Genomic DNA, 144179 nt, shown 5'->3' with positions numbered 1-144179 from the left:
TGAGGAGATTTCAGATAGAATAAGAATTGTTAGGGAGTTTAAAGAGCCCTATAAGCTTGACAATGTTGTTGGGACAGGACTGTCTCCATGTTGATTCTTTGAGTAAACAGTCTGTATCTCAGATTCAGAGGGAAAACTGGACAGCTGAATCGGCAGAGCTGGAAGACAGTTGTGCAGTCAGTCTCTCGAGAATACAGGGGATGGCAGGTAAACTCTCATCTCTAGACACTTTGGATATGTCTTGTAGTCTCTTAGTGGACTTAACGTTTGATTCCATGTGGAAGCAGAGGTTGGTAATCGAAGGACAGAAGAACCTTGAGTCTAACATGCTAGTGAAAATGAACAGTATCCCTTTAAGAGAGAGTCCAGCCTTGGAATTGGTAACAATTAATGATCTGAAAACTATAAACAAGCTAGTGTCTGTGTTGATGCAAATTACCTGACTGACTGGGGGGAGAAAGACTTGCCTGTAGCTGTTAGCAAAAAGGACACACCCAGCCAGACAATGGATTCTGTTACGCAAAAGAGCTCAGATTTTGACCCTCTGGAACAGGGAGAAAGGGAAAAGGTTTATCATACTAATGAAAGGCACCAGTTAACCCTAAAATTGTACACCTACAATGAATCTAATATTAATATTAATGCTCATGTTAACTCTTCTCAGTAATGTGTTGCTAACACCAAGAACTGTAAAAATGTACAATATGTCTAATCTTTTGGAAAAACCCTTGAATATCTTAAGAGTGATACAGAAAAGCACACTTTATGTTCAAAGACCTTGTGATACCAATATTTCACAGGTTTCAGAGTAGCAGCCGTGTTAGTCTGTATTCGCAAAACATACCACTCGATCCATTGTCTACAGCCAAGCGCTACGATATAACCCCATTTGCTCCAACCCCTCAGACAGAGACAAACACCTACAAGATCTCTATCATGCATTCCTACAACTACAATACCCACCTGCTGAAGTGAAGAAACAGATTGACAGAGCCAGAAGAGTACCCAGAAGTCACCTACTACAGGACAGGCCCAACAAAGAAAAGAACAGAACGCCACTAGCCATCTCCTTCAGCCCCCAACTAAAACCTCTCAAACGCATCATCAAGGATCTACAACCTATCCTGAAGGACGAGCCATCGCTCTCTCAGATCTTGGGAGACAGACCAGTCCTTGCTTACAGACAGCCCCCCAATCTGAAGCAAATACTCACCAGCAACCACACACCACACAACAGAACCACTAACCCAGGAACCTATCCTTGCAACAAAGCCCGTTGCCAACTCTGTCCACATATCTATTCAGGGGATACCATCATAGGGCCTAATCACATCAGCCACACTATCAGAGGCTCGTTCACCTGCGCATCTACCAATGTGATATATGCCATCATGTGCCAGCAATGCCCCTCTGCCATGTACATTGGCCAAACTGGACAGTCTCTACGTAAAAGAATGAATGGACACAAATCAGACGTCAAGAATTATAACATTCAAAAACCAGTTGGAGAACACTTCAATCTCTCTGGTCACTCGATCACAGACCTAAGAGTGGCTATCCTTCAACAAAAAAGCTTCAAAAACAGACTCCAACGAGAGACTGCTGAATTGGAATTAATTTGCAAACTGGATACAATTAACTTAGGCTTGAATAGAGACTGGGAATGGATGAGTCATTACACAAAGTAAAACTATTTCCCCATGGTATTTCTCCCCCCCACCCCACCCCCCACTGTTCCTCTGATATTCTTGTTAACTGCTGGAATTAGCCTACCTGCTTGTCACCATGAAAGGTTTTCCTCCTTCCCCCCCCTGCTGTTGGTGATGGCTTATCTTAAGTGATCACTCTCCTTACAGTGTGTATGATAAACCCATTGTTTCATGTTCTCTGTGTGTGTGTGTATATAAATCTCTCCTCTGTTTTTTCCACCAAATGCATCCGATGAAGTGAGCTGTAGCTCACGAAAGCTTATGCTCTAATACATTTGTTAGTCTCTAAGGTGCCACAAGTACTCCTTTTCTTTTTGCAATATTTCACAGTTATTGCCTGTAAGTTATTTTAAAATCATACACAGGAAAAAAGACATTACACACAATGTGCTGTATGGAAAAGGGAAACTGAGGCACACTACCATATTGCTTTCATGGCTAAATGCTAAGATTCCTACACTATGAAGAACATTAATATCTACATTGACTTGATGTTAATTGGGTTCCAAACATTTGCCAGAGTTTGTATGGATAAATTAGCTATTTTTGATAACTCTTGGCAAGATCATATAAAACATTCAGGAATTATGCTGCCAGAGCAGCTTCAATCCACTATTGGTCTAACCAAGGTTAACTTGGATTTGTAAAGGGATTCAACAATATTGTTAAACATGATTTTAATAAATCATTTTGGTTATATACTGATACTTCTAATATTAGGTTAGAAGCTGTAGTAATACAGAATCAAGAATGGGACATTCCTGTGATGCATTCAGTAATGTCTGGGACACCACTTCCTGCATCAATTTTGCGTTGGGGGTGTGATGTTATTTGATTACAATATGACCATATAGAGCATTGTTGCAACATATAACATTTGCAATAGCAAATGTCGTACAAAGGTTGTCGAGTGAGGTGTCTATGAAAAAGCTATGTTTTGCTGGTTATGATTATGCTATCTGTATGTATGTATCGTTTTTGTATGTGAAGTTATAAGTACTGGAATATCCACCAGCTTTATGGGGATTGTCTGCCCCATTCTTTGCAGTTCACCCTAATTGAGTGACCATAGCTATCCCGCACTGGGACACCAGTCACAGCCTGATATGTAAGATATCTGCAAAAATACAATAATTTGCCAGATATGATAATCTTGTTTAGATGTTTGTATCATTTTTGTATTATGACTTATGGATATGTATGTACGTCTGTATTCCAAACCTGTACTATGCTTCTGGGTGACATCTGCCTAGCCTGTTTGAGGGCCCATTAAGGACCATCAGCTGTACAACTGACCCACTGAGAGAAGGCAGATACACCTTATGACTCAACAAGGCATGCAGGGACATGCCCATGGACAGAACTCTAAGGGCTTGTGTCAAGGAGGGCCAAATCGCACCTGGAGCTGCAGCTAGCAAGAGATGTCAAGAGTAACAAGAAGGGTTTCTTCAGGTATGTTGGCAACAAGAAGAAAGCCAAGGAAAGTGTGGGCCCTTTACTGAATGAGGGAGGCAAGCTAGTGACAGAGGATGTGGAAAAAGCTAATGTACTCAATGCTTTTTTTGCCTCTGTTTTCACTAACAAGGTCAGCTCCCAGACTGCTGTGCTGGGCATCACAAAATGGGGAAGAGATGGCCAGCCCTCTGTAGAGATAGAGGTGGTTAGGGACTATTTAGAAAAGCTGGACGTGCACAAGTCCATGGGGCCGGACGAATTGCATCCGAGAGTGCTGAGGGAATTGGCGGCTGTGATTGCAGAGCCCTTGGCCATTATCTTTGAAAACTCGTGGCGAACGGGGGAAGTCCCGGATGACTGGAAAAAGGCTAATGTAGTGCCCATCTTTAAAAAAGGGAAGAAGGAGGATCCTGGGAACTACAGGCCGGTCAGCCTCACCTCAGTCCCTGGAAAAATCATGGAGCAGGTCCTCAAAGAATCAATCCTGAAGCACTTAGAGGAGAGGAAAGTGATCAGGAACAGTCAGCATGGATTCACCAAGGGAAGGTCATGCCTGACTAATCTAATCGCCTTTTATGATGAGATTACTGGTTCTGTGGATGAAGGGAAAGCAGTGGATGTATTGTTTCTTGACTTTAGCAAAGCTTTTGACACGGTCTCCCACAGCATTCTTGTCAGCAAGTTAAGGAAGTATGGGCTGGATGAATGCACTATAAGGTGGGTAGAAAGCTGGCTAGATTGTCGGGCTCAACGGGTAGTGATCAATGGCTCCATGTCTAGTTGGCAGCCGGTGTCAAGTGGAGTGCCCCAGGGGTCGGTCCTGGGGCCCGTTTTGTTCAATATCTTCATAAATGATCTGGAGGATGGTGTGGATTGCACTCTCAGCAAATTTGCGGATGATACTAAACTGGGAGGAGTGGTAGATACGCTGGAGGGGAGGGATAGGATACAGAAGGACCTAGACAAATTGGAAGATTGGGCCAAAAGAAATCTAATGAGGTTCAATAAGGATAAGTGCAGGGTCCTGCACTTAGGATGGAAGAATCCAATGCACCGCTACAGACTAGGGACCGAATGGCTCGGCAGCAGTTCTGCGGAAAAGGACCTAGGGGTGACAGTTGACGAGAAGCTGGATATGAGTCAGCAGTGTGCCCTTGTTGCCAAGAAGGCCAATGGCATTTTGGGATGTATAAGTAGGGGCATAGCGAGCAGATCGAGGGACGTGATCGTTCCCCTCTATTCGACACTGGTGAGGCCTCATCTGGAGTACTGTGTCCAGTTTTGGGCCCCACACTACAAGAAGGATGTGGATAAATTGGAAAGAGTACAGCGAAGGGCAACAAAAATGATTAGGGGTCTAGAGCACATGACTTACGAGGAGAGGCTGAGGGAGCTGGGATTGTTTAGTCTGCAGAAGAGAAGAATGAGGGGGGATTTGATAGCTGCTTTCAACTACCTGAAAGGGGGTTTCAAAGAGGATGGCTCTAGACTGTTCTCAATGGTAGCAGATGACAGAACGAGGAGTAATGGTCTCAAGTTGCAATGGGGGAGGTTTAGATTGGATATTAGGAAAAACTTTTTCACTAAGAGGGTGGTGAAACACTGGAATGCGTTACCTAGGGAGGTGGTAGAATCTCCTTCCTTAAAGGTTTTTAAGGTCAGGCTTGACAAAGCCCTGGCTAGGATGATTTAACTGGGACTTGGTCCTGCTTTGAGCAGGGGGTTGGACTAGATGACCTTCTGGGGTCCCTTCCAACCCTGATATTCTATGATTCTATGATTCTATGATTCTAAGGTTCCTTCCCCACTCTGAACGCTAGGGTACAGATGTGGGGACCTGCATGAAAACCTCCTAAGCTTACTTTTACCAGCTTAGGTTAAAATTTCCCCAAGGTACAAACTATTTTACCTTTTGCCTTTGGACTTTCGCTGCCACTACCAAACGTCTAACAGGGATATAATTTGGAAAGAGTCCATTTGGAAACGTCTTTCCCCCCAAAATCCTCCCAGACATTACACCTCCTTTCCTGGGGAAGGTTTGATAAAAATCCTCACCAATTTGCATAGATGACCATAGACCCAAACCCTTGGATCTTAAGAACAATGAAAAAGCATTCAGTTTCTTAAAAGAAGAATTTTAATAGCAGTAAAAGTAAAAAGAATCACCTCTGTAAAATCAGGATGGCAAATACCTTACAGGGTAATCAGATTCAAAACATAGAGAATCCCTCTAGGCAAAACCTTAAGTTACAAAAAGACACAAAAACAGGAATATCCATTCCATTCAGCACAGCTTATTTTCTCAACCATTTAAAGAAATCAGAATCTAATGCATATCTAGCTAGATTACTTACTAAGTTCTAAGACTCCATTCCTGTTCTGTCCCCAGCAAACGCATCACACAGACAGAGAGAGACTTTGTTTTTCCTGCCCCCCAGCTTTTGAAAGTATCTTGTCTCCTCATTGGTCATTGTGGTCAGATGCCAGCGAGGTTATCGTAGCTTCTTAACCCTTTACAGGTGAAAGGGTTTTTCCCCTGGCCAGGAGGGATTTTAAAGGTGTTTACCCTTCCCTTTATATTTATGACACGCCCCTAAATCACAGATAGGGTGAAACACTGGCTGGGATTTCTTCCTGGAGCTGTAGGAAAAAACAGAGTTAATAAGACACATGCACCTCTAAATATACTACCAAGTATATAAAGACTAACAATATTTTCCACATCTCAAGGATGATTTTAACCAGTTGATTCTGGGAAACTTTCACGGGAGAGTGCATCAGCCACTTTGTTAGAAGCTCCTGAGATGTGTTGGATGTTGAAATCAAAATCTTGGAGAGCTAAACTCCACCGAATAAGTTTTTTGTTATTTCTCATGGCGGCATGGAGCCACTGTAACGCAGCATGGTCAGCTTGCAGGTGGAAACGCTGTCCCCAAACATATGGGCTTAGCTTTTCCAGATCGTAGACAATGGCACAACATTCTTTTTCACTGACTGACCAGTTGCTTTCCCTCTCAGAGAGCTTCTTGCTGAGAAACGCTATAGGGTGGAATTCTTGATCCAGTCCTTCCTGCATTAAAACTGCTCCCACAACACGCTTGCATGTATCGGTGGTTACTAGGAATGGTTTGTCAAAGTCTGGGGCCCTTAGTACAGGGTCAGACATGAGTGTCGCTTTAAGCTGGCTAAAGGCCTTCTGACACTCTTCGGTCTACTGAACGGCATTTGGCTGTTTCTTTTTGGTTAGGTCTGTCAGTGGGGCGGCAATTTGGCTGTATTGCAGTACAAATCGGCTGTAATAACTGGCCAAGCCTAAGAAGGATTGAACCTGTTTCTTTGACCTTGGGACAGGCCACTTTTGGATAGCATCCACTTTGGCCTGTAGAGGGTTGATAGTTCCTTGACCCACCTGGTGTCCAAGGTAAGCGACTCTGTTTAGGCCTATTTGATACTTCTTAGCCTTAACAGTTAGTCCTGCCTCCCTTATGCGCTTGAAGACTTTTTGTAGATGTTCCAGGTGTTCTGCCCAGGAATCTGAAATATGGCCAAATCGTCAAGGTAGGCGACTGCATATTCTCCTAATCCCACTAGGAGACCATCTACAAGTCTTTGGAACGTGGCGGGTGCATTCCGTAACCCGAAAGGGAGCACATTAAATTCATACAGCCCAACACATGTGGTGAAGGCTGACCTTTCCTTGGCGGATTCATCTAGCGGTACCTGCCAGTACCCCTTGGTTAAGTCCAAAGTAGAGATGAACTGGGCCCTTCCCAGTTTCTCTAATAGTTCATCTGTGCATGGCATTGGATTGTTGTCGGGACGAGTTACAGCATTTAGCTTACAGTAGTCCACGCAAAAACATATCTCCCTATCTGGTTTGGGAACTAGAACCACTGGAGATACCCATGCACTGCCAGAGGGCAGATTACACCCATCTGTAACATATCCTGGATCTCCCGTTCTATAGCAGTTTTGGCTTGAGGAGACACCCGGTAAGGTTGCACTTTAATTTGGTGAGCATTACCTGTGTCAATGGAGTGGTATGCCCGTTCAGTCAGTCCTGGGGTGGCTGAGAATGTCTGCGTGTAGCTAGTGCACAGCTCCTGGATCTGTTGTTGCTGCATACGCCCAAGGGTCATGGAGAGGTTCACGTCTTCCATGCCACCAGCACTTTTCCCTTCATAGTAGACACCTTCAGGCCACTCAGCGTCATCTCCTCCCTGGGCTGTAAACTGACAAACCTTTAATTCTCTGAAATAAAAGGGCTTTAGAGAATTAATATGGTATACCTTAGGCTTTTGGTTGGCGGTGGGGAATGCTATGAGATAATTAACAGCTCCCAGGTGCTCCTGGACCGTGAATGGCCCTTCCCACGACGCTTCCATTTTATGGGCCTGGAGCACCTTTAAGACCATGACCTGGTCTCCTACTTTGAAGGAACGCTCTCTGGCATGTTTATCATACCAGACTTTTTGCTCTTTTTGAGCATCCTGTAGGTTTTCTTTAGCAGGGCTAGGGAGGTTCAGAGGGTGTTTTGTAGGTTGGTTACAAAGTCCAGAATGTTAGTTCCTAGAGAAGGTGTAAATCCCTCCCATTGCTGCTTCACCAACTGTAACCGCCCCTTAACCTTGCGGCCATATACAAGTTCAAATGGTGAAAGCCCTAAACTAGGATGTGGTACAGCTCTGTAGGCAAAGAGCAACTGCTGCAAAACTAGGTCCCAATCATTGGAGTGCTCATTTACGAATTTACATATCATGGCCTCCAAAGTTCCATTAAACTTCTCCACCATGCCATTTGTTTGATGGTGGTAAAAAGAGGCAACCAAGTGATTTACCCCATGAGCTTCCCAAAGGCTTTCCATAGTTCCTGCCAGGAAATTAGTTCTTGCATCTGTGAGGATGTCGGAGGGCCAACCTACCCTGGCAAAAATGTCTGCTAGTGCTTGGCACACACTTTTAGGTCTGGTGTTGCTTAGAGCTACTGCTTCCGGCCATTGGGTGGCAAAATCCATGAAAGTCAGTATGTACTGCTTTCCTCTGGGTGTCTTTTTCGGAAAAGGACCCAGAATATCCACAGCTATTCGCTGAAATGGAACTTCAATAATGGGGAGTGGCTGGAGATGGGCTTTGACCTGGTCTTGGGGTTTTCCCACTTTTTGGCATACCTCACAAGACTGGACATAGGTAGAAACATCCTTTCCCATTCCCTCCCAGTGGAATGACCTCCCCAACCAGTCTTTGGTCCTGTTCACCCCAGCATGGCCATTAGGATGATCATGGGCTAAGCTCAAGAGCTTGACCCGGTACTTAGTTGGAACTACCAACTGTCTCTGAGGTTGCCAGTCTTCCTGGTGTCCATCAGAAAGAGTTTCCTTGTATAAAAGTCCTCTTTATACAACAAATCTGGATTGATTAGAAGAGCTGAGAGGCAGTGGGTTGCTCCGTGCCACCGTCCAAGCTCTCTGGAGGCTTTCATCTACTTTCTGTTCGGTCTGGAACTGTTCCCTTGATGCTGGAGACATCAGTTCCTCACTGGATTGTGGACCTATGCTAGGTCCCTCTGGAAGCAATGTAGGGGATGGAGTTTTTTCCGTTGACTGTGAACTGCTCTCCACTGGTGCACTATGTTGGGGTTCAGGCTCCGGCTGAGCCTCTTCTGTAGGGTTAGCTGCTGCTGGTTCAGGTTCGGTGGGGCCCTCTGGTGTTGGGGTTGCAAGTACTGGATTCAGTGCTGGCAACGGGTCTGGTGCTAGTTGTTCCGCTGGTTCTGGCTCTGTCTCTGTCTGGGTCTCCGAGACTGGATCCACTACTGCTGTTGCAGACATTGGCCTGGTGTCCGGGTCCATCACCGCTGACTGGGTCCTGGTAGAAGTTTCTGGAACAGAGCTAGGTGTGATGGCTGGTTTAGCCTGGCTGTGGGTGACCATTCCCACCCTTTTGGCTCGCTTCACATGATTGGCCAAGTCTTCCCCCAACAGCATGGGGATGGGATAATCATCATAGACTGCAAAAGTCCATGTTCCTGACCAGCCCTTGTACTGGACAGACAACTTGGCTATAGGCAAATTGAAAGAGTTTGATTTGAAGGGTTGAATCATCACTTGGATCTCTGGGTTGATTAAATTGGGGTCCACTAAGGAAGCATGGATAGCTGACACTTGTGCTCCAGTGTCCCTCCATGCGGTGACCTTCTTCCCGCTCACACTCACACACACGCTCCAAAGGTATCTGGGAGGTATCTGGGCCTGAGGACCTCTGGTGTGATTCCAGTGCAATGAACTGTAATCTGTTGGGGTTCTTTGGGCAGTTGGCCTTTACATGCCCTGGCTCATTACATTTAAACATCGTCCAGCTGATGGGTCACTGGGGTGAGGTGGGTTGCTGGATATCGTCCTGCCACCCTGTTAAGGTGTCTGGAGGGTTCCTTGGGGGGTAGTTGGGGCCTTGGGCAGCCCCCAGTAGTAGGGGGTGGGCTGAGATTGTCCCTTCTGGTATCCGCTCCAACTGCGATCAGTTTTTTTTTCTTTTCTGCCACCTCCATCCATTTGGCTCCAATATCCCCCACCTTGATTACAGTTTTGGGCTTCCCATCTAGGATGTATCTTTCTATTTCCTCAGGAACACGCTAAGAACTGCTCCATTAGCATTAGGAAGGGCAAATCTTCTGGAGATTTAACACTTGCTCCTTATATCCAGGCATCCCAATGTTTCACAATGTGGTAGGCATGTCGGGTAAATGACATGTCTGGTTTCCACCAGAGGGCTCTGAATCACCGATGGGAATGCTCAGGTGTTAGTCCCATTCTGACTCTTGCCTTGGTTTTAAACAGTTCATACTGGTTCATGTGTTCCTTAGGCATTTCAGCTGCCACCTCAGCTAAGGGTCCACTGAGCTGCAGCCTCAGCTCTACCATGTATCGGTCTGTAGAGATGCTGTACCCAAGGCAGGCCCTTTCGAAGTTTTCTAAGAAGGCCTCGGTATCATTGCCTGTCTTGTAGGTGGGGAACTTTCTGGGATGGGAAGTGGTACCTGGAGGAGGATTGCTAGGGTTTGTTGGTATATTCTGCTGAGCCTTTGCCTTCTCCATCTCCAGTGTATGCTTCCTCTCTTTTTCCTTCTCCTCCTTCACATGCTTCCTCTCTTTTTCCTTCTCATCCAGTTCTTAGGCCCTTGCCTCCATTTCTTTTTCCTTTGCCTCCATAGCTCTCCTGTGAGCAGCCTCTTGGTGTTGTTCTGCCTCTTTCGCTGCCTCCATTTCTTTGTTCTTTTCCTCCATTTCTCTCCTGTGGGCAGCTTCTAGGGCTTTTTCTGCCTCTTTCACTGCCTCCAGTCTGGCTAACTCCAATTTGTGTTGTGTCTTGGTTTCTGTCATCTTTACTTCTCTGTTTTTAACTAACTTGACACCCGAGAGTTAGAAATAAAACAAACAAAAAAAAACTTGGCTTGTGAAATTTTGCTGTGCTGTAATACGATACCTATATTCTTTGATAGTGATTGTCAGCCTACAGAAAAATCTAAAAAAGAAAAAAAAAAACCACCCCAACAACAACAAACAAACAAAAAAAACCAAAAGAAAAAACTCTAACACCTTTGTCTCCAGGCAAATAGGCAGAAAACCCTCTAGTTGCTCTTAGGTAAAAAAAAAAAAATCTTCAGGTCTGTGAAGACTGGTGAATTTCCCTGCAGGAGGTTAACTACCCTGCCTTTAGGTAGAGAAAATTCCAGCTCACAAATGACAATTCCCTTTTGTTTCTGCTCTGGCCCCAAAGCACAGAAAAAGACTCTAACTGCTTTCAGTTGGAAACCTGCTTTCCAGCAACCCAAAGGAAAAAAAAAGTCCCTTTTAAAATCTGTGCTTCTGATTCAAAAAATCTCAAATTGATCTCAAAATGATTTCAAGTTAATCCCACCACTCTGCCACCATGTCAAGGTTCCTTCCCCACTCTGAACGCTAGGGTACAGATGTGGGGACCTGCATGAAAACCTCCTAAGCTTACTTTTACCAGCTTAGGTTAAAATTTCCCCAAGGTACAAACTATTTTACCTTTTGCCTTTGGACTTTCGCTGCCACTACCAAACGTCTAACAGGGATATAATTTGGAAAGAGTCCGTCTGGAAACGTCTTTCCCCCCAAAATCCTCCCAGACATTACACCTCCTTTCCTGGGGAAGGTTTGATAAAAATCCTCACCAATTTGCATAGGTGACCACAGACCTAAACCCTTGGATCTTAAGAACAATGAAAAAGCATTCAGTTTCTTAAAAGAAGAATTTTAATAGCAGTAAAAGTAAAAAGAATCACCTCTGTAAAATCAGGATGGCAAATACCTTACAGGGTAATCAGATTCAAAACATAGAGAATCCCTCTAGGCAAAAACCTTAAGTTACAAAAAGACACAAAAACAGGAATATCCATTCCATTCAGCACAGCTTATTTTCTCAACCATTTAAAGAAATCAGAATCTAATGCATATCTAGCTAGATTATTTACTAAGTTCTAAGACTCCATTCCTGTTCTGTCCCCAACAAACGCATCACACAGACAGAGAGAGACTTTGTTTTTCCTGCCCTCCAACTTTTGAAAGTGTCTTGTCTCCTCATTGGTCATTGTGATCAGGTGCCAGCGAGGTTATCCTAGCTTCTTAACCCTTTACAGGTGAAAGGGTTTTTCCTCTGGCCAGGAGGGACTTTAAAGGTGTTTACCCCTCCCTTTATATTTATGACAGCTTGTCTACACTGGCAATTTACAGCGCTGCAACTTTCGCACTCAGGGGTGTGAAAAAACACCCCTCTGAGTGCAGCGAGTTTCAACGCTGTAAAGTACTGTTGTAAACAGTGCATCAGCACTGGGAGCTGCGCCTCTCACGGAGGTGGGTTTTTTACTCTCCTAGCGCTATGCCGTGACTACACAAGCCACGTTAAAGCGCTGCCGTGGCAGCGCAGTTGTGGCAGCGCTGTAGCATTGCCAGTGTAGACTAGCCCTAAGGCTACCAAGCCATATGCTGGGCAGCTTGTGTTTGAAACAAAGGAAGCACAGGTTGCATGGCAAAAGACTATAAAAGGCAACTGCATCTTCTCCATTTTGTCTTTAATCCTACTTCTTACCTTGGGGGAACCTAGCTACAAACTGAAGCTTTGAACAATGAATGGAATGACCCATCCAAGCTCTGGATGTACTCCAGAGACTTGACTTAAGACAGCAGTTTATTCCATCACTGCTACAAGCTTGAACCAACAACTTTGCCATAATTGTATATAACTGATTCCTTTAACCAATTTTAACTTTCTTTCTTTCTTTCTTTCTTTCTTTCTTTCTTTCTTTCTTTCTTTCTTTCTTTCTTTCTTTCTTTCTTTCTTTCTTTCTTTCAATAAACCTTTAACTACTTCTTTACTAAAGAATTGGCATCAGCGTGATTTTTGGGTAAGATCTAAGTTATATATTGACCTGGGTGTGTGGCTGGTCCTTTAGTATCAGAAGAACCTATTATGTGATGAGACTGGCTGTAAAGAACCACTCCTCTCTGAATCCAGTGTTTTTGCTGGTAATATAAGAACTGAAATGCCTGAGGAAACTGCCTTTATGTTTTCTTGTTAGACAGTGTGGTGAAACAGGAGTTTACTTTTGTGGCTGGTTTGGTATAGCTTATAAAAGAATAACTATCAGTTTTGGGTTGTGTTTGCCCTATTTCTCAGCTGTTTGTCCTGAATTTGGCATTCTCAGTTGTGACCCACTAAGGCATAGCTACAGTTGGGCTCTTGTGTAATTCTTGTAGACCTAGTTCCACCTAGAGGTCTGTAAATCATGTCCTGATTTATAAAGGAGGTTCAGAAGGTTATAGAAAGTCAGGAATGGCCTCTTGCACAGAAAAATAAAAAGTTATATGGAGTTGATCAGATCCCAAATGCCCAAAAGAGCCAAGTCTTGAGAAAATGCTATAATTGCCTCCCCAGGTGGAGATCTAGAGATTGTAGTACACTAATTAACAGGCTCACAGTACAGTTGTAAAAAGAAAAGGAGTACTAGTGGCACCTTAGAGACTAACAAATTTATTTGAGCATAAGCTTTCGTGAGCTACAGCTCACTTCATCTTAAACTGTCAGTACAGTTGTAAAGTATCTTGCAAGGCCCCTTGAATTAGAAACCATCTTGAGAGCTATCAGCTCAAGGAAAAACTCCAGGGACTGCCAAATACAAAGTCTGTTTTCTCTTAAATACCCAGTTCATTAGCGTGCAACTTCTATTAACATTAATAAGGGGTAGCCCTTGTAAATCCCTCACATATCTCCTATCATCTTACAGCGGCTACTCTAGAGAGCTTACAGCTGCATTGGTGCTGTAAGTTCTCTAGTATAGCCATGCCCCTAGGTGTCAAAGTTCTGACAGATATCAGAGAACACCACAAGGGGTAGGACACCAAAAATTGTATTTGCTAGGAGCTACACCTGGGTCATGCATCATAAAATCAACTGATCAGCATTGCGGTGTTGGGTGTGTTAAGGACTGTTAGAATTGCAAGCTATCACTTTAAGAATGGGGAAGACTTCCTGGTCCTCCTTGCAAGCTAAGGGTCTCTGTAGCAAAGCATGCAACTAGCAGCGGTTAATTTGCAAAGTGACTTCTAAAGTAAGTTGGGGTGAGATGTGCCTTTCTATTTTAGGGAGCAGCCTGCTTTGTCTGTCTCTCTCTGTTTTGTGGTTCTTGTATGTTATCATTCTGAATTCTAAGAAATAAATTAGTGTAATCTTCCAGCAAGAGTATTTATGTTTTTAATCTCACTTCTCTGTTTGTATACCATGAAACATAAGTATTTTATAGGGGAGACCCTCAACAGTGGTGTTTGGCTGCAAAAACATTCACAAATATAGGACCAAATCCTCAGATGCTGTAAATCAGTAAGCTCCATGGACTTCAATTTACACCAGCCAATTGTCTGGTCACAAATATAATCTATAGCTACTAAAATATTGGAGAAAGAACAAACCATTCCTTGCCATCTCAGAAAGGAGGGCTGGTGATATAAATATATAGAACCTTGTTCAGACTGCAGTCCATTGAGTTCATGAAGCTCTGATGGGCCTAGCATCTAGCAAAATCACATGGGCATTGATATCAAACTATCATTTCTCTTATCACAATGGATAGAGAAAAGGATAATCTACAACAATAGGTTATAGATCGATATGTAGGATGATGTTCTACCAAGGGAAGCAGCATCTAGTTAAGGGATCTAATAAAGAGCTAGTTAAGACTGGAGCTGTTTATCTTGAAAAAGAGACTCAGAGGAGATAGGATAGATGTCTATTAAATCATGAATGGTGTGGAGAAAGTGAATCAGAAAGTGTTATTTACCCCTTCACAGAACACAAGAGGCAGGGGTCACCCAATTAAATTAATAGGCAGCAGGTTTAAAACACACATCGGGAGGCACTTCTTCACACAAATCACAGTCAACCTGTGGAACTCATTGCCAGGGGATGTTGTGAAGATCAGAAATAGAACTGGGTTCAAAAGAGAATTAGATAAGTTCATTGAGGATAGGTCTATCAATTGCTGTTAGCCAAGATGGTCAGGGATGCAACCCCCATGCTCTGGGTGTCCCTAAACTTCTGACTGCCAGAAGCTGGGACTGGATGAAAGGGGTAGATCACTTGATAAATTGCCCTGTTCTGTGCACTCCCTCTGAAGCATCTGGCACCGGTCACTGTCAGAAGACAGGGTACTGGACTAGATGGAGCATTGGTTTGTAGGGTGACCAGATGTCCTGATATTTGGGGCTTTTGCTTATATAGACACCTATTACCCTCCACCCTCTGTCCCGATTTGTCATACTTGGTATCCAATCATCCTATTGGTTTGATACAGTTTAGCCATTCTTATACGGTACTACTGGTAAATACTCTAATCTTTACCTCTAGAGATCTATGATACAAATAGAAATGAGTTGTCTGGTGTCTCTGCCCCATCCCTAGAAAATCACAGATCCTTATGAATTCCTCATAATGGTCAGCTTCTCCTAAGCAAAGGGAAAGCCCTGAAATAGCAGGGAGATTGTACAGTCTGTCCAAAATGAGGTGCACTGGCAAACACCTCTATGGGTATGCTTGTGGATTGGCTGCCTGAGCTATGACAGACTCTAACCAGCACAGACTGTCACGGTAAGTCACAAAGTGTGCTGCAACTTACATTAAATTCATACTAAATTTCACCATTTTTACTGTAGCCATTTTGATCAGTAAAAAAATATTTTTTTCCATTAGCCAAAATGGAAAGAAAGCAAAAAGACAGCGCCCAACTCCCACCACCACCAAAAAGACTGCTCTGAACACGTCAAAATCCTACATTTCAGGTGTGATCTCCAATACACGGTTGTATTTTATTGTCCAGTTATTCATAGTAACGGAACTGAGAGTCAACTCTGTTCTGGGAACCTTCCTCAGAGAGGTGCACCATGTTAATGACCGCATCATCTGCAGAGCTAAGTGTTTGAATAACATGGGGGTATGTTGATGACAAGAGAGAGTGCTTGGATACATCTTTTGTATCCTAGATCTTTCAGATGTCGTCTCCTTGCCACCCTAACACTTGCTACTGTCCAGTCTTTTCACAGACCTGCTAGGCGTTGTTTTTGGGCTAATTGCTTGTTAGAAATTCACAGCACTTCAGGTTGTTTCTCAGGATAAATAAAATACAGCTCAAAGAGCTAAGCAGATTCTGTTTTGAAACCATCTTCAGAATGCAAACTTTACAAAGCTCAGCTGCCACTTCACTTTGTTTTGTATTGTGGTTCAGGGATGTCCACAGGTGTTATGAGACCATCACAAACCTCACCACCATCTGCTCCAAGAGCAAGGGGCCCTTCTGTGACCTGCCTGTTCTAATATGATCACAGAGTGGTGTGTTACATTTAATAAAAAACACCCAAGCAACACAAAATATTTCACTGTACACACAATTTTCCTGTAGGGAGTGGGTGAGGGAGAGGAAGAGAGGGTGCTACATATGACAAACATTTACTTCACTAAATGCACTACTGGACGTTGCTCAGATACTACGACAATGAGAGTGGAATAAGAACCTATAGAGAATATAATACAATAGAATAGAATCAAATAGAATAGCCTTTACGAATAGTAGCTAGATTAGGGAGGGTTCTATTTTGCACCTTCCCTTGGAATTATTTTGTGTTGCATTCCTATCTCTGGCCTTCTCCACTCCTTTGGGCTCTTGTTCTCTGATCAGCCCAGCTGATCTCCTTTCAGTAACACTTTCCCCAGCATCTAGACTTTTCTGCCTTTAACATAATAGAGGCCGTTTCCCACATCTAAGGCTCTGGAAAAAATTGTATTTAAAAATATTTTAAATGAAAATATTAAATATCTCCTCAAAAAATTGTATTTAAAAATATTTTAAATAAAAATATTAAATATCTCCTCAAACTCAGACAACTAAACACAATCAAAGGGCAAGGTGATCTAACTAAAGAAAAGGGTGTGGGGAGAGAATCAGGGAGAGGAACAGATATGAAATACACAGCCCACAGTGATCAGACAGAAAGGCACCTTGGAAATGCAATCTTGATTGTTGAGTCTCAAAGTGCTGAACTATGAATAGTGACTGAGGCTATGCCACTTCCCCACCCCCTTTTCTAGAACAATAATTTTCTGAAAAATCAGATCTTGCCCAGATACAGAAAATATTCTTTTGCCTGCCTGAGTGTATGGAATAATCTTGCCCCTTATGTTCAGTATATAACAAAAAACACTCAAAATACAATGCCCCTCAAAATACACTCAGTGCAATTACTGTGTCATCTAATCCCTCCTTAATAGGGCCTATTCCTGCAAACACCCTTAACTCCCATTGACTTCACTGGGAGGCAGTGGGGGTTGAGGGGGACTCAGGACCCTCCATGAGACACTTAGCGTATCATAGGAGATTGGGTCCTAGGTTTGTACAGCTTCACAGCTCCCTCTGCAGCATCACTCCAGTTAAGTCATCTCTCTATATACACACGGTATCTATCCTGTGAGGAGAACCTACGTATTATGACTGCACACAGAGAAGGTCACAGAGCTGCTGGTATATTGCAACCACTAAACATAGCACAAGGCTTTCTTTCTCCCTCTGTTACAGAAGGGGAATGGTGGTGATATTTAGGTGTAGTAAAGCCAGGGAGCCACCAGGTAGCCACCATTCCCTGTTGGAGGTGTGGGAGTATCAATAGAAGAGTAAAGCTTATGCTCAAATAAATTTGTTAGTCTCTAAGGTGCCACAAGTCCTCCTTTTCTTTTTTGTCAATAGAAGAGTGTGATAGAACAAAGGAAGAGTTTGATAGGATAACAAGCCTGTTCTCTCAGCAGCCAATGTAACATTTTTAAATGGTCATGTAATAACGTTCCTTTTCTTTTATTACAGTTCAACTCACAAGGTTTGAGATCCCATATCCTGGCTTACACCAAAGAGATGGATCCTGTCCATACTGCATCTCATCCTTTGTTCTATTCTGATGTGATTAGAGCACAGGATCCAGGAATCTACCCGAGCATAGAGGAAGCTTGTGCAAATTAATTCAGGAACAGGATGCTTTGAGTCTGCCTCCCCAGCTCCTTGTTGCCAGCCAAAAACACTCCATCATAGGATTCACTTCACCTCCTCGTTCTTTTCTACAGTACTCTTCAGCACTGACACTAACCTCACACACAATATTGTTGTGGCAAATCCTTCTCTCAGGGGCCTGATTCAGCAGTGACGTCAATAGGAGTTTTGGCAGAGGAAGGCATTCAGGGTTGGACTGTTGTTGAATGATACGTTTAGTCAGGAATCAAAATTAACTTGCTGGGGACACAGAATTTGCCTTCGGCTGTTCAGCTTCTCTGAAATGCATCTGTACAGGAGTGAGTCTGCCTTTTGATATGCTGCCACAGCAGAGCTGCGGCCTTCTTCTCTGCTTCCCTGGCAGTTGATTTCATAGAGGGAGGGAGTTGCCTCAACATGCACATGTAGGGTGAAATCTTCTCCTTATTCATAGCAGCTACTCAGAGGGAGCAGAGGGTACTGCAACACACAGCAGGGTAGCTCCAGGTAGGCACAGGTATGGAGCTGGGCTCACTTTCACCCCCTAAAGGTGGAACATGTGCCCATTACTAGCCACAATATACGGTCAGGTGAAAGGGGACTGTGAGCCCTCACCACCCCTCCAAGCCAGCAGACTGATCCAGCTAGAGTTGTGGCACAACAGCAGGGTGTGCCCATCCCTTGGAAGAGTATACAAGAGGGCGCTAGAGCAGGATATTGCCCTGTTGCTGCATGGGAGCATTAGAAAGGTGGAAGTCCTTGTCTCCCATTCCCATCCCAGTGCACATGTGCCACAAGACAACACTTAGCCCTTAATTCCTGGTCAGAATTACCACGATACACCAGCCCAGCTGGACAAATGCTATGCGAAAGCTGAAAGAAATGGAGCAGGAAAAAATCCTACATTTGAATAATCAGTAAAGAAACAATATAAAATGGACATGGAAAAGAGAAGTAACTAGTCACTCCAGAACTGGGGAAATTGCTTGCGAAAAAGGAGGACTATAGAGAACCTACATTTGAGGCAGGTTTCAGAGTAGCAGCCGTGTTAGTCTTTATTCGCAAAAAGAAAAGGAGTACTTGTGGCACCTTAGAGACTAACAAATTTATTAGAGCATAAGCTTTCGTGAGCTACAGCTCACTTCATGTAAATGCATCCGATGAAGTGAGCTGTAGCTCACGAAAGCTTATGCTCTAATAAATTTGTTAGTCTCTAAGGTGCCACAAGTACTCCTTTTCTTTTTACATTTGAGGCAGTGAGACAAAGGAATCGTCATTTGCTCTCTTTGCCCATTAGATGTCACTCTTGGCTCAGTAGTTCTTCAGCTGAAGTCTCTCTCAAGAGGGAATTCATTTAACAGGGCTACTGAGTTAAGAGCGGAGGGAAATGGCTCAAAATCAAGCCAGAAGTGACACCTAAACATTCATTTCCAAAAGACACACAAGAGCTCAGCATGCACAAGTCCCATGCGTTGTTCTTGGGGCTGCATTCTGGTTATATGAAATACTCAAAGCTCAGACCCACTTAAACTGAGCCAGAGGTTTGATGCGTTCATGAACACCAGCTCCTGCTCCTGACAGCTGGAATGCAAATCAAGTTTGTTTAAACCGGTGGGGACTGGGGAACCAGTGATCCGCTCTCCCATCGGCTAGAGTGACTGCCGAGTTCCCACTGCAATGAGCTCCAGGAGGCCTCGTTTTACTGTCAGTGGCCAAGATTCACTATGGCCTTGTAAAGTTCTCATCCACTTTAAGGCAAGAAGGGCCCTGCCGATCAGTTCCTCCCACTTCCCCAGAGCATCCCGCCTGCTGGTGGGCCCCATCTCCAGCATCTCCCACCTGCCAGTGATCAGCTGTTCAGCAGCATGCAGGAGACGATGAGGTGAGGGGGAGTAGCAGGGAAAGGAAGAGGCAGAACAAGGGTGGGGCACACTTGGGGTAGGGGGTGCAGAAAGAGGTGGGGGCAGGAACTGGGGCAGAGCAGGAGTTGAGCACTCCTGAGAAAGCCAGAAAGTCAGCGCTTCTGCTCAGACAGCTCACTAATAGTCATATTTTCAGAAGTCTCCCTTAACTTGGGGTGCCTCACTGATTGGGTGGGGCAACTGAGACACCCACCCTTGTGGGCACCCACTGCTCCACTTAAGTGAGGGGGAGGGGATAGCTCAGTGGTTTGAGCATTGGCCTGCTAAACCCAGGGTTGAGAGCTCAATCCTTGAGGGGGCCATTTAGGGATCTGGGGCAAAAATTGCAGATTGGTCCTGCTTTGAGCAGGGGGTTGGACTAGATGACTTCCTGAGGTCCCTTCCAACCCTGATATTCTATGATTCTCTATGAAAGTGAGATAATGGGGACTTGTGGATGCTCAGCACTTCTGAAAATCAGGCCCCATGTGACTGAAGTTGGCATCCCATCACTGAGGCACCCAAAATGAGGAGGCACTCTGGGCTTGTAGGAGAGAGAAGAGACAGCCTCTCACTGGGTGATGCATGTGAGAGGAAGGGGTTCTCTATTTGCTCATCCTTGCTGTGCTGGAGTGAGCACTTAGCCATTGGAATTCCAGGGCTTTCACCTCATTCACTGCCCTGTAGTAGTATCTGGCCACTTATTTTTCAAAACATAGTTGAAGTTTGCTACTTAAGTGACTAACAAGTGCTCATTTCCATAGTAGCCTATCAGGCAGGGGACCTCACCTGAAATAGTTTTGTGAACAAAAATAAAGAGGCTGCAATTTGTGGGTTTGTGCCTTTCCTCCATCTTGCACTAAAAAGGATACATACTTTCCTGACCCTTCGATGTCAGCATGGAGTATGCTAACATTTTTATGGCTGACTTAGAACAACGCTTCCTCAGCTCTCGTCCCCTAATGCCCCTACTCTACTTGCACTACATTGATGACATCTTCATCATCTGGACCCGTGGAAAAGAAGCCCTTGAGGAATTCCACCATGATTTCAACAATTTCCATCCCACCATCAACCTCAGCCTAGACCAGTCCATACAAGAGATCCACTTCCTGGACACTACGGTGCTAATAAGTGATGGTCATAGAAACACCACCCTATACCAGAAACCTACTGACCGCTATACTTACCTACATGCCTCCAGCTTTCATCCAGACCACACCACACGATCCATTGTCTACAGGCAAGCTCTACGATACAACTGCATTTGCTCCAACCCCTAAGACAGAGACAAACACCTACCAGATCTCTATTAAGCATTCTTACAACTACAATATCCATGTGCTGAAGTAAAGAAACAGACTGACAGAGCCAGAAGAGTACACAGAAGTCACCTGGGTCAGGATAGGCCCAACAAAGAAAGTAACAGAACGCCACTAGCCGTCACCTTCAGCCCCCAACTAAAACCTCTCCAGCACATCATCAAGAATCTACAACCTATCCTGAAGGACGACCCATCACTCTCACAGATCTTGGGAGACAGGCCAGTCCTTGCTTACAGGCAGCCCTCCAACCTGAAGCAAATACTCACCAGCAACCACATACCACACAACAGAACCACTAACCCAGGAACCTATCTTTGCAAAAAAGCCCGTTGCCAACTGTGTCCACATATATATTCAGGAGACACCATCATAGGGCCTAATCACATCAGCCACAATATCAGAGGCTCATTCACCTGCACATCTACCAATGTGATATATGCCATCATGTGCCAGCAATGCCCCTCTGCCATATACATTGGCCAAACCAGACAGTCTCTACGTAAAAGAATAAATGGACACAAATCAGACGTCAAGAATGATAACATTCAAAAACCAGTCAGAGAACACTTCAATCTCTCTGGTCACTTGATTACAGACCTAAAAGTTGCAATTCTTCAACAATAAAACTTCAAAAACAGACTCCAATGAGAGACTGCTGAATTGAAATTAATTTGCAAACTGGACACTATTAAATTAGGCTTGAATAAAGACTGGGAGTGGATGTGTCATTACACAAAGTAAAACAATTTCCCCATGTTTATTTTTCCCTCCTACTGTTCCTCACATGTTCTTGTTAACTGCTGGAAATGGCCCATCTTGATTATCACTACAAAAGGTTTCCCCCCTCCCCCCCCCCGCTAGTAATAGCTCACCTTAACTGATAACTCTCGTTATAGTGTGCATGGTAACACCCATTGTTTCATGTTCTCTGTGTATATAAAATTGTCCTACTGTATTTTCCACTGCATGCATTCGATGAAGTGGGCTGTAGCTCACGAAAGCTTATGCTCAAATAAATTTGTTAGTCTCCACAAGGTGCCACAAGTACTCCTGTTCTTTTTGCAGATAGAGACTAACACGGCTGCTACTCTGAAGCATGGAGTTCAGAACTCAGTCACTAGCTGGCCATGGAGAGCAACTGCAGCTGCTTAAATCTGTGCTAGAGACATTTTTTAAAATAACTATTAGGAGAGAAGTTTCAGAGTATAGCTGTGTTAGCCTGTATCGGCAAAAAGAACGAGGAGTACTTGTGGCACCTTAGAGACTAACAATTTTATTTGGGCTATTAGGAGAGAAAGGAGGGGAAATGCCCCTGTAGACTTTGTTTCATCTGGGACAACATTCCTCCCACACTCTTCAGTTTGTCCTTCAATAAAAATCAGAACTAGCCTGATCTTATGATGATTATTTTGTATTGCAATAGTGCCACGGAACCCAAGTCATGGCCCAGAACTCCATTGTGCTAGGCATTGTACAAACATGTGAAAGAGAGTCCCTGCTACACAGAACTTTTGGCCTGACCTGAAAGGAATTTTATGAGGCTTAACAAAGTTTGGCCAATCATTTCTTAATACATAAATAAGAATCTGTACTTCTAGGTCCAAACTTCCAAACTCCAGAAGTTCAGATTAAACATGCAACTTGAACTAAATCCAGAACTAAGCACCAAATCTGAGGTCTTGAGTTTCTGCTTTCTAGTAAGATAAATGTCACGAACTGTGGTCTAGGCACTGCAACCTAGTGGTCAGAACAGGCAGCAGAACTAGCAGTCCAAGCAGAGCTGGAAGAAAAACTGGAGTCCTGGTCAGGGGACAAGACAGTGCTTGGAGCCAGAACAGATCTGGAGTTATGGTCAGGGGACAAGCCACTGGCTGGAGCCAGGTTCCAGAGGAAGGTAGAGACTGGGACAGGGGCAAGCAGAAGCAAGGACCAGTCCAGGAAGCAGCTCTGATGAAACTACATGCAAAAAATACATTGAATAGCCCCTGCACTGCTTCTGTGACAAAGCCTACATGACAATCTGCTGGCTCTTCTGTCCAATCAGAAACCACAGTCACTTAGTAAGAGCTCATTGGGTTACTAGGTGAATGCACCCAGAGCCTGCTGAGTTCCTGACACCAGGTCACTGAGGCTTCCCTGCTTGGAAGGAGCTTCAAACAAGACTAGCCTGAGTTTCGGGGCTACTAAGTTAGAATGCAATTGGCTCTGAATGTGATTGGCCCCCACAATTTTCCTAATGTTTGTTTGTCAACTCATGATGAGAGTTCAATGAACCTGCACTGATTTAAGTGAGTGGGGTGTGAATACACACGACCCAAAACACCACAAGGAGAGTCACACAAACCCTTTCAAATCAAGATCAACTGGCTTTACACAGCTGTTCAGGAGACAACTGGCCTCTGGTGCTTTAGCTGAACCCAATGTCTGCTCACTTAAAGCTCTGTTGCCTTGGGATGTGATAGCACAATGGGATTAGGAAGCAATTGGTCTTTATCTTGTTTTCACTTCAAGCTCACAACACAGGTCTTGGAATCAGGCTGTCCCTATTCAACGCAGACTTACTCAAACTTCCTCTAACATGTCTGTTAATATTGATTATAAATAACTGTGCCTTCCAGGCTTTGTGCAGGAGAATAACTGACAAGTCACATTTTAGAGGGAAATGGAGAGGTTGGGTTCTTTTTGTTTGGTGAGGTTTCCCTTCCCACCTCCCCCTTGCAAAGAAGAAAAATTGTTCCAGGAGCATGAAATTAACACTGAAATAAGCTTTGCAGTTAGGTTCCCACGGCTTGTGAAAATATGAAACCCCCTATGCCTGGGGCTTTCCATTCAAAGCAAATGTTTCTATGTGTGGAAGGAGGAGTTGCCATGATTAATTTAACTGAAAATTCTGAGTTTGCATCCATTCTTTGTTCCAGAATGTGTGTGTGTGTGAGAGGCCCAGAAGAAAAGAAAAAGGAGACTTGGCATTGCAAGGGCTTGTTTTATTTATTCTTTATTAGACCGGAGGTTACAAAATCAAAACCACTTTGTGAATCCAAATGGGACATGTCAGCACCATTTTCCAATCTTTCCCATAGAGATTAGCCCCATGGACTCTCAGGGGAAACGCTGCCTGCTTTTAGCCTTCAGCAGATCATTTTATGATGTAATGGGAACTGAACTGGGGGAGAGGGGGAATGAAACAGCAGAGGGTCTGACCACCAGCAGAGATCCAGTGCCTAGGTGAAAGGGGCTGGGTAGTCTTAGCTTAGTTCCCTGCCCATAGTTCCTAACCTACCAGGGGAGTGTTCCAGAGGTTGTATCCTGGTTGACAGTTTTCTCAGAGACACAAGGGTTAAATAACCCTCAAGGGGTGGTCCTGCAGGGCAGGAAAGGGTACAGTGGTGTTGGTCACGACCAGACTAGACAGGCTACAGCTCAGGGTGCTATGCTAAGGCACATGCCTCCCCCACAAGTGCAGACTGCTTTGATCTCTCCAGAGCCACAAGCACACTCCTCCACAGTCCAGACTCTTCTTCCTCTCACTTTCAACCACCCTCTTCCACAGGGTAGAGCACTGCCTATCTATCGTTGCAGGCACCTAGCCCCAGAGCTTACCTCTCTGCCACTGGTGGGATCCCAGCTGGGTCTGTATGAGGCTCCTCCCTTCCCATTGTCTCTGTTGTCAGCAAGTAGACACAGCCTTTTGGGCAGAAACAGGAGAGACCCTTTGTTAAATGGCTTGTATTTTTTTGCCTGGCTGGGCAAGGTACATCCTGTGCTATGGAAGGCTTGATGGTGGGGCAGTCTGGGTGAAACTTATATTGTCACCGTCCCTGCTGGATCTATTCCGAGGGTAAACCACATCCATGCCCCCCTTCATGCAGCTTGGCTGTTGATTAAGAGTCTGATTTTTCATTGGGAATCAAGAATAAAGTAATTGTGTAACTGTTACACAATGAAACTTCACTGTTGGTTTTTTGTTTTTTTTTTTAAAGCCAATTAGTTGCTAGGCTTGGAGTCTTCACTCAGACAGATAGTGTTTATACAACTCGCCTGCCACGTCAAGGAGCTGGCAGCAGAAACCAGCCCCGTGTAAAGCCCCTCCATCACCTGTCCCTGTTTGTTCTTTCATCCTGATGGAACCACCTTTGTGATATTGAAAGTAATAATAGGGAAGCTTGTCCATTGTTGGTTTTGTGGCACTGTAAAAATAATCTTATCGGTCAGCGCTCTCTTTGTTTTTCCCCCAAAGAAAAGAAATAACTTTGCAAGTAAGCTGCCCTTGCAATCTGGAGCTATTGTCTCATTTCTATTTTAGTCATGGTTACTCCTTTCTTTACAAAAATACTTACACTAAAAAACCCACCCACCCACAAAGAAAAAGAACAAAGGGAACTCCTCACTGTACTCTGGACTAGAGCCCCTCCCTCCGTTAACTTCCCTATTATCTGTTGATTCAGGATGGCACCAGCACTTTTATCTGGCTAGGAATGATACAGTCAAGATTTCTCTAAGGCCCCTAGGGCAGTCATCCAATAACTAGATAAACAATACTAAACAAAAGCAGCCTGGGAAAAAAAGGGGGGTGGGTGGAAGGAGGTAGGCGGGGTTGGAAATAATATTTAGTGCCTGCTAAGCAGGAAAATGTAATAATGATTCATGGAAAAGTTAAACAACTACACTCCAAATCAATTTGGCTCCAAGCCTCCCTTCTGTTTAATTAATAGAAAGCCTCCATATCATGTCTGAGCTTGAAAATGATATTTTCCCAAAATAATGACCGGCCCTGATGAGGTTCTACAGTACATGCTGTATATTGCAGGCTTCCAGAATGCTCCTGTTTAAGAACTTTTATTGCTCATATTCCAGGACTGGAGGGTGGGGGTGGATGCTTGTTGTAACTGTGTGCAAGGCACAGATTCTGCTGTTAGCTTCATGCAATAATTTAACAGTGAAAGTCCTTGCATGCTGTCCAGTCCATTATGTCATCTCAGTCTTAGAATCAAATCAGAAACATTTCACTCCTGGGGGGGAGGGGTTGGAGCAAGGCATTTGGTTTGTAGAGCTAAAGCTAGGAGAGCCCTCGCGAGAAACCCACCAGGTGAGCAGATAATTTGCTGGCTCACAAACTTGCAGCAGGGAAAGCTTGGTGTCAGGGAAATAACTGAAAAGTCAGAATTCCAGTGTAAGCTCGAAAGCATCTCTCTTTCACCAACAGAAGCTGGTCCAGTAAAAGATGTTACCTCTCACACACACACCCTTGCCTTTCTCTCTAGCTGCACATACATTATATATGAGAGAGCTAGCCCCTTGCAACCTGTTATATATATATAAAAGCTTTTAATCCTTTTTTATGAAAGAAAATTGGGAAATTAGATCTAGAATTTTGGATCAAACCCTTATTATGATGGAGTCCAGCTTCTCCAGGATTGGGGAGTTTTCACAGCTGGAGTTCTGGTTTGGGCCATGCTTTAATATGGAGGGATTCTATACATTGCTTACCACATTGACTACCCCCTCCCTTCCTGTAGGGCCCAGCCACTACTAATTTTCCCCTTTTGGTGTTATAGCAACAGATGATTGGTCTTGGGGGAGTTGGTCTTAGAGCTATTTTAAGCATGCAACTCACCTATAATCAAGACCAAAAAGCATAAGTGCAGAATATTTACACAAATGCATCTTGGGATAACTGCATCATAGATACACCCTTCCTTATGATATTTCCTGAAGATAGACTCTCTGGCCCACAAAGTGAGTTACAAGAGGCGTGGAGATTTTCAGCATGCAGTAGAATAAAAACCTGTAAAAGTTATGGGTTTATGAGCATCCTGAGGATATTTTGAAGAGGTCTGTTTTTAGAGTTCTGCTTTCTCAGTAAAGAAAGCTAAATCAGTAATTAAGTATCTACTTGGCACTCAGAGATGGGCAAAGATGAATAGTTATTGAGATAGTGTTTCATCTGTTCCAAGCCCTGTGTAACCTTAGCTAATCCTCACAACACCCATGTACTGTGTCATCCTCCCATTTTACAGATGGAGAGAGTGCGGGAAAGAAACAAAGTGACTTCGTCCAAAATCAAAGAGAGAGTCAGTAGCAGAGCCAGGACCAGAAACCAAGCCTTCCTAGCTTCCAGCACTGCATCCATTCCATCCATGTGCACATGTGGGGATTCATGCCCCCAACAACAAGGAGCACAGAAGAGCTCATAGGGAGGGCTAAGATGTACTCTCAGTGTTTGTTGACTACTAAAGTCCCCTTAGAAGCTGTAGCTGGTGTAAAATGCAGCAGCCCACTTGCTTGGCAGTATTAGCCAAGGAGAGTATTGCTCCACAAACAGAAGTGGTTCCCATATGCTCCTGATGTCAATTCAAGATATTCTCCTTCCTGAAAATAAGGTGTAAGTTTTTAACCATGGGAGCAATTAACCACTGGAACAATTTACCAAGTGTCATGGTGGATTATCCATCATTGACAATATTTAAATAATTTTTGGATGTTTTTCTAAAATATATGCTCTAGGAACTATTTTGGGAGAGGTTTTATGGTCCATGCTGTACAGGAGGTCAGACTAGACAATTACAATGGTAGCTTCTGGCCTTGGATTCTATGAATATATTGATCTACAAAGAGTAGCATGGGTCCCAGCTACCCAAGAGACTGCCTGCCTCATCGTGTTTCGGCAAGACAGCTGAGCTCCACCGTGGCACTCAAGAGAACAGACACGAGCTGGTGAATGGGCATTTTCAGCAGAACGTCCTCACCTCTTGCATTTTCTTCCCATCCTTGGTCTGGCACAGCCTGAGCTTGATCTTCAAGCTGTGGTACAAAGCTAATCTTTGTTACCTGAGTCCGACAAGCGGCTCCTGGTATCAGAATATTTTTGGCCAAATCCTCCATTGGTGTGAATTTACACCCACTGTAGATCTGCCCCTTATTGCTGTAGTTATAACATTTCATACACTTGCCCAGAAACACAGAAGGTGCATTCTTTTTATAAATCAGCATACATATATTAACTACTTCTACTGACGATTCCTAATGTGAAAATTCAGCCTTACGCTTAAAGTCCTCATGAAGCAGAGGAAAAGATGTTGCTGAGATTAAAGATTAGAACCTGATTTTCCTACATAGAATTTATGCGCATGAATGCTTGTAATGGCGAGTGCAAACTGCTAATTAGATATATTTGCACATGCATGTTCACAATTTCAATGCATGCACTAATTAGATATACAATTGCATGCCCAAACTGTATGAGAATCAAGGCTTGAATAGTTCATCTGATATTGCTCACAGTATATTTTTCTATAAAATTTTTTGTAAAATATTTGTATGCACATAGAATTATTAATTCTCCTGGACTAAAACTTGCCCAGTTGTTAAAAAAAAACCCTGGAATTTAAATTAGATGCTTCCAATGGGTATTTACTTTATATTTATTAAGTCTTCTAATTGAATACCAATCAATTATTAGGTTTCAGAGTAGCAGCTGTGTTAGTCTGTATTCGCAAAAAAAAAAGGAGTACTTGTGGCACCTTAGAGACTAACAAATTTATTTGAGCATAAGCTTTCGTGAGCTACAGCTCACTTCATCGGATGCATTTTCCACTGAAAATGGATTAAGTGAGTTGTAGCTCACGAAAGCTTATGCTCAAATAAATTTGTTAGTCTCTAAGGTGCCACAAGTACTCCTTTTCTTTTTAATCAAGTATTAAAAACAGACTACCAAGTTTTAACTACATAATCAGACATGTATTTATTACAGAATTGTTAAACCATGGTAAATGTGTTCTCAGTCTCTTGGTATTCATTTGAAAGGCTAAAAACCCTATTAAAGTCTTAGTTATGTGTGTATACAATAAGAGCTAAATGTACTTATGAGACAATTTAAAATAATTAGTAATTACTGTTCAGTTTCTTAGAAATTTAGCAAGAAATCCTATACAAATCTCTCAGACCTTTTGACAACAAGGTGTCTGGAAATGTTTTTTCCATTAATTAACTCTCTGTTGGTGGGGTAATTTTTAAATAAACTTAGCTTCAATGCTCTATACATTCCTCCAGTGGTAAATTAATGACACCTATTATCAGAAGCAGATTCTGAGTGAGATATAGTTATTGTTACAAGCTCAGTAGTTGCATTTATTTATTTTTGATTTTGCAAAAGAGCTCTGACTCAGTCTTACCAGGTCCTCTTTATCCTATCTACTCTATCTCCTTCCAGTCCAGATATGTTAACAAGTTTTGAAGAAAGACTCAGCAATTGGAGATGGAACAGGCTGGTAGCGTTTGTTTGAGTAAGCAGATGCTGACCATGTTGGGAAAGTGCTAATCAGCAGAACCGAGGCAGCTGACCTAAGAGTTACTCTGGGAACAGAGATCTAGGGTGTGGGCTGAGTAGTCCTGAAGGAGGATCTATAGGAGCAGCCAAGCTTCAGGAGAAGACTTGAGCTAACTTTTATGCTTTTTTGTTGTTTTCTCTCTAAATAAAGCCGAATCCTAGGAAAGGTAAGAGTTTGGATTTTACATAGACTATGTTTGTAGGGCAGATTGGAGGAAAGGTATCTGCCACAGGGTGATTTTGAAATTTGGACGGATGAGAGCATGGTGTTTTCCCTTTTAAGTTCAAACATTCTCCAACCTCAAAGGAAAAAGAAAGGGGGTAGGAGAAACAGTGAAGGAGAGAAGAAAGAGGCTTTATCAAAATAGCTCCTTTGTACTTAGATGTGAGCTTTTATTGGGAACTGAGAGTCCTACTGCCTTTACTAGTCCATTACAAGTGGATGTTTGAGAAGTAATAAGTCCTGTGGGCTCACCCCCACAGATTCTTAAAAGCAGTATTTCAGTTATTTCCACACTGACATTTACTTTTCAGTCAGCCCTCCTATGCTGTAACCTGGCCACAGCTTTTATTCCAGTAGCACAAGTGAAACACAATTTTCAAAGACAATCCTGAAGTAACCAGAATTGTAGTAATACGTCCCCGCTAAGGAGATATTCCAAGTCAGTTTGGAAGTGCTCAAAGTGTAAATCTGACCGATAGCCAAGGGAGCAAAGGAAAGAACTGCCATGGTTGTGGCTGTAATCAGTAGCTGGTTTAGCATTTACTGTGCACAGGCTCTTCTTTAGCCACTGTAAGCTTATGATAAAGTGTCACTAGCATGTGAGAAGGTGGGGCAGGGCAGGGGATGGGAGGTGGGAAGAGGGGAAGTCTCCTACTGCGTAATCCACTGAAGGAGTTTATTGAAAACAACTGAACTGTTGCTTCCTTTTATAAGGGTAAAATTCTGTATGGACAAAAAACTAGGAGAGTCAGGACTGACAGTGACAACTGCAGTCACATTTGAAAAGCAGATGTGGGACTGTGGGTTTTAAACATACACTCTCTCTCTTCCCCTTCCCACCGTCCCCTTCCTCATTGTCATCCTCTTAGCTTATGGGTTCCAGGAACGTGAATGACTCTTGTCAAGAATCACAGTGAGTTTAGTTTCTCACATAAAACACGCAGAGTAAACTGCCCGGACAAGAAACTGAAAAGATTTTTGACAAGGTACAGGCAAGTGTCCTTCCAGATACCACTCATGACAGAGTGATTCCTAAAGGACTGAAACATGTATTGCAGTCCATTTCCCTCATACAAGTAACAGCACCAAAAAGTCTGCCAGAGAATCACCTACATAATGCAAGAAAGTCACAATTGAGAGGAAATGATAATTGCAGGCTAATTGCTATAAAACAGTCCTATCCAGAAGGCGTACATATGTCCAGCAGTCTGCTTTCACTGCTCATGAAATGGCTTTCACAGCTCAGAAGAAGCAGTGATGGCCAGCTGATGAAATGGAATCTGACATCAATTAGAACTAGGTGACTGCAAAGGACAAATAGTACATGGGGAAATATGACTTTACAATTTAGTTCTCCTGACATCCCTTTGCATCAGCTCCCTGAATCCAAAACATACAGTTGCAAAGCTCTTAATTTTTCACATCTTGCTTCCAAGCAGATGTAACGCTTTGACAAGGGACTGGCTCCTGTTAAAAATCAGTGCAATAATTGCAAGCAGCCGTTTCCAGCCCTGGCAGAGTTGAACTCTGAAGCTCAAAGTAGTCTTCAAAGCATGAGCTAATGCAAAAATAATCAGCACTATAGAACATCATCAACACAAAATTCTCCTTCGTACAAGAACAGCATCTGCAAGCTTTCAAAGTGAGCCTTTTAAATTAGAATAGAAAGTCACAGAATGAAGGACCAGGGACAAGCAAAAGCTGTGGTGACTTCCCAATACCTGGGGCTTGCTGTCAGGGTGAGAGATGCCTCAAGCTTTTTAATCCTACTTGCAGACATCCCTCTTGTATTTTTATCATTGGAAAATTCAAGCAGGGTCATTTAAAGAGACAATTTATTAGTTATGGATAATTCTTCAGGAGGGAGGGATGCCCTTGTGATCACAGTACTGAACTGGGACTAAGCAGATCTGGACTCGATGCCTAGTGTTGACATACACAGCCTGGGAGACCTTCAGAATCTCTTTGGGCTTCAGAGCCTCATCTGTAAAATGGGTATAATAATAATAATGATGATAATAATAATAATAATCATCTCTCCTTTCTGCCAAGTTTTGTCTATTTAGATTGGAAGCTCTTTGGGACATGAACTCTCTGTTATGGGCACATACAGCACTAGCTAGGCTGGCACCTCTCGGTGCTGTTGAAATAGAAATAATCATTTATTAAGTGATAGTGGGAGCAATATACACTGTAAACATGACTAATAGCAGCAACAAATCGGCAAACAGGCAAAAGCTGAAAGGGATTTCCCCCAAACCTAGAGGGGTCAAACATTTCCTACTCCACTGCTACTTAAGGTATAAGATTCATAGTTAGCTTTAGCCAACGTAACAGGAATATCACATCCAAACCCCTTTACAATCTCAGCAGATTTGAATCATCAGGTCTGAATCCACTGCTACAGTTTTGGACCTGGGTAGGATTTAAACTGAAAGGGGAAAATACACTCAAAGCCCATGAGAACAGCTGGTTTTGTGACATTTCTGCCCTTAACACCTCATGAGATCTCAGCTTGATCACACCTCTAAGCCAAGTCTGGATCTGAACATTATATTATTAGCCCATGCCTAAGTGAAGTCTACTTCTAGCACTGCCCAGTGTATCTGGTATGGCCTTATAGAAGTGCCAATGTGCCAGTCGGGAGCCCTTGAAAGAATGTTCCACAGCCTTCTTTAATACTAAGGATTCAACTGAACCAGAAGCCAAAGGGTTAAATAATATCCCATAAAGAGCCCAGTTTATATCTGGGCTGAACCATCTGGAGTTTACCAGTCAGAGAAACCAGCCGGTAGCTTTTTACATGGGTTCCTTTTAAATGAACTCTTTTCTTCTACATGTGGCATACTGAGATGGAGCAGCCTCACCCGCATCAGAGCCAAAGGGTGCCAGACCCTCTGCTACTGGAAGTTTATGCTAAGGACCCAACCCTGAAGCACTGATGAAAGCAAAGGTGAGTGACTGAAGCTGGGGGAGGGAGGGGCTGTGTTTTGGAAAAGCTGATTTTCAAGTGTTGGCATGTAAGCAATTAGAAGGAGGCGTTGAAGTTTATCTTAAAAAGAAGTCTGCTAAAAGGGAGAGGCAGACATTTCTGTCACTCTTCATGCTATTGTTTCAGTCCAAGATAAGAAAATGGAGGGCGGGGAACAATTTCACCACACATGAAATGCAGCAAATGCCATTATCTATTGGGAGACAGCACATCTAGCTGCCTGAAGTCCGGGCTAGGAGTGGGCTTTCGAATAGCACCTGCTGTCTGTTGTCTTATCCTTAGACTGTAAGCAGTATGGAGCAGGGGCCGTCCTCTCGTTTGTATAACTGGTAGCACAATAGCACCTTAAAGCCTAACAGATTTATTTGAGCATAAGCTTTCATGGGTAAAAACCCCACTTCTTCAGATGCATGGAGTGAAAATTACAGATGCAGACATAAATATACTGACACATGAAGAGAAGAGAGTTACCTCACGAGTGGAGAACCAGCGCTGACAAGGCCAATTCAACACTGCTTCTCCACTCGTGGGGTAACTTCCTTCTCTTTATGTGTCAGTATATTTATGTCTGCATCTGTAATTTTCACTCCATGCATCTGAAGAAGTGGGGTTTTTACCCACGAAAGCTTATGCTCAAATAAATCTGTTACTCTTTAAGGTGCCACCAGACTCTTTGTTGTTTTTGTGGCTACAGACTAACAGGGCTTCTCCCTGATACTTGACACCTAGCACAATGGCACCCTGGTCCCAGGGGCTTTCACACTACAAATAATAAGGTGTCGAAGTCTCAGGGTCGGTTTCTCTGGTTAACCAAGGCACAGTAGAAAGCTGGTAGAGCATTTCCCCTGGGAGGGGAATTGGTCACTGGGACGGGGGAAGCTAGCAGAGGCAACACAGCCACCTTCTACACCAGCTGCTCACATCCCCCCCCCCATAAGGGAGTGGGTTAGGGATTCTGGGAGCAGATATGGTGAAGTGCGATCCCTGTATGCCTGATCCACTGCTGGCATACAGCCCTTCTGCCAGTGGCAGTTAGAACAGCAACCGCTTCCCTGAAGCATCATTGTGCTCAGGCTTAGTGGAGAATCAAGGCCTTAAAGTTCCCCCTCCTGGGTTTATGCAACCTGAGGCCATTCTTTCCTCTTTTCTGTGTGCTCTGGAGACCACCACTAGTCACCTTACATTGCAGAATGACCACCACATTCCTGAGCTCCAAGGGACAAATTGTGCTCTTTTATACCCCGGAAAAGCTATTGACTTTCCTCGGGCAGTATAGGCAGAACTGAGAATAGAATTTGCCCCTGCATGTTAGATGAGCACTAGCTGTATTTGAGAAAAGGGACAATTATTCCAAGCAATGATCTCATGGGAACAATCCGGCAAGTCTTTAAGTGGTAAGAACTTTCATTATTGGGTGTAATGCAGTCCACACAATAGGCAATTATTATACTTGTCAATGTCAGCCATAAGCCCATGCAACCCCTCCCACTGCACTAGAGAACTACTTGAAAGCAGGAACTGTTGTAGGGAAATATCTGTTGAAGTCCAGATTTTTCTTTTTCCTTCAGCAAAAGGCTTCAAGCAAAGCAAGCTGCAGACAGTCACAGGGGCAACCTAGAGCTTTGCTCAAGGCTTGTCTGCAATAAGATGTTTTGCAGCACTATAGCTGTACAGGGCTAGGTCAGCAGGGCTGTGGATGAAAGTCTCTGGGAACCAGGAAGTTCCAGTTAGAGGTTCTGGCCCTAAAATGGTAATGTGATGGGTAAAACAAAAAATAGCCTAGGTACATGAATTTCTTGGACAGTATCCACGGCTGGGTGTTGGTAAGTTACATATGCTTCATGGCCCAGTAATGGGAGTTGGACACAAGGTCAGGAGAACTGGGTTCTGTTCCTGCCTCTGCCTTGGTCTGTGGGCTAGTTACTGACACCAATCTTTTTAAGAGTACCCCTTCATTTTAGCTGCCTCAGTTGTGGTGGGCCCAGCCTGAGACACCCAGGCCCTGATTTTCACAGGTGCTGAGCAGCCGCCTCTCCCACTGATTTCAGTTGAAGATGTGGGTGCTCAGCACATCTGCAAAGCCAGGTGTCTCAAAGAGGGCACCTCACAATTGAGGCACATTTGACATTTTGCTTTAACTACTCTGTGCCTCAATCAGCCCATCTGTACAATTCTGAAACTCCAGGATCGGTGGTGAAAGTCTACAGCCCACATTACAAACCGGCGTGTCATCCCTTCTGGCCTTAAAAAACAAAACAACCCAATGGAAATGGGGACAGTGACCCTTCCCCACTTTTGTGCACAGGTGGAAGAGGCATAATCTCCAAAACCCCCAAAATATAAATTTTAAATACTCTACTTCCTGCAGTTCCTTTTTCAGCCCTGTGGTCTATTTCTATTATGGCTTCCAGAATGGAAGCTGGCATATTGGGAAGTAGTGAATAGAGTAGTACAATCCTCTTTGGTAGTGCTGGCGTTTCAGGTTTAAATTTAGAACATGTTATCATAGCAATTCAGTTTGGGATATATGATGTGCTCCAGTGACTGAAAAAAAAGAGTGACTTCATGCTTTATGAGAAGCATTTGTACAGATGTGGTTTAAGGAAAATATTCTCCAGGAAAGCCAGCAACATATGCGGATCGTATGCCGATTACATCACAGTAATGATAGCTTCTGTGTATTGTAACTCAACAGAGCAAACTAACCAATTCAGATGGACCATGCCATCCTCTTTCTGGGTAATGGAGTGAAACAGGTCACTGTAAAAGCTGTTCACTGGAAAAATCAATTCTCTGATTTTATTGGCATTCTCTGGAAATCAGGAACCTCGAGATTTAGTGTGTCCAGTATGCAGCTAAAGGAGCGGTTGAAATTTAGCAGCAGAGTCAACCTGGGATACCACAAAAAATATTCATGGCATAACAGGAAGAAGAAAAAAAGCAATAAAGGCTGAGATTTTCAACACGGTCTGGGTGATTTAGTGGCACAATTGTCAGCGGTGTATGTAAATCCTCTAGGCTGCCTTGAAAAATCTCAGCCTAAATGTAGGTCAAAGCAGCAGAATGCAAATAGAGGGACCTAAGCAAAATCACAGGAAATCAATGGGAGTTTTAACGTGAACTTCCCTGGGAACGGGATTGGATCCTGGCAGGGCTGTAGTGGCCCATCCTGTTTGGCATCAGAAGCCTGGGAAGGGACTCCTTCTGATGCACCGTAGCAGATATAACTCATCCATTGCCCCTGGACATAGAGAGATGGGCAGGGGGGAACAAAAGTATGAGTCTAAGAAGTCCCACAAGAGGAATCCTAATCATAGCCAAGACTGGAATTCATAGGGTTATTAGTCACCTTGTTAATAAATCCTGGCCCCGAGAAGGGAGTGAGTTTGCCCTTACACAATGTGCCTGAAGATTTTGATTGTTGCAAAGTGGAACCACCCCTCGTTGCAGGTCACGTCTGTGAACCAGCGGAATTGCAAAGTGATTCAAAAAAACCCAACTCCAACCCACACACTCAACAGGCCTACTCACATACACTGCATGCATCCGATGAAGTGAGCTGTAGCTCACGAAAGCTTATGCTCAAATAAATTTATTAGTCTCTAAGGTGCCACAAGTACTCCTTTTCTTTTCACATCTGTAATGTTGTTCAAGTGTCTGCAGGACTAGGGCCTAATAAATAAGGGCCCTCTGTGATATATTAAAAAAAGAACAGAAGGAGACAGGAAGAAGAGAGCAAACATGCCTCCGTGTGCAGCGACGGATGCTAGGTTAGTTCGCAGGCCACCCATCTTGTGTATATCTCCCCTGCATCAACAGTGCAGATTGTTTTTGTAGGTGCAGATGCTTGTTTTGCTCATGCGCTAGGACGAAGAACATTGAGATCAAACAGAAGCTAGTCAACAGTACTTGGCCTTTTCAAAAACATTGTTTGCTCTTTACTCACATGAAAAAGAAAAAGTAAATCTTTACTACCATGCGCAATTACCCAGTTTCTACTTCGGCCGAAGACCAGACATTAGATGTGGAATCCAACACGCCAGGCTTGATTCTCTACTTTCTTATGCTGCTGTATCTATGGAAGTCGATGGGACCTATTCGGTTCTGTGCCTCTCAGGAGACGAAGCAGAGGTGATATCCTGACGTAGGAGGGAAGTGCCTTCAGAATCTAGACTGCTTCAGGGGCCAGCATGAGCATCAGTGTAAATTAGAGCAGCCCAGGGGTTGCTCTGCAACCTAAAATTGCCAGGGCACAAAATGCTCCAGCCACTCCCCCTCCTTCTCCACGACTGTGTAGGGGTGCATAAAGAAACCATAGCAGGAACAGGAATCAGGCCCAAGAAGTTACACAGGAGAGGAGAATCAGTGGGGCCTGATTTTTCAGAAGTGCAGAGCACCAAGAGTTCTTATTACATTTGATTAGAGCAGCAGGTGCTCAACACTTCTGAAAATCAGGCTCTCACATCTGCTTGTACCCAGGATTTGTGACTCTAACAGGTCTGCGTCACCCAGGTGAGGGACTGAAGAATGATGCAAGGATCCTTAGCTTTTTAGTTTCCTGACTTTTGAGTGTAAGGATCTGCAAGGTAGACCCTGGAGCTGCTGTACCATACAGCAGGGGTGTTTTGCCCCCGAAACAATCCAGAGCCTGGATAGCATAAAGCTGTCTTTGTCCCCCATCTCCCTGTGCTGAGGGCTCTGTGTGGCATCTCTCTGAAAACACAGCACAGAATCTGGCCTTGAACATGTTGTTTCCCTTCAGTTTCCTTGCCCTGTCCTGCCTAGGAAATCAGCCCATTTCCCCCAGACAGAAATGATCACATACGTAAACAGCAAACAGGACTTGGCTGGGAGAGAAGCTGACACTGTACTAGGGTCAAGCTTAAAACAGTAAGGGATTTCTGAGAAAGTCAGTCCCTTTTATGACAGGCTCCTCCTATCAGGGATAAGCTGCTGCAATAATTTAATCTTGTATTAGGGTCTACCGGGGGGCAGGGGGTAGGAAAAGCAGCATTATGTAACTTACCTTGGCGTTCTGGGAAGACTAAAAAGGGTCTCACAGGCAAAGAAACTGCTGTGGAAGTTGCAGCAGTAGCACCAGTTTGCCAAGTGCATCTGATCCCCTTTAAAAGCACATTAGATGCACCAGTTTCTTTTTTAAAAGCATAACGAAGCAAAACAATAGCATGTCAGTTCCCAGTGTGCTAGTAAAAGGCTGGATCTCTCTGTAGTCTAAGATCTCCAGCTTGTAGCAGGCCTAGGCAATAAATTCTGGTGTGGTGAAAAGCAGCAACAGGCCAATCATACAGACTCAACTTTAATTGGAATGAGATGATAAAGTCCGGATAACCATTACCAGCTAGGATGGGGATGTGGACTCATTATTGTCAGGCAGCTCATTAGGTCCAAACAAGTTTAAAAATATTTAAAAGGTAACATTTGTTTGTTTTTCCCATCAGTGAATGAATTAGGAAAGGGTTCTGTTTCCGCACCCAAATTCTGCTGAGGGGGGAGGGAGGGCGGAAGCTGGCAAACCCACTTATGTTCTGCCATTTCGCATCTGGCTGCTTAGTAAGGTTTAATGGTCCGTGTGAGTTCTTGGTCCTAAGCTTTGGGAGAGCGAGTGGGTTTGTGTTTTCAAAATGTCCATCGAGCTTTTGAAACCAACTGATAAACCCAGTGCAAGTCACAGCCCAAACATGAACAAAAGCAACCTATAAGCTAGGAGCAGTTGACAGGCTTCATTTAAGTCACCGTTGGAAATGTTTGGAGGTTTCTTCCTAGTCCCTCTGCACTTATTTTGTGCCCGATGATTATTCAGTGGCAGATGTTTTTTCTGATGTAGAGTTTTTTGAAAACTAAAAGGGCTTCCTGTGAGTGTAGTGCTCCTCCAAGGCGTTAGTTTGATAGCCATGAAGACCAAACCCCACTATCCACAGGACAGATACAGGACAGGGGGAGCTGCTGGAGGTTCCCCCACATGGGCCTGTCAATGCACCTCACTATGGAACAGCAGGTACAACTTCCAACTACGAGAGTAGTTTCAACTATTTCAACCTACAGCCCATTCGGTCCTTAGGGTCTGCTGCTCAGGTTCCCCATTACAACCGATACTGTTAGTGGTAGTGGTTTTTGTGCTGAAGACGTGTCCGGCAGGAGCCGAACTGTGGCCAAATTCATTTCACATTTTAGCCACCCAAGTCAGCAACAGGTAACAACTTTCCGTAAACTAACAGTCTGGGTAGGATTGAAGCTGGTGAACTAGGAATGAAGAATAAAAGAAAAGGAGTACTTGTGGCACCTTAGAGACTAACAAATTTATTTGAGCATAAGCTTTCGTGAGCTACAGTTTATGCTCAAATAAATTTGTTAGTCTCTAAGGTGCCACAAGTACTCCTTTTGCGAATACAGACTAACACAGCTGCTACTCTGAAACCTGAATAAAAGAAAGGCATTTGTAAAATATTGCTGCACTTTTATATTGACTCGTAGTTTGGGTTTTTTTTCTTCCTTTGCCTTACACATACATTCAGAAATTCTTCCCAAGCAAGATTTTCCAGAAAATGTCCTTCACTATGTTAGCTAGCAAGCATGCCAAATCTTCCTTAATCTTATAATTTGCACTGTTTTAAGCAGGTGACAAAGTATCTGGATCTGTGCCCTTGTTAGTTAAGCCTGCTTGCCACTGGATTTGAACCCCAGGTTGAATGTGTGCCAATGCCAGGAGGTCCCTATATTTTCTGCTTGATGCTTTTCCTCTAGTCATCCTAATTATTTACTGTAAAATATAAAATGGAATCCAATGCTGTTTCATACACCAAGAATTCACTTTTCCTGATTGTTCATTTGATAGATATATGAAATACTGCCACCCACCCAGCCCTGCTCGTGTGCCTCAAATCTGCTCTGGAGCAAGTACAGTGCTGAGGACAGTTTGGTCTTTATGCCCATTCAGTTCTTTGCCTCCTTGCTAAGACTTACATGGTGCCAACTTTAGCAATGATTTTATGGGATGTGGACAGCTGTCCATTAGGATCTGGACTGAGACTACTAACACATTCTGTACAGGGCCCTGAACAGTTGTCAGATGATCACTTTGCTGGGCCTTAAAGCCAGCTTGTAGATTGAAAGGAGAAAACACATTTATGGTAGATAGCGGCAGCCAAAGTGGCCCTCTGTACTCAGCCTGTGAGGACCAGAAACATGTTCACATCTGTCCCTCAGCTTGGCTGCAGCTGTTGACTGCTTCCATTCGCTTTTTGTACTAGTTAATATGGGCAGAGGCAAGACATGAGCTCCGGCCAAAAGGAAAAAATTATAGTTTTGTACCAAAAAGCCCAGGGGCATTGAATCAAAATTGTAATGGCAGCTGGAGAAAAGGCGAAAGCAAAGAATCAACATATAGCTCCAATCAGCATGTGTCTGCATAAGAGAGGAGCCATCTTGGGACAGTCGCTGCTCAGTCTCAATCTGTAGTGATTTTGCAGGTTAGAGCAAAGTGGCCTTCATGCCAGATAATTCGGAGAAGGATTGTGGGTCCACAATGATACATGGTAGTTCTCACCTATTTCTTTGTCCACTTCTAGATTATCAGAGCTACTGAGAGACTCAGTATCTATTCCAGCACTGACTACAGCGATGGGCCTCATCCAGGCACTGAGAATGGTGGATCAGATGCTCCTTGCATTCGTTCTCTACGTGTATGTGTATATCCTACTGCACTTGACAGCCTGGGAAGGTGAATCTTGATACCAAGACTCTTGTGAGTGAACCTGGAATTAGGGCCAAAACCTTTTTGATTGATTTATCTTTACATGTAAACAGATTTGCCCTTTTCAAAGCCCAGTAGTAAAGATCAGAGAATGCTACGACCAGCCATAACCAGCATCTGCACATTTCTTACTTCATATTGTGTCCTCACAAATAAAACCCTCCATCTGGATCCTGTGCTAAAATATCTACAGCTGTAAACAAAATAAAAAGACTTGTGGGTGAGGCTGAATCACAGGGAGCTGAGGCAGGACCTTACAAAACCTTCTGAGTTCGTGTAATGTCCTCAGCGAAAGGGGTCTGGTATTGTGCACATTAAACCTCACTGTGGGTAAATCTCTTCATATCCATCCAGGGTGCTTTTACAGATGAGAAACTTGATGGTCAGAATAATTGAGCCACCATCTCTTGACGAAAAGGATCTCTGACCAAATTCTCTAGGAGTGACACCTACCCCAGCACCGCTCAAGTGAGCTGTAGCTCACAAAAGCTTATGCTCAAACAAATCTGTTAATCTCTAAGGTGCCACAAGTACTCCTTTTCTTTTTGCGAATACAGACTAACACGGCTGCTACTCTGAAACCTATCCTGGACCTGACTCTCAGCTGCTCTGGCAGCAAAAAGCAGCTCTTTAGGCAGTAAACCTGGCTCTCTGAGGTCTCCTGGCCCCACCTAGCGGAAACCTTGAGTGATGTAGGAACCACTAGAATATCTCCTGCACCACTCCCCTCTGAGACCCCGATGCATGATTCTTTTTGGGAAAAGGGGGGAATGGCTGGGGTACTCCTGTGGCCACATCGGGCTGTGGGCAGCCAGCATATGTTAGAGTGGGGAAGGGGATCTCACAGAGTTAACAGTTCATTCAGCGAAAACTCCATTGCAATTCTGATCTGTTCCATTTGGCATTGCAGGACGCTTCTTTTGGGGTGGATCCTGCCAAAGTTTACACGAGTCCAGTTCTGGGCGCCACATTTCAGGAAAGATGTGGACAAATTGGAGAAAGTCCAGAGCAACAAAAATGATTAAAGGTCAAGAAAACATGACCTATAAAGGAAAGATTGAAAAAACTGGGTTTGTTTAGTTTGGAAAAGAGAGGATTGAGGGGGGGAGGGGGCACTTGATATGAGTTTTGAAGTACATAAAAAGTTGTTACAAGGAGGAGGGTGAAAATTTTTTCTCGTTAACCTCTGAGGATAGGACAAGAAGCAAAGGGCTTAAATTGCAGCAAGGGAGGTTTAGGTTGGACATTAGGAAAAAATTAACTGTCAGGGTAGTGAAGCACTGGAACAAATTGCTTAGGGAGGTTGTGGAATCTCCGTCATTGGAGGTTTTTAAAAACAGGTTAGACAAACACCTGTCAGAAATGGTTTACTTACTACGTAGTCCTGCCTTCAGTGCAGGGGACTGGACTTAATGAGCTAATGAGGCCCCTTCCAGTGGGCCTCATTATGATTCTATGAGTAACTTCACTCAGTCAATTAATCCCGTTAAACACAATGAGAGATGCTTACATACAGACTCAGGTCCACAGTCATCTCTAAGATAAGAATGAGTTTGCAATACAGGCACAACCAGAGTTCTTAATCCAACTACACACCATCCATTCCTTTTGCAGAGATGATAGGGGTGCTTGCCTGGAAGGGAAGCATAAGCAATGATAGCTCTTCTGCAAAAAGAATAAAAACTACGTGCATATAAATTCAAACAGCATTAATCCCACTGCGTACGTGAGGCTTTTTGCTCCCATACCACAAAAATACTGTACCCTTTAAGAAATAATATGGCCATAAATCAATAACTAAGACAAGGTGGGCGAGTTAATACCTTTTACTGGACCAACTTCTATTGATGGAAGGTACAAGCTTTCAAGCTACACAGAACTCTTCTTTAGGTCTGGCCTGAAGAAGAGCTATGTGGAGCTTGAAACTTCCACCAACACCTGGAAGTTTCAAATAAAATGTATTACCTGTCCCAGCTTGTCTCTCTAATATCCTGGGAGCAACACAACTGCAACAACACTGCAAACACAATAAATCAATAACATTATTTCCCAAAAGAAATCTGCACTAAGAACATGTACCTTCTGTTTATATAATGGCATACCCTGTATCCACTGTGTTTGGACACCGTGGGAATAATATGCATACAGTATGCATGCCCTAATGGGACAACAGGAAGCTTCATTGCTTGATAAACTAACAACCTAGGCTCATCTAGCGAAAACCTTGAGTAATGTAGGAACCACTAGAATATCTCCTGCACCATTCCCCTCTGAGACCCCGATGCATGATTCTTTTTGGGAAAAGGGGGGAATGGCTGAGGTGCCCATGGCCACATTGCGCTGTGGGCAGCCAGCATATGTTAGAGCTGGGGAGGGGGATCTCACAGAATAGTTCATTCAGCAAAAACTCCATTGCAATTCTGATCTGTTCCATTTGGCATTGCAGGACGCTTCTCTTGGGGTGGATCCTGCCAAGGCTTACATGAGTCCAGTTCTGGGCACCACATTTCAGGAAAGATGTGGACAAACTGGAGAAAGTCCAGAGCAACAACTCAACTATAATGAATGAGAGACAGGAAACTGACAGTACCACTTTATTTTGTATTTCATACAAATGCTCTCCCCCAAATGCTTTACAGAGTTAAATAATAGAGTTAACAGACACTTGCGGTATTTACAAGGTTCATTTTTGTCACTAGCCTGGTAAGGCAGATAGAACAGCAGTCTGGTTTTAGTCACTTGTTACAAGACAAATAATGTAAGCGAAATGGAATCAGTCCAGAAACTAATTTACCACAGGATATTATTGTGTGAGGTGGCTCCGTTTTTAAGCTACTCAGGGGAGCAAATGAGTTGATTACTCATAAGAAAGAGCGCCATGAGACAAGTGTATGGAAATTTTGATTTGTGGGAACTTATTTTCAAATGAAAACAGAGGTAAGTTTGAATCCCTAAGGTCAGATCTTGCCAGCATTGTTATTTATATAACAGCTAAATGAGACCACTGAGGATGCCTAAGTGAATGGTTTGCTTGATATATACATTCAAACACAAGGGTAATGAAGCAATTTACGAACGCCTAAGGTGTGCCTCATGTTAGTGTTACAACATATCTGAAGAGTATGCTGGACACCTGCAGTGTGAAAAATCGCCTTACAAATGAGCTGAACAGAAGATACAGGTGCTGGAAAGTGATAGATGGCTCAACCTGACAATTACGTTGTTCTCACAATAATACATTTGGAAAAGCTAGGTAGGCCAGTCTCGTAGTACACTTCTTTCTGCCCAGTCAAGCCTGTACTCAAGCCTGCACTCAAGCCTGTTTGTTCAGAAATGTCCATGTTCTGCTCTATGTCACTATGCTTCCGACTTATTGCCAGGTCCCCATCAGATTATCATTACACATGCATTAACTATCATTCTTTGTTACCACAAATATTTGAATAATGAGAAAATGGGTAAGGGCCTGAAGAGGATGTTTGACTATTTATTTCTCTTTGGAAACCAGAAGGATGTAAAGTGTCTGTTTTGAGTCAAGCAAATCCAATGGGCTTACATGCTTGTGTCCCGTATCTGATGATATTACACAATGGGTTTCTGAGAGAGGGCACTTACAATAGGGGAAAATGACTTTTCAGTTTTAAATCTTGGTGTTTGATTAAAAAGATACTTCATGCTTCCTTACCAACTTCCATCTGAGTATGTCAAGGTGCTTGACAACAACCCTGTGAAGAAGTCTTACACTCATCTTACACATGGGGAAACTAAGGCAGGAAGCGGGGTTAAAAGACTTGCCTCAGGTCCCACAGGAAGCCTATGGCACGACTGGTAGCACACCCCATATCTTTTTTCTCCTCGTTCTGGACTACCATGACTTCTCATTTAGCAGACAATTAGCTAAAGGGCACATGAGAAAATGAACATGGACTTGTAAGTGGAGCAATAAAACTAGAGGAAATGAACCACAAGTAATATTTATAGACAAAGTGCAAAGAGATCAATTGTTAGCAATGATACATCAGCACGTAAAAACCCGAACAAACCCCAGAAACAGATAAGGCAGGCACCCACTTCACAAAACATATTATAACCAATTAACCTGGGCCCAGTAATGTACAAGGTTAAAAAACTAAGTACAAATGAACGTGAATGACAATTGCAAAGTAATAAGCTTCCAGTAGTGGCGGGCAAACACAGTGCAATAATATCTTATACTTGATTAGGAGTTTAGTAGTACAGCTAATCATTTACAGTTGTCCAAAGTATTTATGTTCAGATGGTCCAACTCTTTAAAAAAGGCTAAGCATATGTAAAGGGAGAACTAGACTCAGCTATCTATGTGACAGAACCCCCTTACGTTACCTGTACCTTAATAATTAAACCCGCTCCTCATTGAAGGGAGTTGCAAGCCAGGGTGTGGATGGATTTACAGACCTGATGCAGGTTTTGATGGTGAGCACAGGATATAAAAGGGGGAAAGGTATTTTCCATTACCAGGAGAAACACATGGGGCTAAGGGACAGCACATCAATGCCATAGCCTTTTGTCTCTTGGGATGAACTCTGGGTTCAAATCCTGAGCATATCACAAGCTACCGTCTAAATCGCATTATAAAACTACTTCACCATTCTGCAGGATGGGTAACTTTTGTTTGGGGGAAGTTCAGGCCTGGCATGGAAGGTGCATTGTTGGTCAGGATTAAACTGCATAACTGTGAAGAAAAAAAAAACAAAAACCAGCCAGCCAGCCCTTATTTACCAAAATGTCAAGCTTTCAGCAGTGCTATTAGGCTCTCACTTCCACTAGCACCACTGTAATCACTGATCCACTGAATGCATGAAACAAAAGCGAGAATGGATATGCTGTCAGGTGGAATGACCCTCACTCTCTCACACAGAGAGATGCCCTCACGCTGCCATCAGAAAAATTCCTGCAGATGAGTTAGACATACATGAACAGTAGCAGCCTTATATTTATGAATTACGAGACTTGTCTGCGCTGCTGCTAGATGGCATCTGGACTCAGGATTTCCTGACCCTGGCTTCTCATGCAGCCTGCCAATACTGCAGCACATTCAGCACTAGGAAAATTTGAATACCAGCGCTATGCCAGCAACCAGTTTCACCAATACAGGGTTAACCATGTGTCCCACTCTAGCAGGTCAACCTCCCTGCTGTGATCCATCATAGTGTCAAACAGAATAAAGAATATGCCACTCAAACCCTCACAGCCTCTCTGTTTCACAGTTTGATGTAGCAGCCATAGGAAGGACGATTTCTACAAGTGACTTCTATGCCTAACACTAGCCAACAGATCTTTTTTTCTGACCTTCTTCTGAGACCACATTTCTCAGACCCTTTTAGGGAAAACAGACAGGAGAAAGGGGCAGGCCGGTTGCCCCATCAATACTGTTTTGTGCCTGTCCAGAAGAGGCAGCTGTGTATCAGAGTGCCATGTTTTGCATTCCTCCCAATTCTCTGCACTGAGGGAGTGGAGTAGGGGAAAGGGGCTACTGCTCCTAGGCAGAAATAGCACCCCCCCATCAGATAGTAACTCATTCTGATATTGATAAATAATGCTGTCTTGGACTGTACAATTCAAACCACAACACATTCTTTTCTGGGGAGTGATCAAAACCTATGATCTGCCCAGGACGGAACTGAATGTTTGCACTGAATGTTTTACTAGTAGCTGTGTGGAATGCCAAGGGGAGGTCTTGTGTTTCTCAGAGTTACTGTTGATGCTCTTTAATTGCTAAGAAAAAGACCAGAACTATAACCAGGATACGGTAACCCTGGCAACCATGCAGTTCTACGTTCGGTTTTCTGATACAGAAAAAATTTGATTTGTTTTCTGTTTGGTTTTTAAATCACGTCTATGGTTCAAAGTTCGGATATTCCAGCAAGCAGAGTGTCTCCAACCCCCGCTGATCCCAAAGCGAGTTGGGGGAACTATAGTCCACCAGTTTTCAATGAATGCACTCTCTCTATTTGAAGTGCAAATTCAATTCATAGGGGAGCCTAGTGTATGGTGGTTATTGTGGCAACTGCATCCTACTGCCTCTTCCAGTGGGAGAGATCAGCAGCAGCACACATGACCTTTCTAAAAGAAAAATGTTTCCAGGCTTCTTATTTTTAATGTGCTGGTAATGCAGGGTAAGGTTTCCAAAGCGGTGCATGAGGGAAATTGGCCACATGGCTTCCATTAGCATGAGTGGTAGTCAAGCAGACAAATCTCAGCTCACGGCTTACAAATGGCCCAACATTCAGCCAATACTGGATGTCAGATGCCGTTCCAGCAGGATGCCCAAGGAAAATAAAATCCTCCAAACACCAGAACAAAACCTCTCTCCCGACAAAACCAAACATTTCCTCAAAACAAACGGGAAAACAAATCTTGTTAATGGCTTAGGTTTGTGCTGAGCAGCAGTGGGTCTGAATCTGCTCCCACTCACTCTAGACCAGGAAGAATGAGCTAAGCAGCTGCATTTAACAGGTCTGGTGCAACTTTCTAAGTTCTTCACAGATTTTGCTATTGGTTCCACAGCTGTGAAATTACAGACAGCCCGAATGGCAGGTAGTTTTAAGAGCCGTTGTACAATTCTAGGGGCCACTGAAAACAGCAAAAGCTAGATCAGACCTATGATGAACAAAAACAAAGACACCCTTCGCAGGAGGGCGAACAAGGCAGTCAAACATAGGAGTTGAAGACCAATTCAGGAATCCCCCAGGCAGCAATACTATTTCAGGGCCCTAAGCATTAGATGCCAGAGAATTCCAGGAACTAAAAGCAAACAGAAAAGCAAACCTTATAGCAGAATGTAGGTACACGGTGCCTTTTTGATTGAAACCTGGATCAGATCTGCAGATCAGGTCAATGCCATGTCATGGCACTAGTGAATTTCAAGGTGACTACTTTTTAAAAAGATCATTTTTGCCCAGGACAGTCATCTCTGCTTAATATAAGATCTTGTCTGAAACTCTTTCCACCCCACCACTGTGCTGTATTGCAGGAACATAGCTTCCACCTGGTCTCAATTTTTTAGCACTCAGTCACAGAGCAATGTGTTACGGAAAGGTATGGATCTAAAGCAATGCAATAAAAGTTAGTTTCTCTTGTTAAAGTGCCTTATTTCCTTTGAGCTTTTAAAATGTTTTCCTTACATTTTAAAATGAAGAGAGAGAGGAAAAAAAAAAGAATACTGGTTTTATATGAAATATAGTAGAAAATTAATCCGTACTTGCACAGATCTTGGACAAAGCCATGGCAGAACTTATTTAAAAACCCAGCATGACAACCCAAAAGCAGAACGTCAAAAGGAAGGAAAAAACCTGTTAATATGCTTTCAACACCATCCCCTTGAGATCCCCAGTGTAAACCGCTTTATCTCTGAATAGGCATTTTACTGAAACGCTAGTAATCGGAGTTGATTACAGACATATTTTAAAACTAGCGGCGTGCGTGTGGGTGGGCGAGTTGCCTTATGACCTCTCCAGGAATAGAGTATGCACTTAGACAAGTTCGACTTTCGCGTTTGGATAAACAGCGACAACATCATATCCTTCGGGGGGCTTAACCCTTTCCTTTGCGTGTGTTTCGCAGTACAGCTGCTCCTCGATGAAGAAATATCCCCTCTGCTTCAGGTTTAGGCCACAGTCATTACACATGAAACATTCTGGGTGGTAGAGCTTGTCCCGAGCTTTGACAATGGTCCCTCTGTCGAGTGTAGGAGAGAAGATGGATTACAAACCAAGCTCAAAAGCAACAGCGAGCGCACTCTGGAGCAGTTTGTTCCACTGCCCATCATAGCAAAGAAACACGAAAATAAATGGCATTTAGTGACATTTTGAAGATATCGTTTGACCCCTGCAAACTCTTCTGCCTCAGTCCCCAATACCCACCTTGTTCCCCCTGCTGGCTATCTAAAATCCACTGTGAAAATCCTCTCCCTCAGCCACTGCTCTGATCATCTTGACCTCTCCTTCAAGGGCCCAGTCCTGCTTCCACTGATGTCAGTAGCAAAATCCCTGTTAATGTCAGTGCCTGAAGCCCTGGACTGGCTCCCTACTGCCTTCTGCGTCGAGTTTTCCTCAGCTTCAAGGTGCTGCTCAACTCTCCTCTCCATCATGGTCCCCCCAGCTTCTTTTACCCCACCAACACCTCTCACCTGATCCTCCTCTTTGCTTCCTTCTCCCATGCCTGTCTCCACAGGACCTCCCACATGGTCACCTTTGCCTGGGACACTCTTCCCATCCCAGTGTGGCACTTCTGCATCTGCTCCTTTTTTACAGCCTTCCTTGAAAACCCATTTTTTTCTTAAAGCCTATCAGCATTAGGCTGTCCCTCCACCCCCACCCCTCAAGAGCCCAGATGAGTGAGGGAATATCTTTTACTGGACTAACTTATGCTAATAAACTTCTGTAATAAAGATATTGCCTCCCCCACGTTGTTGACTTTTGTCTGTCTGTTTAGGGACCATGTCTCCTTCCCGTTCTATACAGTGCAGACCACACAGATGCTGATCAACAAACATTCAGCTGATTTCAAGGTTGTTGGGGGGGGGGGGAACGGTGTGTGCGGGGCGGTGCCCTGCACCTCCTAGGAGACACTTGGCACCTTCCAGAATTGGACTCGAAGGGGATGTACATGGTAAGCCCTTTCCTACACTTGTGGGTTGTTGCCTCACAGCCTGAATTCCTTACCCCATGCCTTGGCATGACGCTGGGTCTGGAGCAATGGTTCTAAACCTATTTACCATTGTGAGCTACAAGCCCACAGGCTGCAGGTTGAGAACCACTGGTCTGGAGCATCCACATTCAGACAGGATGTTGGCAAGGAGACCTGTCTGTGAGAGCCGGGAGGCTACAGCATTAGCCCTTTCACATGCTAATGTAATAAAATGACTGTCTACGCAAGCCATTTCTGGGAGATCTCTCACCACTGCACTTCCCCTGTGATAAGAATGATGGAAACATGAACATGGACAGTGCACAGGAACTTTTACTATGTTGTCAGCAAGCTCCGCTTGAACTCGCTCTAAATGACGTGCTGGTAAAAATGACTGTATTTTGCATACCACATTGCAACAGTGGGAGCTTCAGCATGAAAAACACTGTCCTCTTCCACTTGAGCCAAATGAGATCTCGGTTTGTTGTGGGATAATAAAGGGCTGTAATAATTTCTGGGACCATTCACATGCATTAGGCCAGTATATTACAATAAGCATGGTAAAAGCATGCACTTCAGTAGAAATCACTGATACATCACGGCACTGGTCATATTTCTTTGCGTCTTGAAAAGGCAACCCAAACTGTACTGGGGAATGTCACCTTATTCCGATTTTTTATCTTGTGCACAGGTCTGGCTAGCAAAAAATTGGAAGACTTAGAGGACTCTGCTGTAAATATTAATAGAGCCACTTCTAATAGACGAATACCACAATAGAGGTCTTGTGACGACGTTAATCGTCCTGCTCCATTGCATGTTGTTATTGACCTCGAATGCTATGGAGAGATCATGTACTTACACGATCCCATTTCCACATCTGGTGCACTCAGGAAGCATCTGCAATCCAGACATGGCACCACCGAGTTTTGATACTGGAGATTTGATGTTTCTTGGGCCAGGCAGCCGGTCGAGTTTTTCACCTGCCAAGAGTTTTGAAAAGACACAGATTAAAAGCTGACCTCTATTTTAGAGGAGAAATGTGATGATTCTGCCTGGGGAAACATGATATACATATTGCAACAGAAAACTCTTCTTGTAATTTGCTTAACAAAGAAAATGGTGGGACCAATCGGACTTTAGCAAGTTCAGCATTTAAGTTCATAGAACACTGATAGGCCTCACATAAATCCATTGTACATCATAATGAAGCCAGCAGGGTTAGTAACTAACTGCTCAGAATGGTAGCAATGAAATGGCTGTAATATAACCATTGATTACCACATCACCATTTAATCGTACATCCTCAACGATTTAAACAGACACCATCAATCTAAACAGACCAGGGCTGAATTTGTTTGAGAGATTTTTTTGGGAGTTAAGAAGCAGAGATGGGGAGAGAGAAGCACACTGATGAAATCATAGAAGAGCAGAACAGAGGGAGTGGGTTCTATCTGAGTAAGATTAGATGTACTGTTTTTTTATATCTATAACCAGTCAAAGAGAAAAAGATTAAAACCTTTTGAAGCACAGGGAAAACCAAAAGAAGAAATAAACCAAACAATAACACAGTTAAGTGCATTGTTTTTCTTAGGAGATGTATTTGTTTTATTACATCTGTCGTGAGTCAGAAGACTTTTGTGAGCCTAAAACAAAAGTAAATCAGAATGTTAGAAGCTGACTTTTTTCTTGGCATTAAGTTTTGTTTTACATCGGAGATCAGCCAAACTAAAAGGAAGCAATGAAAGCTTTATGCATAGTAACTGGCACGCTCTCATACGTGTGTGCGCGCGCATATATATATATATAGCAAGAGAGTGTATACATATAGTGAGTGTTTATATATATATAATATATACACTCACTCACACGGATACATGTACATATTGCCAAAACTGTAAAACTTAACAACGTACATGACTAACTGTGAGGTTTTCCAGAATCCTCTATCATCAGATAGAGATCACCAGATCACAGTTGCAATTTTGAATATACTTATCCAAGCCCCCATTCAGCAAAGAACTTTAAGCATATGATTAATTTTAGGCACATGCTTAAATTTCATCGACCTCCATGGGACTTTAGCATGTGCTTACGTTCTGTGCTGAATAGGAATAAGTACTCACCACACAGCTACTTTGGAGCTTTAATAGCTTTAATTCTGCCCTAAAGTGCTTAATACAGCTTTAAAAAATTCTGTGTATATAGAAGTTTATTCTTAGCATTTTTAATCAATCAGGGTATCATTCTTCCAGGCTGTTTAATGAACGTGTCCCTATTGTTATAAACAGATTCACACAGTATATTTCTGACTTGCATTACACAGTGGTGCTTTCCTTTCTTTTTGCTGAGAATTAATTTTCCCAAATGATTTGGGGATGAGAGAAGCACCTCCTCTTCTCTTTTAGAATAAGGACATAACAGGTAGGACAACTTGATTTGCTTTCAACACAGAAAGACAGATCAGTGCATTTCAGCTCCAGCAGTTACCAGCATGATTGTGCTTTCATCCTTGTAGAAACTCTTTGCCTTTAATGTAGAGAAGGCTATTCAATTATAGAATTAAGAGGTGAGCAAAGGACCCAAAAAAACTGTCTCCCTTCCAAAGTCAGGGATTTTGTTGTGGAGGGCCTTTTAATCATTTCTCTGTCTTTGCACGGTGACAGTCTTAGCCATTGACACTGAGCCAAAGCATGATAGGGCTTATGATTTTACAATCAAACAACTAAGATCATGAAAACCAAACTCCCTCCCAGCCCCCCATGAGTAAAACACGATGTTAATGATTTCAGAAGACTTGGAATAAGACATCCCCTTGCTCTATGTGCGACTGACTGCCCAAGCAACCCACTGAGTTTGTTAAGCCAAAGAGACCTCCAGTGTGCTTGGTTGGACTCAAGCAAAACTCGTTTGCTGAGATTTTCTATGGAACATGGACTGACACAATCGCGCACAAGGTCAGACCTTACAGCACTTAGAGATACTGTATTTGAGCTATTCATATATTCATTTGCCAGCTTTTAAAATATCACCCTACACTTGAAGCTGCTCCTATTCCTAAACTAGGGAACTGGGATGATTTTGACAGAGGTGGGGATAGAGAGATTTTAAAACAAGGTAGGATCTTCAAAACTCTCACCAGAATACTAGATCCTTTCCCTCTGTTTCAGGGAAAGGACACAGAGCCCCACAATAATTTATGTTCCTCAGCTAGGCAGCTACTAACTTTAACTAAACATTCTTGCCTATGCTTTATGGTTAGAGGGCTCATCTTTCATGGTTGAGGGGCACCCATTGAGGCAACTGTTATGTTTCTTTACAAATCCTGTCAGATTCCCAGCAGGAAACACTTCTTATTAGAGGCACAGTGTGAGGCCAATCATCATAAATAGAAAACACTGCTTCTGGCAGGAAAATTTTCCATATCCCCAGTCCTTCATGTGAAATACCAGGTTCCCTAAGACTACGAAGATTCTGCCTTTAAAGGGACACTGTAGACTAGTCTTGGACCCAAAATGCACATTTCTTCTTTTTTGTAGTTATTTTTAAAAGGGGGGAAAGGAAGATCTGAAGAACCCTGATACGAATTTTAAAAAAACGGCATCATTTCAAAAACAACAATGAACCTAAATCTCTTAAACGGAATCTAGTACTGAGACTCCCCAATACAATAACATTTCCCTAGTGCACCAGAACCCAGAAGTGAAATAATTTACCCCAAAGTGAAAGGGATTAGTCTATTTCTGCCGTCCAAGCTGAATGAAATGCAAAAGAAGCTTAAATTAAGAAAAATACATTCAGATTTTAAAATGTTTAATTTTTAATTCCTATGAGTTTTATGCTGACAGAATCTCTGCAGAAGAGAGCATTTCATTTTTAATCCTTTACAAAATGAACACCAGTAACTTAACAATCAATGCCCCCGGCCTGGTTCTGTGGCTGCAAAACTTGTCAGGGATTCACCAGCCTCATGTTAAAATCACTAGGAGAACAGAACCAGGTGTAAAGTAAGAGAGAAAAAAAGGACGGTGTTGGCCTAGAATCAAGATATGAATTGTCCAGCTTGCTGACCATTTGGTTGGTATCTGTCATCAGTTTTGTAATTCCAGACTCTGACAACGTTGTGTTGCCATGTTACCAGAGGTTGGCATTGTAATAAACTCCATGTGGGAGGGGAGGGGCAGTTCTTCAAAAAAATCTTTTTAAATGGTGTTGCACTTTTAAGATACCCTATTAAAATCTTGTAAAAGAAAGGCTCCACTGTGCTAGTTACGTCTCATCATGAGAGGATGGAAGAAGGGGAGGAGACAATAGTCATTTACAAGCTTCAACTCCAGCACTTTCTACTCGCTTCCTCCCAATAATGAGGTTCTTGGGTACGTACAGTTGTGCACTGTCAAAAGACCCAAAGGCACAATCGGATCCTGCTGTTACTGCCAGATAATCATGCATTTGCCCTGCCAGCCTAGAATGGAATAGAGCTTCTATGCCTAAGAGTACCATGGCTAATCTCATGTTTCACGCTTTTCCAAAAGTAAGTTATTGGCCCTTCTTCTTGCCTACAAAATGTAAACGGCTGCTAGGGTTGAAAGTTGATTTTCCCAAAGGTCATAGCTTATTCTCAGGCCTAGAGTTCACGGATGATGTTTTTATGGCTCCCACAAGCTCCTTCAGAGCCACTTGCCTACAGCAGAGGACTGGCAGTAACCCGATGATGGTAAAACAAGGCAGTGATATTCGATGGAACCCGGAATTGTCTGCCTGTCCGCCCTTCATTGCCTCCCGAGGCCAGACCTGGTCTCAGTGATACGGACAAAGTGGGCAGTGCTTTGGAATGGCGGGGTGCAGAAACTGTTCTGTTCCAGCCAGCCATGGCCACAATGTGGCGGGCGGAGAGATTGCCAGCCCAAACACCAAATAACATTGGGCCACTCTGTAGCACCTCTTTTCTTTGGCTCTCAAATGCCTTTGCAAACATTTGGGCCCAATCCTGCTCACCAGTGGAAGTTGCACCACTGCTTTCAGTAGGTACAAGATATTGCTTGTCATGAATTAAGTCTCGCAATAGCCTAGTGGGGTAGGAAAATATTCGCAGTAATTTTACATACAGAGAAACTGAGGCACAACAAAGCTGTGTTACCAAACTCTGGCAATTTTATTCTAAGCCTTGCAATAGTAGTTGTTTTTCCTTAAAGTCCCAGCTCCTTGAGTAATGTAGGAATATCAGTCTTCTTGCAGAGAAAAGCTTGAAAATTTAAACCCTAAAGGCCCAAAACTCACAAAGTGAACAAAACATTTATTGTTTAAATTCTCGTGGCTTTTTAAGACAATCTCATAATTTTTGCAGTCTGGCTCACGATTTTTGTAAGGTTTGAGATGAGTGGACAACATTCAGCTAAACTATGGGCTTTGTTATGTTCTATAGGAAGCTGACTGTGGCACTGCAAGTAGAACGGAGACCTCTGACTCCCAGTATCATGTCTGTTCATGTAAATGCCACTTATTTAAATTGAAAAGGTGGGAGAGGTCAGATCTTTTATTGGACCAACTTCTGTGGGTGAGAGAAACAAGCTTTTGAGCTTACACAGAGCTGTCCTTCAGGTCTTCAGCACCCGAAGAAGAGTTCTGCGTAAGCTCAAAAGCTTGTCCGTCTAACCAGCAGAAGTTGGTTCATAACTCGCCCTGTTTCTCTAATATCCTGGGACCAACATGGCTATAACAACACTGCATACATTTATTTAAATAGGCAACTGATATTCTATTAATTATGCCCCCAATTGTTTCTAAATTATTACATCTGTATGAATGCTTCTAGGAAAACAGCCGCCGTGTGTATCCAATCTGCAAACTTGGACACCTTCCATGGGATGCCCAAAGCCTGAGTTTGGATGCAGTAAGCACACAGATGCTAATCTGGGCTGTGCGTTCAGGTACCCAGGTTTGAAACCTGCCCTCTGGGAGTTCACCGCCATTGGAGCATTTATTGCTGGAGACGTGTTCTTACGTCCAGTCATTCCAAGTCTCGGCACAAAGAAGGTGAGCTTGAAAACAACAAGAACCAGAACAGCCAGTTTCCGAGTTTCCTTTCAAAGTGCTTTCCAGGCCAGTGGAATGATTCCGTAGAGAATTACATAGAGGCAGCCAGCCAGGTCTTTTTCTCAAGGGATGATGTGGCTCAGCCCAGAGTGTGGAGTCTAAACTTTCCACAGGCAAGCAGCCAACATACGCACACCTGTGCAATAACACGAAAAATCTGAGCAGAGGTTTGCCAGTGACCAGGTAATACCTTTGCACACTGTCACAATCTCATTTCCCAGCATCCACATAAGCAATGAAAGAAGATGAAGGTTGCTGGCTGGGTTAGTTGCTGAAGTGGTTGTGGCCGGTGGGACTGGAGTGCCAGGAGCATGTGTGAACAAGCTCTCTACAATGGAAGTGCAGAGGAGGTTGCTAATCCTGTTTGAGAACTTGTGGAAGTGGGAGAGTCAAAATCCAGCCTTTGAAGTATCCCAAAGACTGAACCTAAGACATTCCTGCCCAGTCACACACCAAATGCTTTACGTAGATGTCTACAGCTCTGCCTCAAGCACTAATCTCTTTCAAGTGGTCCAGACACACCAAACTGGGCTGGATGAAAGCAAGGCTGTGGTTTTGTTCTCAAGTTCAATACATTTCTTTCCACATACTTAAGATCAGTGTCACTGCATCACAGCAGATTTCAGCTGTCCCAGCTCGTGTGTGTAATGTGAAGGAGACAATGCAGAGACCTTCCTCACTTGTGCCTCTGCCACAGCTTGGGTGGGGGCTGTCTGGTGTTGTTAGCCCCCTGACATAGCTAGGAAGGATGAAGAAAGAGAGGTCCAGTGGTTAAGGCTTTGGCCCATGACTTGGCAGAGGAGAGTTCAAATCCCTGTGTTACCAAGTCACGTAACCTCTCTGAGCCTCAGTTTCCCATCAGTAAAATGGGAATAACAGCATTTCCCTGCATCAAAGAGGTGTTATGAGGACAAATATACTAAAGATTTGAGGTGCGCAGATACTACAGTAACAGGCAGCAAGCACTGGAGCCAGCTCTTGCGGTAGATGGGCAGAGAGTGGCAGGGTTCTCGCCTCATATCCTGTTCCCACTCATCAGAGTAGCTGGGTACAGCTGCAGGGGGATGTGTGACTACACTCTGCTATGGTTCAAAGAGTGGCACCGCTTCTTCTTCATTGTATGCTCCCCAGCGTAATTCTGGCAAAGTCAGCAGAAATTCTCCCAGCCATTCCTGTTGCACTGTACCACAACCTGCTCAGTGTTGTAAAGCCAGGCTCTGGCCTACTCTGATGAGTGAGTACCATACAGCTACCTCTGTGGAGAGCAGTCATCTTAGTATCAAAGCACTGATGTTCCAAGCTTGGAAGAGCTTTTAATGTGTATCTTTGGATTATAAAAACAAATAATTCTTCCTGTTACACCAGCACAACCTCATTGAAGTCAACAGGATTGCTCCAGCATAGCTGTGACAAGCATCTGACCCACTGACTCTTTCATGAGAAAAAGAGAAGGTGTTGAAACATGTAGGTTTTCCCTCTTTAGGGCATATTATATTCATAGGTAACAAACTGACATAGAGGACCATAAGAATTAGGAGGCTTGGGGGACTCTTTGGAAAATTCCATATGTACAAACAATCTGAGACGCTGTCTTCCTTACCATTCTCTCCGGCTTCTAACATGTCCTGCAAATACCGGAATGATCCAGACTGCTTAGGCTCCGAAGCTGGCTTTTCATAATCCTGGAGCATCTTGTACACATCTGACTCCATGTCAATCCCATTTCTGCTTCTCGGGAGAGGTTTTAATGGGTCGGCACTATTTAAAAGCAAAGCAATATCAGATGGTAAGCAGCCATTGCATTCAGGAAAGGAACAAGATTCACAGCTAATTAGGGATGGGTGAACTCCATGGGGTTGGAAGTTTTATGAGCAGCCCCAAATGTTCTGTGCTTCACCAAACAAGTCTGCATTTCATTAAACTTTTTCACCCATAAATTATATCCACATTTATTTTCACAGAGATTTAATTAAATACTCCATTCCCATGTTTTCTGCCTACAGCAAAGCTTGCTCTAGGGAAACAAACATGCAACCCATGAAAGATAAACTAGTACGTTGCTTGCTCTTCTATTGTGCAATATAACTAAGACTTGACCAGTTACCAAGAGTCTTAGAAAAAGGGCAGCTGCTAAAAAGCTTTGTAAATTACTGTGCCACACATGGAATGTACTGAAAAAATTCATTAAACTAATGACTCAGTGCCATGGAAGCCATCCATCCATCGTTAAATGACTTTACATCTGGCGTATTTTTTGTTGTTGCCATCCACAGCCCCTGTGGATATGTTGACAGGTTTCAGAGTGGTAGCCATGTTAGTCTGTATCAGCAAAAAGAACGAGGAGTACTTGTGGCACCTTAGAGACTAACAAATTTATTTGAGCATAAGCTTTCATGGGCTAAAACCCACTTCATCAGATGCATGCAGTGGAAAATACAGTAGGAAGATAATACACACACACACACACACAGAACATGAAAAAAGGGGGGTTGCCATACCAACTCTAACGAGAGTAATCGATTAAGGTGGGCTATTATCAGCAGGAGAAAAAAACTTTTGTAGTAATAATCAGGATGGTCCATTTCAAACAGTTGACAAGAAGGTGCGAGTAACAGCAGGAGGAAAATTAGCATGGGGAAATAGTTTTTAGTTTGTGTAATAACTCATCCACTCCCAGTCTTTATTCAAGCCTAATTTAATGGTGTCCAGTTTGCAAATTAATTCCAGTTCTGCCGTTTCTCGTTCGAGTCTGTTTTTGAAGTTTTTTTTGTTGAATAATTGAGACTTTTAGGTCTATTTCCCCATGCTAATTTTCCCCCTACTGTTACTCACACCTTCTTGTCAACTGTTTGAAATAGGCCATCCTGATTATCACTACAAAAGTTTTTTTTCTCCTGCTGATAATAGCCCACCTTAATCAATTACTCGTTAGAGTTGGTATGGCAACCCCCCTTTTTATATGTTCTCTGTGTATATATATCTTCCTACTGTATTTTCCACTGCATGCATCTGAAGAAGTGGGCTTCAGCCCACGAAAGCTTATGCTCAAATAAATTTGTTAGTCTCTAAGGTGCCACAAGTACTCCTCGTTCTTTTTGTGGATATGATGTTATCTCCAGTGAACACACCTTTCTAATCCAGTTTCCTTCTGGATTATTCTGCAGTGAAAAGGCCAATGGTATTTGTCCAAGAAAGTCCAAGTGTTAAAAAAATAATAAAAATACCAGGCCCACAAAAATGACCACTAAACAAATTAAAAAAAACACCTTCCAAACGTCCTATTTTATCACATTCTCTCCCATGTTCTTTGATCCCACATTGTCTGTTTAGATTGTAAGTTCTTTGGGGCAGGGGATTGCCTATGTTCAAAGCACCTAGCACAATATTGTGTGCAATTGAAACAAACAATATATAGTAATGAAGGCCCTGATTCAACAATCCATCCTAATACAGCAAAGCTCTAAAAGGACATGCTTATGTTCCATTGACTTCAAAGAGACTTTAGCAAATGCTTACACACATTGTTGAACAGAGTAGGTCTTAAGCTTATGTTTAAATGCTTTTGTTGAACTGGGGCCTGATAGCATAATATAGCACATGGGGGCAGGGACTTTGTCTTACTTGTCTGTAAAGTGCCATGCACATCTTTATAAAAACAATAAAAATAGCCAGAGCTCTTAATCCCTGTCAGACAGCATAACACATTTTACTCATCATGAGTCACTGTCTCCCCATCAGCATTGCATTCATGCCAGTACATAAATCAAACAAAATTCACTTTCAACAATGCAAAAGGTTGCATTTTCTGGAAGTAATCTGAATCTCAGACTCCTGCTGTGCCCAACTTCTGTTTGGAACGTGCAGTTGTTGGTGGGAAACTTAGGAACTCAAAGCTAAACCTGCAAGATCTGAAAAGCAGGACTTGATTTTTCTATCATTCTAATGGGCAGCTAGTGATCTCTTCATCAAGTCAGCAGTGGCAGGACTGGATTAGTCACAAGGATGGAAATGCCATTATATACAGTAGAGGAACAAGATCCACAACTAATTAGGGAAGGGTGTACCACGTACTCCATGGGGTTTAAGGTTTTCAAACTGCCCCGGGTGTTGTGTGTGTCACTAAACAAGTCTGCATTTGATTAAACGTTTTCATCCATGCATTACATTCTAGTTTATTTTCAATTAAACTCCCTTTCCTCCTGCAATGTTTTTCTGCCTATAGGGAAGCCTGTTCTAGGGAAACAATTATGCAAGCCATGAAGCAATCTATGCATAATTCTCTGAAGGTTGTGATGCCCATGAAATCTTGAGTCAGCGAGCTGAGCTGTTGCTGCTGAGAATCGTTGAGTGGACATGGGACTGCAAGTTGTTGCAGCATCTACCATCGGTGATTTGAACCTGACTCTGCAGATTCTGTGCCAGTAGCTCTGGTGTCCTTTCTGCATGTCTGAAGTTCCCTCACTACCTTGTTATAGTGCTGTCAACCGTCAAGTCATGTGTTTTCAACTAGGGAGTAAACTTGTGTTTTATCAAATCCAGGCAAATCACATACTTGGAAAAGACTGAGTTCATGACCCAATTTTGAACCTATGAATGCGTTCAAAATCAAGCACAAATGCACTGACTCATCACTAAGGCTAATCCCCCTGTTTTTAACCAAGGTATACAAAGCCAAATTCTGCTCTCAGTGATTCCTGTGCCATCTCAACAACTTCAGCATCATTAATGTCAATGTGGCTGTACGAATGTAACAGAGGGCAGAATTTGGCTCATCACCCCCAGGTGTGAATTAGTACAGACACACAGTACTCCACATTCTGAAAAAGGTTCTTCACCATTGGGAATTAATATGGGCATTTTTCCTAGTTCAGAACTAGTATGTGACATAAATTACCAACAGCCTCAAACAAAGATACTCCAGTATGCAAGCTGGGCTGCATCAAAGTTTCAGCTATTCAGCTGAGCTGTGTGTGGCTAGAAAAAAAAGTGTTTTCTTTTCTATAAACACTAATATACCTCAGCCTGCCAAACTGCTGCATTCACCTAGATTTATAGATGTATCAATTTATTGGATTTAGTTTTGTATGAAAACCATAATCCCAAAATCTGCTCCAAAGCTTCACTTGGAAGACTAGTCACTATACAACAGCAATCATAGTTTCTATGGGGCAAAAACTTTTGATAAGTGTCTGGTGGACAAACACTTCCTTAAAACAAGATACTGAAGTTTATGACAAACTCAGGACCATTAGCATCATCCCACATTGGGATCTCATCTGGTGATTGCTACCCTATCCAGTTCCATTAGCTGTAAAAGGATCTGAATCAAGTAGGGTCCAAATTCAGTAGTGATATAAATGATGGGGTAAGTTATACAATGGGTGTCAGTCAGAAAAGGCTATGCCTGGCTGTAATTGATGAACTAGAGTAAAATGTACTAGTTTGGCATTAAGTGGAAAGGCAAAACAAAAGTACAACTTCAGCCAACCTGATATCCACACCAGCTTGGCATCCTACATGTAAATTGGGAATGGTATGGGGATAGGCAGGGTGGGGGAGATCTTGCTTTTATTTCATAGCTTCCTGTTAATTGTTTGCCCTCCCACCTACATCCCGTCTGACCCCCCCAACACTCAGTTACATGTTATTTGCTCATCTACTAAATGCTTAATTGGTGCAATTTATGCCATTTGGCCACTGACAGTACAGCATGTGTAAATTACAATTTGTGTAATTGGCACCACTGAATTTGGCCCACAGACTCTCACAAATGTTACCCTCGTTTGCTCTAGGAAGCCTTTTGCTGAAACTGGCCCTGGTCCTTTCTGGTGAGCACAGAATAACATGCCCACCTCCACCTCTGGAGAGTCTGCGGACGTTAACAGAAGTGGTTATAAAAATCCATCTGAAGTCCACATTGAAGGGCAACTGTCAAATTGTTTTTGTTTGTATGTAATTGAATACATAAAGAAAAAACCCAACAGTAGCTGACAGAACCCCATTAAATAGCATGTTCTGATTTTATTTTTACAGATGCCTTTGAAAATATTTACCCTGGTTCATGTACAGAAGGGTTTTTTTTGTCCAAGGAAAAACAGAGTAACTGGCTATACAGAGGAAACGATCAGAGTGACTCTGCACAGGGTGTTGTCAAATGTACAAAATAAACAAAAAATAGAGAAAATGATTTTATTGCCAATATCTGTCAGTTATAGTTAGTTTAGGTGATACTTGGAAGCATAACAGGTGCACCATTTTCAGACAAAAATATGGTTTTTCCAAGTAGGAAACTTCCTTTTAAGGAAATGGCCAGTCAGAATGTTCAAACGTATAGACTGGTGACCAGTTTTACTGAATACAGAGAAAGATGCAAATACCAAGCCATTCTTGCTTATAGACCATCACTGGACTGGTTGCATTGTAGCTCAGTTATGTGATGGAGCCAATCATTCGTACTTCCAAAATACTAATATGTTATGGCAACATAAGCTAAACTGCATGAAGAGAACTTTTGCTGTAGCAAAGCTGTTTAGTTGCGTTTAGCATAATGGGGTTCTGGTCCATGATGGGGTTCCTAGGCGCTATGATAATACAAACAATAATAAATATCTAGCTACCTTGGTATAACATGCTTATGTATTGTACTGAGTGCCATAAGGGGCACACAAACATCAGCGACAAACGGCATAGACCTACATAAAATAAACAAACACTGACTTCTGCTCCCATATGGCATTTTGATTAGAAACTTGAACCTTCAGCTCCAAGAACCCAAGGTCCCCATGAATGTGGGATGGCTGCCATCTTCACTGGAATATTCAAAATTAGACCAGGAACCTTCAGAGCTAAAATTCTGCAGCTTGCGCTCAAAAGCCAGTGCACCCTACCTGTGCTGTACCAGACGTCTATCCTTTAGAGACAAGGCACAGAGGGGGGACCTGTTATGTACACCCTCTTCCCCCCACCCCCATCCAAAGCTTAACGCTTTATATAAATTGCTATTTAAAAATGTCAAATTCCATCATTAACTGTTAGCAACATAATCACACGATCAGAGCTTTTCTCACACCTGTGTGGCGAAGCAATATGGAGCCCACTCATCTGTGCTGGCAAACTGGATTCTACATTGTTATTTGGATAGAGTCGCGTTGGATTATTGTACTGTAAGTTCAACATCTGTTTGTTGTCACTGGGGCTCCCTCCAGGAGCATAGGGCACTGGTCTTCGACTCTGAGTGGGCCCATTATCCTAAAAGAGAGAAGAAACAGAAAACGGTGAGGTAAGTGGCTCCCAGTACTAAACAGCCACTCCAGCTATTCTTTGCAGCCTATAATAGCATTTCATTTGTTATGTGTAAATAAGCAGAGGAAGAGAAAGAAATTCACCAGGAAAAAGGAAATTCACATTTGATCCATAATTAGATCTTGCTGAACCTGTGCAGCTTTCACTGGTCTGTAATTAAATAAGCTTGACTGTTTCTCAATATTCAGCTATTGCTAATTATTCCGCATTTCTTTATTTCCCCCATATTATCAATATTTATCTGTCCTGTGAAGGAAGAAAAAGGGGCATGATTCACTTTTCAATTATACCATTTCATAGTACAGTTGTGCATGTAAGATTAGAATCAAACCCCTGGGCTATGTATTCGGGTTACACAGGAGCCCAAATAAAGGGCCAGATCCTGACACCCTTTCTCACCTTGAATAACACCTTACTCCACAAATAGCTTAATTCATTTCAATGGGACTGCTCTTGAAGTCAGGTGTTACTTGAAGTGACTAAGGGGACCAGAATTTATCTCAAGCTAATAACTTGGTATCTATATTTACATTTTTTGCTGGCCTGAGTGAAAATTAACATTTTGCAGGGCCAACCTGATGGAGGATCTGTTCTCTTTATCGTATTTCCACCAAACAGGAACTGAAGCATTTCAAAAGACTAGTTTTCATGTTATTTCAGCTATACAAAATATTAACAAAGGCTGTAAAAACCACTGACAAATATTCGATCCAGCGCACACCAGAAGGTACAAAACGCATCAAAAGTAACATTTACTGCTAGAGGTGCTCCCTACCAACCAAGCTATACCCATGTTTTATCTCCTTTTTAATATTCTGCTTGGTGAGCTATCACAAGAAATAAGAACCGCTAGACAGGTTATTTCATATCCAATTATCAGAAGCAGTGTAAAGCACCTGAAAACCAAAGGGCACTCTTCCACTTGCCCTGTGTTTGTTAGTTCTATTTGTGCTAGTCAGGTTCATGTCTGTATTGATGGAAGAATAGACATTTACATGAGAGACATTTTAATTGTAATGTATTCTGGACTGGATCCAGGAGCTATGCTGATTTATACCAGCTGAGGATCTGGCCCTCATTTTTCAACATTCTCGTATATTTAAGGCTCGTGAAAAGCTAAGGAGAAAAACCACATTGTGACCAAGTAATGGAGTGCACAGTTTGGGGTCTATTACTAGGTTTACTTTTGACTGAAATCATCCAATAAATGCTAATTGGAAACAAAAGTTTATCATCACTGGCATATAGAATGAAATAATTTTATGTCCAAATATAGTAAAAATGAATTGGTAAGAAAAATAAAAACAGACCCAGCCAGAGGCAAGGTTTTTAGCATCCAATCCTGAAATTCTTCCTCAGGAAAAAGAAAAGGAGTACTTGTGGCACCTTAGAGACTAACAAATTTATTAGAGCATAAAACTCTTAACAATATCAGTGGGACTTTTGCCCGAGTAAGGACTGCAAGACTGGGGATATAGGGCCTGATCCTGCAACCACCTAAGCATGTAACCATGTATGTGAACAGTCCCATTGGACTCAGTGAGACTATATATATGCATGAAGTTACCCATGTGCTTATTAAGTAGTCGCAAAACTAGGACATTCTTTGTAATGCTGTTTCAGAGACATATGGGGGGAATAATTGCTTCCAACATATTAGATCAAATTATCTAAAAAAATAATTTCTCTGCTGGGAATAATATTTCAGTTTTTTTCACCCGAATGATCCTTTAAAAAACAAAAACAAAACAAAAAAACCCCATCAGGCCACAGTTCCCAATTCCCAGATTTACAGTGTTATTTTAAGAGAAATAAAGCAAATACCTTCTACCATGCCCCAGAGGGGAAAATGAAGGCCACGAATGATTTGAGGAAAAGCAATAGTGTAAATTGGCCAGATGGTAAATCGTTTTTAGTAAAAAGCCATTGGTTCTTCAGAAGCCTATCCTGTAAATGTCTATGTCAAATAAGTCTGAAATTGCATTTCACTCCAAAGAAATTGAATGCTACCCTTTCCTGAGTCAGATGAAGAATGAAGAAACCACAGAGCAACAGACATAGGCTAGTCTGGGTCATGGCTGAGGTTTGACACTTCTGTTTTATATGGATGAGCCACTCAGAACTATTGGCCAGACTCTCCCCTGACAGATGCATGTGTGGCTCCCAGAGATGCCAACACAAATACAACATGTGTGTCCATGGGGAGAATTTGGATTTAAATTATTTGGGCTGCATGTTTCCTCTATTATGGAGTAGAGTGTATCTGCTTTGGAGAAGAGTGCATGTTATCTGAGAGCATTATGCCATTGACCCTGTGCATGCTCTCACTCTATCCCCGCCCCATTGTAGGTACACAGTAAGTAGTTAGTGCTCTGCAGATCATGATGGGGTGTGCTGGAGGCAGTGGAACCAGGCTAGATTGCAAACTCATCTAACTTTAAGGGTTCTCAAGAGTAAATCTGCCTGAGGGTTAATTCTTGTTCAAGCAACATTATCTTCTCCCAACTGCCTTAACCCTTCTCCCTTGGGTGCAGGCACAAAGGGAGGGGCCCTTCGGTGGCACAAGCAACCACAGAGAGAAGCTGGAGAAGGATCTTCATTACCTTTTGTGCAGGTTTGGGATTCATCTCCTTCTTGGTTGGATGATGCAAAGGAAAAACTTTAATGACTTGACCCCACGGGGTTTCTAGCATTAGTTTCCCTCCCCACATCTTGCCTTTTTTCCATATAAGGTATGATCGGGGCCTTTACCATTAAGGTAACATGGGATCGTAGTCCATTTCTGGAATAAAATGCACTTTAATGTGGGCCTTGAAAGCAAGATCTCTTGGGGCTCCTTTAATCTGAGGCAGTTTGTAACCTGTCAGGCATTCATTTCTGCTGAATAAAACGATGTATAAATCAACCGCAAATGTGTCTTAAAAAGCTACAAAAAGTTGCTTCGACACTCTCTAAAATGCATAGAAATTCAGTGTTGGACGCAGATTTATTCAGTCTTGTGGGGGCCTTCCCAACTACTCCCGGTTAGGCAGTGCTGTCTGGAATGGTATGAGTTTGGTGACTAGAACAAATGGTTGTGAGGCCATTTGACAAGCAATGATGTCCCTTCCTGTGGTTTTGTGGCCAGCTGAAGAGGGTCACTCTAAGTGGGGAGGTGCAGGTCTTTAATGGCTCCATTCTGTTTCCTAACAGTCCTAGCCTGCACCTCCATAGCACTATATCGGCTCAGGTTAAAATGAAGCAGGTCCTGTTCCAGACAGGATTCCAGCACAGACCCCATGCCTGGTACCTCAGAAAGAAACCAAACAGCAACTGCTTTTACGTTAAGAACAATCATACCAATTTTTTGAGCTTTTTGAAACCTAGGACAAACACATTGCCTAAAGACCCAATCCCGCCCTGACTGAAATCTGTCGTGGCAGGTTTGGGCAAGTCGCAGAGTGAAGGGGCGATACCATGTCCCTAGTAAGCAAATGGCTAACTGGAGACCTGCGCACTCTTTTTCCTCCAAAGAGTTCAGGGCCAGATTCCCAAGCGTTCAGCACCCACAAATGGGGCCAGACTTCCAGAAGAGTTTGGCACCCTACAGGTCCCATCGTGGCATTTGCGGCCAGATTTGCAGAACAGCAGAGTACCAAAGTGCTGAGCTCTCGAATATCTGGCCACTTATTCCGTTGCCAGCATGGGAACTGCCCCTTTGGAAAATCTGTCCTGAGGGGTTCAGGAGAGGGGCTGGCTATAAGAGGCTAGCTAGGGTAAATGCCTGTGAGAAGGCAGGGCACTGTGTCCAGGTGCTGAGGTTTGGTTGGATCTCATGCTGAGAAGGATTTTTGTTTTTCTCCAGATGCCTTTGTTTTGTTTGCACTCCTAGTTATAAAGATTTGCTCCTTTGGAAAAACCCTTGCAGACGGCTGTTATCTCATTTCCTGCTGACTCACCCCAGTAGCTCATGGGCCCTTCTACTGCAATGCTCTCTCCAGATTCCTGTCTTCTCAAAGGGGATTGAACTTCTTGATTGCATATTCACTGCAGACCTGAGTCCAACCTCTTTGTTTTCAGCCTGCTATGTCACTTCCCTGCAGCCACAAACAATGAGCCTTTTGTACCATATGTAGCCCTGGTGATGTGAAGGCTGGGATTAATTTAATTTTAGTCACTACTAATTAATCTGTAGTCATTATAACCATACACCGTATGAATTTTTCATAATCACTTGCTCTCTCTGCTGTTTTCAAGGCTCTGCCATCGACTGACTTTAACTCATAGCACAATGGTTATTTCCCAGATGCTTGGCCAGTTTCCTAGAATTTCACTTGTGGGCAACTGCGAAGTGTTGTGCCAGGGTAGAGTGAAGGAATTACTGGTTACTGGGAGGTGCAGAAGACTAGTATTGGAAGCAGCCACGCTTTATACTCCCTTTCCAGTGACAAGGTACGCGAGTATTATCTTTTTTTTTTTTTGATCAACTTCTGATAGAGAGAGAGAGAGGCTTTCAAGCCATACCTTGTTTCTCTTATATTCTGGGATGGACACAGCTACAACTACACTGCATACTCCCTTTCCACTCAGGATCACTCTCCTGCCCCAGTACATGCTCCCACTGTGACCTACTTCCCTTTATTGCCAGTTCTCAAACCCTTCCTCAGAGCCTGGGAGCTGACCTGATGGGGTCTCCAGACCTTGAAAATCAAAGGACCAATTCCAAGTCATACTGGAAGATTCCAATTGGCTTAAATGGGATTGGGTCAAAATGCACAAGAGTAGTTGAAGTCTTTGATGGCTTTATTTTCTTGGACCATGCTGCGGATTCAGGCTGTGGCTTGAGAGGAAAAACATGGAGAATATTCAGTCTTCTGGGAGCTCACTTGTCTTGGTCTTTCTTGGTTGTACTCCTTCGGTTGCCTGGATTGATTTCAGACTCCTTTCTTAGTACCTGTCTCAGAGTTTTCAATGAAGACCATGCAAGATTTTACATAGTACAAAACATTCATGCCTTAGCCCTTAGAAACCTAGATCCAGATGGATTTCTTTCCAGCTCTCAACGTTTAAGATTATAAAAAAGTACCCAATTTGGTGGCTAATTTTCTTTACTCTGCCAGCTTTTTTCAGTTCTATAGAACTTATCCTAGTTAGAGGAGTTTTAAAAAAAAAATTTGTATGGAATTTCACTGCTAAGAACTAATTTTACCAAATGGAATTATTTTGGTCTTCAAGAGAGAAGTACTAAAATCTATTTTCTCATGCTAGCCTTCCAAGATCAATTATAAACCACAACAAAATCTAATGGAGTTTGTAGCTGGCTTTTGCGACTCAGTGGAAACTGGCTTGTGGGGATTCTCCCACATGATTTGTGTTTGAGTCACAAATTAATTTAACATGAGGTGCTGAGGTGAGATCTCAACATCTGTTGGTTTGATTTTGTCATAAACAAGAAGATACTTAGAGAATCCTGGCAAGTTGTTGGTTTGCATCAGTTGAGAACAAGAGGACTGAAATGTTCAGGTCATGTCCAACGTGCAGAAGGCACACTTCTACGGAAGGTTTTTATGGCTGAGGCCAAAGGAAGCAGAGCACAGGGCCAACCACAAATGAAACTGGAAGTTGCAATTTTGAGGGATTTAAGAAGCCTAAACCTTCCCATATGGATTCTTGCCAAAAAGGAGGAGACTTGCAAGGGGCTGTTCAAGATGGAAGTCCATTTTAGGCACCACCACAGCTACGTGGATCTGCTGCTGCTGAGGTGAGATCAGGTATTGAGACTTTCAGAGCAGGGACAGTGTTTTTAGAGGCCTTAGCACAATGGGGACCTGATCCTTTGGATACTACTGCAGTACAAAATTACAATAATGTGATCTATTGCTGTCTGAATGCATTAATTGGTGCTGTGCTAGCTGTATGGTAGTCTCTCCACTGGCCAGCTTTGGGTCAGGCTTTCTACTTCTTCCTGGCTATTATATGGATGGAGATCTCTAACTCCCTTCCTGACCCAAGGTGGGGGACAATACATAGAGGAAAGATGATGGAGTAAAGGAGGAGGAGAGCTTGGGACCATGGTGAGGAAAAGGGTATGGGGGGGGGGGAACGCATCTGTTAGGAACTGGGACATGGACAGCCTTGCCTAGCAGCTGGAGCAGGAGTCAGGCCTACAGGGCAGAGTAGGTATCCAGAGAGGAAAACTGAAGTAAGGGTCAGAACCAGAGTCAGAGGCCAGATGCCAGAGTCAATGATTAAGCCAGAGTCCGATATCAGCTGGTCTTAAGAGCAGGTCTGCTGATGTTCTCTGCTAATCGGGTGGCTTAGCCCATCTGGCCGTGCAACTGGGGTCCAGCTGCACTCTTTAGATGGCTGGGGGGGTAAGGTAGCTAGTAGATAAGCAGGCTAGCTGCAAGCTCTTACTCAACAGCATTCCTCATATCAGTGGGTCCCAGATTCCCAAAATTGGCTTGATCAGCTACATTCATGTTTTGTGTTCTATCTATGTGAACACCTGTCACTGTTTTGCTCTGTGTATTTCCTAGGAACATTTAGTTCAACATCACGTTTTCCTCTTAAATATATACATCACCCATTTATTAATAATTTACATCCCTCAGTACTGCCTGTACATTAACAGCTACTGATATGTATGGCCTTATGGATGCAGTCCATACATCCTGATGAACTACTTCCAGAAAAAGGAAAATGCAACACAATATGGCTCTGAGCGTTTCTTTTGGCATGGCATAAAGGAAGTGAAAGGAAATTATATATATACATTTATGGTAATAGTAGCATTGGCAGCAATCCATGATTACATGCATTAAGTGCATACTCTAATGAGGTACATTAAATTGGCTATTGTACTTGGAGCTACTGGATTTTTCCCCAGTAAATCCTCATTCACTAAAAGCCACATTCTGTCATTCTTGCATGCACTGAGTAGTGCCTCACTCCACAAAGAATCTTAAGCAATGGCACTAAAGAATATACTTAGCACAGTAAGAGAAGGCGAAGCTCAGTGTGCTGTCCATCAATAACCTGTGCCCTTTATTGTTACCAAACATCTCAGAATGGAAAGTACCAAGTGAACTGTTTTCTGAAGAAAACAATCAAGTTCATGAGATTTTCATTAGGAAATCTGGAAAAGAAATGGGGCCCCCCACCCCACAATCAGATTTATTTGCTGAGTTTAGCTTTTTCTTGAAACACAAACACTTTTCGAATTTAACTCTTTACATGAAAATCTTTTATATTTTGTAACAGTTTTCAGGACTGAGGTGGAACATGTTTATACCAGTGATCCTTTGCACCACAGGCTCTTACAGGTGTACACTGCTGGCTTTAAGGTGGCAACAGAAAAAACAGATACTTGTTTATCTCAAGTAGCTAGTTCAAACAAACCAGTGTAACTAAATGCAAGGACAAGGAAAAAGCTGCTGGCTCCAGAATGCTGGTTACAGAGTCCAGCACACATGAAAGATTTTTTGTTTGGGAGGATAATTAGCTATTTATAGTTAAACAAAGTTCACTCCTGACCTTTCTTTATAAAGAATGGAATAGAATCTGATTTTGCAAGGCTTCTTTCATATGTAGCGTGTCCCATGGAACCTCAAAACGCAATAAGATGCAGCGGAAAACAGCCAGAAAGCCAGCAGTACTGGACATCAAAGAGACCAAGTACTCTGTACAACTATCTTTCTCTTGTCCCACAATGCACTAACACTCTCTGTACTGATGTTAAAACACAAACTACTTTATTCTGCATCCATTTAAAAACTCTTAATACAAATATGTAAGTTTCTACATTGCTCTAATCACAATGGTATCTGCAATATATACAAGGGAAACAATAGAGATGTTCAAGCTGGTATTTGGAACAAAGAGTACATTGTCATGTTATTAAAATTTAATTGAAAGGACACAAACTTTCTTTATCAACATGTTTAGAAAAATAAAGCACAAAGACTATTGAAAAGCCATCATGACAACATCATCTTAAATAGTCTGTTCTGACAGATCATCAAAGGGGGAAAAACCCCAGACTTTGGCTTGGCTGTCCAACAGCTAATGCTATTGACACACAGCATTTCTCGGCATGGCTGTCTGACAGCGAGAATACTTTAACACATAGTGCCTTTCTAAACAATCCAACAATTTTCTTAAAATGGAAATTCTGCAATTGAAGTAAAGTGATAGTCTCAGTATTGGGGATTTCCTCATTTTTGAAAAAGGGAAAATTTCCTACAGTTGAAAGACAAGTTGTTTGCATTTGTAAAACTATCCCCTGCTCTGTGTTGATCTGAACAAAGAGTCAGGAATGAGTGCTTCAAAAAGTGAGATCCACCTTCACAGGAGGCTCTTTCTATACTACTTTCCATTCCTGGAAAGTCACTTTAGAATTCTGTCCAACTCACTAGTGAATCCTTTTTTCCCCACTAGCTCAGTGCAGTTCTTTTAGCTACAGTTTCTCACCTATTACTCGATTCATGCCAAGACACAGCCAGTGAAATTCCAAGGATCAAATGTTTTTGAAAATGCCTGGTCTCCTTCCTATCCTCTCCTTCTGAGAGACACACAGGAGAGGATAAAAAGAAGTAGGTTGGAGGTTTCAATAGAAATACAGAACTATACACCACTATGCCAGCTTTACTATAACTAATGATTTGTCTACAAAGCAAGCTAGTGCCTCGCAAGCCAGACTACAGCACACCACACCTTGCTGCACAGTAACTTGCCTTGTGTGGACCCTGCTACAGTGATCCTGGAGTGAAGGTTAGCAGATCCTCTGAGAGTTTCACTGCACTGTAGCAGGGTCCACACAGCAAGTTAGTGATTGGCTAGCCAGTGCGCTGTAGATTCACAGCCTGGCCTGCCACGCACTAACCTGCCATGTAGACAAGCCCTTGGGCCACTATATCAGTAAACAATATCAGTAAAAGTGGTACAAACCCCTAGTGTAGACACAGTTACATCAATAAAACTGTGCTTATACCGGTGTAGCTATTAATGTACAGGAAGGGAAATATGCTATCCTGGTAGAAGCATGAGTTATACAGGTATAACTATGTTCACAATAAGGGTGGGACTGGTAAAACTATGATGGGGCAGTGGGAGAGAGACACACTTCTAACCATCATAGTTTCACTGGTACAAAAAATCCCTCTGAGTGTAAAATTGAGTTTCATCATCACAGAAATTTGATCCCCATACTCATCAATATGGTGCTATGATTTTGCATTTAGGTTTGTTGCCCTTGCACAAATGCTTTTCTCCATTATTAATTCACTAAGAGCTAGACTCTAAACAATCTATTCATCCTGAGTCGTAACTTAATACATGAAGTATTAGTCAAATGAATAGTAGTACTCAATAGGCCAGATCCACAGCTGGTGGAAATTAGTGTAGCTCCATTAACAGCTGAGGATCTGGCCCAACACGAGTAAGGGTGGCACAATGTGGTTTTAATTATTTTGTGCTCTCAGTGTATATTAAGGAAGGGTGATGTGTCCAATATTTTTAAAAAATATATAGTCCATCTATATTAGACCAGGATTTTGGGTGGCAGTATCAAACCCTATGGTACTGTACGTCAGGGGAGAGGCATCAGGAATGTGCAGTTTAACAATCCTCAACTTTTTAAAATGAGTTTGTAAAACAAGCCTCAAAAGCTGAGCACATCTATCCAGCTAAACATTTCTAATATAAATGTTCCCCTAACAGGGAAAATATGCCATCAGCCAGGAATTTTGGAAAGAATTAAAAAATTAGTGTCTCTCACGATGGAAGACAACGTTTATCATATTTTGTAAATGCCTTTTTGTACAGTCAACAAAAAACATAAAACACGTCTTTTTTTCAAAATGTGACAAGGAGCACATGAGATTTAGACTGCCTGCTTAATGGGAATAATGGTGGGATTGAAAATTTCACAAGATCTTCCAGCAAGGATTTGCATCTAAGCCCTTTTCTTGGCAAGTGGAGGCACTGCGTCCTCACTCCTAAGGTGCTGGTGGTATCATTTATTCTCTGTTTTAGATATTGTCAATCTTCCAGAGTGAACTGCTCTATGTCCTCCTCACTCAGAGGAAGATATTCTGTGCTAGGCACGTGGTTTCTGAAAGTTTGGGAACTTTAGCTCTCTCATTCTGAATTCTGATACCTAGCTTGACAAAATACATACACTCTTATTTGGCTTACTGCCTTCTGAATGCTTCCCAGCTTTGCTGCCTCAAATTATGTTGATCTCAGATTTATTAGGATTTTATTATTTTACTCTCTTTGGAAGGGATTCTGCAAAATGCTATTATTTGTCTTTCTGTCTTTGTTCAGCTAGAGGGCTTCAATAGTGGGCACGATTCCCTATTATACGACAGAATTTTTAGAGACAGTTGTATACTTAACTCTTAAACTTAAAGGTCTGTTCCAACTCCAGAGTTCATTTACTTCACTGGGTTTTGGCTCAGGCTTATAAAGGTTGAAAGTACGAACATTAGAAAACTACTAATCCCTTGTTATTCAAACACTCACACCTTGTGAGATAGGTAAGTGCTATTAACCCCATTTTACACGCGAGTTAACTGAAGCAGAGAGGTTAAGGCCAAAGATTTCCAGCTCATGTGCCTAAAGGTGGTACCTAAATAAGTGGTGATTTTGAAAAATTCTGATCAACTGCAACTTTCAAGAACCAACCAAAGCACCCAAGTATGAAATTGCTGGTTTAAGTGAATTCCAGATGGCCACAGAGGTTTAGAACTGACAGCTCTCGGTTTAGAACCCAACAACTCCTTAATCCTGTGCTCAGAGAACATATGGCAGTCAGGTACCTAATTCCCATTGTGTTAGGCCCCAAACTGCCTTTAGTGCATTTGAAAAATCTACCTACAAGGTTTATTTTTCTAAATCACAGAGCCCAGCTTCTTTGGTCAGTTCTACACATGCAATGCAGCCGACAAAATCGAGCTGCCTGTGTGGAAGAGGGCACACAGGTTGAGACTCAGTGATGTACCTCAGATCTGCTGTGGTCAAAAACACACTATCATTTTGCAGTGCTCAGTTAATTACCTTGGGCACTTAAGGTTTAAGCTAGATGTTTACTGGAATAAAGATATGAGGCCTGATAGGTGTAAAACATGAATTGAAAAATGTCATTTGGTGTTAGAGTCTCTTTACAAAGGTATCCCTTAGGGAAATGTTTTTTGCGTTTGTAGCTGGTGGGAGCAGCCTGTGAATGCTCCAGCCCTTCACTAGCAGATCTCTCCTCTGGCCTTTTATATCTGGGTTCACATGTATTCCACAAAAAGATGACAAGCATTTCTCAAACCTAGGCTCTGCAATATATGGCTAAACAATGTGTCCTTGGCATGGGCTACTCAAATGACTACGGTAGACAGAAGAAGAGGGCAAAAGAAAGAAAGAAAACCAGAGTGGAGTCTAATATTTATTTGTTCTAAAAAAGTGCTCACCATTGTCTGTGGGTAAATCATAGAACTGGAAGGGACCTCGAGAGGTCATCTAGTCCAGTCCCCTGCACTCATGGAAGGACTAATTATCTAGACCATTCCTGACAGGTGTTTGTCTAACCTGCTTTTTAAAATCTCCAATGATGGAGATTCCACAACCTCCCTAGGCAATTTATTCCAGTGCTTAACCATCTGACAATTAGGAAGTTTTTCTTAATGTCCAACCTAAACTGCCCTTTCTGCAATTTAAGCCCATTGCTTCTTGTCCTATCCTCAGAGGTTAAGAAAAACAATTTTTCTTCCTCCTCCTTGTAACAACCTTTTACGTACTTGAAAACTTATGTCCCCTCTCAGACTTCTCTTTTCCAGACTAAACAAACCCAATTTTTTCAATCTTCCCTCATAGGTCATGTTTTCTAGACCTTTAATCATTTTTGTCGATCTTCTCTGGACTCACTCCAGTTTGTCCACATCCTTCCTGAAATGTGGCGCCCAGAATTGGACACAATACTCCAACTGGGGCCTAATCAGAGCAGAAGAATGTCACGTGTACCATCTGTAAAAGGAGACATTTTTAATCAAAGGCACAAGCTGAATCCTGTCTCATGTTCTTGCTTAATTTATGAAAGATAGCTACAACAATCTGCTCAAATTTTAAAAAAAAAATTAAGTTTGCTTCAGAATCTGTAATAATTCTGGTCCCATCAAACACATTTTTGTGAGGAGCCAAAGCAGTTTAGCCCTTTTATTGTTCATTTGAGGAAAGTTAAACAAAAGAGAAAATGAAATATACAAAGGTTACAAATACTAAGCTGCTAAAATTATCCCAGAGACCATGCATTAACACTGTAGTTTAGGGTTTATCATTCTCTTTGAACTAATCACAACAACAGAAAAGCCATTAAACCCTTGGTGTAATACAGCATTATGTTTTCAAGTGGTTTGGTTTATGTATAACTGAAAAGCAGTTAATTGTAGCCACATTCATTTGTTCTAGGCATAGAGTAACTTTGCCCTATACGCTACAGAGAAAAGCAAAATGAACCAATTGAAATAAAAACAATCCTGGAGATCATGTATGGGAGCTGGTCTCCCCAAGCGAGAGCTGCCTGAGTGGTCATCTAATTCAGAGTGGCTGCTAACTGCCCCCTGGGGCGAAGCTGCTGCCTGAGATCCCTGCAATGTAGGGGGAGTTCTGGCTACCCCACTACCCCAATAGCAGATTGTTCACAGATGAATGATGGTATTGGAGCCTTCAGGCCAACTCTAGACCACGGAGTATCCTCCTTGTACTGGAGTGATCCTCGCGAGGCTAGCTACGCCATCTTTAGGGCCAGTCTATGCCAGCAGCCTGGCACAATTCAGCCGCATTGCATCAGGGAATTTGGCTGAATTGTTTTAAATTTAGTAGGAAGGATTTAGGGCAAACAAGACAAATTCCAGAGAGGGTTGGACAGTATTTTGAGATCCAAATTGATTGTGCCTGTCATCCAACAATGAAAATATTTATAGACAGGATGGCTATAGGCTCAAGTTTCTCTTATAGGCTATAGGATTAGGTAGCTCGCTACCTTTAGCTCTGAAACTGGGGAACCAGCAGAACAAGACAGACATGGCCAAAATGTTTTTAAAATATAAGGTGTACTCTCTTCATATGCCAGGCCTCTATCCTGCTCCAGAGGGTAAACTCAAATCCTGAAGGCCTCATTCTGACTTGGTACTTGTTTTACAGTGGTGTTATTCCACTGACTTCTGTTTTATGTGGTGAGATCAGAATCAGGCCCTAGAACTTTATTAAAAAGAATTCAATTTCACATCCTGCCAAACCTAAAACCAAACTTCGTCGCAGGGTCCTTTTATGGGCAATTCTGTGAGCAGCTCACATGGACAGCTCAAAAGGAGACAGGGACGTTGTTAGATAATAATTTCCCCCCCCCCACCACACACCCCTTCGTATTTGTTAGTTTAATGCTCATAAAAGATGCTGGTTTGGCGACTGAAGTCCATTATTTGTCAACAGAGATGGAACAGCCTGGATAGTGTTTTTCATTTTAAAGTGAACATCAGTGCCACGGTCATTTGTGTGATGTGATCATCTCTCCATTAGTAACTGGACTGATACCACCACTTCATTCCACACAGGCAAGTGATGTTTCCCTCTAACCCTCTCCCCTCCTAAGCACCACTCTTCCTTCTTGATTCACGCTGGCCACAAAGCTGCAGCCTAGCTCCCCAAGGACAGATGGTGGAGAGTGAGTACGGGGGGCGGAGCCAAGGCCCCACTAATTCACTGCCCAGTGTCGCTGAGGTGGTGTAAGGAGTGTTGTAATTTGCTGGTGGCATAGGCCAGCAGCAAAGTACTATCCCTACCCCTGGAGAAAGAAGGATGCAGGGGAGGAACTGTGATTCAGAAGCATGTCTAAGTCACACTGCCTCCCTTTGCTACTCTTGGGGTAATACAGGGACCATCCTTTGTTCAGGTGTCTAAAGTCACAATTTCCCATCTCCGTGAAGAACTCTCAATGGGAGCGCTGAGCATGCATCAAGTGCAAAATCGGAACCTTTTTTTTAAAGGTTGCTAAGAGAACCATGAGCAGGCCGACAGATGAAGCATTTCAAAGCACTCTGAAGAGATGCTGTGCAAGATCTTTATTTCAAGGGCTGCACTCTGAATTGTGTAGAGACAATAATGTAAACCTAGGATTATATTGAAAAAAGCCACACGCATTAAAAATTGAGATTATTTTCATTTGACTGTCAAACTTTTCTTTCTGAGGAAGCTTTGGGTTGACCGCGAAGATTCAAGAGTCAGCTTTGTGAATAAGCTGACTCCAGGCTAATTTTAAACCGCCCTTGTAAAAACAACCCTGGAATTTCGTTCAGTGTTGAAGATTAATAGATAAAAGAGAAAGAAGATTGATTCAGTTGGCTGAACTGAGTGTTTGGTTTTTTAAAAAATATTTCAAGTATTCTGCCGAGAAGTAAACAACGTATCCAATACCTAAGAAGGAGGAAAACATCTAACCTGCCTATACAACTTTCACATTCATCTGATAATCGCCAAAAGGGTTTGTCCAATCTTCCCGTTTATACATTTTAAAAAAGAGTATCTTTCTACACTCCCTTTAGTTAACAAAGAAGCAGAAAACATTCATCTGAAATGTGACCCCATTTGGAGCCTGTCATAAGTAATAGGTTTGCATCCGCCTCTAATAAGGTTTGGTGGAATTCATCCCGAAAAAGCTCTGCTGTTAATAGGAAACAGATGAGATCTAGGGATAAGAAAAGTCACAGAGCTATGTGCTTAAGTATTCCACTGCACATCCAAAAAAGCATTCATTTAGCTGTATAACAACTGCAAGGGAAAAATGCATTATCTGGATGCCAAGTATTTTAATAGATTCTTTCAGCATCACATCTCTATTATCTTGGATAGTACTTTCCAAACTGATGAACAGTTTTTAAAATGACTTTTTGCATGGTACAATCTGCAATATCCCAGAAAGCTCTCATCAGCCACAAGAAAAACCATCATGTGAAGAAGGTTTTCTTTTTTATTATTATTTTTGATGGCAACCCTATGGCCAGACTTGTAACCTTACTATCAGTTGTGGATTTTACCACTATAAAATTCTATTTCCAGCCAATAAATGTGTTATCAAGACCCTTTCTCTAAACACATTGATGCTAAAAAGTCCTCCATAAAATGTGCCTGTTGTAGTGGTCTGAAAACCACAACCTGGGGACTATAACCACTAATATTTCATGGACAGCCAGAGCTTGCCAGTGCTTTTTAACATTATCCATTCTGTAAACATATGCACTTCTGGAATACAAAATAACAGCAGCCTTTACAAGCCTCACCTTCTGTTATTGATTGGATTAGAAATATTTTCTTCAAAGCATTTGCAGCTACTAAATGAATTACTTTAATCACCATCAATTTTTTTAAAAATAAAAATGGAGAACGTGCATTTCCTCACATGATCCAATTACTGTGCAATTAACCTCTCCCTCCCCCCCAAATCCTAGCCATATGATCACATTGATTATATTAGAACAAACCCTAACTACTCCCACTCATTGGGACCAGGCTCTGCACCTGTGTGGAGTGAAGTTCAATTCAAAAGGGGAAGGGACCTCCCAGAAGATCAGTACTCCACAGCCATGTGCCACAGTGAAAACCAGCAGGGAGCTGGGAGAGAGTCATGTCCTAGCATACCAGCCTGACTCATAGCATCTCTGCATCTGAGTGACTCCCTGGGGAGGTACAGAGTAGCCACTTTCTTATTTGAACAGCACAGGGACCAATCTTTTCTCTTGGCCTTAGGGAGTCGCCTTTTCAGAGCGGATCTGAGGAACATTATTAGTAATTATTGTTGATCATTTCTGTAGCGCTAACACTGTGCCAGACACTTTAAAAACAGACATGAAGACAAGGTACCTGCTTAAAGAGCTTACAGTGGACACACACACACACACACACACACACACACACACACACAAAATGACCCAGGGAGGATAGGGATTCGGAGATGATCAAAACACCGGAGCTAAGCAGTGAAGTTTAAAACACATCTTGGTAGTTCCACCATTTCTATTTGGATTTTCTTTCTTTAGGGAAATCTGAAGATGCTCGTTGGTTCTCTAGTGCATAAAACACATACGTGAAGTGAAGCATAACATGGGCAGCAAAGGGGAAGCCCACTCTGCTGCTGCCTGGACTTTAATTCTTCTCCTGATAATAGAAGGCTTCAGTCCCCTAAGTGGGAAATCTAGCATTTTTCCCAAGCACTCAGTGCACTATTTAGAAAAGGCTAAACATACATAATAGGTGTGGTTAAAGTTACAGGTACAGACAACTCATGCTAACTGGTCTTAAGTGAAGAGTCCTTGAGCCTCTTCCACAGCCTTCAATTAAACTCTCTGACCTATCCACAAAGAATTTGGTGTTGCTATTTCATTTGCTTTCCGCTCAGTATCACTGAGAAAAATAAAAGCTTCTTGGCAACACTAGGAAGTGTAAGATTCAGCCACCCTTACACTGAGTTGCATCTCGCTCTGGACAAGTCTCACTGACTTCAGTGGGAGACTATTTGGAGAGTCAGGCAGTGCTAAACATTAGTAAGGGCTGTAGACTCTGCTCCCGAATTAATAGTTCCCGCTTCGGAATTCTACACGAGACAAACTGCTGTCAAATGCTTAAGGCAGAGAAGAACTGTTTAAAGAGGGAGCCTTGTCCTGTGGATGGGGCACTGGCCTGGGTCTCTGGAGACCTGGGGTGAGATTCTGTGCTATGTCTTGAAGAGACCTTGCAGGCACAGGGGGTGTGGCAGCTACTGTGGCCGTATCTGCTGGAGAGAATGTCGATGTAACTTAAGACAGCCCTGGCGTGCTATATACATTGCAGCAGCCTTCCCAGGTTGCAACAATGTCCAGAATCTCAACAGCACTGAATGCTGCAGCCCTGCCCCTCCCAACCTTTCCCCCCAGCACGTTCCCTACATTTGCAAGCTGGTCCATAGGAGGCAGACTTGTGGCTGCCTTTCATAATACCTGAGCTGGGAGAATCCTGTCCAGCTCAAAACGGCATTTATGGACAACATAAGGGGCACAGAGTGTGTGTGGGGGGAAATCTCGCTTTGGGCTCTGTTCCAGGCTCACCATTAACCCACTGTCTGACTGTGGGCGGTCAAAACTCATGAGACTTTTAAAATAGCACATTTTGTATTTTTGTTTGCAGATTGCCTTGTCAGCCTGTAGGATTTGCGTTTGAAAGCTTTTCTTTACATAGAAGTCCCAAACCACTCAGAGTTACTGCAATTTAACTCTCCAAAGACGGACTTGGTTTTGTTTACTTATGTTGAGGGGGTGAAAATCCCCACAAGAAACAAAGACTGAAGAAGAAAATTACATAGATGCGAGAAACGTTTCAAATTATATACATGCTCCTGTGCACCACACAGCCAGGAGTTTAAAATCTCACTGTCTCTCCTCAAGCATTCAAGAGGAAAAAATGCCCCAAATTAAAGTAAAGTAACCTGTATTTGATCCAAACACCAGAAAGTAAAGAGCAGACAAGAAGACTGGTGACCTCACAGAGCTTGCACACAAAATCAGGGTACATAAATCTTCAGGTTACATAAAAAGAGCTGTTCCACCCAGAAGGTTCGGCATAACAAAGAGTTGCTCTAGAGTTTTATAAGAGCTGAGACAGCCCTGCACTCCTGTGTCTTGCTCTACTATTCCATCTTGGTTTCTCATTCCCCCAACCCTCTGCCCCAAATCCCTGGCCTCTAATAATACAATTTCCAAAACAATAAAAAATACCCTGCCCTCATTTACGAGTATACAAACTGAAGTGGTTTGGCTACAAACACCCAAACATACATTTCAACCCCCATCATCTACAAAACATTGTCACATGAGCTAAAAAGCCAGATGTAGTAACTAGGTTCGCCGCTTCTAATAAGGGTATAAAGAGAATGAGTTAAAGACCTCAAAGGAAGGCTTGATTTGGGATCTCCCTGTATTTGGCTGGTATAGACTCAGTTACGACAGACATTTCTCAGTGACTGTCAGTTTGTACATATTAAGTCTATAAAGTTCTCTGTGCGTGTTTGTATAAGAGACAATTCTATCTTTTAACATTTGTTTTCAGAAGGATGGGTTTGGAAAGAAGATATAACCTGAATACAGAAGCCATGCATGATCTTGCTTGGGTCTCCCCAAAGGAATGTCATGCCACTAGACTGTTTACATGCACGTTGATTTTTACACCTTTGTCCAGTGATGGGACCAGACCTCAGCTGGTATAAACTGACATTACTACATTGATTCAATGCAGTTACAACAGTTAAGGATCTGGCCCTATAATCTCTCCACTTCCTCACAGTTACATTTTTATTGATATCTTTTCCTAACTGGTGAGCGCGTGTTCTGTGAAGGTAAAAGCAGCAGCACTAAATTTAGCTGAAGTCTGCTATTTCTCCCAGGTCAGAGCAAGCAGATAGCTTGTAATTTGAGCGTCTCTACTCTATTTTCAGTGCCTTTCATTCTCATCTGAAAGGATCACCTTATGTACTCTTCACAGTGGGTGAGTTCTGGCTCCCTATCATGGGATTTCAGCAATTATTTAATTAAAAAGGTCAAAATTACAAAGCACAAAATAAAGTGAGTTTGGCTGTGGAGCAAGTCAGTGCCTGCTGGTAATCAGGGGCCTGATCTGCACCTTTGAAATCAGAGGAGGTTTTGCCATTTACTTCAATGGACACAGGGTCAGGCCTGAGAGGCTCAATCCATCCTGGGGCCAGGCTCTGGCATCTCCCACCTGCTTCATCCAAAGAGGAGCATACACAATCAGCCCCTTGGTAGAGGCCAGAGAACTTGTTTCGCTTGAAAGCTCAAGATGGACTTGAATTGTGGTGCCACAGCTTTATCCTTTAAGCCACCTGGCTCTCTAACAGTCTCTCAGAAATCCATAGCGATGGAATACGTTACCCATGCAAGACAAGAATGATTAAAATGTGTTTCCACTTATCTTGCCAGCGTAAGTGCTGGAGTCAGGATTTTCAATGACAACAATACACAGATGTGTATACTGAACAGCCAAAGGAGGGGAGATTTTTGTACTAACGCTGTGTCAGTTTTATTAACACTTTTAACCAAACAAGTTAACTAGTTAAAGACGTGGATTATACACTCTCTTTTCCTTCTGCTGAAGTGGAACATATAGAATACACTTACTCCTTTTCTTTTCTTTTTTTGACATGCTGCCAACATTCGTCTTGTATCACTTCTAATAAACCAAGTATCTTCAAATGCATTCCCTGCCCTACTCATGGTTCTTTGTTTAGACAAATCTCTCTCGCGTTTGCAGTGAAAGAACATTTGGAGCCTAATGTAAGAACAGCCACTGGGCTGTGGTTAAACAATGAGCTCTGTGTTAACACTGGGCTGTAGCTACTATATCTTCTAGTGTTCAAATTCTTAAGACAACTCCAGGCCCCAGGTAATTTAATATGTAAATGGTACTCAAATTTACAAGGAGCCGAAGGAATTTTCAGACAGAATGAAAACCACTTTCTTCTTTTTATTAAAAAGATTATAAAAGGCACCGATTGCATTATATATGCTTGAGACTCAGAGTGGAAGTAACATAATAATAACAGAAATACTGAGTATCATTACTTCACTACCAAAGATGAGGTAATTGTCAATTTTCACCTGTGAGAGAAAATAAAACAATCCTTACTGGAAAATAAAAGGCAATTAAATTTCAAGCACTTTTGCAATGAAGTACCTTGGGTAACAATGGTGGAGAATCCTCCAATATACTATAAAGAGTGTGATAGAATACAAAATACAAAAATATGTGTCACTCAAACACAACCAAATACCCGATAGCCTTTGGTAATAACATAATTTCCACTAGAAGGATCCAATGTATGGAGCCAGTTTCTTTACTGCTGTAAATTGACCTGGCTCCATGACCACAATGGAGCTGTGTAGATTTACACCAACTGAGGATCAGGAATAATTGCATTTCTAACCACACTGATAATCTGAACCTTAAAAGGGATTTAATCTCTGTACCAAAGTTTTCATTGAGCCTCATGTTCTCACTTTTCCAGTACTGAAGATAGAAAATTTCTCAATCCAGACAAGCAGACTTGCGTTTGTGTGCGGGTTTCCAAACTCAGTTACTTACGCCAAGACTTGCACATTCTGCAAGTGCTGTTCTGGGTGTTGTCTGCTTACTCTTGCTAGGAATATGACATGCCAAGTCACACTGTGGACAAAAACAGTAGCCATCCACCCTTGTACTTTCTAAATCCATTGCTAAAAGAACATTTCGGCAATCCAGTTTTCATGTCATCAAGCTGGTAGAGCTTCCTGATCTTTTTTAAGCAGGATTGCATTGTCTTGATTTTGACTTTTCATTGCCTACATTTTGATCTCTAGGTTTTAATTTCTTAACAATGTTTTGGTTATGCTAGTGGCATACCAAGATCACTACCTAACCAATATGGTCTCGTTTCCTTGTGCTCCCCCATCAGTGTGTGTGTGTGTGTGTGTGTGTGTGAGTGAGATGTTGTCTCGTCTTATACTTACTATAGGCTCCCTAAGGGAGGGACTGTCTTTTCATTCTGTATTTGTACAGCACCTAGCACAATGAGGTTCTGGTCCATGACTGGAGCTCTTAGGCACTACTTTGATAATAAATAAATAATTCTATCAAGTAAAGAACAGTGCCCATAATCATTATCCCATGACTTCAAAATTTACTCATCTTTAAACCTCTGCCATCTATCCTGCACTGTCTAACTTTTTACCAGTATCCACCACGCTCATAATATAGTAATTCTGCCATCACTTAATAAGCAAAGTTATTTCCAGCTAGTGAAATGAAACCAAAAGAACAAGCCTAACTGATGAACAATTTGACATTTGGAGGGTGAAGTTACAGACCATTTAGTGGACACACGGTTTGTTTTTTTAATTTTAATTCTCCTCTAATACTGGTCAAGGGAATTGCTTTCTTCCCAGGAAATATTATTGTATTATACCCTCTCCCCTTCCCTCTGCATACTAGTGGAGAAGAGGGTTTGAGAACACAAGTATTAAAGCCAAGAATCTGATATTGTTGAGATATCCTCATATACTTAAAATAGGGATGTAAAGGGTTAAATGATTAACTGGTAAGCATTAGGCTTACTGTTAATCAGACCTTACCTGTTAACCCTGGTGACCAGGCGGTCGGAGGGACCCCAGCCCCTGCCGCCCCATGCCAGCCCTCCGCAGTGACCCCAGTTAATGGTTAAATGATATAATTGTAATCATTGAACGGGTTAACTTTTTAAACCGATATTTACATCCCTAGATTAAAACTAAATTTCTCTGGGCATGGATTAATAGAAATCCTCCCTCATCCTACAGGTGGGGGAAATTACATGAGAAATTACATTAAAAAAATCACATGAAAATGATGGAGAAAATTGTTTCCTATTTTGAAATTGACGAGCCTACAGGTTATTTTTCAGTAGTGAAGAAAAAAGGTGGCTTCTAGTCAAATAAATATCTCTGGCCTTCCTGTTAATTACAAATCCTGGCAATACCTATGGCAAACAACCAGATCAATCGTTGTAGGAGAACATGTTTCCAGAAGACAGACAAGGAACTTCTATAACTATTCACATTTTAGTCACAAAGAATGGTCCCGCCTTATCCTCTTTTCAACTAATCAACCAGGACTGGGGCACAGCTGTTGTTTTCCCCCTTCCAAGTACTCAGTTCTGCTCTTAGTGTCAGAAGTCAATGCCAATCTGTTTCTTGCAAGAAGGTTGGGAGACCACATAAGAACATTTCTGATTACACTGAACTATTATTCAGATGTGATCATCTCTGTAAGCGCTTTGTCTTTCAAATATGCATCTCAAGGTCATCACTTTTCTCATCTGGGAGTCTGGACAAATAAGCTAACCTTCTGTTGTATTAATAGGCAAGCTTCTGTTCAAACAAAGGCTTCCAGATGATACAACGTTACACAAGAAGCAGTTGACGATGCTCATTACACTTCACACAAATATTTTCCCTTTGGAGGAACCAGAGAATAGAACTGCATTTAGACTATTTACTTAACATATTGGTTGCTTGGTAACACACAGAGATATGTTAGAACTGTAACAAATGACTACAGAGTGAAGACTACATTTGAAATGAATGACTACGAAAAATGAAACAGAACCATCATTATGCCGCCCCATGGGTTTTAAGAACAGTAACAGAAAGACTACGAAGCATAGAAAGTAAAATTTGCAAATGTGCTTTGCAGTTTTGAAAATGAACAAGGATTTGAAACCAAAAAATACTGTGTCGCACCAGACACAATATTTAGGTTGCTAATCTAAAGTTTTCTCACCTGTTACCAATAAACTTTGCGGTAATTACACTAAAATACACTGTATTATTTTAAACTAGACAGAGTCACTGTGATATATACAAGTGAGCTGTAGCTCACGGAAGCTTATGCTCAAATAAAATTTGTTAGTCTCTAAGGTGCCACAAGTACTCCTTTTCTTTTTGTGATATATACAGTATATATCTGTCAAATGGCATTTTCCTTTTTCCAGTCGACCTACATTCTTACCATTAATATAGCCTATAATCACTTGTGATGGGAACAAAGAAAATTGGCAAATAAACTATTCAGATTATAGAAACTGACTGAGGAAAAGCTGATTGAAAAGCTTTAACTACAAATTTTTCCTTTATTTCTTAAGTGCTTTTTTCTTAAACACATGAGGATTATTGAGAAATTCACATATTTAGGTCTTTCAACAGTTAACTAGTAACTAACTGGGTGATATGGGCCTCAAATCAATATAAACTGGTTACTGCACTAGGACTCTGTATCTTGCACACACTCCTCAAATGGAACTCCCACTGACGTCAACTTACCCGCATACTCCTATTGAGCAGTAATTTCTCCGCCGATTGAGCCAATTGTTTTCAGTGGAACTACTCATGTAGTAAGCTGCTACTCATATGAGTACGAATTGTAGAACTGGGTTTTCAAATACTAGTAAAGGCTTACATATAGGGCCTGATCCAAAACCCACTGAAGTCAATGTGATGTTTCCACTGACTTCAGTAGGATTTGCTTCCTGCTAACAGTGTATGATCACTTTACTAAGGGCCAGTCTACACTGGTTTCACACCCCTGAGCGAGAAAGTTGCATCGCTGTAAAGTGCCGGTGTAGACAAGCCCTAAATAAAGAGACCATTCACAAGCTTCCCCCCAAATTAGGCTCTTTTTGTACTTTTAGGTTAATGGCCACATCAAAGGCAGTTTGCCACATTACAATGTTACTCTAACAATTCCTTTGCTTTCAACTTGATTAACATGGTTATCAGTTACAAAACCTTCACCAGTTTGAAAATCTACACCGGTTTGTATATAACCGCATTGCCCAATAAATTGGGCATGCAACATAATGTTCTAAATAGAGATATCTGAACTTGAAATGCTGCATAGATACTTCCAATTCACAGTGGCCTTGAAGGCTTCTGTGTGTTTCTATGACTGAAGCAGTCCTCAGACAATAAGCTAAAGAGTTCCAATGCGATTGAGAATCTAATGTTGTGCCAGAGCATTATCTCACCCTTTGTTTTTCTCAAAGTGCAAAACAGAGATTTTTCCCCTTTTGCCGTACAATGCAGTAAATTATCCTCGAGCTCTCATGTATCAAACATTTGTTTTGTTTGGTAGCCTGCAGTAGCAATGAAGACTTTTTCTAAGCAGACATCATCCAAATCCTGCCTTTTCTATATAGCAAGCAAAGTCAGGAAATTCTGTCTGCCATTCTGGACAGAAGAAACTAAGCCTACAGTCAAGTGTAAAACACTAGACTGGGAGGATTGTGTTGATTTTTAAAAAGTTTGCCTATATCATAAATGCTAATTTCTAGAAAAAGGAGAAAAAAGGAAAAAGATAGGGTTTACTGCTGATATTTAATACCATGAGGTCAAAATTCATCCCTGATGTTACTTCACTGAAGTTAATATAGTGTCACATCAAGGATAAATTTGGCGCATGCCGTCAAAAGATCTATGAACTTGGAAAACTGGCTTTAAAAGATTAGCCCTTTAAAGTTGGAAAGGGACACCCTATTTGATAAATTAACTTACTGGTAAAAAGTCTAATGTTAGAAAATTGACTAAAGTTTTGGACAGATCAAATCCTTTGAAAATTCATAGAAACTACTGTGCATGTAGATTCAAATATTTTTCAAACTGCACCAATATTTTATAGTACAGTTATACACTGCCTATACAATTACACTGTAGAAGAACTACAAGAATAATTTGATATAGCTCTGTTCACAGTACCTCTCATGACATTTCACATTACAGAAGCAAAATGATCAATAAAACCAGGAATGTTTATCATGTGAAACAGGAAAATGTTGACTAAGACAAAGATTTTCATTTGTGAACTAAACTGACTCACTGATTCAGCATTTCTATTACCCTCCTGTAAAAGCAGGTTGCAAAGCATTAGCACACATGATACAGATATCAAATGTCTAAGCCTCAAATATGTAGTCAGCTGCAGGTTTCAATTAGATTATCTACATAGATGCATATTTTCCTTCGCATCTAACAAATCTGGGACTAACCCAATCAGGTCTTAATCAGGCAAAACTCCACTGACTTCAGATGGAAATAACTGACATAGGAGACTAATCTATTTATCCAGGCATTTCTAGTGAGCCTCGTTGCCAATGCAAAAGCATTTTAAAAAGTTTGCATAAGAGGAATAAAGTTTCATAAAGAAATTTGAAATCATAGGAAACAAGTGTAGCAAGAAGAGGAGAATCAGAGATGGCTGCTGTAATATTTTAAGCAGCCATCTCTGATGAAACACAAGTAGAATTAAACTCTCTTTTCCTGAGTGATCTAGAAGTCTAATTCCTAAATGGTTTAGTAGGTATTTAATAATGCTTATCCAAATCTACCATTCAACTTTAAACCATCACAACTCAGTTACAACTGTTTACTTTGTGAATATCATCCATTCCAGTACAAATTAACATTGAAAATCTGGTATAATTTTGTTAGCCCAGCACTGAACAGCAGACTCCTTTGTCTTGAGAAGCCAAAAGCCCATGTTCATACACAGAACAGTTACTATTTAATTTTCAGGCTTTCAATAAAGAAGTTCTGTCCTGCAGGGGAAAAACTCTGCAATGTGGCAGGTTAGAGCAGTAGGATATTCCTGGTGCTATCAGAGAACTGGAAAAAGGGCTAATGAAGAAGCTAGAAACTCACTTCTTAGTTTTACCATCCAATGCTCCCACACCAAGAAGATAAAATGAACATGAAATATACATTTAGGGACTGACTGTGGCTGACCCTGTGCAGGGCAGGTACATAACAGGTGGGAGAGGGTGCAAGGAACAATGCAGAACATGGCTGTGGAATATATCCCCTAAAGAGAAATAGGTGAGGTGGGAATGCGGACTATAACCCTGCCCCTTCCACATCAGCCAGAGGAGCTGTTACACTATGAGTCTTCAGGAAAAATCCTGGAGGAGTCAGGAGCCCCTCCTGGACACTCTTCACTGAAGTGTGGCTCCCTCAATCCACTGGAGCCAGGGTATCAGGGAGTCGGGTGGGGAAGGAAGCACTGGGAGCACAGAAGTATGGGTCCTTCACACAGATGGCTCTGGCTTCCATCTGGTCCCTCAAGGTCCACAAAGATCCCAGGGAACCCCGGAGTATTGGGAGCAGGTGCCAAGATCTGTTCTGTGAGGGTGAGGATAGTCATTCTGATAGAATGATTTGGGGAGAGGAACTCTACAGAGGCAGCCTCCTGGGGTTTTCTTCTGCCTTTCCTCCCTTCTAGTGGTTGTACTGAAAGATGGCGACCTGGCCCAATACCATCATAAATGACAGACATATTCAAGGGTTGTTTTAATCACTTCTCTAGGATGATAAAATTACATAAAGCTGTAGAAATGAGCTAAATTACTAACAGAGTCCATGTCCCAAAGAGCTTAGTTTCAAGGCACGAGCTGATACAATAGAAAACCGGACAAACACAGACTGAAGAGGGGCCTTAAACATGAACACTTCATAAAACAGATGGGTCTCCAGACACACTCAGTTTCATGAAGACCAATCCAATGCTGACAGCCAGGAAAGAGCTGAAGAGTCAATCACTGATGCCAAGTTTGGTTGGTTTGTTTTTACTACATTTTTAGTGAACCCAATGTTGGTCAGATAGTCATGGAAACTCATGTCTTGTATTGATCCAGGCATTTCTAATCAGCCCATCACCATGGTAACTAATTGCTTCAGCTTATCCACTGAACAGGATCATCACAGGCTCCCCCTCCTCCTCCCATTGTCCATTTACAAAAGACCAGGTCTTTGCCATATAGCTTATTTAGTCATTCATACCAAATCAGAGTGGTAGCATTTTACGTGCACTTTGCAATGTCATAAGGGCAGGGTGACTGAAAGTCATGGCCACCATTTCTATGGACAAGAGCCTCCTTCAGCCTCAGTGTCCATTCAGTCCTCAGCCTTTCTGATAAACCTGACATGAGTGATATCAGATAAGCTAGTACCAGTTCTAGTGGGGGTTTTAGAATGCAGACCTCTGTCAACTGGGAACTAGTTCACTATCTTATTTCCAGAGGAGCACCTAAGAGTTGTCAGAGGGCAATAACTTTTGGTCAATGTCATACTGAGCTGGCTATGAAAGGCTCTGTGTTTCATTAGCCTCCTAATTCTCTGTTCCAGTTTCTGCTATATGCACAGTTCCACTGCCAAATGAATTTTTGCTGCTGTCATACTAGTGACCAGCCATCTGAACTTACTGTCAGTTAGTGAGAATGGGAGTTTGACCTCACAGCCTGAGACATGAGTTTCCAATCTTCATCATGCCACTAAGCTGTCAATTTTGGCAGCACGTGAGTGGTCAAGAAAATAAACATCCCATTCTTTTATTAGCACCATATGGCTGTATTTTGACTCGAGAGTAAACGCTAAAGAAACTAAGCTCAGTGGAATTTTCAGAAACTTATCTCTTTCCTCCATGGTAGCTCACTGGCATTCCCTGCTTTCACTGTCTGTTAGAGAATCAAACAGCGGTTATAAGTACAGTTACATTAAAAAGAGAGTGAACAGAACAGAGAGTGACACTGCAGAACGAACCAAGAGATTCAAGTTTTAAATAGTGAAGGCTTCTTTCAGCTATAGAAAAGTAATACTTCAAATAACAATACTACTAGTATTTGGATAGCATAAGCACTGTATGATTGTTACTTCTTCAGGGTCAGTCCCATCTCTTTGCTATACATTTGTACACTATCTAGCATGCTTCACGAGAGTTTAAGGAAAATAAGGACTATCCAATGACCTGCTGCATATAACAGGCCATTAAATTTCAACCAGTAACCCCTGTACTGAGCCCAATAACTTCTGTCTGATCACAGTATATCTTCCTGAAAAGCATCCAGTCTTGATTGTAAGACAACAATGGTGTTGGGGCCCTCTGGGAGTTACCACAAAACAAATTATATGAGCCTGAGGTTTGGATTTGGCGCTGAACTTTCCCCAAGTTTGAGGATGTTTCTTCTTGGTACGCCATAGAGATGGAGCCAGCCACTCAATTCAGATCCAGATCTGATCATCATTAAAATCTGGATCTGAGATTGTAATTTGAACCCTTCTTTGCAAACACTCTCTCTCAGGCCTCTCTATTCCATAAAGAACATAGAGCCTTCACCACCACATTCCATCTTTGCCAATCTCCCGCTGCAGTCTTAGTTTCCTCCCCTGGCATTTTAATAGCTTTCAATTCTGCTTCTATTGTGCATTTCCATGTTATCCTATGGGTTCCATTCCAATGCTTGTCTTGTTATGTTATTCTGATATTGCCTCCATGCATGTCTAACCATCTCCATTTTTATTCTGTAACTCCTTGTCCTACTGGTTTCTGATTGGTCCTCTCCCAGAGTTCTTTGTGATTTTTTTTCTGGCCATCTGATATTGAGGATTTGTCTTAGGCAGTTGTTTATGGAAACAGGTTAGATAGTAAGGTCATAAAAAGTCTTCAAGTTTCAGCTCCATATAGAAAAACTGACTCAGCAATGGTGTTAAATATTTCAAAGTTTAGTTGGGAGGGCAAGATTTCTGGTTCTCCAGATCGGCTTTTGAATTACAAAGGGATGTCTGGCTTTTGCTGTTCCGGCTTTAATGTCTTCTTCTGTTCCACCTGTCGTACTTACAATGCTGCCAAGATATTTGCAATATCAGATATCTGAAATATCAGATCTCATATATGCCAGTCCCAGAAAGTATTACTGGTGTTTCTTGTGTGTTGAATCTCATGGTTTTAGTTTTATCTGTGTTCTCAATGTTTGTAAACACTAATTATTATTTGTCAAAGGTATGTTTTAATGGGATATCAGGAAAAGTTCCTAATGATGATATCCATTAGGCTGCAGAATTAATGCTCTATGGCTTGAGATAACTGCAACCAGAGTACACAAAGGACTAGCAAATAGACTGTAGGCAACAGTCCTTCGTTGACAACCTGATCCAATGAGCCATTTTAAATTCCGAGTTCTATAATTCTGACAGCATTAGTTTCCCAGTGTCTACCTATCACATTAAAGGTTCTGGGATAAGTCCCCAAAGCTGTCAATCGAGGAGTCCTGGTTATATCAGGGACCATCTCCCTCTCTCTTTGTGACCAGGAACTTCCTTGCCAATGGAGCTATTGTGAAACAATGGAATTACCAACTACAAGAGCGAGATTCGTGAGAGATGTCTCATTGGCTAGCCCACCGTTTTTGAACTCCCTCCTGCAAGGGATTAGAATGAGGATGAATCTTACCGCCTTCTAGACAAAGTGACCTTGGCATAATAATAAACAAACACACACTTCTATGCATGTCACAGTGCAAAGGGGAGAAATCAGGTAAACGGCCTGCTTTTATCATTTTGCTTATGTTTAGACATCATAGGGGCAGGTGCATTATAAACACTGTGGTAGATAAAAAGTCCTTACAGTAAATTCCATTTTTTTTTAATTTTCATTTTATTCTTTAAGCTCTTCTTTGTTTGGCAAACAGTGAACAGTCAAAGACTTCCAAGGTATCTTTGTTCTAACAGGACAATCTAAAAGCTAACAGAGTAAAACCTTGGAGGAAGGAAATACATGTGCTCCACATTACTGGAAAGCACAAATCCCCAAGATCTTTTCAAGGATAGTTCCCAATCTATTTTTGTGATTCATGAGCTGGCTTGCATGAAGATCTATTTATTCTTGGGTTTAAAGGCAGATTGCTTTTTCTAAGGTGCACATGAGGTTACTCATTTTGAAGCTAACTTTTACTTTACAATGGGTCTTTTCTTTTTGCACGTCAATAAAGACCCTTCACTAAAGGGTTTGGTTTAACATTACACAGGGATAGCCTTCTGGCACATGGGCCCCTTCCCCAGTGAACATCAAAGTACTCCTGCAATCAATATAATCCCAGCTCCGGTGGGAACTAGGGGCCTCCTGCAGCTGTAGTGTCCATAGGTATCCATGGCCATTCTTAAAATGCTAGCAGTAGAACAGTACATCATAGGAAGTTTGAAGATTAAGACAACCACTTGCATCCTCTAAGGGCTCAGTTCTAATTACTATCATTATCAGTGGTACTATAGTGCCTACAAATCCCAGTTATGGACCAAAACCCCACTCTGCCAGGCACTGTACAAACACAGGAGAAAAGACATAGCCTGCCCCACCTGACAGTGAGTGAGTGCATGCCTACATTTCTTGGCACATAAGAAGTTAGTGCAGTTCTGAGATGGTAGGCTCTTTGGGATAGGGACAGTATCAATCAACACATTTGTACAATCCCTACCACATGTAGGTATGCCAGCTAAAGCATAAGAAATGGCCTACTGTCTTGAAAAAGGGGAGAATTTAGTCCAAGAACATGTTGGAAAGGGAGGGTCAGAGTGAGAAGTCATCTGCCTTCAGATATTTCTACATATTACCCTGCTGTAAATGTGTCTACGTACTTTCTACTTTAGAGATTTCTTGTTTAGACATATTTGGGGTACATTTTGGTTCAGAAAAACATGGTTCTATAATAGATTAAAAGCCCCACTAACTATATTTTATGTAACTTTGTCTTTTTTAAAAAAGTACCATATGTAATGTACATTAATAGGAAGAACAAATCCAATCTGCTTTAAACTGCAGAAATGTTGTATCTGGCAGTCAAAATGCAGAACATTTGTTCTTAATTTAACACTGTATGCAAAGTTTTGGTCACATCAAAGTCTATTCAAAATATCGGTCAGAATATATTGCCCTAATTGATTAATTAAGCCAGCGAAGACAGCATACAAAGTCAAAGTGTATAGATCACCCTGTGTCTTCAATAACTATAGAATAAATGGTGTCAGTGTGACACAACCTCCACGGTAGAAGCCTACATGCTGTTTCTTTAGAGCTAGCCAACATTTTCCAAAAATTCTATTCGAGTCTCTTGTTAGCTGAGTTCACCATTTGTCGACCTTTCTGCTGTCAATCTTAATGCCACTTCCTCAATCTTCCCTGAAGAAAAGTCTGCTGTTTCTCATGTTTTTATGATAACTGTTCCCCACATCTTTTTAATTCTGACATCCATCTTGGGCTGGATTTCATATGGGGCCAGACACAGTTAAGGGAGAATTCATGATCAGATGCTTGCAGCTAGTACTGAAAATGTGTTGCCAGAGATATGCCAGTGGCATGGACAAATGGTGCTGGTCTTTGGATTCTTTTAAAATAGTGAAGAAAGATAAAATATCTTAAAGACATTTCTAAAACAAAATTGTTGCAGCAATCACCTTAACAGAGTAACAGCATGAACCAGCATGAATATGAGAAGTAGAAAACGTTCATGGGCGAGTGTGCCATCAGCTGCAGCAGAATATAGCAGTCTACCTTGTTGAAGCAAAGATAACCTTCCAAATAGGAACCTAACGTGAACCCACACAGTGTTGTTTTCTTAAGTCTGTAGACAGACAACTCCAGTGCCTCTACTGTTACTGCTCAAGATAGTAGGTCCTTCACACTGATCTTTAGTTGTGGGTTTTGTTCCCTAGCTATTAGGCATCTTGGTGTAAGGGGATGTGGGTGCTTGGATGTGTGGGTGAGTGGGCAGATCGGGAGGGGAAGAAGGAGACTGATGGGAAGTTAGACTGAGAAGTGTAGTAGTGGGGGGACAATTCTGGAGCAGAGGAAGAAGAGACTGAAAATTAAGGAGACGAGACAAAATACAAAATAGAAAAAGGGAAATAGAGAAAAGAAAAAGAGGACAAAGACACTGACACAGGAAAAGATGCACCACAGTCTATGATACAACAGAACAGAAAACAAAGTGAAGTCAATCCCAGAAAGACAAGAAGATATGAAATAAAGTTAGAAAAACATGTTATATAGAAAGTTGGCTGACAATAAAATATGTTACTATTAAATGGCAAGTGGCATTCTTTGGGGACATGAGAGCATGAGTGTTTTTCACCAGGCTAGTAGGTAGCTAATTATTGCTCCCATACCTGTGATTCTGACTCTATGTTGATCCGGTAAGCTTGTGCTTTTCCATCTTCTAGAATATTAGGAGACCAAGCCTTGCCTTCAGCCCTGCAACAGGGAATTAAACAAGAATATTAAACAGAGAAGTTTAATAAAGAAATGTTTTCACAGGAGGTAATCGAATGCTATTCTGAAGCACAGCAGAGTTTACATGAACATCACTCAGCAAGAGGTTTGTACCATTTGCTGCCTAAGTTACTCTTGATCCTTTCCACACCATGTGCCTGATAAAGATGACCTAATGCTGCAGTTTCTGTGCACAAATGTATCTTCAGCCATGCAAAGCGAGAGTGCTGGACCAGGCAAATGTCACTGTTCAAAGATTTTCCATGGGCCTGAATGCTTTTTCCATGGAGGTGTCCCAACGTACTGTAGGGATTAGCTCACTGATACATTTCTGTTCAGTTCAATGTACTGAGCACGTAAGACCTGCTTTCTGTGTCTGCTGCATTTGTTGGAAAAACCCCTTGTTCTTCTTCTTCTCTCTACAGCAGAGAATTGAACGGGCATGCGCAGGATCTAGCATATGTATTCATATGTTTCACTGGCATTTCTGAAGCCAAAGAGGGCCTCTTAAAGGGCCTGAAAATTTTCAAAGGCACCCCAGAAACTGAAATGGCAAGAAGACCAGGGATAGGATTTTCAAAAGCGAGGAAGGAAGGAATCCTTTGACTTTCAGTGATATTTAAGAGCCTAAGTAACTATGTCACTTTTGAAAATGGGACTTAGAAGCTTTTGAAAATCTTGGCCCTGGTCTTCTCATGCCATTTCAGTTTCTCAAGACTGAATACTAGGATCTCCTATGTGATTCAGTTTTTTTTTTTTTAAAAAGGACATTGTATCTACTGAGGTATTTACATGACACGTCCCATCCCCGAATCACTGACATGTCTAAGTGCCTCCCAAATATTTATCCTCTAGACACTCCTGAGGGAGGATATTATCATCCCCATTTTGCAGATGGGGAACTGAGGCTTGGGGAGATCCAGTGATTTGCCAGCGTAACAGAGGAAAACTGGCAAAACTAGGAACTGAACCTTGATACAAGGCTAATGGCTTGGTACAAGGCTAATGGCTTAACTACAAGACCATTCTTCTTCACTGCTGAACCTGTCGATCCAAAGGAACCTTCAGTTGCTGTTTCTAACATGTAGTTCAGAGCATTGTAGACTATTCGTTAATAACACAATCAGATCAATATAGCTATTGTGAACACATAATGCTAGAAAAACATTATTTCAATTTAAAAAAACTGCATTACTATGTGGGTGCTGCAGTTTGTCAATAACTAATATAATAGCAATCTTTTGCACTTATATTGCACCTTTTCTCCAAGAATACCAAAACATGCTAATAGTTAGACAAGCCAAGGCCCATCAAAGTCATAGGGACAGTTTCCCAGAGCTTTCTATTCCCTCAGTCCTGGAGTCCCCGAGAGCTTGACAAAAGTTAAAGCAGCCTCAGGGCTGCTGTAACTTACACCAGCTGGTAACACCACCCCTCCTTCAGGGGCCATTACACAGCTGGGGATCATCAGAGCACAAAGCTGGAGTGGGAGCCAAACATAGGCACTTTTGTTTTTCCCCGTGGGTGCTCCACCCCAAGGCCCCTGCCCCACAAGGCCCCATTCTTGCTCCACCGCTTCCCGCCACTGCACCGCCCCTCCCCCAGGCCCCACTTTTGCTCCGCCTCTTCCCACCCCTCCCCCAAGACCATCCACCTCCCCCCTGCTCACCACCCTCCCCCAAGCGCCTCCCACTAGCTACCAAACAGCTGATCAGTGGCACCCGAAACAGCTGTAGCTTGTGGGTGCTGAGCACCCACTAATTTTTTCTCTACGTGCTTCAGCTCCGGAGCACTCATGGAGTTGGTGCCTATGGGGCCAAGTACCCGATCTGCAAAAGTTTCTGAACAACTTAGCTCTTTCTGAGGGAATTTCTTTGGGAAAGATCCAAAGATTTCATTTTGCCCCCGTCATTTTAACTTGAAGGAATCTGTTACCTGTGTCTGCCTCTCTCTCTCTCTCTCTCTCACATCTTCATCATGTGCTTTATTCATGCAATGCAGAACTTTCTGTTTAACCTCAGGAGCCATGTGCAGATAATTTTTGGAAAATGTGACAAGTTTGTTTAATCTAATATGTGTAGCTTATTTGCTGCAGCCAAGAATTGCTTCACTGGACTCTGCCCCCAATTTGCCACACACCACAGCTGAATTTCATTTAATTATTTGCAGCATCTCAGTTTAGAAAACAAGAAATGCACGCTTTTATCCTAGGAATCTTTGACTTGAATTTTTCCTGTCTTTTTCTAGAGAATCAACCTCTGCAAAATAAGGGCCTGATCCAAAGCCCAGTGAAGTCAATGCAAAGACTCCCATGGACTTCAACAGACTTCGAACATGCCCAAAAGCTCCATGCTTTTATTTTTCCACATTGTTTGCTGCCTCTGAGTCTAGTTTTTGCAACACAGGGACACTTGTTATTTTTCATAGCTCTAATATAACTACCTCTATTATAGTGACTAGATGCTGGGGAGAGGAACCCCCTTGTAACTCAAGTCTGTCCCTAGAAATGTGTTACTGCTCAGCATCCCTTGTCCTAAGGATGGCTGATCCTCCCTGGAATCTTAGCATTCCTAACACTCCTAGCTTGATCTTTACCATAATCTACTGCTGCATGTTTACTGCTCCCACTCTGAGCATTTCAAATTTCATTTTGAGGTGGCAGAACATGAAAATCTCTAGCTACTTTGGTTGAGGGTGCGATGGGGGGGAAAGGAACTTCGTAATTTCAATTCTCTCCCCTTCCCACCCCGCATTAAATTAGTTTGACATTTGTTCAGATGGGAATCAGACAGTTATGAACTTCCTGCTCTGATCTGCTTTGGAGACCAAATGCAATTTAAGAAGAATCCTTAAGATTGCAACAAATCCAGCAAGTAAAAGAGGAAGGATTCATAAAGTGATTTCAGTTCTGAAAGATAAAGTGATAAGCATTAGGATGTTCTCTCTGCCTTAAGCTGCCTAAGGGATATAGTCATCGTTAGCTGCCGAACTGTGATTTCTCAGTTCTCCCCTGACTCAGAAATAAAAAGATCCTGTTGTGTGTACCAGGAAAACTGGGATTACATTTTCCAAAACCATTCAAGGTTTCTTTTTAGATGCATCATGAAAGATAGGATTTCATGTGTGAACCTGGGGATTAAATTCCAACCCTTTCTGTAGCTGGAGCTTTTTAAAAAAAATCAAAACTTGAAACTTTTCCTCCGTATCAACATTTCTGGCCCATAAGAAAAATGGATTTCTGATTTCAGCAGCATCAGGGTTGGGCCCAAACGGAAGATGATTTTGGTTTTAGCACTTCTACCAACTATCTATGTAGAGGGGGCAGCACCAGGCCAAATTCTGATCTCAGTGACACTTACCAACAGAATTACTCTGCATTTACACCAGTGTGACAGAAATCAGGCTTTGGCCCAATGTCTGTAAGGAGGTGCTGTAGAGCAGAACTAATTGAAAAAAACCCAGCAAATAAAAGTTTGTAATGTGGAAAATGTTGACCTCTCCCGACAATAAGTCACCCTCAGACATACCCGAATCATAGAATATCAGGGTTGGAAGGGACCTCAGGAGGTCATCTAGTCCAACCCCCTGCTCAAAGCAGGGCCAATCCCCAACTAAATCATCCCAGCCAAGGCTTTGTCAAGCCTGACCTTAAAAACTTCTAAGGAAGGAGATTCCACCACCTCCCTAGGTAACGCATTCCAGTGCTTCACCACTCTCCTAGTGAAAAAGTTTTTCCTAATATCCAACCTAAACCTCCCGCACTGCAACTTGAGACCATTACTCCTTGTTCTGTCATCTACTACCACGGAGAACAGTCTAGAGCCATCCTCTTTGGAACCACCTTTCAGGTAGTTGAAAGCAGCTATCAAATCTCCCCTCATTCTTCTCTTCCGCAGACTAAACAATCCCAGTTCCCTCAGCCTCTCCTCATAAAACATGTGTTCCAGTCCCCCAATCATTTTTGATTCATTTTGAATCCCCACAAAAAATGCCCGGATTCAAGCTATTTCCATTCTACCTGGGCCTGCGTGTGCCTGGCCTGCAGTGATTGGGGAAGGGACGCAAACAGCTTTTATTCCTTTGCATAATCTGCAAAAGGGCCAAGCCAAAGTTGAAGGGCTGCTCCCACAGAGACGACATGGAGGCACACAAAGCCCCAGCAAGGGCAGGTCCATAGTCCCAATGCCACTCTGCACCTGCCCGTTGAATGAGGCCAGCAGCATGCCAAGGAGAGTAAACTGCACTCTGTGAAGAGATAATAGTAGCAGACCTATTCCCCCTATTCCCTGAGAGCAGTGGGGAGCTCAGGAAGGAATCTTAGAATCAGGCCAGCTCCATGCCACCCCGAAAGCAGGGCTGTGCCTTAAAGCACAATTCACCTTTGCTGTATATAACAAAAATCAGACTTTTCTAATGTAGTAGGCGATAGATTAAGCCTCTGACTTGTCTGTTTCTAGTAGGCTACTTAATTCATGGCTCAGGGGCCGGCAAAGTGTTTTCAGATGTGCTGTATTATGGCGAAAGGAATTCAAGTCAGGTATGCAGAAGTCAATTCCTTGTATCAACAATGCTCTACTTTAATTGAATGTCTTGTACAACTATACTCAGAAAACAATTCTACCTGCATTCTGCCATGCCTTTAATATATAGCTCTGTGGGAATAGAGCCATTGACAAGACATTATTAAAAAGCTAGAAGAAATTGTAGTCACTCTTTATCCTGCATTATTAACTTTTTGTCTTGTGGACTCACTGTCATTTTAGAAAAATTGCTTGCACACAGTCACATATTTACCAAAAGCTTTTTCACCTGGTAACAATCTGGAAGTCTTTTTCTCTTCATTTGCAGAATTGCTTTAAAGTCACGGGAATTCCTGGATCTTACTGTATTTCTAATTCCTCCACCCCCTTGCAAATGAAATCTTAACATTTGGGGAAAAGGGACTGCCTTGGACGCTGCAGTCCTTTGTTTAACAACAGAACAGGTGTGACCACAACCATACCATTGTGCTCCATCCCTGGCCAGCCAAGGTCCTCTACAGGGGTGAGGGATTAATTCAGTGTCCATGCTCATCAAGACTTTTGCATCTCTGATTAACGACAAGTAAACTGAGAGTGTGGGTTTTATGATACGGACACTGGTCCACTAGGAACTGGACTGAAACCATTAGCTGCCACAGCTACTGCTCATAATCCAAAGGAGTAATTTCCCCTAGATAACTACAGAATGTTGGTTCAATGGACTACAAAGCTACATAGGACTACCCTCTACCTCAGCAATAAAGTTAAAACTTCACACAACCAGATAAACATGGTTGAGAACTGGAAGGAGTGGGTAGGAGAGAAAATTTATGGAATATTCTCTAGGAGTCCTAAGCTGCTCAGAAGTTAGATGATTCCCTCCCTGGGTGAGTTAATTTTATGAAGTCCAGTTCAGCAAAGCACTTGAGCATGTGCATAACTCTAGCCATCTGCTTAAAGTTATGCACAGGTTTAAGTCCTCCCCTACTTATCAAAGCACTTAGGTGCATACTTAAAGTAAAGCACATAGTCCTGTCTGTTTTCCAGGGCACACTGAGCCCTGGTCTGCACTGGATGGGGGTCGACCTAAGATACGCAATTTAAGCTACACAAATAGCATAGCTGAAGTCGGTGTATCTTAGGTCAACTTACCTGACCGTGAGGACGGCAGCGAGTCGACCGCTGCTGCTCCCCCCTCAACTCCGCTTCTGCCTATCGTGAGCTGGAGTTCCGGAGTTGATGGGGAGTGCATTCGGGATCCATTTATCGCATCTAGACGAGACACGATCAATCAATCCCTGATAGATCAATCATTACGCGCCGATCCAGACCTGCTCTGAGAGTAGCTAATCCAGCCCTGGAGCTTCAGGGCTTCACAAGGAAGTTCCTGGGACCTGGGAAGTACAGAACTCTTGGGCTCATTCACCCAACTTGCCTTTTACAGAGGACCTCTTCAACTTTCTGTGGAGCTGGAGAGTTTCACTTCCTCCTCCCTTCCTTCCCAAGCTAAAGTGGTACGTTGCCTTCTGGGCTTTGCACAGCCAGGAAGGCTGTGGATATTTTTTGCTGGATCACACCCAGAGGAGTTCCAAAGAGGAAGCTGGGTGATTCACTTTTTACAGTGGCACATTTACTGGAAACTTGGGACCGTCACATACAGTAATATTTCCCATATCCCAGCAATATTACTGCATGGTTTCCAGCAACTGTACCTAAGACATTACCCTCCAGGGAGCCTTATTAAATTTTTATAGTATTGGAAAAAGTCAGAATGCAAAAGGAAATTGACCATGCAAAGTTCTGAAGAGTTTTAGGGGTAAATTTCCAGAATGGCCATTACCAGGCCACCTTTAGTGAACACACAGTGCCTGTCCGTTTGAGGTAAAATTCATCTCATGCAGAGAACCAGCAAGGCTTCTCAAACCTGCCTTAAGTGGAACTTAAATGGTGCATAGGCAGCATGCTGGCCCTTTGCACTGAAGCGAATTAAATATCAAAATGCCCATGGAGCGTTTCTGCGAGAAAGAACTCTGAGCGCAGTGCTGATTAATAAAAATAATCTCTTCTTTAAACAGCTGTCGTAAACCTACCATTTTACTCTCCTTTGGCAATCTCAGGATGATAAATGAGCCATATATTATGCTACCTTGGCTCCAAATTTAACAGGAGGAGGAAAAGATGACATAGAAGCATGCCAGCTGAGTTATAAGATGCCATCCTAAATTGTTCTGCTAAATCTTCATTTACACCCTCACTTACTTTCTCCCACATAAACCAGAAGATATGTGCCATTAGTAGCCTACTAAGCCCACTTGAACTCTTGCCCTTGGATTTGAAAGCCATTAACCATGACCCTAATGTCTGCCGCCTTTCATAGGAATGCCTAGGTAATTTCTCATACATTACATCAGTAACCACATGTGAATCAGTTATACAAGCTGGCTTCATTCAGGGGCTGAAGAATATTTTCCTCTGCTTCATTTCTGAACAAATGGGCTACTGTATTACTTTGTTTGCCCCAGCATGGGTGTCCTTGCATGGCCTCACACACCAAAGGCAAAATCCTGCCCTTGCTGAAATCCAGTAAGTTTTGCCACCGACTTCAATGGGACTGGAATCAGATCCCCACATCAGAGTTAGATAGAAAGCAGCCTCTAACAGAGGACAGATCAGAGATTAAACACATACCATACCGCCTTGCACTGGAGTCAGTTCGGAGGCAGACAGCTCCAGCTGGAGCTACAGGAGACGCTGTACCTGAGAACATTGGCTCCTGGGGTTCCACAAAGCCTCTATAGCAGTGTTTCTCAACCTTTTTGATACCGGGACTGGCTTGCTGCCTTCCTCAACTGCGTCTGGGAGATCTAAGGGACCAGCGCTGGTCCACAGACTGGTTGTTGAGAAACGCTGCTCAAAAGCATCATTGAAAAGGCTGAAACATCCATTCCTTAATGCACGTGGCCAGCCCAGGGGAATTAGGGCATTATCTCATGCTCTCTGGAAGGAAAGCAACACATAGTCCTTGTGGATTGGATAGCGCAGGTACCAAAGGAATCTCCTTGCACCCTCTCCCATTCCTTGCAGACCCGTGCGGGACCGGGCAAAAACTTGTCAAGAGCTTCCCAGTTATGTCTATTGAGGGCAATGGGAGCAGCATCAGGCCCTTGGTTTTCGGTTCCAATGCAATTATGTATCCACTGTTATCACTAGCTTGTGTCCTACTGAAAGGATGCCACAAATCTTAGGCGACTGTAAAGAGAGCAGATGTCATCTAGAAAAACAAAATTCCTAGTGCTCTGCCTTCTTCTGGCTATGAAATCTATAAGCAGTCTGGACATTCAGCTAACACTACCTTCTAGCCACTGCTTCTCCCAGCACTGCTTCTTAGCGTGCTTAGTGCAACAAGCCTCTGGTGGCACGTGACCAGGATTCATCACAGAATTTGGTCAGCTGGTTGGATCATTTGCTTCTCTGGGGTGGGTACTGATGGGGAGTGCAACATGAAAGCTGATCCTTGCCCCCCCCCGCACTAAAATAACCAATAACCACCACCTCTTACCTATACTGAATCAGGTTCAAACTCAAACACTATTTTACAAAACTACAGAAATCAAGCCAGAATCAGTACTTTCAAACTTGGGTCCCCAAAGTTAGGCACCTGGAGTGGGATCTGCACGTTGCTAAACACCCTCCACTCCTACCAAAATCAACTGAGGGTGCTTGGCACCTGCAGGAAGGCACCTTAAACATTAACCCACCTCACAAAGTGGCCTGACTTTCAGCACACCCACCCAAAGTGTAATGAAGTCAGTCATAGTACTCATCATCCAGTATAAATAATTCAGCATGCACTGTATGTTAGCACTTGCTATGAAGATTTTTTATGTGTAGCACAAACACTGTAAAATAGGAATTTTCTAATAAGCTGAAGAGAAACTCTGCTTTGACTTCTTAAGGTTTAGGCAGCAGACTATGAGCATATTTGCATATTTTGGTTCCTGGTACTTTTTGTGCTGCTCTTCTACTGAACAGTCAAGCTGGGTGGATATTGCAAAGAAGATTCCATGAACTTCACTCAAATTCCTATACGATTTCACCTTGGCTATTGTCATACTCCCTTTGTGATCACTCATCACCAATGGTCATAGGCTCCAGTGTAACTGGCATGGATGTTCATGCCTGTGAATTTCAAAATTGCACGTGTGTTTGTATTTTTGCTGGGAGGGTTTATGCAGTTATCCAATCAGGAAATAGAAAAAAAAAATCACTGCCTATCTGACCCATCATAACCAAAACGGCTCTTACGTCAATTACACAGAGAACTATTTGCAATCTATCCATGGAGTCATCTCTGCCCCTTATCAACAGATCTCACATAACGGCGAAAGACCTACTGCTTGAGTTGCTCCCTCCAAAATATCGTTCAGGTGCCTAGGCTGGGCAGCACAGGAAAGTTTTCATTGCCTATGCTGCAGTCACTCTGTGCTGAATACATTTTCAGTCACCCTGGGTTTTTATACCATGCGTACCAGCACAGTATCTGAGTGCCTTATGTGACCCAGTTTTTCAGATGGGCTGCACAACTCACAACTCCCAAAGTCAATGAGGGATGTGGTTGATCAGCACCTTTGAAACACAGGCCATTAGGGTTGGTGTCAGTGTGTCCAGGGCTGTTCATCTGTTTTCTTTCAAAAGATCAGACTTTTCTTTTTTTTAAATTATTCATCCAGTCTCTGATTTTCCTGCTGAACTTTCCAGTGGGAGTCAAAGGGCATTTGATTAACACAATTTGGAAACAAAAACAATCTTGTTACTTATCTGAATAGCGCATAATGTCGAGAGTTCAGTGAGAAAAGGGTACTGGATGGAAAGTCCCAAACGAAACAAAAGTATGAAAGATGTTCATTGAAAGGTCCTCTACTCTCTCTACATGATGATTAGTCACATGTTCAGAGCTGGATTTGGGAGGTGCCTTATTTGGCAAAATATTTGAACACCAAATTCCATAAGTACTCACTCAGCAGATACAAAAGAGCAACAAAAAAATAAATAACCCTGTTATCTTAAAACATGTTTCACGCACACATCCCCCACTTTTAATTTGTGAGCTAAAAAATAAGCAAATTAAAAAAATTTTTTTTTGCTGGCCTGCAAATTACTTTTTAGCTAGAAGAAAAGAAAGAAGTGAAACATGTCAAGGACCCAACTTGGAAAACATTTACATAATCACTGAGAGAGGGGGGACTTTGCATAAGAATTCGGCGTCTCAGAAATACATGCAATACTTGCACAAGAGTAAGAAGTAGTCAACACCCTGCATATAGGTGTCTTTTTAGAATTCAGTTCAAAGCAAACCCTTAAAGGGCTAGATTCTCAGCTGGTGCAGTGCAAAGCCAATGAAAAATACTGCAAAAGAGGCTGTCCTCTTGTACTTCCAGCCCTGATCAAAAATGAAAGTGGCTCAAATCTCATGGAAAACTTGACCCTGGAAGAACTCAGGACCAATAGGACAGACTCAAGTTGTTCTGGATACTTGTCTGGATCATATCCAAACCCTTGATGGTTTACCAATCATGAAGTTAACGTAAGTGTGTCAGTTGACTGCATTGGCTGCTATGGAAAGATCTATTCTCTTAACCCAAAGCTGGAGAGAAAATTCAGTATGTAATAGTATGAGTGTTTTGGCTCAGGAATGGCCTATAGCTGACAGAGACAGTGCTGTTATGTTTTATGTTACCCTAGACATCCTCCAACCAGCTTTCTGGCCATGAGGTGGCTGGGCTGGAGTCTCATTAGCAAAAGGGAACCCTTAAAAGGGGAAGACTCCCTCCCAGAAGCCATACTGAGGGTTGGTGAGCCACAGTTGTTGAGGTGGCAGCTCTCAGCCCCAATTGCTGGTGGTGGTGTGGAATGGGGTGTGGGGGGAGCAACTTCAGAGAGGTAGAACTCCTCTGCAGAGGTGGCCAGATTGGTGTGTGCCAGCCCTCTACCACTGATACTGTGGTGGGAGCCAGAGTCAGAGCCCTACTAGTGCAGCTCCCAAATAGTGAAGAGTTGGGGGGGCATGGCCAGAGGCCCCTACAAAAACTGGCATCTAATCAGCTACCTATGCAGCCTATGCCTAATGCAGGCCTGGAAGCCGAGATCACAGTGCCAGGGCACCAGTGTCCCATATGCAAATCTACTGCCTCTGGTTTTTCATAGACAGATGCAAGTGAATGTCAGCTGACTCAGCGCAGACTAAATGACTTCTAATGCATGGGAAACTTGCAGATTTTCACTACTGTGAGGATAGTAACACTAGACAATTAAAAAAAAAATCCTTGTTATCCCCAGAGGTACTTCCCTCATTCAAATGATCTCACTTCTTTCTTAGAAAGGCAGTTCTTGAATGGTGATTCATTTTCACTGACGACATAGCCCTGGATCAGACTTCAGCAATGACTAAACTATTGGGCAAGATTATCTGGAACTCAACAGATCATTCAGGACTGAGCAGAGAAATCCAACATCCATGTCACCAAACACTCAGTTTGGGCCAAGCTAAAAATAGAGCTAATGAAGTGTTACTGTAATTGCTTTCCTTACTGTACAAAACAAACTATTCAATTTTTCCTATCAGGAAAAAGGCCTTATTTAAATGTTACATTAATTAACTTACATTAGCACAATAGCCTCAAACGTATGTTTTCTTTATCAAGAACTACGTATTCATATTGAAACAACTGCAGGATCCAGTCTAAGTTAAAGCACATAGAAAATGGGTACTTTGGATCCAACTCTGTCCTCGAGTACATCAGTATTACTCTTGTGGAAGTCAATGGGAATTGTGCATGGATGGCTGGGTCCTTTTATCTTCCCCAATAACTGGCCACATGTTATCAGGTGCTGCTTTAGGAACCTACATTTTATTTTCAAAAAAGAGATTTAGGCACTTATGAGTTGAACTGAGTTCTAAAAAGACTCATAAGAGCCTAAATCCCTTTTGAAAATGAGATTTAAACTCCTAAATCAGTTTTATATATATATATATATATATATATATATATATATATATATATATACACACACACATACATACACACACACACACACAACGCTGAGCATAGTAATACCTAAAAATCTAAGCCCAAACAATAGAATCTACTACATCTCTTGGTAAGTTGTTGCAAAGTTTAATTACTGTGACTGTTAAAAATGCATGTCCACTTTATTTCTAGTCTAAATTTGCCTGGTTTCAGCTTCTGGCCATTGGCTCTTGTCATGCCTTTGTCTACTAAACTAAAAGGTTATCTAGTATAAAAAAATCTTCCACATAGCAACCTATAGACCATGATCAAGTAATCTCTTAGCTTTCTCTTTGATAATGTAAATAGACTGAGCTTCCATAAAGCAACTTGACTGTAAGATCCTCTACATGAGAAATGACCCTGTATAATAAAGATTGTTACAGTGGTGCCAGGCAGATTTCTTCTCTGTCAGCTTGTCCTATGGTCAGAGTTGGATCTCTCTGTTTCTGAAAGCTGAACTCCACTTTCACTGATGGGCTGCCAACAATCAGCACAGAAACATCCTAGCTCCAATCATAAGCAAACATGCTTGTTAGCAGGATTCTAGCACATGTTCCCTGACCAGTATGAACTTGTCAGATAGCGAAAGCTGTTCTAGAAAGAAATGTCCCCACATGCCTACCTTTAATGGCCTTCAGCACAGGTTTGAATATACTTGATTTTTTTTGTTTTAGTAAAACCATAATGCAACCCCACCAGCAATCAGAATTTGTCTACACTTGAAATGCTACAGCGGTGTCACCGTAGCGCTTTACAGTAGACACTACTTACACGGATGAGAGAATCCCTTCCATCAGTGAACATAAACCACCTTTTCAAGAGGCAGCAGTAAGGTCAATGGAAGAATTCTTCTGTTGACATAGCGCTGTCTACATCAGGGGCTGGGTCGGCTTAACGTCGCTCAGGTGTATGGATTTTTCACGTAGCTGCATATGGTAAGATTCTGTTCCCATTGTAGACAGGGCTTGTGCCTGACTTTCGATAAGGCTCTCTTCTGAAACTATTTGAGCCTAGGCTTGTGGGTGCTGGTGTAGTTTCAATGCTGGATGTTAGAAATCAACTTTAAATTTGGCTTTCTGGACAGGAAAATGCTTCATTTGAAATGGTTCTGGTAACAAGGTCTCTATTCATAGTTGGGTTTAGCTAATCGCCATATTTGGGGTCGGGAAGGAACTTTCCTCCAGGGCAGATTGGAAGAGGCCCTGGAGGTTTTTCGCCTTCCTCTGTAGCATGGGGCACGGGTCACTTGCTGGAAGATTCTCTGCTCTTTGAAGTCTTTAAACCATGATTGGAGGACTTCAATAGCTCAGACATAGGTGAGAGGTTTTTCGCAGGAGTGGGTGGGTGAGATTCTGTGCCCTGCTTCGTGCAGGAGGTCAGATTAGATGATCATAATGGTCTCTTCTGACCTCAATATCTATGAATCTCATTTTATTTACTCCGTATCGTGAAACATTTATACATTATTTGGATTATTTTTAAAAATGTGTTAGACAAAAAACTGTTCATCCCACGTGTGACAAAGCTCTGTCCTTGCCTCCATGGGTCCTGCGTTTCCTGGCGGATTTTGCTAACCTCAGAGGCTCACTGTGACCCTCTAGAGACAAGGGACATAGTCTACTGAGCCATTTTCATCATAAGCCAGTGAGGGAGGTGAGAAGTTATCCTTCCTTGCACAGTCTCTGTTGTCTCCCAGTCTCAGTGATTAAACAGGGGGCAAAGGTGGGGGGGGGGACCCGGGCCCACCCTCTACTCCTGGCTCCAGCCCAGGGACCCTATAGTATCAGCTATGGTAGCTGACCTTTTAGAAACATGACATGACATGTACAATTCCCTGGGCTACTTCCCCCACAGCAGCCCTCACTTCCTCAAGCTCCACTTCACCCTTACCTCAGGGCCTCCTTCCTTGTGCCTGATACGGTGTCTACTACTCAGCCTCTCCAACAGCGCAACTTTTTCCCACAGCTCCTGACATGCACTCCCACCTGACTAACTGGGAGGCTTTTAACTAGTTTAAGCCAGCCCCGATTGGCTTCAGGTGTCCCAATCAACATAGCCTTCTCCCTGCCTTCTGGAAAGATCTTAATTGGCCCCAGGTGTCTTAATTGACCTGGAGCAGCTTCCATTTCACTTAACCTGGTACAGGGATTTGTTTAGCCTGGAGCTAATATATCTATCTCCCACTATTCTGTAGCCATCTGGCCTTGCCCCGTCACATATCCCCCCCTCTGCTCAACACCATAGAGTTGGGCAAGTTGGGATGCCAGGCAGTATGTTCGTGACAGACCATCAGCGTTGCCATGGTGGCATCTAGCCCTGTGCCGTATGCGGAACTGGAATGGTTGGAGGGATAAGAACCACCTGGTGACCCTTGCATTCTTTTCCTTATTCCGCTGCATCCACTGGAGGGGTGCATGGTCCGCCACAAGAGTAAATCGCCGGCCTAAGAGGTAATAATGCAGTGTCTCCATAGCCCATTTGACAGCAAGGCATTCTCTCTCGACTACTGCGTATTTCTGTTCTCTTGGGAGAAGCTTTCTGCTTAGGTAGAGGATGGGTTTTCCTCTTCTCCCACCATTTGTGACAGAACTGCTCCCAACCCCACCTCGGAAGCATCTGTTTGTAAAATAAATTCCCTGTTAAAGTCTGGGGCTATGAGTACGGGGTCATTACAGAGAGCCGTCCGAAGGTCTGTAAATGTCCCCTCTGCTGAGTCAATCCACTTTACCATGTCTGGACCTCGGGCTTTCACCAGGTCCATAGGGGACTTGCCCTAGTGGCGAAGTGGGGAATAAAACGTCGGTAGTAGACTACCACGCCTAGGAATGCACGGACCTGCTTCTTTAGGGTTGGCCGGGGCTAGTTTTGAATTGCCTCTAGTTTATTCGTTTGGGGCTTCACTATGCCCCTTCCCACACTATATCCCAGGTACCTAGCCTCTGCTAGCCCTATGGCGCATTTAGCGGGATTAGCAGTGAGGCCAGCCCGCCTTAAGGTGAGCAGTACTGCCTCAACTTTCTCCAAGTGGGTTCCCCAGTCTGGCATATGGATGACGACATCATCTAGGTATGCAGCTGCATAACTAGTATGGGGGCGCAGCAGCTTATTCATGAGGTGTTGGAATGTGGCTGGGGCCCCATGTAGCCCAGAAGGGAGGACGGTGTACTGGAATAGCCCATCCGGGGCGCAGAATGCTGTCTTTTCTTTAGCTTCTTTGGTCAGAGGAATCTGCCAGTACCCTTTTGTCAGATCCAGTGTAGTCAAGAATCGGGCACTACCCAGTCGGTCAACCAGTTCGTCGATGCGTGGTATGGGGTATGCATCAAACTGGGATATTTCATTCAGTCGGCGAAAGTCATTACAGAATCTCATGGTACCGACAGGTTTAGGAACTCGAACAATTGGACTGGACCACTGACTAAGTTTTTTCAATAACCCCTAATTCTAAACATTTTCTTTACTTCGGCCTTGATTTCCTCTCTTTTGGCTGCTGGGATTTGGTAAGGTCTCAATGTTACCTTGGCTCAGGGGATTGTGCGGATATGGTGATAGGTCTCAGTCGTCCGCCCTGGTTTTGTAGAGAACACATCTCGGTTGCGATTAATCATGTAGGCTGCCTCGATCTTTTGGATCGGTGTCAAGTTGGATGATATCCTCACTTGCTCGTGTAAGTTATCCTCCTGGGGAAGGGTCTCCTGCATGACCAAGCATGCCTCTCGATCGTGCCAAGGTTTTAGAAGATTGATGTGGTAAATTTGCTCCGATTTCCAGCGGCCTGGCTGCCGCACCTTATAGTTCACCTCTCCCATGGCTTCGATTATTTCATAGGGTCCCTGCCACTGGGCCAACAGTTTACTTTCTGCTGTGGGCACCAGTACCAGCACCCGATCCCTTAGTTGGAACCGTTGAAACTTCACTTGGTGGTTATAATGGGTTCGTTGGGTCTCCTGTGCTCTCTCCAAGTGTTCCTGTACAATGGGCGTAACTCGGGCTATCCAATCTCTCATCTGCAGTACATGCTCAACTATGTTCCTTCTGGGATTTGGATCCTCTTCCCAGGCTTCTCTGGCTATATCCAATATGCCCGGAAGGTGGCGCCCATATAGTAGTTCGAATGGAGAGAAACCCGTGGAGGCTTGCGGAACCTCCCGGATGGCGAACATAAGGTAAGGCAATAGGGTATCCCAATCTTTCCCATCCTGGCTCACCACTTTCCTGATCATGGCCTTGAGGGTCCTATTGAACCTTTCCACAAGGCCATCTGTTTGCAGGTGGTGTACAGAGGTCCGGAGGGCTTGTACATGGAGCAATGAACAGAGATCTTTCATCAACTTGGACATGAAAGGTGTCCCTTGATCAGTCAATATCTCCTTGGGTAGCCCAACCCGGGCAAAGATCTGTACTAGGAAGCTGTGTTGCGAAGGGAAACAGCTTTCGGGTACTGGGTTGCATAGTCCAGTACAACAAGCGCATGTTGGTGGCCCCGAGCTGTCTTCTCTAGGGACCCTACCAGATCCATGGCTATCTATTCAAAAGGAACCTCTATTATTGGAAGAGGTATCAAAGAAGCCCGCAAGTGCGGGCGAGGGCTATGTAACGACACTTCGGACAAGAGGTGCAGTATCGCCGGACATCTTCATGTACTCCTGGCCAGAAGAACCTCCGCAGGATCCATGCCTGGGTTTTCTCTACCTCTAGATGTCCTCCAAAGAGGTGACTGTGGGCGAGACTCAATATGGCTTTTTGATGTTTTTGTGGCACCAGAAGTATCATCTCTTGCTCCTGCATTTGCACCACGCGGTACAGGAGATCTTTCTTCACTATAAAGTAAGATCCGGGACCCCAGACCTTCCCATCCACGGGTATCCCATCAATCTCGGCCACCTCTTTCGGGGCGTTATTATATCTGGGGTCCTCCGCCTGGTCCCACACAATAGTCTCTCTCCCGGGACTAACCTGCCCAAGCTCCCAGGGGCCGACGTCTGCTTCTTCCAACGGCTCGCTGCCGTCATGGCTGGGGGCAGCTTCTGGCTCACCTACTGTGGTGGAAGTTTCTCTGTTGGCTGCTTGCATCCATCTGCCTACTAGGGAGATCTTCTGGCCCTGGGTCAGGATCCAGGTTCCCAAGACCTTCGCGGCCTTCCTCTCTTTTTTTGTCTTCCGGGTCTTTTGGGGGCCTGAGAACAGATCCTGAGAAATCTCAGCGAACATTGGGGGTTGACATTCCCCCGGTGACGAGTCGCTGTCCTAAGGGTCCCCACCTCCCTCCAGCCTCTCCGGGGGGAGTAAATTATCAAACCCTGGATAGTCCCTCCCAATGACAACAGGATATGGGAGTTTAGGAACTACGCCCACGGTCACCTCAATGGGGTTTCCCTGAACCTCTATCTCCACTGGGATGGTGAGGTAATGGCTCACGGCCCCCATGCATGCACGTCACTGCTACGCGTTTGGCTTGTAGCAGCTGACTATTTTTTAGCAGTTTACCTGATATGAGGGTGATAGCACTCCCAGAGTCCACAAGAGCTGTAGTCTCCGCTCCATTTATCCTCACTGGCCTGGTGTAATTATGCGGGGCTAATGCGACCTCCGCGAGGTGGATAAGGGAGCATGGGACCTCCCAATCCCCCAAGTTACATTGCATAGGCTCCTTGGTGCTGGGACACTGTGCTGCTATGTGTCCCACTCCCCACATGCATAACATCTATAATTGCTTTTAATCACTCCCCTATCCCAGGGGTTAGGGGGTTTAGTCCCGGGGTTCCCCCCACTCAAGCCAATCCCTTCCTTCTGGGGTCCCCGCTGGTTTTTGGCCCCCCCTTCTTCCACCTAGGACTCCCCGGGGGTTTGGCTGCCCAACCTTCCAGGGTTGGGGTCAGGTGCTTGCTTCGAAAGGGGCCTTCCTTGGGTAGTCAGGTCAGTTCCCTGGCTGTCATCCATCTTTCTACCAGTGTGATCATCTCATCGTACGTGGACGGATCGTTCTGGCCTATCCATTTGCGGAGATCTGGCGGCAGTCCCCGCATGTAATGGTCTATGACCAGGGTTTCAAAATCTCCTCTGGCCTGCACACCTCGGGCTGTAACCACTTCCGTGCAAGGTGTTTGAGGTCAAGTAGCTGGGACTTCGGGGGTTTGTTCTCCTGGTATTTCCACTCATGGAACCTCTGGGCCCTTACCGCTGCCGTTACCCCTGCTCGTCCTAGAATCTCTGCATTCAGACGGGTATAGTCAGTGGCATCCATGGCAGGCAAGTCAAAGTAGGCCTTCTGGGCCTCTCCACACAAAAAAGGGGCAAGAATGCTGGCCCATTGCTCCTGGGGCCACGCCTCACGCTGAGCAGTCCTTTCGAATGAGAGGAGATATGCCTCTACGTCATCTCCTGACGTCATCTTTGGCAGACAACCAGTGGCCCTCAGGGTTCGCATCCCGTCGGGCCTCCGGGCCTGGGTGGTGAGGATCTTCAGCTGGTTCACCACCTCTCTCAAGAGAGCACGATCTTGGGTTGCCTGGCTCATCAATAATTGATTGGTTTTCTGCTGTAGCAGCATAGACTCCTGTTGTGCCATTGCCTGAACCCGGGTGGCCTCCTGCTGGGCTGCCGGGGCTTGTACCAGAGCTCTTACCACCTCCTCCATTGTGGTATAAAGCAAACCAACAAAAACCAAAACAAAAAAAAAATCCAAAACCCCAGTGCACTTTTTTTTTTTAAACTTCTTTCTTCCGCCACGCTGTGAACAAAGTCCCACTCCTGACACCAGTTGTGACAAAGCTCTGTCCTTGCCTCCCATGTTTTCTGGAGGATTTCACTAGCCTCAGAGGCTCACTGTGACCCTCCACGTAACCCTTCTTTCTCTAGAAAGAAGGGTCACAGTCTACTGAGCCATTTACATCATAAGCCAGCGAGGGAGGTGAGGAGAAGTTATCCTTTCTTGCACAGTCTCTGTTGTCTCCCAGTCTCAGTGGTTAATCGGGGACAAAGGTGGAGTGGGGGGAGCCCGGGCCCACCCTCTACTCCTGGCTCCAGCCCAGGGACCCTATAGTATCAGCTATGGTAGCTGACCTTTTAGAAACATGACATGACATGTACAATTCCCTGGGCTACTTCCTCCACAGCAGCCCTCACTTCCTCAAGCTCCACTTCACCCTTACCTCAGGGCCTCCTTCCTTGTGCCTGATATGGTGTGTACCACTTAGCTTCTCTAATCGCGCAACTTCTTCCCACAGCTCCTGACATGCACTCCCACCTGACTAACTGGGAGGCCTTTAAGTAGTTTCAGCCAGCCCCCGATTGGCTTCAGGTGTCCCAATCAACATAGCCTTCTCCCTACCTTCTGGAAAGATCTTAATTGGCCCCAGGTGTCTTAATTGACCTGGAGCAGCTTCCATTTCACTTAACCTGGTACCAGGGATTTGTTAGCCTGGAGCTAATATATCTATCTCCCACTACTTTTCTATAGCCATCTGGCCTTGCCCCGTCACACAAGGATGAGCAAAGTTCGATCAGAGTGTTAACAGCATCCCAATGTCTTCAAATGTAAAATATAAGTTACTTTGTATACACTGGAATCTGATCATAACAATGGTCTGATCCATCTCCCATTAAAGTTAATGGAAAGACTCTGACATCAGTAGGGTGTCTGTGCTCTTCATGAATTCACATAAGATGACGTTCCATTTTAGTGGAGTGAGAGTTCCATTTAAATGCATTTCAGTGGAGGGTCACCTACAGTGAAGCTTTTCTCAAGCATAAGAAGGTTCCGCTATATTAGTCCCCTTGAAGGTAGCCCCTTGACATATTGTAGTTCCAAGGGGAACTGGCAAAGCAGAGAAGGAGGGGGAGAAGAAGCTGAGAAGTGTTACCACCTTGTGTGGAGAGGAGTAAGGAGAAATCCATGTTTCCCAGTGTCGCTACAGCCCCACTTTGTGGAGAGACAGACCAGACCACTCTTACTAAAGCCACTCCCTGTGGGAAGCAGAGAGATGTAGCAGGCCTGATAGATCCTCTCTTATTATATGAAACTCTGCTTGTGATGAAGCTTTCTGTGAAACAAACCACTTAACCTCTCTGAGGCAGGGACTATATACTCTGTTCCCCCAGGACCTGGCACAATGGGGTCCAAACTTGATCGGGGTCTTTGGGTACTACTCAAATATTAAGGTTAAAAGAGAGTTCTACTTTATTTATGATAGCTGTTTATAAATGACCAAACTGTACACAGAGAAATAAGGCTGTGGCTTTGTGAAACACCAATAACTAGTTACTTAGATTTCAGACCAGGTTTTGAGGTCCAGAAATCTAAACAATTTTTAAAAGGAAGTATAAACAGTGAATGGTAGCTCTTTACATAAGGAAATGCCTTTTTAACTTGAAGTGGAAAATCTTATAAATGTACTTATATCTATCACAGATCATATTAGTCATTATGTGCCTCATAAAACTCACTCATTTTGGCTGGACAATTATAGTAATTTGTGATTTAATTAGAAACATTTGGCCAGGGAATGAATTCCGGTGGAAAGAAAAACAAAATCCATTTACATGAACTTTTGTTTTGCTTTAAATCATTCCTAAAAGTTTAAACCCTCAGCAGACCCTTGGAAAGTGTGCTAAGGCACGTAGACAAAAGAGATTAAGGTAATAGGTTCTATGTATGTGGTGCTTCTCCAAGCCCAGATTTCGGTCCCAAGTGTGCTCCCGTTGAAATCAATGGGAGTTTTTCAGTGGGAGCAGACCTGGACGTTTAGACCTGTAAATCTGCTTCTACCAAAAGCCCTACAGCGTGCTCATGCAAATTCATATACAAATGACCTGGAATATATATTGCCATATCTACCTTTTCTACTAATGTCATTTTAAAAGTATTTGTTTACCTGTAGCAGATTGATACCTATTGATACACTACGGTGTCATTCTTTATTCTGAGACCAGTCACCAGTCTTTTGCAGATGTACCAACTCTGCATGATATCATGGGACAAATTAATCTATGCAAATAGGAAAGAAGTGTTAAAAAATAATAAAATGTATAAATGTAGTCCTGGTCCCAGTGTCCTGCTCCCTGGACAAACAGAGGCAGGAACTTTTGCAGAGGCAGCATGCTTAGCCTTTTGGTGGGAGAGGAAGGAATACTTGGGGCTTGTCTACACTTGAAATGCTACAATGGCACCGCTGCGCTGCGGTAGCACTGCAGTATAGACACTACCTACACAGACAGCGGGCGTTCTCTGCCCAAGCAACATAAGGCTGGCATTCAACAAGTTTTGAAGTGGCCTTCTTCTTCCCTCCTAGCCTCCTCCCACACCCCACCCGGGCTACCTTGTGACTTATCTCCCTATTTTTATAATCAATTAATAAAGAACACATGTTTTTTAAATGATAGTGACTTTATTTCCTTTGCAAAAAAGCTGTGATCGAAGGGGGGAGGGCAGGTGGCTTACAGGGAATTTAGAGTCAACCACGGGGGCAGATTTTCATCAAGGAGAAACAAAACAGAAGTGTCACACAGTACCCTGGCCAGTCATGAAACTGGTTTTCAAAGCTTCTCTGATGCGCAGCGCTTCTTGCTGTGCTCTTCTAACCACCCTGGTGTCTGGCTGCACATATTCAGCAGTCAGACGATTTGCCTCAACCTCCCACCCTGCCATAAACGTCTCCCCCTTACTCTCACAGAGATTGTGGAGCACACAGCAAGCAGCAATAACAATGGAAATACTGGTTTCGCTGACATCTGAGTGAGTCAGTAAACTGCGCCAGCGACCCTTGAAACGTCCAAATGCACACACTACCACCATTCTGCACTTGCTCAGCCTATAGTTGAACAGCTCCTTACTACTGTTCAGGGTGCCTGTGTACGGCTTCATGAGCCAGGACATTAAGGGGTAGGCTGGGTCCCCAAGGATAACTATAGACAGGTTTCAGAGTAACAATCGTATTAGACTGTATCGGCAAAAAGAAAAGGAGTACTTGTGGCACCTTAGAGACTAAGAAATTTATTTGAACATAAGCTTTCGTGAGCTACAGCTCACTTCATCGGATGCATGCAGTGGAATCCAATGAAGTGATCTGTAGCTCACGAAAGCTTATGCTCAAATAAATTGGTTAGTCTCTAAGGTGCCACAAGTACTCATTTTCTTTTTATAGGCATTTCAACATCCCCATTTCTCGTCTGGGAAGTAAATCCCTTCCTGTAGCCGTTTTAACAGACCAGAGTTCCTGAAGACGTGAGCATCATGAACCTTTCCCGGCCATCCCACACTGATGTTGGTGAAATGTCCCTTGTGATCCACCAGTGCTTGCAGCACTATTGAAAAGTACCCCTTGCGGTTTATGTACGGCTGCCCTGGTGGTCTGGTCCCAAGATAGGGATATGCGTTCTGTCTATAGCCCCACCACAGTTAGGGAATCCCATTGCAGCAAAGCCATTTAGTATGACCTGCACATTTCCCAGAGTCACTATCTTCGATAGCAGCAGCTCAATGATTGTGTTGGCTACTTGCATCACAGCAACCCCCACAGTAGATTTGCCCACTCCAAATTGATTCCCGACTGACCGGTAGCTGTCTGGCGTTGCAAGCTTCCACAGGGCTATCGCCACTCGCTTCTCAACTGTGAGGGCAGCTCTCATCTAGGTATTCTTGTGCTTCAGGGCAGGGGAAAGCAAGTAACAAAATTCCATAAAACTGCCCTTATGCATGCAAAAATTTCAGAACCACTGGGAATCATCCCAAACCTGCAACACTATGCAGTCCCGTGCTTGTTTCCCGTGCCCAGAATCGGTGTTCCACAGCATGAGCCTGCCCCAGTAACACCATGATCTCCAAATTGCTGGGGGTCGCAGTTTTAGAGAAATCTGTGTTCATGTCCTCATCACCATGCTGCCGTCGCCTCCTCGCCTGGTTTTTCAGGTGCTGGTTCTGCATGAACTGCACGATAATGCATGAGGTGTTTACAATGGTCATAACTGCTGCAGTGAGCTGAACGGGCTCCATGCTTGCTGTGCTATGGAGTCTGCTTGGCCAATCCAGGGAAAAGGGCACGAAATGATTGTTGTTGCTTTCACGGAGAGAGGGAGGGAGGGTTGACTGATGACATTTACCCATAACCACCTGCGACAAACTTTTGGCCCCATTAGGCATTGGGAGCTCAGCCCAGAATTCCAATGGGCAGTGGGGACCGTGGGAACTGTGGGCTAGCTACTCACAGTGCACTGCTCGAAACGTCGACACTTGCCACGGTACTGTGGACACACACCGCCGAATTAATGTGCTTAGTGTGGATGCATGCACTCGACTTTATACAATCTGTTCCCAAAAATCGACTTCCGTCAAATCGGAGTACTTTCATAGTGTAGACATGGCCTCAGGATAGTTAAAGTGAATCAGCTAAAACGTGAGAAGTCAATATGCATAAATTAAAGGGTGTTTCATTCAGGAGTAAAGTGGCCATAATTTGCTGTAATTGAATCCTCATCCAAGGATTCCAGGATGGATTAAGGGTTTGTCTATGTGAACAATTAGTTCACCGCAAACTGGGGTGTGAATTTACCCGGCACTAGCCTGCCTCAGACTATCTGTCCGTGTAGACCCATTGATGCACACTAACAGTTAATGTGTTTTGACAAACCCTTAATCCTCCGAGGAATCCTTGGACGAGGATTCAATTACAGCAAACTTCATATTATGGCTGCTTTACTCCTGAATGAAATACCCTTTAATTTATGCACGTTGATTTCACACTTTCAGTAGATTCACTTTAACTTCACTGAGCGTCCCCATGTAGACAAGCCCTTAGGGTCACTCAGATGGTATTATTTTATTTTTATTTTAAGATGTCGCATCAGATCTGCTCTAACACAGACTGCCTTCCAGTCCTCCCTAGTTAGGAAAGAGGCTACAGCTCAGAGATTCAGAGGAAACAGGACACTGCTCAAGGCTGCCATGTGGTTGCAGAAGAGCATCTCAAGGAAGGGGACATTTAGTTACAAATATGGACACAATAACTATGTAGTGGGTCAATACCAAAGAGATGTAAATGTTTGAAGAAAAGTGCAGACACCTACCTGTTCACAGATAGCATCAGATGGTCCATACATGCTTTGATCTTGTTTTGTGCTTCTAGATGAGTCATGTTTTCTGTGCTCTCGCCATTAATTGCCAGAATAATATCTCCAGGGCACAGGTTAGCCATGGCTGCCTTACTCCCAGGATTAATCTACACAAGGAAAGAAAAAAAGTGCTACTAAAAAGGATGCTTTGTGTGAGAACATGTAACAGTTAAAGAAAGAGGACTGGTTCTTTGGAAGGAAAGGGAATGTAGCAAACTTCCTGTTACCAAAGCAGCTGTGAGTGAAGAGTTTTCTATGGAGAGGGCCATTGTGCTTTGTCTGAGATGAAGATATTTACCAGTTTGGGCATGTTTTCAGAAGTAGCCTCAATTTTGGGGTGCCCTATTTTCTCCCCTGAAGACTGAGTTCTGCAGCCACACTGGATGATTCTAGATTATGGGTCTGATTCAAAGCTCTTAGAAGTAAATTAAAAGATTCCCATTGACTTCCATGAGCACTTGATAACGTTCTCTTTGCAAACTTGCTTTTTTACATACAATAATGTAATGTATCCCTTCACCCAAAGGCAGCTGGGCACCTAAAATCCTTTGAAAATCCCAGCCTCTATTTATAGGCTCATCACATGCTTGAGAACCAACTTCTGAAGAATGCTGAAAAAATGAAAGGTGGTGGGGTTTTTTTTGGCAAAAACAAAGAGAAACATCATACTAAGCATCATACTAACAGCTTCCTTCAGAGGTGTGATATTCCACATCAGCTTTCCCCAATGCTGCTCAAATTACATATCTCTTTCCAGTCTTGCATGAAATAACATTATGCCCATTAAATCTCCATCACTTTTCCCCTACTATTTTTGTATTAATGCCAAAATCTCACTAAGATTAGAATTCCTTTCTGGTGAAACTAATGACATGTCCAGGTACCAGTTGTGGTTGGATTGTACAGATTTAGGGCTGAACACTACAGGTCTGAGTGAGCCATAGTTATTCAAAGCAGTGGGTGTTTTTCCTATATCTGGTCCAGTACGTTTCTAATTTTTGCAAAGATAAAAGAAAATTGTGTTATATGTAGGCAGTACAGCTGCCAATAAACGTGTGTCTAACTGTGCAAACTGTTGATAGCTAAATGTCTGTCCTCGAATTTCCTCCTCAGTCATTCATAGCATCTGTTTATGCTTCCACACACTTGCTATGAGAGCCACAGCATGGTTTATCTAGTGAGAAAGTGCAATCTGTTAGATATTGTACTTATTCATCTCTCATTGCATTTTAAATGTGATGTTTTTGGATAACATTTAATGTCAGTCTTTATTTATACTAGAATAATCCTGTGTCTCAAGAGATGTGCGACTGCTTCAACATATTATTTTGCAGAATTACTGGGGCACATCTCTGACAGACAGATTAGGATTAAAAGGAAGTCTAATTTAGGATCGACTAGATATTCCACCTCGCCATCCTAGTATAAATTACAAATTAGTCATGGAATTACAGCCTCTAACAACTGTGTCTCTTGGCAACTTCACTTTCTCATGGAAAACTCTTTGGTTTTGATTTTTTTTTCTATTACACACAACCCGTGATCTCTGTTGCATCTTACTCTTAAATGGAACTATGCTTTTTTATATGGATTGCAGAGGACAGCGTGGTGCTATCGAATGACAGTAATAACGACAAAGAAACCTCCAGACATGACTGTTTGGTTTGAGACTAAGTAAAAGGGAAATTCTCCAACATTGTGACCTGGTCACTTCAGGGAGTTTCTAAAGGGAAAATGTTTTTAAACAAACAAACAAAAAAATCCCCACAATTTACATCTCTAAAAAGTAAATTTCCTAGGCTATATTCAACATGTGACTCAAAAAGCAGGATCGCTACTCAGCTCCGTACTATCTCCCTTATATGCACTGTTTGGATGAATGCAAGGAACAAACTGGCTAACAAACCACATATATCAATTGTATCAAACACCTGGGACCCAGTTCAGGCTCTCGTTGATTTCTGGGCGTCACCTGGCATGCACACTGCACAGTGTTATTTATTCTGAGCCTCCAGAGGCATACTAGGGACCCTAATAAACCAGCACAAACATGATTCTTGCCTTAAAGAGAGCACAATCTAAGTTTAAATATGACAGATGTAGTGAGATAGACAAGGGGTGAGAGGGAGACCAGGGCGATAGCAATATCACCTGGCTAACAGAGTGGCTCAGGTAGACATTTTGATTTTGAGGCCCGTTTTGTATTGGCGAGGAGCATCGTATGAACTTATGTTCTGATCCAGCCTCAGCACCACGCAGAGCCCTCTGTGGGCATATCTTGTTCCCCTGGCAGGAATTATGTGGAAAGACATTGAGTGAACAGGGCAGGGAGCATCCAGTTTAAAACATACTGACTATGCCACTTGTCACAGAATACCCCCTTCATGATGATGGGTACAGAGTACCACTGGGGCATGAACTCTATGGGTTTATGGGGAGATCAGAACCTCTTTTTATGTCTAACCAGAACAATAAACCTGCACTAGGCCCTTTGATGCATTTGCCATGATGAACTGGCATTTCTTATTTACTTTTCAATGTTTTCAGATGGCTTATTTTGTTCTGTATAAACCACTGGGCTTTCCACCTGCTTCATTTTTAGGCTCCACTGTGATGAAAGTGTCCATTTTCTATAATGTACAAGTAAAATCTATGTTTATAATAGGGTTTTCCCCCTCCATTCAGCTAAACTAAATCAGAGCTTACTTGGACAATAAGCCATTCATAAACAGAGTTCTTTGTGGTTTCCTATTTTTAGTTTGTAATTTGTTTAAAATTACTTTGGCAACTTCGCCATATTGGAATTATTTTACGCTATTCATGGAAATGCTTTTCAAGGTCTCGTTAGTTTGGGATATAAACATTGGTCCTTTAGTTAGCTGGGAGGTAGTAATGCGCGTCAGGCCCAACATTTGTATTGGTTGCTGAATTACCTTTAAAGCCCTACAGGCCAACTTCTCCAGATTTACAGCAGTGAAATGATCCCATTGACATTCTGAGCCAAATTCCTGCCACCGAGAAGTGGATATTAATGGGGGCCTCTAACGTGCTGGCTTTGGCCTCAACTGCCTTTAAATCTTCTAGGGCAGTATTTCTCAACCAGGAGTACGGGGCCCACTCGGGGACCTTGAGCAAGTTTCAGGGGATCCGCCAAAAAGGCCAGTGTTAGACGCACTGGGGCCCAGGGCAGAAATCCAAAGCACAGCATATGGGTCTTAAGCTCGTGCCCTGAACTCTGCCACCCAGGGCTGAAGCCAAAGCCTGAGCAATGTAGCTTCATAGGGGACCCTGGGGTGGGGCTCCAGGCAATTGCCTTGCTTGTGACCCGCTAACACCGGCCCTGGCTTTTATATGCAGAAAACCAATTATTGTGGCACAGGTGGGGTGTGGAGTTTTTATAGCATATGGGGGGGGCCTCAGAAAGAAAAAGGTTGTGAACCCCTGTTCTAGGGCAGACTCACATTGGCTTCAGTGGGACTCTGCATGGGTACAGGGACCTACAGAAGAATTCTAGGGCAGGATCAGGGCCTTCATAGACATAAAAATATGAAGTTGTGTCTGGTTGTTGCCATACTCATTGGATAAGGGATCTTTTATAGCAGGGTAACAACCTTACTGTACTTAAGACCAGGTTTGTGTTTAAAGCTTGACTCTAACTGCTCTAAAATCTACATGGTTACTCATGGTTAGCCTTGACATTTGGTATACTTAACAGTGCCCTCTGGTTCTGACATTGATCCAAATTTGGGGCCATTTGAACAAGGGGTTCCCAAGATATAACTCCAAGGAGAAACAAAACAACTTTTCTTATAAATTGAAAGATTCCGGCAAGTCATTTTTGGTCACACAGACATCAAACCAGGGCTCAGTTCATTGCACCAAGGTGTCCAACGCTCGAAAGTTACCCCAAATGACTACAGACATGGAACCACCAGCTCTTTGGGGAAATCAAAATTAAAAGGTTACTTCGAAAATATTTTGCTTCTTCAGTTTGGCTTGTCATAAGTCTGACCCACAAGCCTGATTTTCATACCAAATTGATTATCCTGAGTTGAGTATGGAGAGAGAGAGAGAAATTAATAGGATTGTTAGTCTTGGAAGTTTCACACCAGCTGGAGAGCTCAAAGGGATAAACAGTAGGCCTCTGAACCTGACCCTCCTTGGGCAGAAATCTGAGAAGGGTTGGGAGATATATCAGTAAAATCTGTCTCTGTTGGGGGAGGAAGGGCATGTGAGGAGGTTATTTTGGGGGAATGTAATAAAAAAATTAATTAGATATGCAAATGCTTTTACTGGAAAGGGAGGGGCTTTTAGGGGGGAGTGAGGGGGAATAGGGGTGAGAGGGGTTTGGAGCTGCATCAAAGAGAAGGGGACAAACAGTGATGGGTAGTAGAGGAGGGGAGAGAGGCGAGGATCTCAGGTGAAGGGCACTGGGAAAGGGACATGGATTAAATAGCAAGGAACTAGGGGACAATAGGGACATGGGCACCCCTCTTTCTACCACCCTATGCAAGCTAGGATCTGGGGTTCCCTGCCCATTTGACAGCCTGATCCCTCTCTGTCTCCCCCTCATGTAAGCCAAGTTCTGGGGTGAGGGCTTGCCTTTCTGTGGTATCTGTGGCAAGCCCTTCTCCCTAACCCCCATGTGAACTAGGATCTGGAGAAGTCCTGCCCCCCTGGAAGGGGAGCTTAGAACAAGCATGCTCGGAGCAAATGACCAAAAACACTGGGGTGAGGGGCTAAGAACCAGTATGCTTAACACACATCAGAAACTCTCCTGCACTGCTGGCAGGAAGGGAGCACCCACTGACATGAATGGTGCAGTTCACCCATCTCATAGCAATTGTTTCAAGCTATATTCATCAACATGTACTCTCTTTCCTCTGAGAACTTCTCATTGAGTTGAATGGGCCACTTAATGCCTCACTGGGCCTACAACTTTAAAGTCTGAAACCCACCTCGGGCATTTGCCTTAACTCTGTATTCCTTGGTTTCTGCTGAACTCCATGTTCTGGAAGGGCAAAAGCTATCCCCCAGGCACCCTTAACTATGTTAATGATTTATTTGCCATTTAATTATTAGCAACTACAGTTATCCTTTAATTCAAGTGTTAGAACTGGATGTTGAGTGCGACATGGCCAGGGTTCTAGACAATAGTTCTCTGCAGGTATGGCTATGTGATTTATTCAATAATTGTGTGTTGCAGGCTGACTTGAATTCACTAAAGGGCATGTTCTGAAAATCAGTGGAGTTAAAGCGGCATAAATCAAACAAGATTTTTGGCATAGGGCTTTTGGAAGATTGATCCATGCCTCCAGTCAGCTAGACCTAGAGCCTGCTTTGATCAGTAACCAAAGTACATGTGACATGAATGAAGTATATGCCAGCAGGGTCTGAGAGTGAGCAGGCACGTATTAGGGAATTAAAAACACTATTAAAATATCTGTGCCAGCCCATTTTATTAATTTCTTCTATATCACACTAAAGTCACTTTATAACCAGAACTCTGGACAATTTTCAAAGGAACTTTACTTGTGCATGCTGCTGAATGTAATGAATAAAATGGGGTGTTTTTAAGACAAAATAATGATCTGTGAATAATCTGTTGAGGCTTTGTGACAATAAGGATGCTGGAAATTACCATTGTTGAAAGCAAATCTTTATTACAAGGGACAAGTGTAAAAAAAACCTGTTCCATAGTTAAGGTTATGTAAACACAAACTTTTATAAAACTTAAGACAATATCCATGATCCATGCAGACAGATCCTCAGATGGTATAAACTGTTTGCAGCAGAGCAATGACAATTTACCAGTTAGTGATCTGCCCCATAATCTCCATGTTTCCATGAATATTTTTTTTAAATTCCAATGGAAACAGTTAAAAATAAAGACACTCGCTATCAACATCTGCAATTGTTATTGATCAGAGCCACCTGTTATCACTTCAAGCTATTTGAGGAAGCAAACATTTTGGCATAAACTTTGGGATACCTTCCCTGGAGACTGTTAAGTAAAGACTCAGTTCTTCCATGATGGCCAAAAGAAGTGAGTGAACATGGGATTCCCCCTCTGGGATTCCCAGGACATCTTGTCTAGTCTGTGCCTGTTTTGTCTATATTGTAAACTCTTCAGTATGTGGGCTGTCTGTATGTTGTGTTTTGCACAGACCCTTGTATCCTAGTGAAGTCAGCAGGATTGCATTGGGGCACAAGGGCTAGTTGATCATATTGCAGGAGAGGGAGCAAATACTTTGCAATAGTCGTTGTGCACAGTCGGCATTTCCAGCTGGTCCCGAGTATATGTGGAAAGAATATCTCCTTTAATTTTATATATTAAAAATTCTTTGTAGCTGATCCTGCTCAAAAGCCCATGGACAGTTGTCACCACCCATTTCTGACATCTGGATATTTAGAAGAAACTGGGGAAACTCAAAATTTCTCTGCCTGATTCTCCTTTACACTGGTGTAAACTGAAAGACGTCAGTGCAACTGCTCCTGTTTTGTAGCTCAGGGACTGTGCCAGAAGTCCCTCTTTTCTTTTTGCTGATACAGACTACCACGGCTGCTACTCTGCAACCTGTTTTATAGCTGTATAAGCAAAAACAGGATCAGACCCTCGGTCTTTTACAACCAGTTGAAAACAGTGACTCACATTCTTTGATTTAGGAAGCCTGTCATCTTCAGCTGGTCAACACCCATGATGTATTTTGTGAGAGGAATGCATTTCACATGGAAACAGTTCAGGTCGGATGTGTCATATAATACTTGCATGTAATTCACAGATCACAGGAAGACACAATTTTTGCACAGCATTCAGTGCTAAGCTATCCAGCAGACTAAAGAGCATTAGCACACAGATGCTAATGTTTAGCTCAGTATCCATTCATAGCAGTAAAGAATTTACAGTGACTTCAGGCCAAATACACTGTAAACACTATGGTCTTAAAGAAATCTTTAAATAATTTGAGTTGAGGTCTTTAAATTAGCCAGTATTTAGTGAAAAAAGGTGGGTGACAAACTGGACAAACTTTTGCTGATGAGAGAGACACGCTTTCAAGCACAGGCCATGTCTTCTACTCTATAATTTAAGTTGGCAAAATTTATGTCGCTCAGGGGTGTGAAAAAACACCACCACTTCCCTGCCCCAGCGACGGTCTGGAAAAGGTACAGAGAGACCTGAGGAAGCTGTGTGTAAACTCAAAAGCTTCTCTCTTTCACCAACAGAAGTTGATCCAGTAAAAGAGATTACCTCACCCTCCTTGTCTCTCTAATATCCTGGAACCAACACCACAGCAACAACACTACAATCAACCAATACTCTCCCTGCAAGGCCATTAACAAAGATGTTAAAGGGCCTTGGCCCTGACTCAAAATCTCTGCACTAACCCCATTAGATACCCTCCCCAATTGGATACGTTGCTATTTATCATTGCCATGCATTTACAGTCCTTTCAGCATATATAAATCCATATGGCACCATTCTTATCTAGCCCATTGGAATTAGTTTGATTCATAGTGCAGATATGCGATTAGCCATTCTTGATCCAGGCTTAGGGCTTAACTGTGTCACTCAGGGTGTGGATTTTCACATCCTGAGCGATGCAGCTGGGTTGACCTAACTTTTTAATATAGGCCTGGCGTCAGATCAATAATATTTGCAAAGTACTTCTGAATTTTCAGTTGGAAGGTAATATAAGGATGTAAAGTATCATTACTTTGCATTGACCCAGTAATGTGTTCTGGGGAAGTTTTCTGTGCAAATGTACGGAGATTTAAAATAAATAAATAAAGCTATGAAAACACAAGAACTTCCATGTGTTTCACTATTGACGTGATCACACAGCACAGTTGTCTGCCTTATGAACTACACTGGAAACATCTGTCATTTGTAACGCCCTACAAAACTAGAAGTAAAATTATGGACAGCCAGTAAGCATCCCTTTCCTCTACAATACCCCTCCTCCTCAGCACCCAGGACAGGAGGTGTAGCCACAGCACACTGTGATCCAGCTGGTCTCATCTGCTGGATGGCTGTAGAGGCCACAGGCAATTGAGAGCGCATCCCTGAAGCTCTAATTTATAGCAGGAAGCAGGCATCCCCCTTAAAGGGCTGAAAAACCCAGGAGCATGTGCAACGACAATATAAATCCACCAAGGATTTCTTTGCTTCTGCACCAAGCAGACCAAGGGACAGAAAAAGGGAGAAAGAGCTATCGAGTGATGAATTATTAAACATGTTCTGTGCTGTACAAGATCCCCAAAAAGCCAGTCCGTAACTCAGAGCTAAGATATTCATGGAAAAACAAGAAATGCTGAGAAACCCAGAGGCGGTGCTAACATGGGGAGGGCAGGAGAGGGGGTGTACAGTTATAATTACGAACAAGTTATGTTTGCTCAGCTAAAGACTGAGCCGTCATTGGGTTTAAGAGGATTTTCACACACACCCCATTCTCTCTCTCAGAACTACCACACATCCACCACCTTCCTTCCCTCCAAGAGCAGGAGGAGCAGCAGCATCAGTGAGGCTCTTTGTGATGCTGCCTGCAGCTGCTTATCTGTGGAGTGGTCGGCTCTTTCCCCTAGAGACTGACATTTCCGTCATGATGTGAAGTCTGCTTCCCCAGAGACTAATGTGGAGAGTTTGCTTTCAAATGTATGACCCTGGCTGTGGATGGTGTCACTAGGCCAAGCTACATTATCCCATTAGTTAAGAGAAAACACAAAGATGAGTGGATAACTAGATGTTAAGGAAGAGATTTAACAAAAATACCAGTTGCTATCTTATCTGGCCACTGGAGTTTGCATATGCTTTAAAAGTGCTCATGCCTGACATCAAGCCAGTAAAAGAAAACACTCCTACAACTGTTGCTTATATTGTAATGAGCTAGTTGGAGTTTGGAGATGTGCAACTTGATTTCCTAAGCGACACTGTTTATACTTGAAACATACATAAATACACACACACAGTGTTTATGTTTTCTCTCAAGGAGATCAAACTCAACACTCCCCAGCACACTAAGGAACCAACCAGAGGGGGCCAAAACCCGAGAGTCACATTGTGCTCCACCTATACTCATGGCAATGGAACCAAAGGGGAGGAAAACTCTGCAAGGTTCCCCCTTCCAGCATGTCCTCCAAATTCTTTCACAAGGAGCAAGGCATATTTTCCCCAAGCAGGGAGCTTGCAACCCAAATTCTATGAATCCCCCAAGATCTGCTATAGGCTTGGACCATCTGTGCAGATGTTCTCTCCTTCTAGGACTGCTCCATGGTCCCAGGTGGTTCCCCCTGCTCCCTGGGAGTGAAGCTCCATTGTAGCCCAGTGCTATATTACCTTTTCAGAAGACTTCCCATGGGCCGCCAGTGAATGATACAGAGTCAGTCTTCCCAGCTCTGTTGTAGCCAACACCGCGTTATTTGCTCTCTACCAGTGGGACTTGGTTATAGGCAAGTTAGGGGAAAATACTGTTCCATAAGCATGATCAAAAGGCCCAGATCAAAGCCTTAGAAAGACCACATCTGACCAGCTAACAAAAACATGACAAAATTCACAGCTATCAGAGAGAACAAATTAACTTGCTCTATCCTCAGACAGCAGGCCATGTACCACCACTGCAGTATATCTTATAGCAAGATTTTTAAATCGGAAGAATCAAAAGTTAAGCTATCAACCAATGAAGTTCAATCCGCATCACCGCCACCATCACCACCTTTAGTATTTTCCTGTTTATTTTATTAAGCTTTTTGTTTTAGCATAGTTCACGGGAATGAGTAACAGATGTTTCATTCCAATCCACCTGCATCCTTTCCACAACACAGAAATTTGGTAAGAACAAAAACATATTAATAAGTAGGTTAAGAGATTCAGGATGGAGAGATTGCAAGATGTTTGATAAAAGTTTTACTTGCAAAATACAGATGGATCCAAACCAAAATTTAGATCCAGGCCTTCTTGCAGTTTGAATTCCAGTCCAGATCTTTGAGGCTCACCTTGGTCAAAGATGGAAAAAGCTGAGAACCACTGAAACCTATAAATTACACAAACCTATATATTCTATAAATTGATGAGGTTGGAAAATTAAGAATGCCAGTGACTGAGCAATAGGAGGCAAGTGACAAACTAAAGTATAAATATAGACTTAAGAGCCCCTTCTTCAAGGAACACACAGTTCACCCAAGGGCCACATTTTAAAAGGTATTTGGACCCCCTAAGATGCAGACAGGCACATAGGCATTTCTGAAATTCCCACAAGGCACCTATCTGCATCTTTAGGCAACTAAATACTTTTTATAACATGACCCGCTCAGAATTGGACACCACAATGCTCCAAACAAGGGTATCGGATACAGTTTGCTTCCCCATATCAATTGTCTTTGCTAATCCACAACAAGCAGAGACATTCCTGCTCATTACCCTCTGCAGCAGGATCGAATTGCAGCTGTATCACCCCTGCAGCACTGACTGGCTACCTCCATCCCACCAGTCACTTCCCGGAATGTAAGTGGTATGGCTTTAGGACAGTTTTGGAGCAATCTCCTGTGTGCTTTACAGGAGACAAACAGAAGCGGCTTATGGCTTTTTATCTTTAGAGTACTGGATTTCCCAACCAGAGGGGTAAGTATATGTAATCTCCTTTTGATAGTAACAACAAATAGTAGTGACCGTAACAATTTATCAGGTTAGGGAGATGCAGAAACAAACAAAATCATGATTTATTCATTCATTTACATTGCAATTGATTATGAAAGGAATGGGTAAATTTGCAATTTACCTTCAAGCTCCCACCGCACCTTCCCTATTGGGAAAACTGATCATGTGATACCTAGACTCCCTCTCACTGAAGGCAAAGTTAAAACTCTCATTGACTGCAGGGGTGGAGATGCTGTCCTTGTGCAACATTCAGTATTTGGAACAACAAATGTTTTTGAATCCTTCTGTTCTGGAGCTAGATGTAGGTTTATTTTACTGTATTTTTAAAGTTTGGAAGTCTTACCGTGGATTGCACACAAATGTCACTAAATTATTCCACAAGATATTTTTTTGTGAAATTACTTTGAAGTTCTGGTGGACATGAATTTGAAACATAGATGAGGCCAGCATAGCTCCTTTATACTGCTGCATTCCACGAGGAAAGGATCAGTAATGGCGTGGACTTTGAAAGGGACTTTGTGATGCTTTGATATTATATTGGTAGCAATGCTCTTGAAGAGCAGAGTAGATACCCTAGTGGTATTGTTCCCAACCAAAAAATAAATAGTAAAAATATTGTTTGTTTATACACACAAAAGTGATAGATTTCTCTCTCAAGAGGGTGTAAGGACACAGTGCTCAAACCTTGGCTTGCTGTGAAATTTTGCACAACCAGCAACGTAACAGCCAGCACACTGGGAGATGAAATTCTAAAATACTTTGCATAAGCCTGCAAATGTACTGACTGCAATGGGACCAGGACTGGGGCCTATCATGCTCTACATGACAAAGAGAAAAATATCATTGTACTTGTTTTTAGTATTGGGAAAGTCATTTTAACCATCTTGATACTGGTTAGAGGGAGAAAATGGATTAATAAAAAAATAGCTCCAAAGTATCTAGCTTTTTAGCTACAGGTCATTTCACAAGAACTCTCAACACCTGTCTTAACAGAGCAATAGTTTGAATTTTATTTTAAAGCTAATGTTGTCATTATACTAACGTTTTAAAAATGCTGTAAATCCCCCTGTATGTGTAGAACATTTTCTGTTTTGTCAAGTCCTACAAGCATTTTAGGGTGGATTATTTATTTTGCTAAACTCAAGCCAAGGTCAGACCTTGTATGACTGGAACTACATGAATCATTCCTTCCACCTAGTTTCCTACCCTGGATTATCAGTGTGCTTGATTAGAGTAATTAGCATTAGGCTTTCTCTTTAGTATTTTCTTCTAAACGAACTCCAAGGCTGAATAGCAAGAGATTTTTATTCTCCTCTCATAGCTATTTAATAAAATCTGAAGGCAGAACATTTAGGAAGCAATAAAAATATATTAAATCTAATTCCACTAGCTCTTACCTTTAGTTTAAACGATTTAAGTGTCATTACAACTGTAGTCGCAACGGCCCAAATTTCTCACTCTCAATGGATTTTACAATTAGTTCTCATTAGGGCAAACATATGAGAACACCTGACACACACAAATTGACTTCCTTATAGCCAAAAGGATCAATTTACTCTTTTCTTTTTGTGGATACAGACTAACACGGTTGCTACTCTGAAACCTGTCATTATGCAAGGCATTGAATTTAGCCGTATGGAGTGGTACCGATGAAGTGAGCTGTAGCTCATGAAAGCTTATGCTCAAATAAATTTATTAGTCTCTAAGGTGCCACAAGTACTCCTTTTCAACTTACTCTAAATTACATTTTAGCTTCTTATAAATCTAGTACATATAAGTATACTTTGAATAAAAGAAACAGCTACCAACTCTTAGTTCTGTCATACAGGAGATATATACCTGGCAAAGGTTAGTAGAAAATCTTTGCAATACTAGTTTTAGGACTGATGCACATTTAGCAGTTAATCCAATCTATTTGAAAGCTCTAATCAAAAACTGATTGCAGCAATAAATTAAATAGTACCAGCTACATTAAACAAGCATAATCAAATACAGAGTTGCAGAAATTTGAAACAAAACCAAGGAACTAAACAATGGCTTAACTTGAAGAGCTTCAGGGAAAAAAAAAAAAAACACACATATTTGGTGGTCCTAGGTCTCTCAGCAGTGGTTATTAGACTACATCACAATAATGAATGGCATATACATTGTAAGTAATGTGTTTAAAAGGCTCAGGATTGTAATGATACCCAGAGTGATTATCAGGAAGCCCTACAGCAAAATCCATACAGATCAGAACAACTTTTTTTTTAAAATAACTGTTCTGTCAGAAACCTTTACTTTTACAATCTTCCAACCCTTTACCAGAACAAATATTCTCCTGAATGTAAAATAAAACCTAACACTGTTAAATTTTCTTTAAAGAATGCATGATCTCAACATTCAAACATGTAAGGGCTACATCATTCAAAAATAGATTGTAAATATGTTCTTTTTCACACATTCATTTATTTTGTGTAATTATGGGCCAATACCGAAATGTGTTTTCTGGTACACTGCCAGAAATCAACAGAGGGACTAATATACTAAGCTACCCAGGACAATTATGAGTAATTTGTTTATTGGAGTAAATCTACATTTTCTCCAAACATAAAGGCTTGGGGCATCTTTGAACTCAATAGAAACATACCATTGACTTCAGTAGGAGTTGGACAGGACTGAGCCATAAATTATCCAAATGCATTTTAAATATGCCTACTGTACTTATAAGATGATGATTTTAAATTACAGGCAGGGTGTGTATCTCGTGATTAGACCGGAAATCAGAGAGCCATGACTCCTGGTTGTTATTCAGCTCTTAAATACCACAGTGATAGGTACTAAACAAAAACATAAGATAACCTCAGCTCTGCCACTGAGTTGCAGTGGGACCAAACCTCTTAACTTCCATACAACTTTGTGTATTGTTAAAACCTCACAATGCTCTGAGGTGTATGTCTGTTAAGTGCTTTCAGGAATCTGGAAGCAGGGTGCTGAATGAAGGGTTCTGTTTCTGTTATTAAACCACAGCAGATGAAAAAGAGGAAGCATCCTAGCAATCTAAACTAAAAGATGAAGTACACTGATTTTCCATAAAGTTCAACTTGTTTGAACTTCATTTCTTGGAATAATTTGCCAAGAAAGCAAAGTTGACAGTAACCAGATCCTTACCTAATTAACTCCTAAGTCTCATTTCTAGCATAATGTCTGTCAAATCATTAGGCCAGGCTTCAAACAGCTGTTGCCTCTGTAAATTCCACAAAGGGGGAAGACAGTACACAACGTTCTTCCCTCAGCTCCACGCTCTCAGTTGTACTTGCCCATATGCCATGTGCGGCCTTGCACGGCTCAGAAAGCAGCATTGCACTAAAAATGCTATTCCCAGCATTGTGCCGGTATTGTGGTGATGAGTCTGATGCACCTAACATGGGGGCACAATTCAGCACAACATATGTTTGAAGTTGCTAAACTCAGCCTGGCCAATTTTAGCTTTACACACGATATACAGGAGGAAAAATGAACTGAATTAGTTCTTGCTGCTAGATGGGTATGGGAGAAAGAACGTGCCCCCTACCCTCCCCCAAAATCTGTCCTTCCTACAGCTCCTTTTAAAATATTTTTTAAAGAGTAAAATTTTAAAAACTATCCCAAACATTAATTGAACATGCAGGCTAGAGTTCTGGCCTCTCTAAAGCAATCTACTAACCAGTACCATAGCTAAGGCTCCAAATGATTTTAGACAGAGGATAATGACAGGTGTAGCTCTGATCTCATCGCGATCCTCACTAAAACCCTGCTGATACAGGGCCCAATTCTACATGGTGCTGAGTAACCGCTGCTGCTGACGTGAAGGATCAGGCCACTCTATGTAATTATATTTGTGGACCTACGATTTTCTATTTATCAAATAGAAAAAACTATTTTCAGGAAAAACAAATGAACTTTAAGAAATATATGTGGTTATTGATTACATGAGCTTTCTTCGAATGCCCCAGCAGACTGAATCTAGTTATTGGAAAACAATGGGCAAAACTCTAGTCTCAGCGGCCTCTGTGCAACTGTAATCATTTATCATGGAAGTTAAAGATAGAAAACAGACGTAGCAGGTCATACAATCTATCTCCCTGCCAGGGCAGGATTGTTCACTACAATATTATTTAATGTTTTTAGTGCTAAATCCAGAACAGCTTTAAATACTTGATGTGAAGTCATTTCCACGGCTTTCCTTGAGGGACCATCTTTAGCCTTCTTCTCTATAATATCCTAAGTAACTCCTCTCCCTCCCTTGAGGTTTACAACCTTCAACTACTTATACACTGTTAAAATGTCTCCTCCTTAAATATTGCATGGCCATGCTATAAATACAGGTATTTTAGGTCTGGTTCTTCAGTGTTTATTCACTCAAGTAGTTTCATTTGTTTCCACTTAGGTTTTTAAATGTTGCCTTAGTGGAACTGGAATATAAAGGCCAAGTTCTTCATTTGTTTGCTGCAACCCAGTTTGGCAAGATGGACTTTGAAAAATAAACTGCAATCTTAAAGGGTTCTCACCTAGGTAACTAAGTGTAAAATGTTGTCTTACATTTGCTTGCTGTGTGCTCTCACAGCAGCAACAGTATTTTTGCATGCCATTAAAATTAGTGAATTGTCTAGTCTAGAGGGAGATTATTCTTTTCCCTAGTAGTCTAGCAGTCTTGGAAAGCCAAATATTTATTTGCTGAATGATTTATAAAACAAACCAGACTCAAATTCACTTGTGTGTTATAAACAAAGGGTCTCATCCTGAAGGAGAAATCTGGATTAAATTATCAAGTCTTTAACTATTAGAGACATCTTAGTCAGATTTAAAATAGCAGAACAAATGTTGAAGGTCTTCCCTCTGTCTGGACATAAACTCCTATTAAAGGCCTGGCTCATACCCATTATATCCACACAAGGAGAGAGCAGGGTTGTGAAAAACCTACCTTGTTTTCAACAGACAAAGATAATCTAGTGGATTTTATGTGAGGTTTCCATTTCTTTGCATAATTTTTTTAACTTCTATATCCATCTGAAGTGCTTACATCATCATAACGAGTATTTGGACACTGGAGACTCTAATTTCAGTCTGCAAGTGAAAACTTTAACCATCCTAACAAGTGAACAGAGAAGTGATGAGAATTTTAAGGCTCTTGTTAGAAGCACTATGAGAAAGTAATAAGCAACCTATGGAACTATCTGGAAGCCTGAAAGGGAAGGCGAATAAGTGGGGTCCTTGGTGATTGGGTAGTGGGTTGTGGCAAGTAGATCAAACAAATGGTCACGATGGAAAGTGTATTGATATCAAAGGGCACATATAAAAACAGCATTGCCAGTCCTAAGTTTGTGGTCAACATTACAAGTCAATACCCCTGAAAAAGAATCATGAGACAAGTAGGTTCTTTTTACTTGCCTCCTGGTTTCTGAGCTCTTAGAAAACATTTAGGTCATGGTGTCAAGCTTCTTCTGTAATCAAGAAGATTAGAAACCTGTTTGTTTTAAATGAAAGTTTACATTCTTGCCTAATCACATCTCTATAAGCTAGGGTTTAAAAAAAAAAAAAAAACCACACCAAAGTCATGGGACTTGCAAAGAAATTGTGAGAGTTGGCAACACGGAGTGACAAAGCTCAGTTGGCCCAACTAGTTAGCAGCCTGGAGACTCCTATTGAGTTAATGACAGGTTTCAGAGTAGCAGCCGTGTTAAGTCTGTATTCGCAAAAAGAAAAGGAGTACTTGTGGCACCTTAGAGACTAACAAATTTATTAGAGCATAAGCTTTCAATGCATCCAATGAAGTGAGCTGTAGCTCACGAAAGCTTATGCTCTAATAAATTTGTTAGTCTCTAAGGTGCCACAAGTACTCCTTTTCTTATTGAGTTAATGGTTTTCACCCATTAAATTTCTGGCTTTACATTTCCAGTCATCACTGTCTACGCACCCCCAAAAAAAGATGGGGCAATGTGTGAGGAACACTACAAGGGGATTCTTGTGGAGATTTTCTTTCCTACAGTCCCCTCCTGTGCATTTTGCCACAGAGGATTTTCAGACCCAAAGTCAGTAAGAGTTCTCTGCATAAGGGCACCCAATATTTGGCCCCATATTTACAAACAAATTTATCTCCGTTACAGATTACACTTTAGATTACTGAAAATAAAAGTATTTTTGAAATCTGATTTGTTTTCATTACTTATGCTGTTTTTTTAATATTTGCATCAACAGAGGGACAAGGAAAATAAGGTAGTTTCATTTTTCTTCAGTCAATTCATACTTAATTTCCTATTATCTTGCCTTAGCAGAATGTTACAATATCTGGGTTGGGGAAAAGAAATCACAACTTTCCACTTAAATAAATATATAAAAAAACAACAACAAAACATTTTCACTGGCCCATGGTTTTGTAAAAGCTTATTTTCAGTAATCCTTAAAAGTGGGACTCAATTGGACCTGACAATGTCCTTTTAATCAATGTAAAACAACTAACAATAACAGCTGTATTACCAGAGGAGTGCAGCAATTCACACTTAGCATCTGCATCACACTGCAATCTGCTACAAAGCTTAGCCTTTCGTCCAACCCCTAAAATAAAACACTGATGTTTTTACCAAGTGTCTAAGCGTCTTTCCTGATTTTTACCATTTTCAGATATTAGTCTCAAAGCCAATAAATGCTTCTTTCACTGCTAACATTTTAGTGCCCAATCTCGCAAGGTGCTGAGCACCCTAGACTCATATTAGCTTTGAGGGTGCATTGCTCATCACCTTGCAAGCTTGAGTACTTAGGGACTGAGCCTACACCATCAAGGTCAACTGAAGTTTTGCCATTGATTTCAATCAGAGCAAGATCAAGCCCTTGAAGTCTGACTGTTTTTTAAAAGAACCCCACATAAAAGTATAATGAATAACATGAAATACTATACAATTGCTAATCACATGTTACACCCTCTTAGGACCAAAGTAAAATGTCTCTTTTCACTGAAGTAAAAAGTTATATTTCTAGCCCCTAAATTTGCTGAATCAGATCAGGAATTTGGCAAGCTCCTTGTCTGCTGGAAAGCCAGGCTTTATGGTTTTTCTAACATAACGGTAAAACAAAATATTTCCATCAAAGTAACAATAAAACAGGCTTTCTGACCTACATTTGTTATTTTAATCTTCACAAGAGAAATATTTTATGATCTCTAAGAGACGGGTAGTTATTTAATTGTGATAAATTCCATAAAAATGGGGGAGAAAATTAGCAGACTTCCTAAAATTAATGAAATACGTGTTGACACCTGCAGGCCAATTACTTCCCCTCTGGGCACATCTAGCATATGTTTGTTTAACAGATATATTTTGCTCAAATACCATTTGTTGCTATTCATCATGCTACATTTTTCCTTCGTTTTGTTTTTATTTTAAAATGAATAAATAAAACCAAAAGATCCCTGTAATGTGTGATAAGAAGCACCCCCAAATGAAAGCAAACATGCAAAGCTTTTCAGTGTATGTAACTTCAAGATTACAAACTGAGTAGTTTAAAAAACATGGCTTGTTTCTATAATCACATATAGCTTTCCTAAAAGCTTATTTACTCACTTCCATTACGTGCAGTGACTCCTACTGACAAGTACAGAGATGGTGAACAATTTCTGTATGTGGGGGGAAGCATCTTCTAACAGCTGTTTCTCATTGCAATGCCTATCAATATTCTGTGCAGCATTTATTCACTCATTCCAAAAGTAAAATGACCACATGACTGATATCCTGAAACTTACTATTCAACTCCAACACAAAAAGTATGTGCTCAATGCCTCCTCAGAACTTCTGAGCAATCCCACCTGCCATTGCTTTCAGTTTGGGTAGTTGAGAGAACTCTACACTTTGCAGAGTACAGCCCTGAACAGGATACTTAGATGCTTCAGCAAAGCACCACACTTGTTAATCCAGGCCAGCATACATCACTTCCCCAAACATACCCCTATGGTATTATACATAAGTACCTAATACCGCAATAGTTACTATGCAACACAGGATTGGGTGTTGGACCCAGTCCTGCAGTCTTTACTTAAGCAGAGCTCCCCTAAACTGCAGTCGTAGCTACCTAACAAAAACTGCAGGGTTGGACCTATCCCCTGGACTAATCCCTCTACTGTATAGGCAGGAAGTTTTTTTACATCTAAAAACTGGACAGAATAACTGGAAAATACACGTTATTTACTGAAAAGAACTGAAGAGATGTTAATTACCATCAATGCATTTTTACTTTTAATGCATTTGACACAAATATGAAAACTTTGGAAAACAAGGTTTTAGCCTTTAAGATATTAGAACAGAATATGCAGTGATTGGACAGTTATTCTTTGACATATACCCAGACTACATTTTAATATTTTAAGAATTCATCTTAAATATTCATTTAAAAGATGCCATAGAAAACTCAGACATGTTTGTTTATTTCCATGATTCTATTTTCCTCCAACTGTGCCTTGATATTTCCAGTGGCAGGTATAATATTTTATATTTTTACATGAAAGATGCAATATATAGTGTTTTTTTGACCAATATATTTAAATAACTAGAATGAATCTGTCTATAGGAAAATGGAGAATAGAATAAATTACATAATTAATATCCAGCTGCACCAATTCAAGGAGGACAGATTTATGCAATACTAAGTACAGAAAGGAAAAATAAGTTTACAACGCTACTGTGGAAGGAACAACAAACTTCAAACTGCTTACACTGCAAAAATATTCTGCTTCATGATATTTATTAAAATTATACTGTATAAATGCTCATCCTAAATGAACTGAACCCCAAAAGGGTTATTAAAAAAAATAAAACACTACTTTTTGGCAACTAAATGGCAACTAAATGGCATGGTAAATTACTGAGAGTTAAATTAGTCATTATTATATTTGCAATCCTGTAAGACATAAAATGCCAAGTTCTGTCCTGACCTATGCCCCTGAAACCCCACTTGAATAAATGGGATTTTATAAGTGAAACTAAAGGCCAAATTTGGCCCAACATAATAGTTTACCCAGCCAACCTGTCACATGTCACTTTCTTTGTGCTTCCAGGTGAACAAGGAATGCCATTGCAATTGTTCTCTTATCGGGTGAAAATACTGCACTGTTTTACTTTCTCAGAGAGTGAACAAAGAATTAATAATTTAGGAGGTGGCGCTCTCTACTTTTTAAGAGGCTTTAATCTAAGCTTTAAACCATTGTATGACCACAGCCACCTTATGCAGAGAAGATCCTAGGTGACTGTCACTGTACTTGGTTGCCTTTCACAAAAATGCAGATTTTTGTTTATTGTAAAACAAAACAAAGGCGCTATCAGGAATGCAAGAAAACGTGCAAGTTTGCATCATGAAAAGTAAGCTTTTATCAACTATGTTCAAAACCGACTTCTCCCCCCTCACTCTTCTTCCCTGGATGGGAGCTCCAAATCATAAGGCTGGGGCATGCAACTTTTCCGCCCTATTCACTCAATTTTAATTTAGGCCCAACGGCATCGCACTGATTTTTGCCAAATCCCGCTGCAGACAGAGCCTCCAGAAAGTTTCCAAGCGGGTATAATTTCATCTACTTCGGTGGAGTTACAGTTACACCAAGTTTCACAGTAGCAGCCCGTGTGAGTCTGTATTCGCAAAAAGAAAAGGAGGACTTGTGGCACCTTAGAGACTAACCCATTTATTAGAGCATAAGCTTTCGCGAGCTACAGCTCACTTACACCAAGGATGTGCTGGACGACCCAGCTCCAATGCAAAACAACCCCCCCCCCCCGCGCCCCGCAACGCCAATGAATGAAACCGCCAGTCGGCGGGATCGGCTACGCATCCAGCCCACTCCCCGCAGCCTCCTTCCACCTGCTTCAGCGGCAGCCACGAGCCCCGCACCGGGGCCCGCGCCCGGGGGCGGTGCAGCGCAGCGGGGAGCCAGCACGGCAGCCCCGTCTCTGCCAGTCGCCCCGCAAGCTGCTCCGCTCCTGCGTTTCCAGGCGGAGCTCCGCGGCCCAATTCCCAGCGTGCGGAGCTCCCGTCCTTTGCAACCCCCCCCCCCACACACAAAACCCCCGCAGCTCGGCGGGGGGCAAGAGCACCGGGGCCTCTCGGCGGCGGGACGAACCCAGCCCCAGCTGCCCGCGGGGACCTGCCGCCCCCTCCCCAGCCAGCCAGCGAGCGCCCCCCCCCCCGCGTGGCTGCTGCGCCTGGCCGCGGCGGGCGGCACTTGGGCGGGCTTACCCGGGAGATGGTCAGCGGGGCGCTGAAGTCCTTGCCCCCCACCAGCCGGAAGCCCCAGGGCGAGGGGCCGGTCAGAGCCACGGTCTGGGACATGCTGCGACCGGGAGCGCACGCGGCGGGGACGCTCTGCTCCTTCGCCTCAGCCGCAGCCCGGGCTAAGCCCCGGCCCGCCTGACGTCTCCGCTCCCCCCACGCCCCGCCCGAGGGGGGCGGCTCCCGGCCCGGAGCCGGCTGCGGGGGAGCGGGCTGGGGGACAGCGCCGCAGGCCGGGCACGGGGCCGCCTGGCTCCCCGAGAGCCGGAACCCCGCCTCCGTAGGGAGCGAGCCAGGGAGCGGCGGCGAAAGGCCGGGAGAGTGGGGGAGAGCGCGCCTCTCCCCCCGCTAACCCCCTACGGGTGCCCCCTCCTTTCACCCCCCCAAGCCCCTAAGGGTGCCCCCTCCTCTCCCCCTCTAAACCCCTAAGGGTGCCCCCTCCTTTCACCCCCCCAACCCCTAAGGGTGCCCTCCCTAAACCGCTAAGGGTGCCCCCTCCTCTCCCTCTCTAAACCCCTAAGGGTGCCCCCTCCTTTCACCCCCCCAACCCCTAAGGGTGCCCCTCCTCTCCCCCTCTAAACCCCTAAGGGTGCCCTCCCTAAACCCCTAAGGGTGCCCCCTCCTCTCCCCCTCTAAACCCCTAAGGGTGCCCCCTCCTTTCACCCCCCCAACCCCTAAGGGTGCCCTCCCTAAACCCCTAAGGGTGCCCCCTCCTTTCACCCCCCCAAACCCCTAAGGGTGCCCCCCCTAAACCCCTAAGGGTGCCCCCTCCTTTCACCCCCCCAAACCCCTAAGGGTGCCCCCTCCTTTCACCCCCCCAAACCCCTAAGGGTGCCCCCTCCTCTCCCCCTCTAAACCCCTAAGGGTGCCCTCCCTAAACCCCTAAGGGTGCCCCCTCCTCTCCCCCTCTAAACCCCTAAGGGTGCCCCCTCCTTTCACCCCCCCAACCCCTAAGGGTGCCCTCCCTAAACCGCTAAGGGTGCCCCCTCCTCTCCCTCTCTAAACCCCTAAGGGTGCCCCCTCCTTTCACCCCCCCAACCCCTAAGGGTGCCCCCTCCTCTCCCCCTCTAAACCCCTAAGGGTGCCCCCTCCTTTCACCCCCCCAAACCCCTAAGGGTGCCCTCCCTAAACCCCTAAGGGTGCCCCCTCCTCTCCCTCTCTAAACCCCTAAGGGTGCCCTCCCTAAACCGCTAAGGGTGCCCCCTCCTCTCCCTCTCTAAACCCCTAAGGGTGCCCCCTCCTTTCACCCCCCCAAACCCCTAAGGGTGCCCTCCCTAAACCCCTAAGGGTGCCCCCTCCTTTCACCCCCCCAAACCCCTAAGGGTGCCCCCTCCTCTCCCCCTCTAAACCCCTAAGGGTGCCCTCCCTAAACCGCTAAGGGTGCCCCCTCCTCTCCCTCTCTAAACCCCTAAGGGTGCCCCCTCCTTTCACCCCCCCAACCCCTAAGGGTGCCCCCTCCTCTCCCCCTCTAAACCCCTAAGGGTGCCCCCTCCTTTCACCCCCCCAAACCCCTAAGGGTGCCCTCCCTAAACCCCTAAGGGTGCCCCCTCCTCTCCCTCTCTAAACCCCTAAGGGTGCCCTCCCTAAACCGCTAAGGGTGCCCCCTCCTCTCCCTCTCTAAACCCCTAAGGGTGCCCCCTCCTTTCACCCCCCCAAACCCCTAAGGGTGCCCCTCCTCTCCCCCTCTAAACCCCTAAGGGTGCCCCCTCCTTTCACCCCCCCAACCCCTAAGGGTGCCCCCTCCTCTCCCCCTCTAAACCCCTAAGGGTGCCCTCCCTAAACCACTAAGGGTGCCCCCTCCTCTCCCCCCGCCAAACCCCTAAGGGTGCCTGCCTCTAAACCGCTAAGGGTGCCCCCTTCCTCTCCCCCACCTAAACCCCTAAGGGTGCTCCCCTCCTCTCCCCCTCTAAACCCCTAAGAGTGCCCCCTCCTCTCCCCCTCTAAACCCCTAAGGGTGCCCTCCCTAAACCGCTAAGGGTGCCCCCTCCTCTCCCCCTCTAAACCCCTAAGAGTGCCCCCTCCTCTCACCCCCCAAACCCCTAAGGGTGCCCTCCCTAAACCCCTAAGGGTGCCCCCTCCTCTCCCCCCGCTAAACCCCTAAGGGTGCCTGCCTCTAAACCCCTAAGGGTGCCCCCTTCCTCTCCCCCACCTAAACCCCTAAGGGTGCCCCCTTCCTCTCCCCCACCTAAACCCCTAAGAGTGCCCCCCTTCTCTCCCCCTGCTAAACCCCTAAGTGCGCCCCCCTCCTTTCCCCCTGTTAAACACCTAAAGGTGCCCCCCCGCTAAACTGCTAAGAGTGCCCCTCTCCTCTACCCCTGCCAAACCCCTAAGGGTGCCCCCTGCTAAACTCCCAGGGTAGTTCCCTCTCCTTTCCCCCTGCTAAACCCCTAAGGGTCTCCTTTCTCCTTATTTTAACCTCTGGCTGGGAAGTTCATGAGACACTACCCTCCATTTCCTATGGTGGGGTGCCACGCCACCTCAAACACCACTCCTAGGGTGCGCTTCTGCTTGGTACCCAATAAAGGATGTGATAAGGCAACTGTCGTCTTTTCATGTGCTGTAATATATATATACCTGCCTACTGTATTTTTCACTCCATGCATCTGATGAAGTGGGTTTTAGCCCACAAAAGCTTATGCCCAAATACATTTGTTAGTCTCTAAGGTGCCACAAGGACTGCTCATTGTTTTTGCTGATACAGACTAACACGGCTACCCCTCTGAAACCTGTCAGGATAAAGTTAGTTTCGTTTGCCTAATAGAATGGGGAAACAGGCTGGAGAAAGTGAGTGAAGGGACCAAGGGAATCGCAGAAACTGTCTCTGCTTTGCCCTTGTGTTTGTTCAGGACAGAACTGCTGAACCTTTTTAAAACTAAGGCTGTGCTGTGGTTTGCTTCCCACAGGGGCTACTCAGCATAGTAAAGTTAAGCACATGTGTAAGAAAGTTTACAGGATGAGGGCCTATCGTTATCCCAGTTTCCTGCAATACTTGGGCTACATCCACCCTACAAAATCATGTTGTCCTAACTTACATTGGCCCACAGCCACCGCAGTTATTAAATCGCCTGTGTGTATGTACTTTTGGCTCCTTGTGTCAACGGTGCGCGTTCTCACCAGGAGCGCTTGTATCGACTGTATTGTCAGTGTGAGGCATTGTGGGACGGCTCTGAAAGCCAGCAATAGTCGACAGAAGCAACACAGTGTCTATACTGATGCTACATCAACCTAACTACATCAACCATGATTCCACAAGGGGCTGGAAGGCATTGTTACTAAATCAGCATAGAGAGGAACTTTGGTCATCTGGAGCCAAATTTATGTGAAGACGCTTCCACAGCTAGGTCGATGCAAGGCAGATTACGTCAACTTAACTGTGTACTGTAGACCAGGCCTAAGAGTAGAAGGTAACTGTGATAACAGGTTGGGGAATGTTGATTGTTTAATGGCTTCCACTGTACGTCATTGTTAACACTTAGGGAAAACTGGACATTTTTAGTGAAACGCTCAGGATTTTTTGGAAAGGGGGTTAAAGGATTAAAAAAAATCATAAACACACTATGATAGTCATTCACGTGCCTGCTCTCAGCCTACTCCCTGATGTAATTGTCCCTATAACATGGCATAAGATACAAACAAGCCAACAATCAGCTCAGGGAAGCAGCCGTGGGAGAGGCAAAATTGTGTAGCTGCATCAAGCAGTAAAGTATGAGGGCCTGCTAAGTCTTCCACTTCTTAAGTGCTAGAGTTGAATGGATGTAGAGTTATAACCATTTTATATAACCTACCATAGACGCAGTAGGGATTGGAGGTGGGCTTCGCTTATACTATAGTGTGGCTATTGCAGTTCTGGGAAGAAGTCCATGTCTGCAGTGGTAAATTCACTTAATTGGCTGTTACCAGCATGCATCTGACAGTAATTGAGTCAGGGTCTAGGTCCTAGGAAACAAAGCATTGTAGAGACAGCAGCTGAGTCTGCAGGAGTAAAGTGCAAGGCATTAATCTGTGACCTCACAGGACTCCCTTCATAGATGAAATCTATAGTACAGCAGCTTGTAGATGCAGCTGAAAAGAGTTATGTGCCTCCACTGAATACCGGGAGAAAAAAAAGTTCTAAATAATGACAGGTCTTGGAACATCCTGCGCTCTTTCCAGTTAATGCAAGGACAGGAAAGTCCCACTTCTAAGAGAGACTAAACAAGGGGCCCATTGTTTAAAAAGTGTGAGGAAAAGCAGAACACGCTTCTTTCAAAAGTGACTTCTTGTCTCTAGGACTGCACTACACTACACATGTTTTGTTCTGGGATCGTGTTACAACATACTAATATAAGTTGTTCTTTCTGTCTGTCCCATTCTCATCACTACAGTAGCTCAGAGCTTTCAGACTTGTGGTGTAGAAGGAATCATGTTTTAATTGTAAAAACAAAGAGGAGTCCTTGTGGCACCATAGAGACTAACAAATTTATTTGGGCATAAGCTTTCGTGAGCTATAACCCACTTCATCAGATGCATGGAGTGAAAAATACAGTAGGCAGATATAAATATACAGCACATGAAAAGATGGGAATTGCCTTACCAACTGGGGGTCAGTGCTAACAAGGCCAATTCAATCAGGGAGGATGTGTTTTTTGCTGATACAGATAACAGGGCTACCCTTCTGAAACCTGTTTTAACTGTGTCAAGTATCAGGGGGTAGTCCTGTTAGTCTGTATCCACAAAAACAACAAGGAGTCTGGTGGCACCTTAAAGACGAACAGATTATAATCTGTTAGTCTTTAAATACCACCAGACTCCTGGCTGTTTTAACTGTGTTGCCCAATTATATTACAGCCCATGTATTTGAGAACCTAAATATCAGAACATAAGAACGGCCAAACTGGGTCAGACCAAAGGTCCATCTAGCCCAGTATCCTGTTTTCTGACAATGGCCTATGCTGGGTGCCCCAAAGGGAATGAACAGAACAGGGAATCGTCAAGTGATCCATCCTATGTCGCCCATTCCCAGCTTCTTGCAAAGTGAATTCAAATATGAATTCAGGAGCCTAACTTTAGGTACCCACACTTGAAAATTTTGGCCTATGTTCCCACAACACATTAGCTTTTCATCATTTAGACAGGAACTTAAATTTCTGGGCTTGGTGTTAGCAGGTAAATGGCCCCCCAGCTAGTCTTTGATGTTCACCCCTCAGTGAGGTAGGGAAACAGTTTAATTCAGACCTTTCCTGCTCTTGCTATTTGTGTGGCTAGAAATGATTTTGGGGAAGGTTGAGTTAACAAGGGTAGAGTGCAGCATTTTGCCCTGGGTTCTCCCTCCTCTCAATGGCAAAGAGATAAACATGTTTTGAAAAAGAAACTTTAGATTTGGTGGGAAATAGCTAAACAAAGTGTAGACTTGGCAGTTTTCTTATGCTAGTGATTTTCCACTGGCATTCATCATGGCTTCATTGCTGTGGTGGCCTCTAAACCACAAAGCACTCTCTGAGAGGAGGGCACTGCAGTGTAACATACTGTCATAAATTTCAGAATAGTTCAGTGAGGTAGGAAATAGATGGTTAAACAAAAATGTCCAC

At 43.0% G+C, this 144179-nt stretch overlaps 1 protein-coding gene across 1 annotated transcript; it reads right to left on the bottom strand.

Annotated features, from left to right (window-relative positions):
- Positions 1 to 42857: 42857 nt before the first annotated feature.
- PDLIM4 (PDZ and LIM domain 4) lies at positions 42858 to 138857 on the bottom strand. Its single transcript, XM_038412989.2, has 7 exons — positions 138580 to 138857; positions 117654 to 117805; positions 93901 to 93985; positions 62109 to 62287; positions 56640 to 56797; positions 49806 to 49926; positions 42858 to 47995 (listed from the first exon to the last, which is right to left on the bottom strand). The coding sequence occupies exons 1-7, from the start codon at positions 138670 to 138672 to the stop codon at positions 47791 to 47793; spliced, it is 993 nt and encodes a 330-aa protein (XP_038268917.1). The 5' UTR covers positions 138673 to 138857; the 3' UTR covers positions 42858 to 47790.
- Between the last annotated feature and the right edge of the window lie 5322 nt (positions 138858 to 144179).

The sequence above is a fragment of the Dermochelys coriacea genome, chromosome 8 (assembly GCF_009764565.3).
Source record: "Dermochelys coriacea isolate rDerCor1 chromosome 8, rDerCor1.pri.v4, whole genome shotgun sequence".
NCBI classification, from domain to species: domain Eukaryota; kingdom Metazoa; phylum Chordata; order Testudines; family Dermochelyidae; genus Dermochelys; species Dermochelys coriacea.
The sequence above is the reverse complement of the archived record's forward strand: the minus strand, read 5'-3'. Positions and strand labels throughout refer to the sequence as shown.

Coding starts and splice junctions, on each gene's coding strand:
- PDLIM4 (XM_038412989.2), bottom strand. CDS start 138,672: ATGTCCCAGACCGTGGCTCTGACCGGCCCCTCGCCCTGGGGCTTCCGG. Junction 56,798..62,108: donor CATATTGCTTCGCCACACAG/GTGTGAGAAAAG, acceptor GCTTTTAAATAG/TGCCGACCCATTAAAACCTC. Junction 47,996..49,805: donor AGATGTGGAAATGGGATCGT/GTAAGTACATGA, acceptor TACACTCGACAG/AGGGACCATTGTCAAAGCTC.